The sequence below is a fragment of the Rhipicephalus microplus genome, chromosome 1, assembly GCF_043290135.1.
Source record: "Rhipicephalus microplus isolate Deutch F79 chromosome 1, USDA_Rmic, whole genome shotgun sequence".
Lineage (NCBI taxonomy): Eukaryota > Metazoa > Arthropoda > Arachnida > Ixodida > Ixodidae > Rhipicephalus > Rhipicephalus microplus.
This window is the reverse complement of record NC_134700.1, coordinates 172,893,389-173,015,284: the sequence shown is the minus strand read 5'-3', so window position 1 is coordinate 173,015,284 and position 121,896 is coordinate 172,893,389. Positions and strand designations below refer to the sequence as shown.

The 121,896-nt window shown below is 44.9% G+C and overlaps 2 protein-coding genes across 3 annotated transcripts; one reads left to right on the top strand and one right to left on the bottom strand.

The window, feature by feature from the left end:
• Positions 1 to 214: 214 nt before the first annotated feature.
• Cog3 (conserved oligomeric Golgi complex subunit 3) lies at positions 215 to 58,432 on the top strand. 2 transcript variants are annotated; one of them, XM_037428971.2, is made up of 20 exons: positions 215 to 397; positions 964 to 1,095; positions 1,177 to 1,238; positions 1,867 to 2,032; positions 2,120 to 2,194; positions 2,279 to 2,371; positions 3,897 to 4,144; positions 10,815 to 11,033; positions 15,672 to 15,777; positions 15,904 to 15,937; positions 16,416 to 16,576; positions 22,060 to 22,321; positions 33,207 to 33,292; positions 37,177 to 37,266; positions 38,038 to 38,158; positions 41,227 to 41,309; positions 41,795 to 41,929; positions 42,476 to 42,682; positions 50,339 to 50,437; positions 58,080 to 58,432. In XM_037428971.2, exons 1-20 carry the CDS (start codon positions 224 to 226, stop codon positions 58,113 to 58,115), a joined length of 2,589 nt encoding a protein of 862 aa, XP_037284868.2. In that variant the 5' UTR covers positions 215 to 223; the 3' UTR covers positions 58,116 to 58,432. The 2 variants fall into 2 exon arrangements, with proteins under 2 accessions (XP_037284868.2, XP_075744361.1); XM_075888246.1 differs by having other exon boundaries at positions 1,867 to 2,194.
• A 3,430-nt stretch (positions 58,433 to 61,862) lies between these two features.
• mRpS26 (mitochondrial ribosomal protein S26) lies at positions 61,863 to 65,505 on the bottom strand. The gene is made up of 4 exons (XM_037429484.2): positions 65,161 to 65,505; positions 64,414 to 64,551; positions 62,941 to 63,064; positions 61,863 to 62,140 (listed from the first exon to the last, which is right to left on the bottom strand). Exons 1-4 carry the CDS (start codon positions 65,424 to 65,426, stop codon positions 61,949 to 61,951), a joined length of 720 nt encoding a protein of 239 aa, XP_037285381.2. The 5' UTR covers positions 65,427 to 65,505; the 3' UTR covers positions 61,863 to 61,948.
• Between the last annotated feature and the right edge of the window lie 56,391 nt (positions 65,506 to 121,896).

Here is a 121,896-nt window from a genome sequence, read left to right as displayed (position 1 = left end):
TAAATATGGCGCTTCCTAATGCAGTCGAGGCAGTGCTGCCATCTCACGACGTTTGTAGAATACAATGACTGTTTTGTTTTAAGTAAACTGCAAAAAACATGCTAAAATGCAAATCTACAAGCTTTATTTTTAAGATGTGTTATTTTTTCAGTGAACAAAATTTTATTCTACGTTTAAAACGCATCGCCACGCCCCCTTGCTTACCGGAACCATGGTTGCTTTGATGCATACATGTGGCAACATGGCAGCCGCGTCGCATGTAAACATGAAGGAAATCAAGGATAACTTAGAAAATTGGGAACACCCGTCGGAACCTCTGGCACCAATCACTGAGAAACAAGCTGAAGGTATATCTCAGCTCATGGCCCATGTTGCAGAGCGCCCTATGCCCGATGGAGTAAGTACCTTTTTTTTCGTGTCTAATTAAGTGACCTGGCGGTGATGTGAGATGGTTTCAGACTCTGCTGGCCCGGACCGTTCATGCATTTATTTGTGCCTACTGGATACCCCAAAAATTGCGAAAAATAAAGACGGAATGTGTAGCTAATAAATCGGTGATTTAAATTAAATGTTTGTCAGTGTATGACGCTGGCTGTTAGAAAAGTTCCCTGCTAAACTTAAGTGTTCCTTGAAGTTCGATCAAATGTTTCTTTTTTTATTCAGATCCTGCTTTCGCCGCTGTGATTTATCCCTTTTGTGAAGTCATTTGACAAATATTCAACTGGAATGGTTTGTCTGTCGCAAGAATGAATAATTTGGCCATTCTAGGAAAACCTTTTTTAAGTTTACTGTACCAGGTCGACTCGTACTACTCGCGCAGGTGACGCTACGTCACCGTTGCTCACCGATCGGTGGCTAATGCATGGACGTACCTTTTAGCAACTTTATTGGCTCGCTGTTCGTGCTTCAGTGTTTTTGTTTTTTTTTTGTGCGCAATCGACGGGGTAACAAAACTAATTACAGATGCCTCCGAGTTTGTCGACGACGCCAGACCTCAAACGCAAAGCGATGCCACTGGTTCCCGAACTGTCTGAGTTACCAGAATGCTTGCAAAAAGTTTGGAAAGGAGACGTGGCGATCACGAATGCACAACAGGTACGCTGACAACAGCTTCAACACTTGTCACGTCTTGCAGTTGCTTGCGAGCAGTACGCCTTATTCGACGTTCTCTTGTAGTTCCTGACGTGGTTCTCCGAGGTGGAAGAGAGGATGATGGAGGAAAGTGACTGGGAATATACGTATGAAGCCGTTTGTTTATGCATATTTGTTGTTGTTGTTGTACAACGTATTTTACTGGTCAATTTAATACTGCCCTCGGCCAGTCCTCAGACGAGATGCATGGTGTTGTCATTCAGGCTTCCCATGTTTCGTCATTCTTAATGTCGCGCCCAGAAGGAAAGAACTGTGCCGAAGGAGTTTTCAGAGATTGATAAAAAAAACTGTGACGACAAGATAGTTTCTTGGCTAGTAAAATCTTCATGCTTCTTGATTCGAGTACTCTTGTTACAATATTTACTTCGTTTGACATTTCTACATTTCAAGTGCCCACAATTTTGTGCAACCATATAGGTTATTATTTTTTGCACACATGCACAATCAGTGCAAAGTATTGCATTTGTGTAGCAATATGACAGTCACAAATTTGTTAGAAACCAGAAGAACACATTCTGAGAAAACTCTCATACTGTAAATCATTTCGTGCTGGCTGTATTGCCATAATTGCGACTCCTTTAGACACTAACGCTACAGTTACCCCTGATAGTCTTTGTGGCATGCCTGAAGAAAATGGCAACACAAATTTACAATTTATTGATAGTGTTTACTGCGTCCTAGTATCTAATTGCATTGCTTTGTCATTCTTAACAGCAACTACGTTGATGTGGTGTCATCATACCGGGAAAAGTGCTGCGGACTGCTTAGTGAAATCGATGCGTCGATGGCACAATTGAGGTTGCTCCAAGAGGAATACGAGCTTGTGTCGAACAAAACAAATGCACTTCACGAAGCCTGCGAGCACCTGCTGGATGAACAGGTACCTTCGTGGATTTGTGTTTTCTTCTTGTTTTTTTTATGCACCATCCCAATCATTATTAGTGACACCTTGTCTATTACTTTGCAGTCAAAACTGATGAACGCCGTTGAAACCATTGCTGAAAAACTGCGATACTTCACAGAGTTGGACACCTTATCCCAAGTAAGACTTGCAGGTTACTTTTGAGAATGAATGATCGTTATGTTCGTGTGACTGCACTCACCTTTTCTTTTCTTCTCGATTCAGAAAATGGCTTCCCCCGACATTTCTGTTCTGAGTGAAACTTTCATACCCATGTTGACAAGACTGGACGAGTGCATCAGCTATCTAGAATCAAACGTGAGTGTGTAAGGTCATCTTTGTCACTTAGTTTGGTCAGCACATATGCAGCCATGTTGCTTGGATACAGATATACTTTTGTCATGCAACTCATCATCGTGGTGGCTCTGTTGCCAGCTAAGATGTAGTACTGCTCATTTCAAGAGTGCGGGTATGATTCCTGGTTACGGTGGTCGCCGTGAATGCAAATTGTAACCGCACAATTCATTGGGGGCATAATGCAGAAACACCCATATACTTTGATATATGTGCACTCTATGAAGAAAGCCCAAGTGAAAAAAAAAAATAAGTTTAGAGTTTCGAGCTGCGGCGTCCCTCATAAGACTTTCTTAGTTTTGTTATACAAGACCCCAATATTTTCTTTATTTTGTTTGAGAAAAAAACAATTTCTTGCCTTTGAGAGAAAAAGTTAAAGGGACCGACAACCGGCCGGAACGTGGGATTAGATTTTGGTGGAAATGAAAAGAGCGTGAGTTATAGTGACAGATTCAAGCATTCCTTTCCCGGGCTGAGCTGCATAGTGTTTCCTAAAATTAACTAGAGGGGACTCTGGCGTTGGGATTAATCACCAACCCTGGGAATAATGGCTAGTACATGGATATGCCTGTTCATGCTTGCGGGCTTAGAACGCACTTGTGGCTTTGCTAATTAAAGTGTTTTCGTTTTGCTACGAATAAAAGAACTGTTCATTTTGAACTTTGTTAACAGATTTTAATTAGTGAGCCTAAAATGTTAAGGTATTGAAGTGCAACTGCTGAACATTTGCTTATTATCATTTCATGACAAAACAGCTCTAAGCCACGTAAAACCAAGTAGAGCAGAAACTACGACGAATAGACAAATCCACGTACTACCCATCGTTCCCATGCTAGATGAAAAGTCATGTGTTGTAGCTCTCATGGACACTAACACAAGAGTTCCCTCTAACGTATTTATTTGAAACTCTAGGATTTACATTTTTAAAACGTGTTTAAAAGCAACTAAACCAGTATGTTAAAAAGCCCATTTTATCGCATTTCCTGATCGAATTTAGAAATAGTAGTTCGAGAGTGGGTGCTCAGAAGTACAAACGCCCCAAAAATAAGTTTTGCAAGCAATCAATTTTTTGGCCATTTTTTGGTAGTTCTAGAACCCGCACCCCCCTTAATGCACATATACACTCCACAAAGCGGACAAGGCATAGCCGCCGTAGTAGCTCAGTTGGTAGAGCATCGGACGGGTTATTCGAAGGTCGCAGGTTCGGTTCCTGCCCACAGGAACTTATTTTTTCGTCCACTTTCCTTTCTTCACATTTACTTTATAATTACTTCTACTAATATATCATATACCTCCCTTGGCATGATTGTCTGTTATATCTGATTAATATTGTGTCTAACAAAGAAGACAACCCCTAAATGTGCAGTTTCTTGGTTTATCCATAGAATATAGTGATTTCAGAAAAACGTAACATCTCTACGCCCATGTAGTATTTACACACCTCGAGCCACAGACTCCACCTAACTGACGTTGGTTTCTGCTATTTCAGCCTCAATACAAAGAAGCTGGTGCCTACCTGGTCAAGTTCAAACACATGCAGTGGCAGGCGCTGGAGATGATTCGGTCGTACGTGACGAGTACCCTGGAGCACACGACACACCAAGTGTTGTCCCGCAAGGACCCCCTGTGCTCCACCGACAATTCTTTCGCACTGCTGTACGGCAAGTTTAGGACTCATGCACCAAGGATTCACTCTCTGGTGGGCCAGATTGAAGAACGGGTGGAACGAAATGCTGAGTATGTACTAAACTTACTCTTTTTTTATTTGTTCTCTCCTTTTTAAATGTGAAGCACTCCTGCGGCATCTTGCTCCATGCTTTCTTTCCAAGGTCACCTTGTAATTTTCAGGCTTTCCTCAGAGCATCATGCTGTGAATTAGCATGAATAAGATTACTTCTAGAATTATAGAAGTGGTATATAAAACTGCTTATGAAATAATAATTAATCCAATATTTTTTTATATGGATAATTAATTAGTTTTTTCATGTGTATCAGCAAAGCACTTGGCTTCAACAAAGTTTGCATGCAGATGTACGCTTTTCTATGATGTGTAATATTCTTTAAAGTCTTCTTTGCCTGTACAGTTGCTGAATTGCTTGGTCTTACCACGGCCGCTGGATAAAAAACAATGTACAGTAGGTCGGGCCTAGTTCACCTCGCGCCCGCTCGGGCGCCACCCCTTCTCCCAGGAGAAGCGCTTTCACACACATTTCTACACGGCACAGTAAGCCATAAACAACACTTTCCGTAGCTGCACATCACAGGTTCGAATGTTATTCGTTATTAGGAGTACCTTTTACACCACATATGTGAAAAGTATGCCACAGGAGGGCCAATCATTCGTGGAGTATAGGTCACAGTCCATGAATGCTGCCCATTTGACTCACCTTAAATGAAAAAGGTCACTGATTCCGTTAAGAGGGAAGTAATTTCCGGGCAGATTTTAAGGGCTGATGTATCAGCCCACCGAAAAGCACTGCGAAAACACGCACAATTTAAACGTTGCTTCTTTTAATGCATGAACTATGCCAGTTGCGGTCCAAAGCCCAAGTTAAAAAGCAAGAGCTATCAACACAAATTATGTATTCTCAGCGAAGGCATCACACAAACTTGCACACTCTGCAGCTACCAAGTACAACTCACAAAATCACTTAGAAGGTATTTAAGACAGTGGGAACAAACCGCTCTACAAATGCAATCTCAAACACCATAAACTGCGCAAGAACACTTAGCAGCCCCAAATATTCGACACACGCTTTTACTTCACAATTTTTGGAACGTGTTTCGAAAATTTCTTTTCATGGAAACACTGAAACGAACTCCAGCGCTGGTCGCCATCCTGGCCACACTGTTCAACAACGTTCTCCAGTGGTGTCATAACTCCATTCTTTTTACATCTGCTCACCGCGCTACACGAATCACTCACACCGCTCAAACATCACAACTTCTTGGCCGATGTTCACGAACAGTCCCACCCTCCAACACATCTACTTATGATCCTTCACGGTTTCGCGAACATTCTAAGCAATTGTATTGTGCGTAGCACATACCAGGGCGGCAGCCAGGAGAAAAAGTTTCGTTTCGCCGGTTCATTTGCGAAAACGGTCGCCCCCAAAAAAGACCCCGTTTCAATGTCTTGATTTCTACTAATCTGTGCTGGTTAGCTGTCACATGTGTAGAGGGTAAGAGCACGCCCTGGGCGCCTTTTGATGCTTGTTTTCTTGTTTCACTGCGCGCGTTCGTGAAGGAAACGTTTGGCATGGTGATTTGATGCTGTCGTCTGGAAGCGGTGACGTGCGTCTGCTTCAGTCCTCGTTTGTGACAAAAATAAGTGCTCTGTTTCGAATAATACGCATCTCGATATGCTTCTTGGTGCTGTAGATTGCAGGGGAATACGTTGTGCTTCAATCTAGCTTATTTTTTCGCGTTTGAGCTGCTCATCAGCACCCACACACGCGTGCACCAAAGAGCCGTACTTGATCACAGGAAACTTAAAGCAAAATGCCCCCACACATGCTAGCACACAAAATAAGCACAAGAAAGCACACAGATATGCACAAATCCTAACGCAACCACATTGCAACACGAAGTGCCATCCGCTTCGACGGGTGGAGCGTCAGCGCCCTCCCCAAATGCAGCTAAAACTGTCAACTCTGCCCAGACGCGCTCGCCCATTGACAGCGACGCGACGCAACAGGCCGCACCTTGTTTTTTATCCAGTGGCCGTGGTCTCACATAGTCGAAATTGTTTGGTAAGTTCAGTGGTGGGAAACCTGTGCCAATTGTGCCAACCTGTGACAACTGGAAATTTGGGCATCATTGCTGCTTCAAAAGGGTCTTTTTTGTCTAATTTGCACCATTGCTGCACCACAAGGTGATTGTGCAACCGAAAGTAATCGTCACCAAAATTACCAGATGGTTATTATCAAAACTTCCCTAGAGTTGGGCTGCTGCAGCAGTACGGAATCGATTGATCAATTATTCTGACTTCCACGCGATTGTGGCGGTGCCTTTTCTCATAACAATTGGCAAAGACCGAAGGCAATGTGGCGTCCACTGAAAAATGTGTCAGTATGACATCGCCAACAAAAAACCTGCATGTGCAACTTGCCGTCGCTTTTAGCCTACTGCACGCTTTTAATAACTGCCGACTGCGTTGGCACGTGGGGGTGCCAATTGCTGCCGCCTCGGTCGCTGTACGGGACCGCATTCAGCATGCACTGCTTTGCAGAAACAGAAGCAGCTCTCTTTCGCTAACTTGATCCTTGCGGATCGTAGGCACCGAGGCAGCAAGCATACTACACGCTTTCATGAAGCACAACCCTAACACACCTTCGTCCGCTGACAAGACCGCTAGAGCATCGCTTGCAGGAGGCTCGCATCATTGCATTAACGCAGTAGCCTTCTTGCCACATCTGTGCGTGGTTTGAAGTTGGGTGGGCGCAAGTGGACGGCACGGTGTGTATGCCAAGTAGGCAAAGTGCTGCACGCAACTAGCGAGTAGACAATCGGCTTCCCTGCGACCGTACCCGGTCTCAAAAAGCTGTCTGTTTTCGCCAAGTAGCAGATTACACTACACATTTATCGCGGACAGCTGCATATGTCCATTTTGTCGCTATGCCATTGTTGCCTCAGCTGCGTATCCCGGACTCCTTGGTACTTTCGAAATGCTCCTTGATGTCGGCACGCCCCGCCGCGGTGGTCTAGTGGCTAAGGTACTCGGCTGCTGACCCGCAGGGCGCGGGTTCGAATCCCGGCTGCGGCGGCTGCATTTCCGATGGAGGCGGAAATGTTGTAGGCCCGTGTGCTCAGATTTGGGTGCACGTTAAAGAACCCCAGGTGGTCTAAATTTCCGGAGCCCTCCACTACGGCGTCTCTCATAATCATATAGTGGTTTTGGGACGTTAAACCCCACATATCAATCAATCAATCATTGATGTCGGCACCGCGTGCCGTCCGATGTCCATGTGAGATAGTGCGAGAGTGCCAATCATTTCTGAATATTGGCAAAGAGAACGCAATGGCTTTGTGGTAGGAACTTTAGGCAATATTTGCAGTGGCACTGTATTTATTTCTTCTTCAGCGGCCATGGTGCGCGTTAAGAATTGGTACTTGGTGATTAATGCATTCTACATTTTATACGCGGCTTGCTGCTTTTTTCGCTCGTATGTACGTATTGACAAGGTTTTATTGTAACAAGCTTTCAACGTGTGTGTGTGAGGGGAGGGGGCATAGGCATGCACAAGGTTCTCCTTCAGGGGGGTAGGGCAACGGTTTGTCGCAGCGTTTCCCTCCCTATCATGTCAATGTGTGGGGCTGGTTTTGCGCCCCCCTCTCTTACCCCCTCCCCCGTGCCTTCCGTGGGCACGTCTACGTGAGTGAGCATGCGCACGCGCTGCTAGAACTTCATGCTGCAGCCAGCGAGTCGTTGCTATATCCTTCACTCTTTTTTCTCCACTTCTGTATAAGATTCTGCTTTTGTTTATTTTTTGGTGCTTGTTTTGTAGGCTTGCTGCTTCTGTATAAACTATTATGTAAATTGAGAGGACAATAAACTAAAAAAGCTAAGTTTTCTTCCTCTGTGTGTACTATGAAAAAGACCGCGTGTGCTCCAAACACAGAGGTAGCTGCTTAAAAGCAGATTTGCCTGCTCCAAAATGCTGGACGGTGTTCCCACCACTGTTAGTCTCACAGAGAAGTAGAATAACTTGGCTCAACACTACTTCAAGAAGCACTGACGCCAAGTTTCAAAATCGAGATGTGTCCTTCATTCGATTTCTCGGTGTGAATGGGTCCTCTTGGCCAAATTTGAATCGCGACCATCGCGGGGAAGTTATTTCATTTCGACAGCAAACAGCGTTCGAGAGCTTGATGGAAAATGCAGTGCCCCTGTCACATCGACACTAGTGCTACATGTTCGGTGTGATACATCCCAGACATACCATCTCTAGTGACGATGCGCTAGTAGCGACGATGTCTTAGATCTGAGTGTTCTTATCGTGGCGCAGACTGGCGTCGAAGCCTGGAAACGTAATCACTCGTCAGTCATTAGGTTTCCCGGACTGCCGCCACGACGACCGTTTCGAGGAGACTGTCGTGGCGGCAGTCCGGGATTAGGTTGTAATGTGCCAAAAAGTGTGATCCGATGATTGGTTCAGTGAAGTCAGTGATGAGAACATTCAAATGAAGGTGGCGGCCTAGGTTCCTGAGCTGGATGTGCTGGCGCAGCGAGCTGTACATCTTGATTGTGGACCGGTTCGCCGCACTGTGCCCGAAAGATGTCGGCGGGCAAGGACTTTGAAGATGGCCTCGCGGGTAGCAGCAAATGTCAGAACCGCTATCGACAAGGAATTGCTGCTTTGTGATTTGGTATGTGACGAAGATGCGACCGCCTCCAGGTTGACAGCATGCAGCTGTGCCGAAGAGCTGCCGTTTGCGCTTCCCTTGGGGTCGAGGGAAGCAGGGTGGTCAACATTGTTGGGCTCTGTTCCCAAAGCATCGGTGGTAGTAACACTGGCCGTGCTCACCAGGCTGCTGTGACAAGGCGGTGTTGTGGTCTCGGCTTGGAGAGTGAAAACGTGGGCGTCTGCGTTGATACAGGTGTGGTTCGATAAAGCTGAGCTGTCTTTTGATGTTGTCGATGTGGCGCGCAAGCTTGCGGAGAGTGGCAAGTTCTTCTGGGTCGGCCACGGTGGTGCGGTTTGCTTGTTTTCAGGGTCTCCAGATGTGGGATGTGCTGAGATGGTTGGCAGGGAGTAACTTCCACATGCAGTGGAATAGGATTGTTCAGGGATTTATTGGCCGGCCTAATTTTTAGGAGTCTTCTTCAAAGCCTGCTTGAGTACACGGTTTCTTTGCGCGTCTGCGATGTAATCAGGCTCGCGTATCGGAAGGCCACGGCTCCTTCGTGGATCTACAAGCTCTGGTAACATGCAGTGCACGTAAAATCTTTTGAGCCGGGGCAATATCTCTTTTTTCCAAAAGGCTTCATTCCTAGAAATTTTCTCAATGCTGATGCCTTTTTTTGTCTACACCACGAACATGCCAATGGAGCCAATGGACATTATTCCATACACTGAAGCTGTACTGAAGCTTGAACACTGAAGAGTGAAATTTCAGTGTCCTGGTGAGATTTAGACGCCTAGAGCATGCTCGAACTTCCCGCCTTTTTATGGTGTGTTAGTGCTGCCATCTATGAACACAAAAAGTTCAAATCTGAGTTGCTTTGGAGCTGGTGAGCCCTCATAACAGTAAAAAGTCCGGGAAATTGGATGCCGAAGGCTATAAGCGTCTGGAATTTCGGACTTTTTAATACATTGACTTTATGGGGAACTTTGCGGTGCCACAGATGAGTCCGGGAAATCGGGCATGTCCGGAATTTCGGGAGTCCAGGAAATCGAATGTCGACTGTAAACAGGTATCATCGCTAACAAATGACTTGCAGGTATCGTTGATAGTGAACTTTAGTTTGTCCATAGACTTCCTTGCATCCGGGTAATACCTGGTAGGTCACTGCCGCCACCATCGTCAGAGGCCGGATAGGTGGGGCGATTTGAAGGCGCAAAAAAGAACCTGGCAAGCAGGGAACATACTCTGTTTCTCTGCTGGTGCGCATTTCCTATACCGATATTCCATTGATTCCTTTGCGTATACCTGAATGCTGCACCAGCCAAAACACACCAATATAGGTAATTCACACGCATGAGCCAGCATGGCCGAAGCATGCATCCTTGGGTCTGAAGGAGCACGCCTTTCTAAGCATTGCTGCTTGGAACGGCGTCTCTTTTGAAAACGCTGTTCTGCAAAGGGTCGATAGTAGCAAAACTGATCTGTGGCATCAAAATCGCAAAGATTCCAAGCTCCAGGCTTTCCTATTCAACCTTAGTCGACATTTTGTACAGCGACGATGGCAATGCAGGGGACAAGACATGACTGAATGTGTGCATCTAGCAGACAAAATGCTTGCGGTGCTGCTCAGCTTGACGTCAGTCTTTTCTGTGGAGAAGTGGTCAGCTGTGGCATGATCTGGAGGTGACCGCGAGGTAGTGCTACTGGTAGCACTTTCAGTTTTAAAAATGGTTGGATTGCTGGCCGTTTTGAATTGTGCTAGACACCAGTCATATAAATCAATAAACTTGATAGGTATTTGTCCCTCAGTTGCCTTATAGGTCACGAATCTGTACTAGGGTATCAATAGCTACTCCTTGATGCAAAAATCTTCACAGGAGTAAATTTTATGTCAGTGCCCCTTTCAGAAAACTTCGAAAACTCCGCATTCAAGTCGAAAACTTCTATCTCCTTTTAAAGGGGCCCATGCACAATTGTTGCGGTGTCAGAACTTTTGTGTATTGACGCTCTCAGACTTTTAATGAGTGCTGCATACAGTTTATCTTTTGTGTACATCCAGGTATCGAGAGCTGATGGATGCTTGCCATACCTGCTATTTTGGGCAACGAGAGACTCTGCTCGGGCCTAGCGTGTCGACAGCCATGAAAGAACTCGCAGCCACTCACCAGCGCGATCATTGTGCTCTGGTCAGAAGCGGGTGTGCCTTCCTGGTGCACCTCTGTGAAGATGAGCACCAGTTGTACATGCAGTTCTTCTCCAAGGCCACTTCATTGTTGGAGTAAGTTTACTCGTGCAGTTGCCCTTCTATGGTAGTTTATCATGTGGGCATGGCTAGGGCATGTAGCGTGTAGGCAAGATACCTAACCACTGGTTCATTAACGGTAACGGACTGGATTACATGAGAAGGCAAGCACGCGAAGGGAAAACAGAAAGTTAGGCGGGCTAATGAGATAAAGAAGTCCGCGAGTATAACGTGGCTGCAGCAAACATGGGGTAGACTTTTGCTCTGCAGTGGGCGTAGCCAGGTTTATGATGATGATGGTAGCTTAGCAGTTATGGTGTTGCACCGTTAAGCCTGAAGGCATGGGTGCAATGCCCAACCTCGTCTGTCGCATTTCTATTGGTAAATTGCAAAAGCACTTTAGTACTTAGATTTACACTCATGCGACACAATCTCAGGTGGCAACAATTAATTTGTGATTTCTATACCACAGGGTGTGTCTTTATTGTATCATGGTTTTGGCCTAAACAATTTCAGAATACAGCTTTTTTGTATGTATATATACTATACGGAATGAGAATGTACAGCTTCTCACCTTCCAAACGTTCACTTGGCTTCTCATACTTCATTAAGCACCACATTTCATAGCACAACAAGGCGCTGGGCGTCGCTTATTGAATCACTAGATGCAAGCAAACGTTTGGCAAATGACGTTTTCACATGATCTCACTCAAGGACATGCTACAGTTAAATCTCTCTGATACGATCACTGCTCGTACAAATTTCGGGGTGAAGCGTACTTTTCTATGGTCCCGGCCAAGGCCCATCGACCTGCACTGTAATAGAGCGCAGTTGTTGCGAACCAATTTTCACATTGTGACGTTTGATGCTGTTATGGAGATATCAGCAGGTGCTGCCCACGCAGTCACAGAAAACATGACAAGCACTCTCGGGCAAAACCTAAGCGAGGGCATGCGCGCCACCATTTCATCAGAATCCGGCTGTAGCAAAATACTTTTCTTGCGCCATGGCCAGAATAAATCTTCAGGGACGTGTTGTAGCCCCTGATATTGTGTGTGAAAATCTTAGAGGCCCTAATGCACCTTTGTATGTCTTCACGGTTAGATTGCAGGTTGAAGTGTCATTGCTCTTTTTTTTTTTACACGTCGACATGTGCTGCGGTCGTACTGTGTTTACACATGCCTACCACGTCAGTTCATACCATGTCCTCGTGCATTAGACATTCTATAAAGGTGGACGAGGACCAAAAGAAGAAGTGGATAGTCTAAATTGGCAAGGAAGCTAGGTCTTGCAACATCATGCATGACTGTTTGGGACGAACACGCCTGACATCTTTTCGATCGCATGGGCACCACCATAAATTTCCTGGAAAACCTCTCCAACAAAACTACAATGAGAAAGCAACAAAGCACAGAGGTTCTGAAATTTTCTAGTCTTATCTATTGCAACAAAAGGCTCCTTAAAAGCCAACTCCTGCGATTTTTTTATCATGTTAAATAATCGTGCTTTTATGTTCTTGAGACTCTTGTCAAGCGCCCGATAACTGAAATGCTCGGCCACTTTGGAATTAATTTTTAATAAGCAAAAAGGCATAATACCGAAACAGAAACCCAACCGAGTGTACTGTCTATGTATGACATACTGCTTGGTAAGAACCGGAAACCCAGCAAGGCGTGTCGGTCGCACCAGCGCCGAGTACGAAAAGAGTGAAAGCCAGGAAGAGGAGATGCTCCGCGGAATCCACAGAAAGTAGAACGCGCCGCACCATGCCTGTGACTGATCGTTTAATGTGCACAAGCTCTTTGGAGATGTCAATGAAAGCTACAATTCGGATACAATTGGAGGTCAACCGGCATCGCTGTTCCTCTTCAATGAAGCAGAACAGATTTTTGCATCTGCTTGCCAGATTGCGCATAATGCCGATAAATGGCACCACTTGTCAAGGTCATCCGAGTCTGTGGCTGTGGCAATAGGCTAAATTGCTCATGCCAAGAAGTTCCTTGTCAGACTCTTTAATGTTGTCACGGAAAAAGGGCAGAAGTTAGTGGAGCGCAGTATGATATTGAAAATTTTAATTATTAATGTCGGCCGAGTAAGTACCTTTCTCACTATGTGCACCTTATAAATACACTGATATATGCGCTCTCGGTGAATCCGGCATTCGTCCCTGAAAGTGTTTCATTTTGTTGAAGTTCGTGCATGTGTGCATTTTAACAAGCACGATATTAACCAAACTTTCCGTGTGGTAAGCCGCCAGTGCTAGCTAAAAACACCTTACAATCGAGACAAAGTGTAGTCCTCGGCTGTGTTTAATGGCTTTTATCATATTGGGCCCACGGTGAAATACCGTATTTACTCGCTTAATCCTCGCACTCGCATAATTCTTGCACCCCCTACATCGCCCAACAAAAATACGGGTTCTTTTTTTCCTCGAGTAATTATCGCACCCCCAAAAACTGCCGCAAGAATGTCGTCTGCTCGTTCCAGCCACTGATGATAATAGTGCGTGTCATCTGGCGCCATCTCTTAAGCATCAACCGAACTATTACTGTATGGAGATTCAATCCAACCCGAGCCAAGCCAAAGTGGCAAGTGTGCGTTGGGGCGTGTTTTGTATGTTGTGTTGGGAATCTTGTCACGTTATGAGGCGATACTAAAGCTACACGGCTGCTTTCAAGTTGAAAGTGATAGATCATGCACTAAACAATGACAACAGGGCCGCCGGTAGGCCCTTCGGAGTCTACGAGGTATGTGTTCGCTACTGGTGATGGCAGCTGAAAGCCACCAAGATGCGTTGGGCCTGCCGTGTGCCTAAAAGGAGGATTGATCGTAAACTTTCTTTCTTCAGAAGGAAATTGCCGACGATTCTGTTAAACAGCCATCAGCCCAATACTGACGTCCTACGCTAACCTTTAAAGGCTCCTGTTGCGTGACGAATGCTACCACTACGGCCGCAACACCGACAGGCTTTGCGTATGGTATTCTATTTCTCGACTATTGGCTTGCACTTTTAGTGTCTCAAATAAATCTTGCGTTGTGTTGAACCAGTGCTTTTAATGTTGAGGTAAGTTTTAATTAGTACTTCTCAAAGCTTGCTGTTAGTTGCTGGTGTGAGAGTCCCGATTTGCAGCCACTTTGTTTTCTTTTTTGCACTGTCCGTTTTCGTGGAACGTTTTCCCCGTGTAATTCTCGCACCCCCCAACTTTGCATCGGTTTTCCGCCAAAAAAAAGTACGAAGATTATGCGAGTAAACACGGTACCACTTGCCACCCATCGCACACTCACCTGCATGGAAAAGGAAATCATAGGCTCAAACAAGGATGCGCCGGCCAAACACACACAATCCACAGCAGACAATCAGACACTGCAGTGGCACCTGAGTTCCGTCACTTTCGTAGCCTTGCCGAGCTTGACGTTACACGCACAATGTTGCCAATAGTTCTGGCAAGCCAGGTGAGCGTTTCGAGGCAATCTATGAAACTTATATTTAAAAACAATATGCGAAAATTTCAAGCCTGTAATTTGTCACAAATGGGGAAGTGTGCAAATCAATGCACCCACTGCATTTCCCTGATATCCATTGACCTCAGAAAATTGCTGGAGTTGGCCTTTAAGTCACTTTCGCTGCAGTACTCGCGCCGTGCAGGAAAGCGTGCAAACATTACAAAGGTATTACTAGTTGCAGGTGACAGCACACCTGGTTTATTTATTACGCGCACGGGCCTTATATTTATGACTGCCTCTATGATTGTTAATGTCGAAAATTTCACCAGCTTTCCATAGTTTCCATAGTTTTTGGTGATACGAATTTCGAATGACGCGAATATCTTTGGTTACCCTGCGAGTTTCATAACACTAAAGTTTTACTGTACTTACAGAGCAGCAAAGTAGTAGAAAGTACTTTAACACACGTCAAGCTGCTACACTGTCTTGGCTGAGTTTCAAGGTGACTTGCCCCCGTATTCATAAACAATTTTTGACTTGAACTTGATTTGCCAGCGGCTTCTGTGCAACGTGTTTGAAACGCATTTGTGTGCCTGTGCTGCCTTTGTACCGCCTAAGTAAGCACGTTCAAAACATGTTTGGGCTGCATTGAAAGTTGTGGCAAGTGAAGTTCAGGTCAAGGAGTGTTTCTGAATACAGAGGTTACTTATCCTGCATTCCATAACCAGGTACTATACCTTGATAGTATGTTCTTTAAAAGGGTTAAGCACATGTGGTACTTACATTTTTGTGTCAAGCAAACCACTGATGCCACAGTTTATTGAAACTCTGAAACTCTGTAACTACTTTTAAAGTCAAGTTGTAACAGGCTTATTCTGTAGTGATTCTTTAATGATTAGGAGCAGCGTCATGTAGACCATTTGTAGCAGGCTTGGCTATAACATGGAAGTTAGTATTGCTGTGTGCACGGTATTGAAATATCGCTTATTTTCTAACTGCAAAAGCATTACTACACTCAAACCTCATTATAACAAAGTTGCATCACACACGAAATTAAGTTCATTATATCCAGAAATTCGTTATATAGGTTTATTCCTAACACTACACCTATTGCAAGACGATTTTTCATTTATTTTGTTATAACTGCTAATCGTTATATTGAGGTTCATTATATCCAGGTTCCAGTGTATAACATAAATGTATGTCCTTCATTTTTCTTCTTTTCTTTAGTGACTTCCTGGGTCACCTTTGTGGCAGACTGTATGATGTTTTTCGTCCCATTATAATTCACATCAATCACCTGGAAACATTGGCAGAACTCTGCAGTATATTGAAGGTACATTGCCTCTTTTTTTCTCTTTTTATGTATTCCATGCATTGTTCTGTATGAACAATAACCATTTGTTTTATTCATTACCTTTGCTTTAGGCAGAAATCTTATTGCCGAAATTTTTGTTTTTAGGTAGAAATGATGGAGCAACACGTTGCTGCGAATCGTAAGTATACTCAAAGTGTTATACAACGGGCCTTTTACCAAGTTCACAAATTACTGTTTATTATTGAATTGGAAATGAAGTGCTAGAGGCACATTAGGAGTCCTGTCTGTTGCACATTGCTTTGTTGCAAAAGCAGGAGCCAGGTTTACACGTCCTGCGACAGCATACAGGCATGCTGTTTTCATACTAATCATGTGCAAAAGTAACAGGTTACCTTTAATTCAACAAGCTTCCTCACAAGAACCCTAGTATGGTCATTAGGAAACAGGCTTATTGGTGTTTGTGGACGTTGAATAATCTACTGTCTACAGTGCTCAGTAGTTCGAACAAAGTACTGAAATTTCCTGCGGAAAATTTTTGCTGAATGTGTACATTCACGTCCAGAGATCAAACTTATCCCATAAGTGCACCATTTCTTCATGTTTTGTGCTCGCTTGTCATTTCTTAACCCTCCCTGTTATTCCTCTGACAATCGCAGCAAATGAGCTGCGAGCGTTTTGCAAGATCGCTCAGCAAATGCTCGAAGACGTGCAGGAGCGGTTGGTCTACCGTACCTTGGTCTACATTCGCACGGATATCCTGGGCTACAATCCTGCACCCGGTGATTTGGCATATCCGGAAAAGCTCGAAATGATGGAGGCATGTAAAAGTTAATGTTGCATCTCTTAAAGTTGTAAATATTCATTCACCTTTTAACAGCATTGCCCCTTCAGACTCTCGGCAACCTCTTTAGTGAAATTTTGCTGGCTAGCTGGTGTTTGCATAGCACTGCTAAAATGGATATTTTTCAGTTATTAAAAGACATCAACTGTGTATACATTTAAGTCACAATATCCTTGATAAGCACATACAGTCGCCGACCGATTTTTCGGACCTGGCGGGGACCGAAAAAAAGTACGAAAAATCGAACAGTCCGAAAAATTCGTTATCGCCAAAAATCTGAAGTTTATTGCATCAGGCAGGTTTAAAAAAGTCCTTGATGCTGCCTTGCCTCAAACTACGCTTGGAGGCAATTTGGTTTGCCCGTATTTGCGCCAAGGTGACATCGTCGCCGTAAACGCTCGACAAAATTGTCACCGCGTTGGCGATCTCCGACGGCTGCGGGCGGTCGTCGTTGTCATCCGACGACGACGACGACGACCGCCATCCGGCGTCGACCGTCATCCAGCGATATCTAGCTGCGAACGTCCACTCTCTATTAGCTTGATTATGGCAGCTTTCTTCTCCATCGTCAGGGTCGTATACTTCCCACGCTTCTTCACACCACCTGGCTCCCGCGATGGCACAGATAGCGGAGCCATGGCACCGAGAACACAAAATTCGATGCCGCAGGTAGCCGCTGCGAAGCACACAACGTCTCGACACTACCCGACACAACACGTGCAGAATGGCGACTGAAAAAAGCTGCAACGACAATAAAAGAATCCTTCTTTCGCCTCCTCCCCGTGCGATGTGATGACGATAGTGCTGACCGAAGACGAAAAAACGGCGTCCATTACCACGTCTTTTAAAAAGCAAACACGGCCTTTGAAACTTAAAACATGGCGTGCGCATTCCAATCTCGGAGGCAGGAAAGGCATTTGAAGACCAAGCTTAGCCAAGCCGACAGAAAATCCAACATGGCGGCGTTCACAATGGCTTGGAGCGTGGATCAAAACGAGCGATTTAGTTCAAAAAATCGAACTTTCAGGGGCAAATTCGCCCGAAAAATCGGTCAAAACAATGCATTAGCTCTATGGAATCCCTGACGGTGCATTTATGAAGTCCGGAATATCCAACAAGTCCGAATTTTTGGAGTCCGGAAAATCGGTCGGCGACTGTAGTGGACTGGTGGATACAGTCACAGGCTTGCTGCAGCAGGAGACAATCTAAAGCTACAAACTTTAATGCAGATTAAGCAATACATCCCTAAAATAAAAAAATCGTTAAGAGGATTGGGGATGAGGGGAGTGAAACATAGTCACTGACCAAGTCTGATGATGATCTGACGTTTCGTAACTGCGTGCGAGTTCCTTGTTCATTGAGCTGGACCACAAGTCATCGTCAATTATGAACCCAATAGGTTACGCAATGAGTGTGCGTCAATAGCAGGCCTAGTCCCTGTTGTCCTATTCATTGTAGTTGACTGGATGATTAGGGATTCTTGGAGCCGGCATGATGACAAGTTCTTTTTTTTGGTAATGACAGCGGCATTGTCCCAGTCGATGGCAGGATCATGTTCATGCACGGGCTCAGCAATGGTATTTGTGGTGTAACTGTTATTGGTGATGCCACGTTTGTGCTCCTTGAGGCGTTAAGAGTAAGTTTGCGTTGGCAGCCTATCTTTCACATTAACAAGCTAGTTTCAGAACTTGTTGGTAGGGACGTGCGCAATGCGCAAATCATATTTTGACAATACGCGGGAAAGAGCCTTGCTAATTCCTTCGACGTAAAGGATGGCCACACATGCACAGGTTGTCGTATTGCTCTATGAGCTTGGCTCAATGTTCGATTTGTGGCTCAATTTGTGGTTCAATGTTCAGAATGACAACTTCTATGTAAATGTGTTGACAACTGGAAATCGCAGCTAGTATCAGCCACTGAACCTGTTTTCAGTAATATCGCATCAGCTAATGCTGGATGAATGAATGAGATAATGAGGTGTCCGTGAGTGTGCCATGCAAGGTGTCGCAGTTGTCTTCCTAACGTAAGTCGGTAGATTAGCTCACCGCTGTACTCCTTGTTTATCTTGGTTAAGTTCTACGTATTGCCTGATGGGTGGAGGAATGCACCCAAGAGCAGAAGCCACGAAAATCGAATAAGAAGAAAGAAAAAGGGTAAAACTATACAAATTAACCCCCATATTTTCTGCTGTGGCTCGCTACACACTTATGTTACGTACAGTCACAATGTAAGATTTGCATAAGTGACTGGCGGCCAGAGTGGCAAAGTCTCAAGATGTAAATTTCAGCACTGCTGTTTTCGAGTGGCCAGATAGCGAGAATGTCATGCACATTCTATTGTCTAAAGCAGGGATCGCTGGTAGAAAGCGGTACCACTACTTGCAATCCCTGCTAATGAACAACAACACCGCAGCTGTGGCCTCGTGGTAGAGTGTCCGCCTCAGCTGCGGGAGGTCGTGGGTTCGAATCCACGTACCGCCGGATACCCACCGGTTTTACAAAATGGGCACAGGCATACCCTGCCCCAACACTCGGCTACTTTCAGGGGTGAAACGTCTGGGAAGGGCAGCCTGCGCCATTCAAATCCCGTTGAAACATGGGAGCACGATGGGTTGAGAAAAAAACCCATGCCCAGTGGAAACACCTGTCCAGGCCATCGTGTCTATCTTGTCTATTTGTGGTCGTTCTGTTCTCGCGCTATAACTACAACTAAAAAAAACCCAGTGAACTCGCGTCTGCAGCAACATTGGCACAGGATTTCATTCATAAGCTTTGAGCAAGCTATCGTTTCGTATGCAGGCTGTTTGCTAGAGTGCTTTCCGCCAGCCAACCCTTTTTTTGATAAATGAAAGACGCTTAACTCTCGCTCTCAGCATGCTCGGGAACAACAGCACCGGGCGTAGAAATTATGCCGCCGCTTCAGCCATGAGTCACTTGTGTTGGTATTTTTCTGTCGCAACATTACTCGTGTGTTCATTGATGGCTGCAATTACGTCACCAGTCATCATCCTTCGCAACGAAGTTGTCATCATTGACCAGTTGCTCTATGCAGCCAAATATGTGAAATATATTTTGTAGGCTTGTGTGAATATTCAAATAATACGAATACTGAAATGGATATTATTCAACTGTACTTGAATTTGCTTCGATTCTAATTTTGAAAGGCAAAATTTTTTGAAGTATTCGAAATGAACGCATAGGTGTAATTGTATGTAATCCCTCTAAAAATGGTTGCGCTGCAGTATAGGTGTGCTAAGCCATGAAAACGCCTATCCAGGGGAAACCCACACTGCTACGAAGTCCCACTTTAAGGTTATATATTGCCCTCATAACGATTCATAATTTTTTAAATTTAAAAGCTTGATTTTCCATCTTGTATGCTATAGGTATTGTAAATTTCAAAGCATACCAAATTTTACAGGTTATCACTTGCATTCTACTGAAAGTCGTATCCTGCTACTATTCAAAGTTGTTTCCTCTTCCTTTGAACCAAAAATCGCATTTGCACAGGCCTTGTTTCAGCTTTTAAAACAATATCGTGTAGGTTAGGTAAATCGTAAAAAATATGCCCATCTTCTTTTTATTATATGTGATACCTATATACACTATTTAAAATTATTCTACCAAAGTCACTATTCACTTCGAATTCACTTCGAATCTGATATTCACTATTTGCCCAAGCCTAATATTTTGCTGTGCAGCAATAACGTCGGCCGCACTGTGACTTGTGGGTGTGTTTAGAGCTGGTTGGCATTTTACTAGCCCTGACAGTGCGAGCGCTCAGTGAATTGTCTAGGATGGCATGGCAGGTAGCATCGCTTGCATTTCCCTTTCCTTATGTATTTTATCTGGCTAGTGGCGCGACTACCACGGGCTAGCAGCATCTATGATATTGCCCTGTTTAGATCAGGCTAGCTGTACACCATTTTTCTCCGTTCAGATTTGAAACTTGGGCGTTCTATAAATCTTTTACTGTAAGATGACCCTGGAGATTCTTGTATCATTATTTGAAAATAATAAAAGTATGTTACACGCAGACTGATTTTCTTTCTTTAGAAAATAAAATTATGATGCTTTTAACTGTTCACTTAGCAGATTTTTATGTTAAAAGAGAGTAATACCAGTTCTTCCCACAGAAAAAGGTCATTGCATTATTTTGTTTTTCCTGTTTGTGTAATATTGTGGGCATTATTACACAAACAGGAGGCCAGTTCCATTTTGCTTGAAAGCAGAGTTGGCGTCTTGCAAGCAATATCAATTGGCGAAAATAAAAAAGACATTGCCACTAGTTCGCGGCATACCTAAAAGCTTGCTCACAGCAATGTTGAAGTTGGAAAGGCTATCTCGACTCTTGAAGAAACAAACACATTTCAGGTTAAGCCGATTTAGTACATTGATTGCATATATTTACAGTAAATTAAACTGTTTTTCTGAGTCTAGTGTACTGCATTTGAAACAAGCTTTCTTTATTAATAGTCAAGCTGCCTGATTATTTTTCTGCAGCTTTGGTACTTACTTCATCAAATCAACGTGTGGGTGTTTTGTGGAACCCAAAACACCAACAAAAATTTTATGTGCGAAGTCTTGTTCGGGCTTATTCAATGACGCTGCCATCTACCAGTTCATCAAAAAAAATTCATAGGATTACTGGAATTTCATTTTGTGCTACTGAATTGTCGCTAAATTTCTTAGCTAAACTTCAACATTTCATGTGTGCCTGTGATGTCGCAAAACAGCTAACATGGTTGCTGTGAACAAAGTTGCCATCGCTGAGGTTGCTTCTCTGCCTCTCGATTCAAAGGAGTCTCGAACCATTTCCTCAAGTAATCGTCGAATGACCTTACTATCGGTGTTTCCTCACGAATCAGTTGGTGCAAAAATTTGTCAAATCCATCAAAAATAACCGGAGTTACTGGGATCCATCGCTGATTTCACTATAAATAATAAATAATTTAAGCACTTTCTCTCTTCTATCATCCTACGAGCATGCTTGAATATACACAAGGAAAGATGGCACAAAAAAAGAAGCTGCATCAGCCCTCATCATGATCATAAGCATGCCACGTGGCAAGAAGCACATCTGATTCAATTGCCACTCTCAATTGATGTCGGCTGTTGGCCAATAAGCATGCCATCTGTTTTGTGATGCAAAACAGCAGATACTGACAGCTCTGAAGAAACTTAGCGCAGACTCTCTTTGAAAAGAAGTTGCTAGGAAAAATGGCAGCTCTGCACTGTACCTGTGAACTCTCCTTGTCGCGCACAACTTCAAGGTTTGGCTGTGCTGTTCATAGCAGTGTCTTTTCCACGGGGTGCAGTCTTGCACCAGGCGCAAGGGGTGGTTCGCACACTTTTTAAAGCAAAGCTTTCTCAGTGATTTGCAAGTTGTTTAAGTGCCACATTGGCAGGACTGCGTGTACATATTATTATAACGTTTTTTTTTTGTCTTTTACGACACAGAGCATTGCCGAGAGCCTTGCACAGAACTCTCTAAGCCGGTCAAGCTCGCGAGGCTCCCTGGTGTCCATTGGTTCTTCAGCCTCCGGAAGCCTGCCCCATCCTCAAGGCAGTGCTCACTCTACTGAAAAGCCCAACGAGGTGGCAGTGCTCCAGGTCTCGTCCTCTCAGCATGTCACCGAAACTAGCAGTGGTGGCACCACTATGCACACGACCGTTTCCACACAGAACTCTGATGCTGTGCCATCTACGAGGCACAAAGGCTGTGAGTAACGTCCATTGATGTAGCGTGTACAAGGGGATCACATCCGATTCATAAATTTACTGTATATTGTCCCCAAACTTCCAACCCCTTCTAGTTGACTGCAAACACTGCCTCATGCTGTAGCTGTGGCACGCCAGTAAGTCTTTCAGAAGAGGGAGTGATGCAAAAAAAAATGCCCTTACCTCCCCAAATGGAATCGTGAGGAAATGCAAATGTATTTACTGCGTCAATAGAGGGTACCGTTGCCGTCAGACATTCGCCTTCATCGACTGCCATCTCCCATAGAGGCGATCAGCCAGCGAAAGGCCGAGAGTGAGGAGCGAGCAGACGGGAGAGTGGGGTGTCAGCGTTCTCGAGTCGGTGTTGGTGTTTCACAGCGGCGTCTCGGGCACACATTTTCAGGTGTTCTTGAGAGGCACCCAGCCAGCAAATGGTCGAGAGTGAGGTGCGAGCGAACGGGAGAGCGGGGCAAAGGGAGGAGAGAGAGCGAACGGCAAGAGAAGGAGCGGCGAAGAACTTCACCTACCTTTTACACTCTCTTGCAGCCTCCGGTTGCTAGGGGCGAGAATAAGCGCGCGCACTCACAGCCGTTGCTATGAGAAAGGGAGTGATAGCGAAGAGATAAGACCGGCCGGGGTGCGGACAACGCCGAATGCCTGACATAGCCTGACTAAGAAATGCATTCTCATTTAAAGAAACATTTGTTTGACCATGAAACATCACTTACGACTCATTGTCGCTTGAGAGAAGGATGCAGCATTCACGATCATTGACATCGTGTGAACCACTGCTGCTGCTCGCCATCGGGGAAGGGGTGCCAGTGGTACTGAAATGCCGCATGTAGAAAACGCTGCACGGACCATGTTGGTTCGTGACCCATTTCTTTGATACTTGTACTCGCTTAGTGGGATGCACATGTCCTTCACGGCAGTATGTGCTTTTGCTTCTCAGGTCGTGAACCCAATCTCGAACTGCCTTTTCAATGGCAGGGTACCGTCCAGACTTCAGTCTGGAAAAGGAACGCTCTGTCGCAGCTCATGCAAAGATCTTGGACCTTTGTTTTCTCTATTCCTTCATGCGCTTTTCCGACACATCGAACTTCCGCCCTGCTTCAACGTTGCTTTGTGACTCTGCGTAAAGGATCGCTTGCCACAGGAAAGCAGTGCTGTATTGTTGCTAGTGTAGGAGGGGCATCTAGACGTCCGTTGAGCAGCTTCACAAATTGCACACACCATTGTTCGCAAGGGACGCGAAATGGGAAAATGGCGAACAGGCATAAGCGCAAAAAGACGTGAAGACGCTTGTGGGCACGTATGTGGGGCGCATGTGGCTGGTCATGGGGTTTAGTTCCTGGCAAAGTGTTGCCAGCTCACACGTACGACCTCCTCTATGAACTCATGACGCTGCCAGCATTTTCATGGAACGCCTATGGTGCTTTGTAGGAAATCTGAATGTTTGAATTGCTTAGTCAGCAAGCAGTGTTAGAGCACGCCGTCCACTAAAGTGAGGAACGCATGTCACGTCTTTCACCAACAATAAATGTCACCTTTTTTTTACGTGCGAGGGATGCATGTAGAGCTTTTTGCCACAGATAAACGTATGTTCCATTGTTAATGAGCGCTAAACGCATGTCGCGTCTCTTTGTGAGCCAAATGCTCTGTCATACCCATATGTGGCGAGTACAGGTGTTGTTGCCGATCTCGCCCGAGAGATACGCCGGTGTGGTGGCGCTACCATTGAAACCATGATACCGTTGATGATGCATCCTGAAGAAATGCTGTATCTTTGACGCGCCGTTGCTGACGCCTCCTTCTCTAGCCACCATAGCTACTGTAACCGGAATATAGGTCGGACCAGAATATAGGTCGGCCCTCCCAACTTTGAATCTCTGAAAAATAAATTTTTAAAAATCACACGGTATTGCGGTGCACCCTTACTTTGGCAAATACGTGACACAAAGAGCTGCACTGTGGTAACACTCTTTTTTATTTTGACACTAATCTTATGTATTGATAGGTCAGAAGGCCACAAAGTGCTGTCATTCAGACTCATGCGAACTTGAGTCTGACGACATCTGTTTCTCACTAGTTACGTCCCAGAGTGCACCGTCCTTCGTCCCATCTAATGCATTGCTGATGCAGCATTTGCAGAAATACTTGCACACCATCTTTTCCGGGAGACATTTCTATGCTGACCACACCAACCATAAACGGTCGCGAGCGGTGGACATCGTAGACATCCAGAGGGCGTTTTGGGAATGTCACCCAGCATCCATTGATTGTAGAGCTCACGCACCTGACCTTTGAAAGGTTTATTGATTACTGCATCTAGTGGCTGAAGGATTGATGTTAGTCCCCCAGGGATCACGACAAGATCCGTCTTGCCATCAGGCAGAGCTCCCATTACATGGGCCGTGAGGTGGCCTCGAAATGAGTCGAGCACTAACATGCTCTGTCGCTGAAATGCGCCCCAAGTCGCCGATTCTACACGAGCCAGAGCCACTCAAGCACGAGGAACTTATTCATGAACCCTTTTTTTCGTTCGCTCTCACGATAACACTCCCGGGAAAGTCTTCTTTTGGTAGCCCTTTTCTCTTGAAAATAATATAATGGGGTAGCTTCTTTCCATCGGCTGTGTACGCGAGCATCACTGTAAATCGTGAATGCTTGTTGTCCATTGTCAAGAGCTTCAGTTGCTTGTATTCTTTAGCTGTCACAGTCCGGTTCGAGAGAATATCAAACCAGATCGGAGTTTTGTCAGCGTTGCCCATGTATGCTATCATGTAGCAATGCTGTCGACGTCCTATCATGAAGCGCTGATACTTAAATAGTAGCTTCCTAAAGCAGAAATGCAGAAGAAAGAAGTTGGAGAGAATCTCTAAGCATATTCTTATTATACAGCAACATGAAAGTGTATTTTTTGGCTAGGTTGATGGCGTGCTGGCGGCATGGTGTTTTGTAGTTGTGTTATTAAGAATGAGGCGATGCAGAGGCCGAATTATATTTATGTGCATGATTCGGTGCAACTAAAGTGTTGCCAACAGCACTTTACAGGTGACAGGCAAAGATACTATTTCCTCAGCCTCTCCTCCTCTTTCAACTTCTGTGGAAGCCCAACTGATGTGGCTAACAAGCGTGTGCTTCATTAAAATCCGGAGTTCCGAATCTACTTTGTAGACGTTATTTATTTATTTCTACATACTGCCGATCTCATAGGGGATTTTCGTAGGAAGGGCATATACAGAATACAGTCGAACTCCACTACAACGAACACCGCTTCAACGAAATTTCCGCTACAACGAAAAATTCACGATTCCCCATCAGCAGTCCATAAGAGATAATGCATAAATATTGTCGCCACAATGAACACTTCTTCATCAATCGTCCCGCTTCAACGAAATTTTACGATGCAATTCCAGGCTCAGATACTTATTGCTATGCAGTAAACCCAATTTTTAACATTTCGATGCATTTTCAGAGCCTGAAAATGTGTCAACGAAGTCTAAAACACGCGTTGGCACAATCGGAAACTGCCGTTATACCGCCGCTGTTCAGCCAGCATGGGCGCCGCCCTTGCTCGATAGCGATGGCAATGAGACTGCTCTGCTTTCGTTTTGCCAATGGCTTTCTTTTGAGCCCAGACGATCTGAAGCTGAAGCTCAGTCGCTCAGTTCATGGTTTCCTTCTCGCAGCTGCTGGGTGCAACCCCGACACGATGCCTAGTCCGATTCTGATGCTTATTATGTTCGCGCTTGGACAGTGTGGTAACTAATCAGAGCTGCTGTTCATCCACATTATCAATGAAATCAGCTAGCCACGAGTGATGGATGATAAGAATGGCATAGAATAATGCAAAAGTCGCCGCTTCACGATGCTCTGCCTCCATCTAGGCGTTGTCAGATACTTTTGACGGCGGACAGCTGCTGGTGTTAACGTGTTAATGTAACTGTTTGGTTTGTTCATGAAAGCGGTTTTAGGCGTTGTTTCAGCGTGCTTTTCACCATGGCCTCGCTATACATGGGTGAGAATCATGTCGTGACGCTGCTGGAAAAGTATAGGAAGTAGCAGATATTTTTTTAATTTTGCGAATAAACGTTCCTTTGTTTTGCTAGCTCAGATCCGCGATATTTTTTTCGATTTCACTACAACGATATTCTCACTTCAATGAATTTTTTTTCGCCACCCGTCAGTTTCGTTGTAGCGGGGTTCTACTGTAAAAATATACAAAAGTGTTCAGTTTGCAGCTAACAATTTGGTAAATTAACAAGAAAGCTTTACGTAAAATTTAACAAACACATCTGGAAAGTTTAAAAAAAGTATCCAAAGAAAGGTTACTAAGCACACGGCATGAAAAAGAAGTCATAATGATAAAGAATGGGTATACATAAGTGATGTGTGAATTGCTCATTACAGGATGAAAATGAATCATTACATAAAGCAAAAAATGGTAGTTAGTACTATACAAAGAGTTTGAGAAACACATAGATGGTTTTCAAGAAGTGACAAGAAGTTATCTTCGTTATTACCGGTAGTTATATACGTAGGTAGACTGTGCCATAACCTGATGGCTTGTGGGAAAAACAAGAATTTAAAACAATCAGTTTTGAACCTCTATTCTTCATTAAATTTGGGGGGCCTATGACGAGAGGGCCTAGTTTCAGGATGTGATAGGTATTTGTTCCTATCAATACGAAGCTTATTGTGAAAAATCTGAGACAGCATTTTCTGGCGGGCAATTTTGGTACGGTAACTGAGCGTCAGTATTCCTGATTCTTGCAATAATGAGGATAGGGAGTCAGATGTACGGTATTTATTAAAAATAAACCTGACTGCATTCCTTTGTACGTTTTCTAGTTTATTTATTAAGTTTTTTGCAGATGGGAACCAAACGACGTTAGAGTACTCAAGCACTGGTCTGACAAATGTGTTATAGACAAGTAGCTTCGTAGCGTGTGGTCCTGAATGGAGGCACCTTTTCAGGAAAAAAATCTTTTTATTGCAGATGATGTGGCCTGGTTTACATGTGCTTCCCATTTCGGATCATTAGATATGGTTAATCCAAGATACCTGTGTTCCTTAGCAGGAGTTCATATTTTCGAACATATTTTATTTTTATTTACAAATACCTCACAGGCTTCAACTAGGAGCATTATGTGTGGCCCCGATAATATAGGAGAATTCGGATGTAATGTTTTTCCTGGTTATTCTGAGCAAAGCTGATTTATCTAAGTTTAATGTCCTCTGCCATTTCACACAAGAGCGGGATACTGATTTTAGATCATTTTCAAGGGTCACGTGGTCGCTAGGGCAGGTAATTTCTTTATATATTATACAATCATCGACAAAAAGTCGTATGTTCATATTGATAGATGCAGGTAGATCATTTACAAAAATCAGAAATAAATGGGGGCCAAGACACTGCCCTAAGGTATGCCGGACATAACTTGAGTTATTTCAGATTTTTGGTGATTAATTTTAACAAATTGTGTTCAATTTGATAGGTAAGCGCTGATCCAGTCACTAATTGACCCTTTACCTAATATTGCTTCGACTTTTATGGTTATTTTTTTATGTGACACCCGATCAAATGCCTTTGAGAAGTAGCGGAGTTCGCGATCTGTCTGTTTTTGATTGTCAATGGCTTGTGCTATTTCGTGTACTACTAATTTGGTTAAATGAGTTACTATAGAAAAACCTTTGCAAAAACAATGTTGGAATGGTGATAGAATATGTTTTTTTTTTTTCGACATACGTAGTAATGTGTTTTTAGCTACTTGCACGTTGTGCTGGTCAGTCAAATAGGACGTAAATTGGAAGCATCAATTTTGTTACCTCCTTTGTGAAGTGGTATTACTTCAGCGGTTTTCCGTATACTTTGGAGAACACAAGTTGTTAATTATTTTCAAAATATTAGAAACAATTATTTTGCCATTCGTTCAGCATACCGCCTTAAAATTTCATTAGGTATGTCATCATGTCCGGCTTTCTTTTTGCAGTAGAATTTTAACGATAAATCAAGGATTCCTGTTTCGCTTAAGGAGATGTGATCTATCCAAATTGTGGGAGTGAATATCGTGTGGGATCCCATTGTCATCAGTGAAAATTGACTTGAAGTGGTTGTTCATTAGGTTGGCCCTTTCTTTACTTTTTTTCTTGAGACATAGGATCCTCTTTTTGGCCTTTAGGGCTAAGATAATTTCAAAAATTTTGTAGTGAATTTTTTAGAAAGTTTATAAGGGTACTAGAGAGATAAAATGATTTTGTTGCATTTATCTTTGATTTCATAAAAGTGATAACTGAAGTGAGCAATAAGCGAGTTTTGTGATTTGGTCTCTTTTCTAACATTTTTCTAAGTCGTTTTACTTTGCATTCGGTGTGTATAATCACGGTTTATCCAAGGGCTGTGCCTTTTTGTTTGTTTTATTTTACTAGTTATGAAATCATTTATACAAAAGAATATAATGGTTTTGAATCTCTGGCATAGTAATTCAATGTCTAATGCAGGATTATCAGCTAGCTCTTCAAAAGAATAATATTCGCAGGAAAGATGAGTGACTACACTAGAATCATCGGTATTTTTTAAATCAAGATACGCGACAAGCGACTTGAAAGGTGATACAGGGCCATGAACAGGGATCGAACAAGCCACTACGGGGTGTTAATGACATCCCTGTGCAAATTAAACTCTATGCGGATGACTGCGTAATGTATTCAGAAATTGATACTATCAGTGACCAAATACGACTAAATGAAGCCTTTAATAGAATAATGAAATGGTGTAATGATTGGCAGATGGCCATCAACTTTGACAAAACAGCTTTTATAAAAATTTCGCACAAGCGTAGCAATCTGCATTTTCAGTATTCGGCACACAATGTCTTGCTCTCGGAAGTTGACCACGTAAAATATCTTGGTATTTGGATTTGTAATGATCTCAGATGGAACAAACACATCAATACTATGTATAATTCTGCCAATCGAAAGCTTTTCTTCTTTAAACGGGCTTTGAGATTCGCAACTCCCGATGTTTGTCTTCTTGCATCTAACGCAATTCTGCAGCCTGTATTACATTACACATCCATAATCTGGTATCTTTTTACCAAAAAAGACATTGATGAAGTACAAGGCATTCAAAAGCGGGCGGTTTGATATATACAGTCGAAACCCGCAATAACGAAATCGCTGGGGAAACCGAAAAATTTCGTTGCCGCGAGTATGAGACATAAAAACAGTAATATGGCCAGCAGAACGAAAATTTATTGCCAGAAGTCGGTCAACTTTGCAGACGCTTGCCATGCAACAACTTCAAAGCTCCTCCTTCGCACTGGAAAAAGTGGTCCATTGCTATGTCGTCGTCATGTGCGCCAAAGAAGGAGCGAAGGGTGTCCAGCGCATCCAAAACAACCCGCGAATTGGGTTTCTCCGCACGCATCTCTTCTTGGTCCTCGGTGTCGTCAGCTTCACGCACGCTTTCGATAATGGCCTCGTCGGTCACCTCCTCATACACGACTACGTCGTCATCGGTGCGAACGAACGCATCAACGGTGAGTTCATCTGGGATGTCGATATCGATGGCTCGAAGTTCCCCCCAGGCGTTGGTCAGGGATAGAGGCACTGCACTGCCACCACTCTCGCCATCAAGTGCGCCTTCGTCCAAATCTTTGTCTGGTGAGGCCGAAGTGCAATCCGTGCGTGATGCTTGCACGGTGGTGGTGAAGCCTGCGTGCTTTAAGCAGTTCTCAATCAGCGATGGGGATGTTGCAACCCATGCGGCGGCCAGCATCTCGAGATCCGTGCACAAGTTGCCGTCGGTGGGACGCTTGTGGCGAAGGTTGAGTAGCAGACGCTGGATCAACCACTCCCTGTAGACGCACTTGACGCTCCGAATTACGCTTTGGTTGAGCGGCTGCAGAAGGGAAGTACAGTTCGGTGGGAAAAAAACTAAGTGCATGTTCGTGAGCTGGGTCTCGCCGATGTGGCGGGCGCTACAGTTGTCTAAAAAAAGGGCTACCGACCTGCCTGCCTTGTGCATGTCGGCATCGAACGCCTTGACCCAGCTGGAAAAAAAGAGCCCGAGACATCCACGCCTTCTTGTTTGCAGTGTACTAAACGGGCAGCGAGTGGCGGTTTCCTTTAAAGCAGCGGGGCTTCTCGCTCCGGCCGATGACTAGGAGTGGCCGCTTGTCTGTGCGGTCCATATTGCAGCACAAGAAAATGGTAACGCGTTGCTTGCTGTGCTTGCCCCCGTGGCACTTCTGGCCGTTCAAGTCCAGGGTCTTCGACGGGAGCATCTGAAAGAACAGCCCCGTCTCGTCTGCGTAGTATACGTCGCAGGGCTTGTACTGGTCCAGTACTTCTTTGTTGGTCAGGAGCCACGACGAAGTTGTTACCGGGTCAACGCTTGCGGCTTCTCCGGAAATCGCCTTGGCCACGATGTCATGCCGGACTTTAAAGCGGCCCAACCAGCCAACGCTTGCTCGGAACTGGTCATGCCCGAGGATGCTGGCAAAGTCCAGTGCCTTCTGCTGTAGAATTTTTCCCCACAGTGGCACTCTGTTCACCAAACCATGCAAAAACTGCTTTATCAACTTCCGGAAAGGTTGCCGTGGCCACCGTCTTGTTCTGTACACGTGCGCCATTATCAAGCGCAGCAAGAATGGCATCTTTGCCCTTTAGTATGGTCGAAAGCGAGCTGCACGCAACTCCATACTCTTTGGCAATATCCTTCTTCTTCCTGCCCTTCTCAACTTCGGCAATGATGGCAGCCTTATCGTGAAGCGACAGAAACTTCCGCTTTTTGGCTGGCGGGGGCATCTTAGCAAGAGCCGATGTGCCGGTAGCCATCCACAGCACTTTCACGCAAACAGCCACACACAACACAACCCACGGCGTTCACGCGTGTAAGGCTTCGGAAGTGACGAAATGATGGAAGCAATGCAGGATGGGATTGTGTTGCCCCCAAATGGTGTCGCTGCAAGGCTGCTTAACATGATGATGATATTGTTGCCATTATTTTTTTTTTCCGTGATCAAGGAGAATCTGCTTCCCGCGTCAAGCTTTTCTCAGACGTCATTGTAACTTCATCTCGATTTCGCCACGAGTTCGTCTTCTCTTCGTCGTTTTGATTGATTCCAACTGTTGGTGTTGCTTCGGCCTGTTGAGCTTGTCTGACGGAGCCATCTGCACTCCAGCATGATCATTTGCCATCGCCTGCTGCAGTGTGGCCAGGCATGTTGCCAGACACAGACCCCATCGCCAATTTAGGTTAACAAAAATGGCAGTACCCACGCTAACGCGGCAAAAGCAGAGGTTTACAAATTTTGAGTGCGCATAACACGCATACGAGCATATTTTCGACAGTTAACCATTCGCGGGATGGTAAAATAAGGCTTGCACCATAGTAGAAAATTCGTTAATGCGGGATCGCTGTCCAAAAACATTTCCTTGCCACGAGACACGTAATACATGGGCTTCTATAAACATTCGCCGGAGATACAAAAATATTTCTTTGCCGTGGGAATTTCGTACTCGCGGGGTTTCATTATTGCGAGTTTCGACTGTATACAGTAGCTTTGGATGCACTTCAATTACAGCCTTGCTAAAAAGAGCTAATCTACCAACTTTGACACAAAGAAATCGTGTTCTGAGATTAAAATTTCTCTATCAACTTATTAAGGGACACTACAGCGTTGATATTGCTGATGTCATCTCCTTTTTTATAGGTTATGCTACAAGACAGTGACGTGCACTAATAACCATCCCCTTCACTACTCGCAACTACTGCTTTAGGTTCTCATTTTTTCCTAGGGTCATAAATGAATGGAATCAACTGTCCAACGATGTGGTGTAGCAGCCATCCCTGAATTTGTTCATGTCCCACATTGTGTAACTAGCTTATTTGCCTTTTTGTTGTGTTAATAGCTGTATTTTACGTGTTTCAGTTATACTTGAAGCGTATATTTGCTTAGACTTTGTACCACATGTAGTTTGTTTGTCATTGTTTTTGTTTCCCTACTAGTTGTATCAAGTACTTGTATCGTATCCTGCGAAAAATTCTTTAACGGGGTTGCAGTATTTGTAAATGAATAAATAAATAATCTCCATGTTAAAATCAGAGTTTTTTTAAGTCAATAACTTTGGGACCACAGCAGATTTTGAGGGGCAGCTTTGCTGCAGTATGAGAGTCTGATGAGGTAAAGCATATTAAAAAAATCTGAAGGGCCCATTTTCTGTCAGACATATTTGTATTTGTCCATATTCTCTGTATTTGTCCTCAGGAAGTTCAAATAATTAGAATAGTAAAATTTCAGTGCAAATCAAGTCAAATAGTAGCCAAGACTATTCACCATATATGTGAAATTTAGAAAATTTGCTCCCTCCTATTTTATTTTAGCTTTACCACTCAACCACTTGCAAAGTAAGTGTTGCTGAAAACGTTCTGAAATAATTCTTCCTTTTTTATTATGTTATTGCGAGATACTTTCTGGACAAATTTCATTCATTTTAAGTGGATTAGTATCACACGTACAATGCTTTTTGGCAGCTCCTTTACTGCCATGGAGCCTAACTCATTCCCAACACCATTGCATATAGCCATCATGGAGAGAGTTAGCACACAGAGTACTGCACGTCTTTTTAGTATACTGATGATGAACACTATTTTACTTGAGCTGATAATTTCACCTCTCATGCATTCAAGTTTCCAAGATTCTCCCCTATAGTTTGACTCGCTGCACAGCATTTGCACATTTTGTTGAATGTCTTCAGAGAAACGAAAGGTAACCTCATTTAATTAGGATGGCTTGAGCATGTGAGCTCGAAAACTAGTTCTTAGGTCAATGAAGTGTGCAGGCTGTACTAATATGAGAACACATCCATCTTCTTAGATTCTCCTGCAGACTTGCACGGAATGTGGTACCCCACTGTTCGACGGACGCTGGTGTGCCTCTCGAAACTCTACCGCTGTGTCGATGTGAGTGCTTTGTGTCCCTTTGCAAGCTCAGCTCAGCCTCTTATTTCAGACGCTCTATATTGTCTGTGGGGGAACTTGGAATCGATACGCGATCAACATTGATTAAAACAATGCAGTGTAGTCAAGGTTCTGTGTCTTAATAGCCATGATCTCACTGAAACAGGTAATAAAAAAACTTTTTCAGGAAGAATGCACATACATTTTGAAGTCTAAAGTCTGGCTTTTCTTCGCACACGGGTTTTATGCAGGCAGCAACTGATTTTTCAACGATTAATGAACAAGCTCTCTACATCATGCACTTCTGGTTAAAGCCTGTAGAATGTCTTATTAACTGGTACTCTCAGGTGTGGTGACCATTTATTGCCCTTTAGTGGCAACATTGCAAGTTGCCCGTCTTTTGAAGCATGCTAGAGATTAACTCTTTTAGTGCGGCATCATAGGCCATCGGCAACGATGTCCAATTACTTTGAATCTCCTGTAAAAAGTAAAACCAGCACCTCACTACAACAAACGCCATGTGGCACGCTTTGTGGTGACTGATGTCTTGGTTTCAGTGCCGTTTGTTTATATTGTTACGAGACACGTAGCAATATTTTGCGTCCTCAGACCCTGCCACAAGCTTAGCGTGAACCAAAGGTGGTTTAAAGTAGCACGAGAGACCATCGTCGCGGGCGTCGCACCCGTAAAAAATTGACTGCTGTTGCGAGCATTTCGGCCGCTTCTGCTGCTGATTTTTTTTTTAGCCCCAGCAATGGTGATGACGTGAGAAACGATGTGGGATCATCTTACTAAAGTTTTGAGCAGGATGCATCAACTCAGATGCCTTAAACTTCAATAAGCCCTCACTTGTCAGTTCTGTTTTAAACTTCGCGCTGTGTATAAAATACAGTCGAATTTTGATAATTCGAACTCGAAAGGGTCTGAAAATTTGTTCGAATTAAAAGAAGTTTGAATTAATAAAAGCTAAATAAACGGAGGGCTCTCCATGCAGTGGCGCATGTGCATTGAGCTAACACATGAGGGGGAAGTTTCAGAAGACTTACATTTATTCACAAATCACAGTACATTCGTTATTAATTGAAGTAATCAGTGATGCATGTTTGCACACGCTTGCCTTGCAGCGAGTCAATTTCGCACGCAGCTTGCAAGGCATTTCTACTTCGGCTTCCTGGCAAGAGAAGTTGTGCGCGGAATTGTCCAGCGCCGACACTTTCTAAAGACAATGACAACAAAGACTGCGTAGCAGAGCCTCCCGCTCTTCGTTACGCAGCCGCAGCATGGCCAGCACGTGACGAGAAAGGAAGAGCGTCTCCACGGGGAGAGAAGCAGATCGGCATTTGAGATAAAACCAACACTCCATGGCAGCTTTTTTTTTTTTGGTCTTCGATCTTGATGAAAAAGGGAAGTGTGGCACTGGCACGTGAGAGACCCCCCCCCCCCCTCAAGGCACAGAGCTGTGCTCCCGCAAGGGGCAAGGGCTGTAGAAGATAGTGCCTTTTCCCTTTCCTTCAACCACACATTCATTCAACCCAGCGACAGCTTTTTTTTTCCCTCTCTCTCTCTCTCTTCGCGCACGGCATTGGAAGGAGAAGGGTCTTTACGTGGCAGGGTTGGAAAAGGGAGAAGCGTGACACGGGTGCGTCGTAGATCGGCATTTGAGAGAGGGCAAACATTCCATAGGCACTGCGCCAGGCTCCCGACCGGGCTGCAGAAAATAGGTGCCTTTCTCCTCTTCTAACCACCACCACCACCAAACATTCCACCGCAGTCTTTTCTTTCCTTTTCATTTCCTTCGCGGGCAGCATTGAGGTGTCGCAGGTGCCGCCGCGAAATTGGGCGGTGTGCTGAGAGCATTTTCGGAGCGGGCTATGTTCGAATTAACCGTCGGAAGGGCTTGGGCGTTTGAATTACCGGGCGTTTTCGCCCATTGGAATACACATAGCTTTGACGGGACCTCATCGTGAGTTCGAATTAATCGGAAGTTCGAATAAATGAGATTCGACTGTAAAAACATGCTCCATACTAGGCAACTGTGGTTTCATTTTTCGGTTTAAGGCCGTCACAACATATGGTCAATACATTTCGCCAAATGCACCACATCGTGGGATATTTTTTTCTTTCCGAGAGAGACTGGTGCCCGTGTTGGAGCAGTGCGGCAGATCAAAATGCGTTGGTTTTTATGAATGCTGAAATTTTCATTTTTCACAACTGAGGTTACAAACACCTTATGTGACAGCAATAGAAAATGCTTTTGGATGAGTATTCTGGCTTGAGAGACCTACTTTCAGCTGACAGCCTGCGAGGAAGTTACTTCCACCAGAGATGCTGAAACTTATTGGGATGATCATCTGCATAAGTTTTATTGCTGTGTTATGACTCCACCTGTACTTGCAGACAACTGGAATATCACCAACAAAATCATTAACACGATCCACTCTGTCAGGAAGTACATATGTTGCTGGAGAACTGTTCCTTTTTTTTTCCTCTGTAGATACCGCCTGCATAAACAGCTTCATTCGCTTCCCTGCGAATCGATCAGACAACCCAGCAGTTCCAGCTCTACCTTCTCCAGTTATTGTTTATAGAAGAAGTAATGCAACACATGTTTTAATATGATATTGCACGAGGACACGCCCCCTTCTCACCCCCTTTATAACTCCTCGACCCGACTCGACACCAAGCAAAAGATTGTGAACGAGTTGCAAGATTTTTTGCAAGAAAACAGCGCAGAAGGAACATCTACCCTTCCATCTAGAAGTTTTATCTTAGTTTTATGTCTTCAAGTGGCACTATACCGTCGCAAAGGCTTGCCAATGTTCGGGTTTCATTTGATGCTGATAGTACATTATGCACTAAATATAATGACTGAAACGATAAATGAAGTGTCCAGGAACAGTTTCTATGTTTCAGAATTTGGAAAATAATTTTATGGCTAAGCACACTTACTCACTTTTGTAGCGTTAACACTTTTTTCTACGTATTTTTGTTCTATTGCATAATAAAGTTCGGATAATTGTAATCGTTGTGGCACTTCTATATGCCCATGAAAAGCCAAACTAATGAGTTACGATTTCATGCATAGCCATGTTAAATGTGCCTAGTTGTTTTTTAGAGAAAATATATTTTCGTGGAAGCACTGAAAATTGGCCAGTCTGCTCTAGTAACGAAAGAGTTCAGCATTTCTTAGAAATTACCTCTCTGCAACATCTGAACAGCTGCTAATACTGCCACAGCAAATGATGAGTCAGGTGAGGTGCACTAACAAAAGATAGGTAATGATACCACCAGGAAGTTTTTGCACCAGTTCATCATGACATTGTAACTTTTTACAGTGACTGTAGTCACCAAATGATAGTTCAAACTTCAAGGCAACTGCCAAAAAGTCCTCACAATCAGTAGTCTTAAATACCAGAAGCTCCAAAGCATGTACGTATCTGACAATGTTCTACAGATTCTCCCCCCCCCCCCCTAAAAAAACAGAAAATATGGACTTTATTCTGCAGTCATCACTTTTGTGGAGTATTATGTGTTGGCCTGGTAAGAGTAATGTGACCCTTGGCACAGTGCTAAGCATCGTGTCTGATCTTATTTCACTGCCGGGAATGCTGTCGTGCTAGTAACGGGAAGTGCCATTGCAAAATTAAAAACTGTCTTTGAAAATCATTTCCTACCAGGGTCTTCAATATATCAAAAAAAAAAAAGTCAACAAGGATTTCACTAGCTGAAGGGGTATGAGTGTTGTTCAGTAGTGTATGGAGATGGTGGCTGTAGTTTTTACCCCATTTTCAATATGTAAACACTCCCTTGTTATATTGCTTTGCTCTCATTGATCCATTTCAGTATACCGTTTCATGTCATTTTTCTTTTAATTTTCCATTTTCCAGAAAACCATCTTCCAAGGACTCAGCCAGGAAGTGCTTGCAGCATGTATTGAATCCCTATCCGCAGCGGGGAAAGAAATCTCAAAGAACAAGGTCTGTTACGTTACTTAGTGCACATTCTTATTTACCGTGCTTGCTTCTTTCCGTGTCTGTGTTTTTTTGTTGTTTTTTTTGGGCCCCGCCGCGGTGGTCTAGTGGCTAAAGTACTTGGCTGCTGACCCGCAGGTCGCGGGTTCAAATCCCGGCTGCGGCGGCTGCATTTCCGATGGAGGCGGAAATGTTGTAGGCCCGTGTGCTCAGATTTGGGTGCACGTTAAAGAACCCCAGGAGGTCGAAATTTCCGGAGCCCTCCACTACGGCGTCTCTCATAATCGTATAGTGGTTTTGGGACGTTAAACCCCACATATCAATCAATCAATCAATTTTTTTGGCTTAATGTAGTAAATAACAATGACACTAAACCAAGTGGCTTAACAGACTGTTCTTTTTGATGCGAAAGTACAGCATTTCAGCACTGTGAAGTTTTTGCAAGAAGTTCTGCTGTGGCATGAAGTGAATGTTAGTGCACAATAGCATGCTTAGTATCAGACAGCGAGCAACATAACCTGGGTCAAGTTCCCAAACTACCACTTCGAAACATAACTATCACTGATTACGTAAAATAAATGTCTCCTTGGGTATAACCTTGCTAAAACAGACAGCTAAAATTAACTTTTTAATGACACCATTTTGTGGTCATTGATATTGGGAATGTCACTTTATTCACTGATTTGTGAGATGCAAAAAGCAGTGTGTGTTGGAAACGCTGCGAAATATTTTCAGGTTGCGATCGAAACTCTTCATCGTGTTGTTTTAATCTTGCAGGCCAACATAGATGGAGAGCTGTTCCAAATTAAGCACTTGCTCATCCTTCGAGAACAAATTGCACCTTTCCAAATAGACTTTGCCATCAAGGAAACGTCCCTGGACTTTACTAGGATTAAAGGTACGCCTTGTTGGTGTTTGGTTTACAGCATTATATTTGAGCCTGCTTTGCTGGATAGTATTTGTTAGCTTTTTTTTTATTAGTGTTATTCGTTAGATTTTTTTTGTCATGTGAGCTCAAGGTGTTTTTGTTTTACAAAGTAATTCTCATTAGGATAGGCCTGTTGCACTCTTTGTCCTTTCCTAGAATAGCAAAACCTCCTGTTTCTAGCCTATTTTCTAGTACTAGTACTAAGACTTTTTATAATAACTGAAGCCTCAAAATAATGAGCCTGGATACAACGAAATATTGGTTATAACTTATAATGAAGTAAACAAAGAATAGTCTTGCAATTGCTATAGTGTTAGGAATAAGCCTTTATAAGAAATTTTCAGATATAACAAACTCATTTTCGTGTAAGATGCAACTCCATTGTAATAAATGAGCTTACCTCATTAAGATTTTCAACAGTTTAGTGGTGAAACTTGCAGCTACCTTTCTGTGTCTGCTGCCCCACAGGATCTTTCAGCATTCTTTCATGTTAGTCTCAGATTGGTAACTGTGACCATTCTTTCCTTCTCTCCTCACTATTTTGTACCCCCTACATTTCCTACCTCTTTTTGTTTCTGAACAGTAGGCAGGCGTTGTGTTGCTGCTAGTGGCAGCAGCCAGCTGGCTCTTTGCGTTTTTTTTTTTTCTTTCAGATGTATATTTGTTCTCAAAGCAAACAATAGTAATAAAATAATAACAGTAAAATGTAATTAACATATGCAGTCAAACCCACATATGTCAATCTCACAAAAAGTCAGGATTAGTTTGATATAATTAGTAACTTTATATACATTTAATTAAATTATTACATTTTTTGAGTAAATTTCAGCACACAACTTGGATTCACAGCACTCTTTTATAATGATGTAAGATTTGCCTTCACATCTTTTTTTGTATGCTGTGTTTTTCTTCAGTTTGTAGTTGGCGACGTGAAGTAATATGCAGGGGGTGGGTTGTACTCTGGAAAATATAGTGTAGATGTAAGTAGCTCCTCAGAATCTTTTTGTGTAGCCCTGTGTAGTCGTTGGGCACTGGAAGAATGTGTGCTGCCATGACCCTAATGTCGGCATCATTTTTCTATATCGACTCAGTTTGCTTCTCGGTATGTCGTACACTGCAACAGCATCAAACTCCTCTAATTTTGACTGTACTGAAGGTAGCCAGCTTTGCGCAGAACAGCAGGTTCTTTAGTTTTGCAGCATTTGCCGTGCTAAAAAAACAAGCAGAGAATCGTATGGCAACCTCGTACCTAAGAGGAAAAAATATGATGGCAAGCAGTAATTTCTACTCGCTCCACCACTTGACCACTTCCTAATGCCAACACTCGCTCTCCGAAATCCATGTGGAAAAGTCTCCTTCCACGAGGAAAAGCCAAGCATTTTGTGTGGGAAAGCCACCTTCTTGGGGTATTTCGCATTGCCCGGTGTTGCATGTATCGAATGTTTCGACTGTTTTAATTGCTGAACACTTCAGCGGCCCCGCATGTTGTCCATTCATAAATCTCATGTGGTGTCATCACGCTCACTGTAAAGTGCTCTATATAGGCCATAACATGGCAAGCAATGCTCAAGACAGGATTGAAATGAACGAACAAAATCTAAACTAATCTAGTATAAATAATCAAAAAGTAAATGTAATAATTAACATAAGATTACTAAACTGTTTCAGAAACATACAGCTGACTCCAGCGTATTACAAGAGAGGGTGCCATCACCTCGCAGAGTGCACATTTTCTTCTTTGGCTGGCCTACTATAGTTATATCTGAAGGGGGAAACAACCTGAAGGAACTCGCTGCAGGGGACACATATCTCAACTGCCGTAACAAGCAGGAAGTCGACGAAGTGCTACGAAAAGTAACCCACATGTAGCACTGCGAGTTTGCGAACCTCCCTAACAAGATTCTGCTTGTGCTGTATAAACCCTACGTGCTTGCCTCACACATTGGCGTCATTGACGATTTGGTAAACTGGGCAGTGGGAACTCTACGATCAGGAATCACTGGGTGCCCATGCTACACACTTCCTCAGGTGTCACAGCATTGGAGCTGCCATACTTTTTTTGTTCACTGCAGCCATATGCATTGACGGTAAAGCATTGCTCTGTTAAAGGACAATTCGATATGAAGGATAATTAGATATACCTGAGTTCGATAAATTTAGGGATCACTGTTGTACCTGTTACTGTTTTTTTTAATGGTCAATGCTTTGTCAAGCAGTGATGGTGCAGCTTCTCTACCATCTCCTCTCCTATACCACCTTGTGCAGTTGTGTGAAATAAGGTTAATGAAAATTTCATTGGATTTTTATATGCCTATTTAGCACTCATGCTTTATAAGATATTGTAACACGTTGCAAGATATGAAAAGAACGACTTAGATATGTGGGGTGTAATGTCCCAAGACCACCATATGATTATGGGAGATGCCGTAGAGGAGGGCTCCGGAAATTTCAACCACCTGGGATTATTTAATGTGCACCCAAATCTGAGCATACGGGCCTACAGCATTTTCACCTCCATTGAAAATACATCCGCCGCAGTCCGGATTCAATCACACGAGCTGGGGGTCAGCAGCCGAGTACCTTGGCCACTAGACCACCACGGCGAGGTGGGGCAAAAAGAACGAACCGCAAACCACAATGTGTCTTGCTTTCTCTGTGTTTTGCATCATTTCGGTTTCGTTTTCTGGTGTGAGCTGTGGAACTATAGCTGGAAAACCTGGTGTATTTGAAACATGGAAAAAGTACAGTAGGTGTACAGAGCTTAAAAGGTGTGGTGTTTATAAAAAAAAATATTAAACCCCTAAACATTTTGTGCTTGCAGTCAGTAAAACTGTATGAAATTATGTCATTTTTTCATATTATGACATTTTGGAAATCAAAATGTTTTAAGTTGCATGTCCAGGCTGGGACAGTGTCTAGCTCTTTTTTTGATTGCATGCTTCATAAAAGTTTGAAGCTGTCAGTAAACGTCTTCTTTTATGTTACAATTCTTTGACCTTTTGACAGCGCCCACTCTTGTCTATGCTGCTTTGTTGCAGATGCAGCACTTAGCTTGTACAACAAAAAGTCTAGGCTCTTTTCATTGGGAACAAACAATGCCTTGTTGGAGTTTGTACTTGAGGTGAGCACGTTTTATAAGACCGCTTGAGTGTTTGTGTGTGTGTGCATGCACAAGCAGCAGAGCTTATATTAACTAAACAAAGCTTGTTTACAGTCTGCCTAACACTTTGCATCAACTATAATTACGTTGCTGCATTCAGTTGCCTTTGTCGACAATTTTGACTGCTTAAATGTCACTGTAACTACACCTTAACCACGCTTGTGTCGTTAACTGCATTGCATCATTGTTATGATGCTGTCAGGAATTGAAAGTTGTTAAAAAATGTGGATGGCTCTTTCTGAAGTAATAACGTCCTCATAAACATAGCAAAGACTTTAGCTTTATAAAGTAATTAACAGCTACTTTTTGCTGCATTGCTTTTTTTACTGAAAGAAAAAAAGTTCCCATAAAGCTGTGTGTTCTAAAATCCCTTTTTCTGTACAATATGGTTTGAATGTATGATGTTCATTTACCTGAAACAGAATAATTGCCTATATTCTTTCTAGGGGACGCTGTCTATAAAGGAGAACCTGATAGATTCGAAGAAAGCGGTTGACAACCAGTTGAAAGCTTTGTGTGAGGATTTTATTGCAAACTCAGCTCGAACGCTCATTGGACCACTTCAGGATTTCCTGGACAAGGTACGGAAGTGTCAAAATGCACCGCTGCTTTTAATAATTCAAAAAAGTTCTTAAGCTGGTGTTTCACGTGTGAATCCTTGGAGGTAAGGCTGGCTGTGAGTACAGTTTAGACATCAATTCATATCCAACAAAAGTTTCATTGCATTTTCTTTATATTCTTTGTTGTTTCATAATTAAACAGCAGAACTGACGGAGTCTTTTATGGTAGATTTGGTTTCGTACCGATTGTGAATTTCACATCTGAGCTCTAAAATTTAACAGTGGGCTGCGAAAATCCTGTTGACTATATTTCGTGTGAGCCGTGTCTAGAAAATCATCCCACATGGAGGCAAACCAGCGTTAGAAGATGACACTTTATCTTTTATCTTGTCACAAGGTGCACTGATAAACCTTCGAGCTCGATTAAATTCAGAAATTTTTCACGATGCGTTATCCATGTTAATGCCATTATTTTCTCAGTTCATAAAAGAACAATGTAAAAGGAGGACAATTTTTTCAAGTATTTATTTCAGAATATGGTTCAGAATACCCCTTCTTGCCTTGCAGGCAAACTTGATTTTACAGGTGAAACAGCAGGAGCCAACGCGAACAGTGTCTCTGCGAAACCAACCGTTTGCTGCTCCTGACTCGGTGTCCACAGTGGTGAGCAGTGCCTACCGTCACCTCAAGAGCAGCCTGAATGCGCTTGCCCGAAGCATGTCTCTGTACCTTGCCAACAAGGACACCGAGCAGATCCTCTTCAAGCCCATCAAAGTGAGAACCGCTCCTTTATTTGGTACATGTGTAAGGGATGACTCAGTAGCTCATAAAAAGTTGTTAGTTCCAGCAGATACCGTATTCACTCGCGTAATGAACCCATCTTTTCCTTTGACGCTAATTTGGGGGAAGGGTTATAACGGGTGTTATAGCAGCGAAAATTTTGCGTAACAGCTTTGCTTATTTTGGCCCAAGAAATGTGTGACAAATCTTTTTTGTAGCCAGAAGCTCTTTTTGTTTCCTCTCGTTACGAAAGCGCACGTACCGATGCCGAAGTGTTGTTCAGCCGCTTGGTTCTCATGCTACAGCGCATGCTGTTCGTAACCTGCCGTGTAGCTACCGTACCGGCCGAACGCGCCCTGCGCAGCAAGTGTCCCAAAAAAAGGTTCACAATAACAAACCCAAAAACAAAAATGCAGCGTTGCATGGCGGCACACAAAAGTTGCGGTAGACGTTGTGGGTGCACGACACGCCGTCATAGCAATTGCACTTTGCATGGCCTCCGAGACGGGCGGGCACGCGTGTGTTTTTATGCCGCGCACCAATCATTTCAGAGGCCACATGCTTTGTTTTTGTGCTTTCGTGGCTCTATCAGAAAAGAGGTTTCTCCGGCATTCGACAGATGGCGCTTTGCTGCAAAAGGAGCAACTTTCAAATTCTGATTAACGTAGTCTGCGCTCGCACTGCTCGCAACTGTTTAGCATGGTTGCTAAAATATGTTTTCACTTTTTTTGTGTTGTTATTTTGTGATATAATGGCTTGATTAAATGTTGTTTCAATGGTCAATGGCACTGGCCTTTATACCGAAATAAAATGAACAGATACATTAAAAAAGTTTTTTTTTCTTTTTTTTCCAAGGACCAAGGTTGGGGATGGGTTCATTATGCGAGTGGGTTCAATACGCGAGTGAATACAGTAATTTAGGTTTTATTTTTTGGTCCTAGCAAATGTGTTTTTTGCCTGTTAAGCTCCCAGTAATTCAGATATACAGTAGGCTATCATCAAATTCAGCCTGAAGGCACTAGGAAAATGTGTTCTGTTCGACACGAGTTCTCTTCACTGGAAGGTAAACAATACTGCAGAATTAGTACAAAACAAATTGTATTAGAGACAGTTTTAAACAACAGGCCCGTTCAAGAGATTTCCTTTGATAAGAGTAGTGTATATGTCTCTTTTGCTTCTATATATTTCTGTCCCATCGTTTTCAGACATGAGACCTGTGCTCATCCAATATTGGAAAAGGCAGCGTGATCTAGGTTTGACAATTAGAAGTACACTTTATTATCAGCACACGTCGAAAAAAACTCATAACAAAACATATGTTCATTGTTGCCAGCAAGCCTGGCAACATGAGCGCCAGCATGCTTGCAGGTATACACATTTCGAGGATAAAAGCCAAAACATTTTATTTGTTTCGATGAGATTGAATAAGCTTTTATGAGCACACGTACGATTGATAATGTTTTCAGCATGATTAGTCGCGAAATCTCACGTACAGGTAGTGTTTACTATAACTTTTAAGTGGCACGAATAGCTGCCTGGGTGCGAGCTTTTCAGCGTGGAAAGGTGCGACGACGCTGGCATCGACCATTTTTTTCAAGTGGATGGCTGGCAGGCGCTCCACGTACGTGTTGGTACCTCCCTGTAGCGCCGATAGTGTGTTATACTTCCTCCAATACGAGCTCTCTGTTATACCTCCTGCTTTTTCATGAGCATGTCTGAGCAAAGACTTTTTGGTGATATTATTAATATTGAAGTTGGTGCCAAGGGCACTCCAGCTTGAAGCGGTGCAGCTCATTTCACAATGTGGCGAGCGCTTCTTCTTACATGTGAAGCAATTCTTTGCGACCATCGGTGACATTGAGTCTGTCTGTCTGTCTGTCTGTGTATCTATCTATCTATCTATCTATCTATCTATCTATCTATCTATCTGTCTATCTATCTATGTATCTATCTATCTATCTATCTAGCTGTTTATGACATTTAGCTCTCCTGGCCATCTCCATAATGGTATCGATGCCAAACTTGGTATGGCATAACATGACTGTATGAAGAACATATTTGACTAATCATAACATGAAAATCATCACATGTGTGTCATCAATGTCATGGTTTACATTTCATGGTCCTGCAGTTCTTGCGGTGGTTTTGTTCACATAACATGTTGCAAAACTGGTATTCTATGGCATGATTGCATGGCGAACAAGTGACAGACCCTAGCATGAAAATCATGACATGCGTGTCATTTAACATGACTACATGCCACGCTCATGATGCGCTCACAGCTGGTTTGCTAGCGTCACATATACCAAATTTGGTATTACAGTATTTGAATGGATGACGAAGGTGTATGATCGGTGCAAACATGCTGATCATGAGATGCGTATGCTACGCTCATGATGCGCTTGCGGTCGTTTCACTAGCTTCACATGTACCAAACTCGGTACAGTATTACGCGACGAGCCTGGACGACATAGGTAAATGGCACATCTAAACATGATAATCAGGACATGCGTGTCATGTAACAACATGACTACATGCCACACTGATGATGCGCTCGCAGCCGTTTACCTAGTTTCACATCTGCCAAATTCGGTATTACGTAACGCCAATGCATGACGAAGGTATGTGACTGGTGCAAACATGATAATCATGAGATGTGTGTCATATGAGAACATGACTGCATGCCACAGTCAAGGCGCCAATACATTTCGACGTGACGCGGTGCGCGTGCTCGCCGGCATTAATTTCGTTGCGTCACGCCGCACTGCGTTGCTCGCAAGTGCACGCCGCGCTGTGTTGCTTGGACGCATGCACGTTTCAGCTCGTCATGCCTCCCTCCGTCATGAAATAAGAGAGACGCAGTGTTTTCTGGGTAACGCATGTTGCATTTCGCGCCAGTTGCCGTCAAGCTGCGCCGACAGACGCTGGCCGCGCCTGGCGTCAGACTATAGAGTGCTTGCGTTTTGTTAACTTAGCGTCGCTGTGCCCAGCGTGCGCGGGCATCAATGCTACATATGAGTAAATTCGGCCCTTCATGATGCGCGCACGGTCGTTTTGCTAACTCCACGTACACCAAATTTGGTGTTACTTGACCTCAATGGATGACGAAATATATGACTGGTGCAAACAGGATAATCCTCACATGCGTTTCATGTAAGAACATGACAATATACCAAGCTCATAGCGTGCTCGTGGCCATTTCGCTAGCTTCGCATATACTAAATTTGGTATCATGTGACGTGAATAGTTGACGAAGGTAAACGACACATCTAAACATGATATTCATGGCACGGAAGTCATGTACGGCATCATTTACATCCACCTCATAACGTTGTACTGATATTAAAGTGGCATATCAACATTTCTCATTCATGCTTCGCATATCATCGATTCGTACTGTACGTGAGATCTGCCAATTTTTTTTTATACTGGTTACACTGTCTAGCGAAACGAGCTAGCTGGTACACATCGGAAGGCAAAAAAAAAAAGAGAGAGAGAGATATTATGATGTTGACACGGAAGGATGATCTGTTGGCCTATTCTATGTAGAACACCACAACTGGAATCCAATACGGGGCGCGTTGCTTCATGTTTCTTTCACACATGACAGCAAAAAAAATCCTAGTCGAACCCCGCTTCAATGAAACTGGCGGGTTGCGGAAAAAATTTCGTTGACGCGAAAGTTTCGTTGTAGTGAAATAAAAAAAATATAGCTGATCTAAGCTAGCAAGACAAAAGAACATCTATTCTCAAAATTCAAAAAATGTCCACTACTTATTCTTTCCCAGTTGCGTCACGACGTCCCTCTCACCCATGCATGGCGAGGCCATGGTGAAAAGCACGCTAAAACAACGCCTAAAACCGCCTTCGTGAACAAATGAAACAGTTGCAATAACACGTTAACACGAGCAGCTGTCCTCCGTCAAAAATATTTGACAACGCCGAGATGGAGGCAGGCTATCATGGAGTGGCAACTTTTCATTATTCTATGCCATTCTTATCATCCATCACTCGCAGCTAGCTGATTTTGTTGATAATGCGGACGAACAGCTGCTCTGATTAGTTACCACACTGGCCAAGTGCGAACATGATGATAAGCATCAGAATCGGAAAAGGCATCGTTCCGCGGTTTCACCCAGGAGCTGGTGAAGGGAACCATTAACTGAGCAACTGAGCTTCAGCTTTGGATCGTCTGCCAGTGCAGTCTCATTGCCATCGCTATCGAGCAATGGCAGCGCCCATGTTTGCTGAACAGCGGCGATTTCTGGTGGTGCCAACGCTTGTTTTAGATATGGTTTGGCATTTTCAGGCTCTGAAAATGCATTGAAATGTTAAAGATTGGGTTTACTGCATAGCAATAAGTATCTGAGCCTAGAATTGCGCCGTAAGATTTCTCTGAAGAGGGACGATCGAAGAAAAAGTGTTGGTTGTGGCGACAATAGTTTTGCATTGACTCCTATGAACTGCTGATGGGGAATGGTGAATTTTTCGTTGTAGCGGAAATTGCGTTGATGCGGCACTCTTTATAGGTAGGGGAGTTTGACTGTACGCTTTATTGATGTGGTCTGAATAGCAGCAGTCTTTTTTTCGAAGATCTTTTTTATTTTTATTTTTTTATATTTAGATGCATTCATTGTTGTAGCACCCTACAAAAATGCAAAGTAGTTCCTACTGTAGAAAAAGGCCTTTAGCAACACTCTAAGGTGATTTTGCCTGTTTAAAAAATGCCACACCACTGCACAGCAAAGCAAACTAGTAGCTTTATACTGCTACTAATAATAATAATTGAGACCATAAATACAGTCGCCGACCGATTTTCCGGACTCCAAAAATTCGGACTTGTTGGATATTCCGGACTTCATAAATGCACCGTCAGGGATTCCATAGAGCTAATGCATTGTTTCGGCCGATTTTTCGGGCGAATTTGCCCCTGAAAGTTCGATTTTTCGGACTAAATCGCTCGTTTTGTGCCACGCTCCAAGCCATTGTGAACGCCGCCATGTTGGATTTTCTGTCGGCTTGGCTAAGCTTGGTCTTCAGATGCCTTTCCTGCCTCCGAGATTGAAATGCGCACGCCATGTTTTAAGTTTCGGAGGCCGTGTTTGCTTTTTAAAAGACGCGGTGATGGATGCCGTTTTTTCGTCTTCGGTCAGCACTATCGTCATCACATCGCACGGGGAGGAGGCGAAAGAAGGATTCTTTTATTGTCGTTGCAGCTTTTTTCAGTCCCCATTCTGCACGTGTTGTGTCGCGTAGCGTCGAGACGTTGTGTGCTTCGCAGCGGCTATCTGCGGCATCAAATTTTGTGTTCTCGGTGCCATGGCTCCGCTATCTGTGCCATCGCGGGAGCCAGGTGGTGTGAAGAAGCGTGGGAAGTATACGACCCTGACGATGGAGAAGAAAGCTGCCATAATCAAGCTAATAGAGAGTGGACGTTCGCAGCTAGATGTCGCCGGATGACGGTCGACGCCGGATGGCGGTCGTCGTTATCGTCGGATGACAACGACGACCGCCCGCAGCCGTCGGAGATCGCCAACGCGGTGACAATTTTGTCGAGCGTTTACGGTCGACGCCGGATGGCGGTCGTCGTTATCGTCGGATGACAACGACGACCGCCCGCAGCCGTCGGAGATCGCCAACGCGGTGACAATTTTGTCGAGCGTTTACGGCGACGATGTCACCTTGGCGCAAATACGGGCAAACCAAATTGCCTCCAAGCGTAGTTTGAAGCAAGGCAGCATCAAGGACTTTTTTAAACCTACCTGATGCAATAAACTTCAGATTTTTGGCGAAAACGAATTTTTCGGACTGTTCGATTTTTCGTACTTTTTTCGGTTCCCGCCAGGTCCGAAAAATCGGTCGGCGACTGTATACGAAGTTTGCGTATTTATACAATACAATGATAACAAGAAATCAAGTACATAAAACATTAGGGCCAGCACACAAAATGTAACATAGAAGCAGACTGAACGACAAAGCTGAAGTCATCTTTTAGTAACGTATTTAAATAACTTTGTGTTATAGTTGTAAAATCACTTCAAGCAACACTAAAGTGGAACAGTAAATCGATTTAGATCGATTAACTTTTCTAATAAAACTTTAGTAATGTTTTTAATTTGAGAGTCATAATTGTATTTATAAAGAAAGAAATCAAGGTCAAAGTGTTATTTTTAAATTTTTTGCCATAATCTCTACATGTGGCGTCACAGATTTTGAAGTATTTCTTCTACTCTTGTGACATTGCTTACTCAACGAAATTTAAGCTTGGTGTATTGTCTATGGCACCCTTGAAGGTCAGTGTACTTGATGTTTTTTGTTGTCGTCCTCAGCTGGCACACTCTGATGCCGCCGCTTTGTTGGAGTCAGTGGAGCCAAAATTTTCAGCATCAAATATGCAGGCAGGGTGAGCAAGATCGTCGGGAATGCATCAGGAGCAAGCGTCAGCACTTCCCTGGGAATTCGGACCTCAACATTGTTGATAATATGGACGTAGTCCCTCGCAATAAAATGGAGTTCTGAATATAACTCACACACAGCACAATCAGCGTCACGTGGCCAGTCAAGTTGATGGAGGTTTCGCTCCCAAAGAAGTCGTCTATTTTCGTCTTTTGGGGCCTTGAAAAGGGATAACTTGCGACATTGTCGCATACGCGGATATCCCGTTGTGCAACCTGGCGCGTAACAATGGTTTAAACGCTGTGTTTTTGTCATTTTTCGAGCAAAAGCGAGATGCCGGCCATGCCAGGCAGCCATGCAGAGCAAGCTAAACAACTAAACTGAAAGATTGGTCGATGCCCACGCCGTCGCTACTTTCCCTGCATGCGTGGACAGCTGCAAGCAAAGGTAGAGTGTGCCGGTCGTGCCACTCAGAAGTTCTAGTACACTCTAGTACAGGTCTCATTGCAGCAGCTGGTGGACTCCTCCCAGCTTCTGCCTAAAGCTCGTAAAACTGCTGTGTCGCATGGGCACAACTCCATTTTAGTTGAACTTCCTGCTCAGGTTCTACATTGATGGAGTTCAGAGGAGTTTGTTGGTGGCCGTGTGACAGGGGTACAAGTTCGCAGCTCAAAAGAGCAGCACTTCTTTGCAGATTGCAAGGTTCCCAAGTCCACAACTTCAACAAAAATTTTGATGTTGGCCTTGTGTAATTTCTTTTGTTTTTCTTGGCCGTATGGCTAAGTGAATTTGTGTCAAAGACTGCTGTTTAAAACAAGGGGGATTTTTTTCAGGAATATTACTGGGGGAAAAGGGAAACCCTCCCTGTACTGTATTTTGCTTTTTTTTTACGGAATGTATAGCAAGTTAGTTGCTTGGCTGGGTTTACTGAGATTGCCAATAAAAAGTTCACCCATAAAAGGACTGCTTACCAACTAATTTAACTGTCTGTTGTTCTGAAATAGTTGACAATTATAAAATGATTGGGCAGTATAGTGTTGCAAGAGCGAACGAACACCTTAGTTCTGCTGAAATACGTGGCGCAAGGTTGACAAAGAGAAAAAAAAAAGACGAGACAGAAAGAGCGAAATGGCGCTCTTTCTGTCTCGTCTTTTTTTCTCTTTGTCAACGTTGCGCCACGTATTTCAGCCTAATATCTACCAACTAGCCCAACATAACGTACTGTTAAACTTTAGCTCTGCTCTTCCTTTTCAGACGAAAGTTCTGGCATCGTATGAGAACTTGAACCAGATCGTGAGAACAACTTACTCTGCAGAGGACCAACAAATCATCGCCTGTCCATCTGTTGAACAAGTCAGTTGCTGCCTTCCTTGTTGATTAACTGTGATTTATTATTACTTTATTATTATTATTTACAGTACCTTACAGAGCCCTCGAGGGGCATTGTGTAAGGGGGGCGGTACAGATAATATGTTAGAAAAATATATGTACATATATATCTACACATACATAGGCAAATATTGAATATAATAGAAAATGCAGTTCAACTTATGAACACGTAAGCAAAATACATACTAGAAAAGTGAGTTACAGTATGTGAAGGTGAAATACAAAAAAATATTATGACAGTAACTACAACCTAGCAATAGTGCAAAAACATCAGCAACAGTCCTATAAACACTGATGATTATGAAGATGCGATAGAGCAGTTTTTGGTGCATAAGTATTTTTTAATAGTATGATAGAACATTGTGTGGTCTTGTTCTGACGCAAGATCATCTGGTAAATCATTCCACAAACGAATAGCTCGTGGAAGAGCCGACTGGTTGAAAGCGTTAGTATTGCCGTACATACGTGATAACCTAAAGGTGTTATGTAGTCTGCTCGAAATTCGATGTGCTAGGTTAAGGTGAACAGATGGCATCATGCTGGTGTAGATGAGTTTGTGAAATAGTGATAAAAGTGAGATGCCGCGGCGAATTTTCAGTGGCTCGAGCGCAAGGCTATGTTTAATCTGTGTTACGCTGGACGGGTAGCTGTGATTCTGCGCTATGAATCGACTAGCTCTGTTCTGTATAGATTCGAACTTATCTATGAGGTATTGTTGATATGGTGACCAAATGAAGGATGCGAATTCCAGTTGAGGACGGATTAGAGCAAGATAAGCCAGTTTGCGCACATCGGAGGGAGCACTGTATACATTTCGGTGCTGAAAACCTAATGATCTTGATGTGTTGGCACAGATAGAAGTGATATGTGTGGACTACGAAAGTGTAGACGTTAAGTTTATGCCTAGGTATTTGTAATGATCAGTGCGTTCTATAATGCTATTATCAATTATGTATTGGCTAATAAAGTTATCACGTTTGCGAATAAAGGTGATTAGTTTACATTTGGAAACATTAAGTGTCATCTGCCATGTTTTGCACCACTCAATGATATGCTCAAGGTCTTTTTGAAGAGTTAGATGATCGCCATTGTTGCGGATGGGACGATAAATAATGCTGTCATCGGCAAATATACGCGTACATGAGGATAAGTTGTCAGGCAGGAAAAGTAAGGGACCAAGAACACTGCCCCTTGGTACACCAGAGGAAACGTAACAAAGTGATGAAGAGTGATTTTTGGCGATAGTGAATTGTTGGCGGTTAGTTACGAAGTTTCTGAGCCATGTTAGCGTGAGTGAATCAAGTTTTAGTGATGAAAGTTTTAATATGAAGCGACAATGAGCAACACGATGGAATGCCTTTGCATAATCAAGAAATAAACAATCTGTCTGTAGATTACTGTTCATGTTAAAATGTAGGTCAGTGGTGAACTCAAAGAATTGAGTCTCCCAAGAACAACCCTTTCGGAACCGGTGCTGGTTAGAGAAAAAGAAATTGTTAGATTCTAGATGCGCATAAATGTTAGAAGCTATGATATGCTCAAGGATCTCGCAACATATGCACGTCAAGGAAATGGGCCGATGATTTCCAGGTGAACCCTTTGACACCATTTTCTTAACACCCTATCGGAAAAATGAAACTTAAATGGAACATGTATTTTATTAGTGTTCAGGACATATCAGTGTGCCTAATTAATACAATTATTTTGGGTATCACCTTAAAGTGTTGCATCTTCGGTGGGAAAATTAAATGTTTATTTGTGAAAGAATACACTGTTACTTTAGTGCAATGTGTTCTGGGGCATTAAATGTTCAGTTCGCTATACAGTTAGCACTAGCATTAGATTATTGTTAAGCATGTTGTCAGATGCTGGTAATTGGTAGTACATATATGTATGTGATATTTTAAACGTGCGAAGTACTAGTTTATAGTACTATGCACATTTAATTCTAGTATATATAGAATTCTAAATTCTGGTTATATAAAGTTTTTTTTTTTTGCAAAAAAAATTGAGAGATGAATAAGTCGGTGCATTTTGTTTTAATACAAAGACAGAAAAGAGAAACCATAATTGGCATGCTCCATTTTTAATGCAATTTTGTGATGTCTGCAGTCAAGCAGCCCAAAGATATCAGTTGATAAGTACTTCTTGGCTCACCAGAGATAAAAAACCTATGAAAATATAGGCGTTCACCCTTCATTAGGAAATAGAATATGATCAACCCATTTCTACATTGTGCGAGATATCTATAATATTTTCTTTTTTGAGAGACTTGTGTGAATTATGAATTTTAGGGTCGAAGCGAATAGTGATTTTGGTCGAATAATTTTGAATCGAATTTAAATGGTGTATATTGCATATTATCAAGGAAAATAAATATAACAGTAAGTTTCTCGCATATAACCCGCATCCCTAACTTAGAGCTCCCCGAAAAAAAGACAAAAAAAATTCTCGCGTATAGCCCACTTGCTTAGCTTTAAAAAAAGCTGTTTTGGGCAGTAACAACTGGACAGTCACAATCTCGTTTACAAAAGAACTTTATTTCAAAGCAATCGCCACCACGTTGACTTGACTGCCGATTCCCATTTCTTCAACCATCGCCCGACTCGCCGCTGTCGCCACTGCCATCTGTGGCTTCATTGCCGCTTTTGAAGACGCGATCGTCTTCAGTACAATCCAAGCAATTGCTGATGGCACACTTTTTGAAGCTCTTGCGCACCACGTCAGCTGGAATCGCCCCCACCCTGGCCATGATTCGCTGGAGCCATCCACAGCTTGCTCAAAACTCGCGTGAGATCTTCATCTCGCGGGCTAACCTCAGCACTTCTATTTGCGCTATCTCCGTTGAAACAGCGTGGCCGCGACTCTTCTACTTCTCAATAAATTTGAGAAGCTGCGTCTCGAAAAGGGGTAAGCACCAGTTTTTGGGCCGCAGAATGCTCGCCTCTCCTTGTATGCACTTTCAAGAGAGGCAGGGGAACAAAAAAAAGGCACTCCCGGTAAAACACTGTCATGTCGCTTTTAGCTAAAGTAACGACATCAATCACAGCCTGAATTGCTTCCGTTTTCAGAAGTGCACCTCATTCATTAGTCTACATACCACACATTGCAAATCCGTTCGTTCATGCATGCTGTCTCCACTTTCCCGAAAGCGCCAACAAAGCAGCTCCGACATAGTGTGGTGACGTTTGAAGAAGGCGATGTGAGGATGCCTCAGCTGATTTGTTAACTCAACATGAGGCCAAAGGAAGTCCACAAACACAGGGCTATTCAGATAATGCATAGATTTAGTGCCGAGAACTGCAAGCAGCTTAGGTACTCACGCTCTTACATTCCTTTGCACCTCCAGATGCACCCATAAAGAATACAAAAACCGTAAGCAACTTTCCGGCCCTGGCACTAAAACCCTATACATATGCAAAAGCATCGATGTATTCAGCCACGACAATGTGGCCGGCAATCTCATCGTTATGACGACCGAACATATGATCATACTGGGAAAGAGTTTGACAACCACACGATTAAGTGGTTTATCATCCCAAAACCATGACGTCATCATGTAGAACGCCATATTGGAAGGCTGCGAGAATTTCAGTCATCTGGGGTTATTTAACGTTGTGGGGGTCTCGGCGAGGTGAACGAGCGCCTCGCCACGCCACACTCTTGGAGTGAACGGACACAGTCGACGCGGTCGGTACAAAGTACACAACATACATACATTTATTAACTAATTTAGACGACGATATCGTCCGCCGAATGATACACCAATTTCAATTAACACGCTACCATACAAACAACATAACGCAGTGACACACTAAACACACAATAGCATGATAAACACACACTAACACACCCAACACACTAACACATACCCAAGGCGGCGGCGCCAACGCCTGACTTTCCACGTGGGACCCCGGCGCGAAGCCCGCGGTGCCGAGCACCGGGGGACCCACGCTACAGACAACGCCACGCGCAGAAGAGAGTCGCTCAACTCTCGCCCACCACCAAGGCCTGCCTTCCGCCAGGGGCCACCACCGGCGCTACCACTCTACCAACAATGGTACTCAAAGCGAACACAACGCCATCTATTGCCCGGCGGTGTTCACCTCCGAAATAAAGCCTTGGGGCGAGACACGTGCACCACGCGGGGCAGACAACTTTACAGGGGGGGGTGTCGGCAACCCCACATTCCCCCAACCTTAAATCAAACCATATCCCGAAATCAAAAATTAGCTACACAAGCTTTAACAAAAAAAAAATGATATCGCACGACCATAATGTCTTTGCACCACGACACCGCTGCTGGTCGACACTGCTGCACTGTCCGGCTAGGCTTCACCTCAGTATCGGCCCCGCAACAGCAACGTTGCCGTCGGCGCGACGCTCCGTCGTTAGCGCCGACACGTCTTCCAGTTGCGACCGGCACTCGCGAGGGCGCCGGACTGCAGGCAGTTGCGCAGGTCCCAGGCATCTCCATCGCCCGACCTCATTCCTGGCCAGCGACGCTGTCGATGTGCAGGACAGCCGGCCGTGGATGACATCCCTCCCGCTGAATACATCAATAACAACAAAAAAATTGAAAGAAAACAATCGAGCAGGTCCTCGGGAAGGGAGCTTCGAGCTTTTCGTCCACGTGGTACCTTGGTCAGTACTGCTAGCTAATACATCGGTGGCGGCCGAGACGCCCATCAAAATAAAACAAAAATCACTTTTCCTAACCCTTGCATCGCAAGATAAAAAAAAGTGAGGGAAGCAGAGCGCAACACCACAACGCCACGATCGACCTAGTTGTGCCACGTGCGACAGGCGGCTGCGCAGAGCCTTAGGCCTAATGAGTCACTCGGCAACAACCGGCATCCACCCAGCCTAGGCGCAGAAGAGGCAGCCGCGAGGAGACGTCCACTCTTGAGGTGGCCCTATCGCTCGCCGCACACAGCAGCTTACCGAGCGATCGGCGTCCACCGCCCCGGGCGGTGTCACGACGCCTCGGCCTCGAGCCGCAATACCAGACAGCAACGACGCCCGGCTCCCTGAGCCCAAAGATACAGAAGAAGGTATTTACAGAAAAACGGACCACCCACGAGGCTTCCGTACTCACACGCTTCGGGCCTGGCTTACAAACCACGTGCTCTAGGCCTTGCTCACCCCAGGATGCAGACCGTATGGCTCTCGTCCTAATTCAACAACGTTTTGAAAACAACAAACAAAAAATAACAACACTTGCGAGATAAAAAAAATAAAGTCAACCTGCCGACGAATTCAAACACGTTACAAAACCAATCTCCTCGCTTCTCAGCAAAGCCCACCACCGACGCTAGCAAAGGACTCCCCCTAGGCCTACTCTACTCCGGCTCTAACAAAATCCCTGTGTTGAACCGCAAAAACTGTCGTCCGATACTCCAACAGCTCCACGTTGGGCAGTCAGTGTGGGGTCTCGGCGGACGAACGAGCGCCAGTGTGGGGTCTCGGCGAGGCGAACGCGCTCATCGCCTTCTGCCAGGGGCCACCACCAGCGCTACCACTCTACCAACAATGGTACTCAAAGCGAACACAACGCCATCTATCGCCCGGCGGTGTTCACCACCGAAATAAAGCCTTGGGGCGAGACACGTGCACCACACGGGGCAGACAACTTTACAGGGGGGGGTGTCGGCACACCCACAACGTGCACCTAAATGATAAGCTAAGCACACAAGCCTTAAGCATTTTCGAATTCAGCATAAAGAAGGTGTCCGAGCCTTAAAAATTTAAATTTTTGTAGCGTTGCGTGTGCGTATTCACTGCCAAATTTATGATGCCAAGAAAGCCAGACTGTCCCGTGTGCACCTATACTACACCCGCTGCTTCCTATAAATGGAAGAAGTAGTTAGCACAAAAAAGTGGTTGGGGAGAGCTGATTTACAATGCAATGAGTATGCGCCAAAACGCACTTTAAATAGTTGGCTCACCACGCCCTTACATGGAGCGAACCCTCATCACTGTATAAAAACAGCCTCATTGTACTCACTACAGCTGCTTAGGCCGTAAAAGGAGGGAGCGAGCGCACGTCTCTAGTCCGGTCATGATCAAAGAAAGCACGCAAAAAGGGAATGAACACCCTATAGGGGGATCTGTCTATGGCCTGTATTGGCTTTCATTGGCTTTGCACCAGATGGTGCTGGTCGGCATGCGAACTGCACAGCAAAGCACGCATTGCCGTGAAGCCAACCTTTGTTTCCGGATTATTCGCAGATAATACACACCCCCGCTTTTCAGGCAATTTTTCACAATTCTTGGAGTGTGTTATATGCGAGAAAGTACGGTATTTGTCATAACCAAAATAACCTGCACAATATACATATTTTTTTTTAATTGATGAAAGGTCTGTGCTTATGCCTATTTTCTTGGTTCAAAGGAAATTGAAACAACTTTGAATAGTAGCAGGATCTGACTTTCGGCTTAATGCAGGTGATAACCTCAATGTACGTAGAGCATAGGAGCCAGTATAATAAGCTTTTAAACTTGAAAAAACTAGGAGTAAATGTGAGCGTAATATGTTCACTTATGTATTGAAGTGGAGTTTCGCAGCAATGCGGATTTTTTCTAGTTTTCACGGCTTAGCAGCCCTTTACTGCAGTGAAAAAGGTCATTACAGGAGGTTACTTACGAACTAATTTAGCATGTCTTATTAAACAGCTGAAGCGCAAAAAGATAAGTGACGAAGGGAACGAGGACAAGCACTTGTTCCCATAGTCCGTTGTTACCTTTTTTTGCACTTCAGCTGTTCAAGACATGGAATACCAACTGGCTCACTCCCACACCTTGCTAATCTAGCAACTCATCACTGCAGCAAAGTTACCTTTACAGGTGGTTACATTACAGCCACTCATTCATTTCCAATACAGTTGAGATGTCTGTTATAAGTAGGGCATCCCATATGCATTCTCTTATCCACCCGTATTTTTCTGTAAGCACACTGATGTCTCTTATATCCATTTGTCTCTTATACCAGGGTCTGTTATAAAGGGGTTTGACTGTACTTCGAAATTTTTAACAACTTATATTCGAATAGAAACGAATTTGAATACAGCAATATTCGTTCGAGTATTCAAATATTCACCTAGGTTGTGAACACAAGCCTAGTTTTCAAGCACCAAAATCTTTTTACACTAAGGACTTAAAGTATGCAATCAGTTATAAAGAATGGCGTGTTGCTGGGGGCCAGTGTATTTGTTGGTACTAATACATACAACCTTCTATTCATGCATTTATTTCTGTATGAGTGGGTGCATAATGCACATATTCTTGTCACAGTATCATAAATCTGTTGAATTCATATGAGTATCAAACTTCCTCAGGTAACTCAAACAAAAACATGATCTCTAGAAGGTTGAATTGAAATATGATGACCAAGTACTGATCAAAAGAACCGTGCATGCCTTTTCAGACATAGTTTCCTTATAATCGCGTGTTTTCTGCACATAGATGTGTGAAATTTTCACCGCCTGATGTTCACAGCTGCACTAAGTAGCTCCAGTGCCATGCAGTCCGTTGTGTTACTTTTTGTTATCGAACATTTCAAGTATAAAGCTTGGTCACTGATGATAATTTTGTGCCTTTATTTCAGATTAATGTCGTGTTAACAGGATTCCAGACAAAATGAGAAGCTACTCTGTAGCTCCAGAAACACTCTGTGACAATGAAAGATGCAAGTGAACGGCACACTCGAAGTGGCCAGCGGATGCCGGCAAAGCGATGCCCTCCGTGAACGCTTGCATGCGCCTTCTCTTGCAGCAGTCGTGCATTGTGTACACGTCGGGTGTGGTGCGAATGCTTCCAAATGTGTACATATGTGTAAAAATGTTAAGTTATTCGGAGAAGCAGTGGTATGAAAGGAATGTTTGCTGTTTTTTTACGTTTTATAGTGAGAGAGGGTTGTTATTAGAGGAAAGTATTAAAGGTTTGTAAAGAATCTTGTTACGACTGTGGTCCTGTATCATTTTGCAGTGGAGCTTCGCTTAACCTCAACCTACGAGTTCTCTGGTGCCACCAAAAACACCTGGATTAATGAATTCACAGTGTTGCAGCGTGGCCAGCAGCACAAAGCAGGCAGGGTTTCGACACGCATGTGTCCAGTTCATCGAATGTACATTTCAACACTCAAAGAGACTAGCGCACATGTACAAGACAACCTGCTTAATTCACTCAACTTATAAATACCGCTATTTAAATACAGTTAAACCCTTTTATGTGAGATGTCTCTTATAAGCAGGGTACCGTATTTTCTTATCCACCCGTATTTTACTGTAAGCACACTGGTGTCTCTAACACCCATTTTTCTCATATCAGTGTGGTTTAGACTGAATACTAATGCATGGTATGCCTAAGGGTCAGTTCTACCTTTTACTTTTTTTTAAATTTCTGTTAGATGAAATAACACTGGAAATCTGTATTACCGAAGCCACCAATAGGCACCTTTCACCAATGAAATTCACAGCGATTTCAAAATACCATGTACTGTACATAAAGTACTTTTTTTTTATTCTCCTCTTTAGTACTAGCTTGTTTATTTCTTCGAATAACCAACCACCTGCTACTGCACCACATAGATCGAATTTGATGGCAGAAGATTTCAAATATTTTTCAAAGATGCTGTACAGACAGTATTGTTAGTATGTGTTTCTGTGCAAAGATCATTTATAGAAATTTCTTGGATGTCTAAATGAATTGTCCAGTTGTTCAGAAAGGATTATGAGATTTGAAATTGCTCTTGGACTTTGCTAGATTATGCGCTATATACTGGTTCTTGTCCGATGGGCAATGCCTTAGGTGGGATATCCGCACAATGGCAGTTTCAACAGCTGTCAACTTCTTGTGCCCTGAAATTCATCTGGACTGTACTCGGGACACCCAAAGGCCGGCCTAAATGTCTCTACACAACCCCGTTTCAAGATGTAATCCACCCCCCCACAAGGAGCTTAGTACCAGATTTAGGGACATCTAAACCCATTATAAAAACTGTTTAGGTTTATCAGTGTGGTGGTGCAAACTTGGTACATTCCATGTCCACGCAAAATGCCCTACCACATAGTAATTATGTCAGTAATCGTTTGAAAAAGTTTCAACACACAAATTTTCAGTCCATTTTTTGCATCAAATAGAAAGCCAAGCAATCATAGTTAAGACAATGTATCAGCAAACGTGTGTGTGCCCTAAAAAATTAATTACATGTTTTTAAAAGTTAGTTTGGGTTCTTACTGCACCCTGACATCACAACCCTGTATTGGTTTCTAGTCATGTGTTTGCGCAAGGTACCACGACGCTTCTACCGCCCCCCCCCCCCCCAATGCTCTGTTGGCAATGTGCAAGTAGTAATTGTTCTTTTTTAAATGCGAAGCATTTCTTAGTGAACTTCGGTGACATTGAGCGTGTCCATCTATCTAGCTGTCTACGACTTTTAACTCTCCTGGCCGTCTCGATAATGGTATCCATACCAAACTTGGTATGACATAAGATGACTGTATGAAGAACATATTTGACTAGTCATAACATGAAAATCATGACATTCATGCCATGATTTACATTCCATTGTACTGAAGCTCTTGTGGGAGTTTCGTTCACGTGGCATTGTCAAAACTGGTATGGTATGACATGATTGCATGGCAAAAACAAGCGACAAACACTAACATGAAAATCATGACATGCATGTCATGTAACAACATGATTACATGCCATGCTCATGATGCGCTGGCAGTCACTTCGCTAGCTTCCCATATGCCAAATTTGGTATTACCTGACGTCAATGGATGACGAAGGTACGTGACTTGTGCAAACATGATAATCATGAGATGCGTGTCATGTGAGAACATGACTACATGCCACAGTCAAGGCGCCAACACATTTCGACTTGACGTGGTGCGCGTGCTCGCCGGTGTTCACTTCGTAGCGTCACACTGGCGTTGCCACGCCAGGCACCGGTCCTGCCATATACTCGCAGGCGCGCACCGCGCTGTGTTGCTTTGCTTTGACGCATGCGCGTTTCAGCGCGTCCGGCGTCCCTCCCTCACAAAAAGAGGGAGACTCAGTGTTGTCTGGGTAATGCATCGGTGCGAAATGCAGGATGTCGCATTTTGCGCCGCCTACCACCATCGGACTGTGCCGACGAACGCTGGTCGCACCGGTCGCGCCTGGCGTCGGACTATAGTGCTCGTGTTTTGCTAACGTAGCGTCGCTGTGCCCAGCATGCGTGCGCGTCAACGCTACAATGGAGTATATTAGGTCCTTCATGATGTGCTGGTGATCGTTTTGCTAGCTCCACATATACCAAATTTGCTGTTGCGTGATGTCAACAGATGACGAAATATATGACTGGTACAAACACGATAATCCTGACATGCGTGTCATGTAAGAACATGACAACATACCACACTCAAAGCATGCTCGCGGGCGTTTCGCTGGTTCCAAATATACTAAATTTGGTATCACGTGACGTGAATGGGTGAAGAAGGTAAACGACACATACAAACAAGATAATCATGACACGAAAGTCATGTACGGCACCAATTACCTCCACCTCATTACGTTGTGCTGATTTTAAACTGACATATCAACCTGTCTCATTCGTGCTTCGCATATCATAGATTCCCACTGAGCATGGTATGTGCCAATTTTTTTACATTCAAATACCTGACAAAGTTGCCAGTTCCGCTTATAATAAGCAGAGTTGGGCTACCTCATTCACCAAGTCGCTTGCAGAGTATTCCTGTTGCTTGTCACTTTTTGGGGCTTATTTGCACTTATCCTGCAAGTATAGTTACTTTTGTTGTTTTGATCAGGTTCACGAATAGCACGTTTTTTGTGCAGTGATAACGCATTTGTCGAGCTTGCAGTCAACCAAATAGAGTACCATCCTGGAGACAATATTAAAAAGTAAGTGTAATTTTTTTCATTATTGCAGATATTTTCGGTGTAAAGGTTAGTGATTTTTCTAACTCCCCTTTGCATTTGAGTGACATTTTTATTATATAAATTAAAAACTTTTGAAACAATGGAAAAGTTGATCGAATTCCTGCTTGCTTTTACGTTTCTTGGTAAAGGTAGAGTAGCTCGCCTAGGCTTTTTTTTTGTGATGATTTTTCGCTTGTTAGCTCAGTAGCATCTGTCAACACTGGTACCAGACTTCATTATGACAAGCCATGCTGGTGTGTGAAGTCACCAGAATTGATACTGTAGCATGGCGCTGCACAAGTGTAGATGGAAATAATGTCAAAATAAACCAAGTAAACACATTTCCTGAGCTTGGCACTTCACTGCAGGAAGTCATTGTGAACAGGAAATTTGAAGCCGGGTTTACAATGCTTCGCAAAGTTTGGAGCCAGTAACCTCTCAAGTTCAAAGGACATCAGCAAAATTAAACAGTACAAAAATTACTGCACAGTTTAATACTATACATTTCAACAGTACTAGGTTCTCATTGATTATATTCTTGCATCGAAATTAAAATCGTTTCCTTCTGGGTATTGCGTAGGCATGTGCAGGCCCTTCTTTGTACAGCTCATAGTGAGGCGTTCCCTCCCAAATTTCCTTTCCTTGTTGATCGATGGCATAGCTGTAGCTGACTGGGTTTTCAATGGCAAATTCTATGGCTTGGTCCAAATTCTCGAGGGTGACATACGTGGAACTTCTCTTCTGCAAAAAAACAAGTGGACAGTGATTAGTGTACTTGGAGTCACAAAATCTCATCCCCAAAAGAAGTCTCTTAAGAAAACATTTTCGAGCTGTCTTAATCAGTCCCACACATTGGCTTTTCAATCTTATTTCATTATTTTATGTTTGGTACAAAGATGTGACCTTGTCAATGAGCCCACAGACAACACATTTGATCAAAGTAGTTTCAATTTTGAGAATGTTGCAGAAAAGGATGCCTTCACATTAGAGACTTTCAGATCTTGCATACAGGACGTGATTCTGGCGCATTAGAAACGTCACATCCTGCTCTGCAGTCCTTCATTTAGCAGTTTTGGTTCTATTGTAGATCTGGTCGTTTGCGCCCATAAACTCTAAATATACAAAATCTAACACTCGCTTTAACATCAGTCAGCTTGCGTCTTAAGCTGCCCCTTGCACCTACAGCACACAGTTCTGCAATCTTCGGCGGACTTATTCTAGAAGTAAGCTCTACCCACTTTTCACAGTATCGAATCACGGCTGTGGCGGCTGAATTTTCTATAGAGGCGAAAATGCTGTAGGCCCGTGTGCTCAGATTTGGGTGCACATTAAAGAACCCCAGGTGGTCGAAATTTCCGGAGCCTTCCACTATGGCGGCTCCCATAATCATGAGGTGGTTTTGGGACGTTCAACCCCACATATCAATCAATGTACTTTTGAGAATGAGCTTGAGAAAGAGATGGAAGAACGAGCAATTTTCAATGCATGAGCTGCAAAATGCATTGGCAACTCGATGCACCAACATTCTACAACATGCGCACCTTTTCAAGCCTCACAATCTCCTCAATTCGCTCTTTGAACTGCAAAAGCTTGGCTTTTGCCTCAGCTTCCCTCTGCAAGAGCTCCTCCACTCTCTTCGCTCCTTCCTGCTTGTTTCTTTCCATCCTAGAAGTATTAATTAGACAGCACAGTTACAAGGCCAGCAACTGTATCGCAATACCATTTTTAAAAAGCAAAAGTCACAACACCACCACGTAATCTCGAAAATATGCTAATGTAAACTGCATGCCATGAAAAGAAATGATGACCGTTCATGCAAACAAAGAAGGCAAGCCTAATTTAATGCTAATATTAGCTACCTTTATATATGGTAGTGGTCAACTAGGCCGCCATGAAGCCATCGTAGAACTCCAAGGTAGAAAAGTATAAAGGGGTAAAACGTGTACTATCTGTACTGCAACAGCATAGGTTAGTTACGATTTAAATGAACGAACTACACTAGTCCCCAAAGGAGAAGCTTACTGTGTGACTTTCAACCTGTTATCTATGACACTGGACTGAAGGCTACTTCAATGAAAATCCAAAGCAGCATGTCATCACCAAGACAGCAGGAAACAAAACGGTGAGTGGTACTTCACACACGACGTAGCAATAGATATTGCAATCACAAACAAAGCGGAGCTCTTTATAACTCTAAACATTACAACAGTGTCTTCCTCAAGCATCATGGGAAACAAGTTAAGCAGCATTTGTCTTCAAAAGAGGCTCACTCAATCGAAGTCTGCAAAGCATGTGAACATCCACAGCACAATCCTAATCGCACAAAGCAACTTCAGTCGCAAGACTTTCTGCTATTCACCGATTTCTAGATTTTAAAAAAGAGAACAGGAAGTACAGAAACTAATGAAGGAACAGGAAAAGTTGAGCAGCTAGAAAAAAAGTGGCAGCCAAATTACTCGGAGCATTCAACGAATTATTGTAATCATGCTACTTGGGACCACTCTTTCTACACCTTCACTCTTAGTGAAGGAGGACACTAGACACTGCTTTCTGAATAATCTGGTGCAAAGGCAAAGTCTATAGATGATACACAAGTATTTACTGTATGGGAAGGGGAAAAGAGCAACATAAACTGAGGAAAGTACACTAGTAAAAGCATTCCTTGCAGTAAATGACACCTGAGCATGTGCTTGTGATATGACCATTCTCTCGAAAAGCTAGGTCATTTTTTAATACTTTCATTAAGCATGCGGCAATTTAAAAGCATGTATTATGAGCTCAGACGTGGATTCATAAGAGTGGTGCATTGCTAGAAAAAGGCTGAACGTTGGTAATTCTCTAGCACCAGGCACAAGGGAGACTGTGATGTCACTAAGCACGACAATAGCAAACGAAATTGAAATTAATTTTACGAGGTGGACAGATCATTGCTCTTTTACTGCAATCATCGTGTCACGAGGTGAATAGATAATGAGGAAAATATTAAACAAGGAATGCACCCTATAGGGCAATACCTTAGTACAGCAACCCTCTGGTTTTCCTTTTCATTTTCTTCAAGAAGGCGCTCGTGCTCTCGCTCTTCCTCTTGAGACAGGGCTGAGTGCTTGTCAGCCAATTCGAGGTCTTTCAGGTGTTCATCCCTCCAAAAGTTTCTGCAAGAGGAACAGCAAAGAAGTAATAATTGATGAATGAAACTGACACTGCAGTTTTAGATGGAGGAAGTGTGGAAACTACGTGCGCTTAAGAAAAGACAGAAATGTCACGAAGTGCTGCTTAGTTATTGTGGAACCGGTCAAACCTTATGGTATTTCATCAAATGTAAACGACGGTCAAACCTTATGGTATTTCATCAAATGTAAACGACCAAGGGCGAACTACGATTGAATTCAATAACGGCTCGGTAAGTAGCTAGCGACACCTATCAATTTATGGCACCGGCGGGGGGGGGGGGGGTGTAGCAGGGCCCCTTTTTCTATCAAGTCAAATTATAAGGCAGACATTGAACCCCCCCCCCCCTCCTCTCGTGTGACTAGAGGGGGGCTGCACTCTGCACCCCCGTCACCCCTGTGCGCACGCCGTAGATCTAAGCACCGTATCTACATGTTTCATGCGTTTCATTGGCATACACGAGCAGTCTTTCAATCAAACTGTACAACGACAATGCGACGCCGCGGCAACACACTTTCACATAGCAGACCGACGCGCACATACCACGCCAGAAACTCGATGGTATGCTTCATGCAGGGCATTAGGACACGCACCTGATTGCTTTCATTTCGGTTTTATAGGCAGCGGTCAAGCGGCTGAGCACTGCGATTTCTTCTGGATCTTTCGGTGGTCCCAAATTAATTTTGAAAAGCTTGCTGGGGGCAATCGGCATCCACCGAGGTTTCGTGCCCTTGGGCTTCTTCCATCTCACTTGCTGCACACCCAGCAACAGAGACATTTCGGAACGATGAAGAGTAGCATCGTAAGCAGCACTTCGTAAAGGCGACAAAACTGCTTTTGGAAGCATCGAGGCCAACATATCGAGCCACTTCTCCCGCGGGCCGCAGCTCACAGCTACAGGCGTGCGCCGAGGCGGCTTCGACCGGCGGCGGCGCGAGAGTCGTCCGGAGTTGTCGGCGGTGGCGGCGTCAGCGCAAGCCGGTCTGCGCCGAAAACTCGGCGCGCCGCCACCACCGACGTCAATTGATCAGCGCGCCGCCGCAATGAATGTACTTTTTTTTTTGCGTGATTAGCACGCTTGTTTTTTACGTACGCTTAAATTTCTTTAGGAAACCTGCCTCTCTATTATACTTTATTTTCACCGGTAAATAGTCAGTTCTTTTTCAGTTCTGCCCGCTTGGCAAACGCATCGTAATTGATTCGCCTGCCGGTTCAACGATAGTTATAGAGCGAGAACAAAACGATGACACAGAGACAAGAAGGACACGAAAGACACGAGCGCTGTCTCTGTGTCGTCGTTTTGTTCTCGCGCTATGACTATCGTCATGCCATACCAACTGGCCCAAGCTGCCACACTTCTATGCCGGATCAAGTTAAATAACTGGACCAGAAAAACTTGCTCAGTGCTCCTAATAACGTAGAGAGGTAGTGTTGGACTAAAAAATAAGTGTTAATTTTAATCTCCTTTCAGGGTCACTTTAGTTTGGCAAATCCAGGTCGGTGATAGCGTCAACGCCGATGTTTGGTGAGGCTGACGGTGGAGACTATATATACAGTTTCCTGTTATACAATATTGATTGTTATTGCACTACCGACATCTTAATTATACTCACCTTTATATATATATATATATATATATATATATATATATATATATATATATATATATATATATATATATATATATATATATATATATATATATATATATATATATATATATATATATATATATATATATATATATATATATATATATATATATATATATATATGAATAAAAGGTGAGATTAAGATGTCGGTATTGGAATAACAATCAATATGACTGTGAAAGCGAGTCAAGGAACAGCGGCAGTTCAAAGGGGAAGAGCGGTGCAAGTAATGTAAAGCGCTTTTATGCGCATGAAAGCAATTGCTTATTTTGCTCAACAGTCTGAACGAGTGAGCTAGAGCTAGCTGTTTGATGCATATGTATTTATAAAAGCCACTTAAGTAACACAGCCTTTAATTCATAAAAGAAAAACACCACAAATTAAATATGATTCATCAAACAAACGACCTAACCAGTATAGAATGACGGGTTCATGAAGGTCGACAATTGGACGAAATGGGGGTCACCATAAACTTCGTGTGAAGTTCTGCGCGGAACATGAATTTATGAGGACAACACACCTAGGTGCGGGTGTACAATGTCTTGTGTTTTCTCCCCTTTATCATGTGCTCGAGAGAAAATCAAGCCGAGTAATGCGCGCCTTTATTTCGCCCGTTTTCTGTCTCGAACTAAATTTTACTAACTAGATCGGATTTGTCACAATCGCGTTTGAAACAGCACATCACTAACGTAGCTTGCTGTGCGAGTTGCTTCAGAATATTCGGAACTGGAAACCAGTGAAACACAGGAAGACAGCAAAGGTAAACAACTAGACAGGACAAGAGTTGGACTTCAAACACACTTTTATTGCAGGAAGCCCACCCACCCACAAACCAGGAACGCATGCGTAAATGGGCTATCTGAATCATTTCACAGTTGCACACCTAACAGTGCACAAGTGTTAAGGTGCTAGAAAAACGCCACATTTTCATGAAACACCAAATATGAAAGCCACGTGCACCCAGTGCCACCCACTATTCTTTATGTGCAAGGGAAACTGAGGAATGATTTGCACGTGACACTTTGCCCATGTTTTGTTTCATTTTGAATGTTTTAAAGATTTAACGTTCAACCTTATTTATTAATTGATATCAGGGGCACAGAGGTGAGTTTCCACCAGTATACATGTACGAACTATAATGCTGTGATCACACAGCCTGCCACCAGAGCGTCTGATCGCTTTAGACATGGCCGCATTCGACAAGGGAATGTGTAAACTTACGTACGTCTGTGCTGCAAAGGCTGTAGCAGCGCCCCTGATTTAAAATCATTGTTTCATAACAAATTAATTAAGAAATAAGGTTGAACATGAAAGTTGCGAAGCCTTTTGAAGTAATTAACAAATGGCCAGAGTGTCATGTGCGATGTGATCTCAGCTCAATTTGCTCGGCTAAAGAATTTGGGTGTAGTCAGATGGTGCACTTGGCGTTTATATTTTGGCGTTTTGTGGAAATGAGCTGTTTACAACACTTTGTGACTGTTGATTTTGCAACGTTATACTTGGCTCAGATAGCCTATTTAGACATGCGCTGATTGTTCATGCGTGTGGCTTTTTTTTTAATAAGCACTTAGTTATTAGTCCAGCACTTGTCCTGTCTCGATACTTCGCTGTTTTCGTGTTTTCATTGCTTTGTTCTCAAGTATAGTCGCTAATTGTCATCACGTCGTGCGAGCGCAACAACCAAACTCTCAACCCTTCCTCTTATCGCGATGATTTGCCATCACGCGCACGCGCGAAATTTTTCCATCAACGGGTGACGCCATCTATATTTTGTTGCACCAAGATCTATTGCACCGTTCACCCACGAATTACACAGACAGATCCACCTTCTTTCAGCATGTTGTACGGTGAAGATAATCTGAATTGTACCTAGGATAGTGTTTTACCATATATCATCATCATACGAGCAATCGTGTAGTTCATAGACTGCCGAATAAAAAAGAACCCTCTGTATGACATAGATTCCGAAATGACATTCGGCTTTGTAGAAATACATCAGAGGTTCTAGAGGTTCTTGAAGTGTTGGGTCCGGCTGTTCTGGCACCGGAGACTCGGAAAGACGGTGTCGAGGTAGCTAGACTAGAGGAAACTTGAGGACAAACATTTCGCTATAAGACGAACACTTCGTGAAACTGGACGAAGGTTTCGTGCCCACATAGCTCACGCCCGCCCAGGTCGATGTCTTTCACTAGGGCATGGTTGCCACACTTCTATAGTCCCTACACGTACACTTCACCTGTGGCACCAAGGTGTCGCTTGATGTGAGAAGTTCAGTGGGTGATGGGTTCCACGCTCGTAGTACCGGGAGCATGTCAGGACCACGTCAGAAGAGAGACCACCTCCTTTTGTCCCGACCGCGGGCAATGCATTTGTATTGACCAAAAGATTAAAAAAATAAATAAAAAGGAGCACCGTTTGCCACGCTCAATTAGCTGTGCTGGTTGTCATCCGCAGTGGCGCCGCTCTCGTCGAGGAGGGCGTCGTGGCCGGGAACCTTGTGCAGCAGTAGTTTTCGTCGAACACCTTACCGTGTAGGGCTGCATTACGCCTCCTTTCCCGTGTCGGGAGAGCAATGTACATATTTGGACTGCACATCAGCAGGCCCGCAGTCCTCCGGCGAACTGTTCACAAAACAAGCGACACTACTTTCATCTTGACTCGGGCACCTATCCCTACAAGCTGTTCCGTCAACAAGTATATGTGTGGGATTTTTATGTTTGACAGACATCTGGTGTATCTGGAGTTTGTATTTTTGACAGACACGTCCATAGTACGTATTTAGGGTCTCAGAAGACCACAAAAAAAAAAATCTTTCAGTAGTGTAAGTATTCATGGATTTGCAGCCATGACATCAAATTAGATCATCTTGACCCTATAGTCATCAAATGACAAAAATGACAAATTTATTGCTGCTATGCACCAGGGTGCACAAAGTCTGAACAAACGTAGTATTTGGAAGTGTTGGAGCTCTTGAAACAACTTCAGGACTTCAACCCGAAAGCGGCGCCTTCCCGCTTCTGCTTGCCGGCATCATCGTCACCAACGACATCGGTCCAGATTCTTCTTCTTTACGGCTCCATGCTACACAAAAATGAAACAACGAAGGTGTTGATCGCAGTGGGGATAGTTGAAGAAACGCTTCTCCAAGAATGAACGGGTTCGATTAGGTTTTCAAAGTTCTAGGAGAACTCTAGCTAAGTAAAGTATTCTAATAATCTTCTGCAAACCCTGCTCCCCCCCCCCTTTTTTTTTCCTGCTCTGACGAACTTTTAGAGGAAAGAAGGTGAATATTCGGGAGGTCACGCATATCTATACAACATCACGGATGGGTTCAGGCAACACTTGAGGAGCCTTCCTTGAAAGGCATGCGGTGTTAAGTCGAAAAGAAATTGGAGAAGTTAAAAAAAAAAGAAAAGAAAGAGATGACACTTCAGATACCCGTGAAATTGGGTACAGTAGGCTAGTGGAAGTACATGATTTCTCATAGTGTGAAAAAACGTTGCCAAATTCTCCGCGTCATGCAATGCTTAGGCGATTTTGTGAGATAATAAAAAAACCGGAAATAAAGGGGCAGTTGCACTACGGGCCATGCAATAGATTATTCGAATTACTCGCAAATATTAGCAAAAAGGTGTAAATTTAGGGGAACATTATTTTGTTGGATGTCGTATGTATCGCATATCGTTTCCTTGTGGTAGAAGCACGAGGAAAGGAAGGACAGGGACGTTAAAATGATTCCTTGTTTTGTGGTAGTGGGCATATATGACAGGCGGGACGCTAAAATAACGTAAAATGTCCGTCACATCAGTGGGAGGAGACTTGCTTGCTCGACTGCAAAGTGTGCGGTTGCTCGCCCGTTTTTAATTAAGCTCAGCAACGAAATAAATGCGAGAAGGTATACTGATAAAAGCATATCAAATGTCACAAAATGCGTGGCGGTGGCACCGGCGGCGTGGAAACCCTAATGATAAATTTAAAGAGCTCCTTACTGCGTCTTCTTTGCTTAATTAGCTGAAAAGTCGAGATTTTAACACTAACGGCAGGACATACGAGATTACTAGAAGAGAATGAGCAAGCATTTCGTAGTTGCTTTGTTTTTAAGCATGCATATTGAAAATTTGTAAAAAAAAAATGAGGCGAGGGGGGTGGTTACCTACCTCAAGTCGTGCACACTGTTACTCTTTTCCGGGAAGTTCTGACCATCCGTTCAGCGTTCGTCAAATTGCGATTACCGCGGCTGAGATCAAACACGCATCAAAGCACCGTACCACCGCGGTACGTTTGTTTAATGTATGTTTATTGCTTCCACATATGTGCAACATTCTTTCTTTTTTTGGTACCGTGTTTGCATATGTTTCACAAGGCTCATAGTGGTAAGCTGCTGGCATATCATGAAAGGACTACGAACCTAGCCGTGAAGGAAGCACGCACACAGCAGGATTCAACCCGCAAGCTTAGACTAGCAACTCTTCAATGAATTAAGTATGCTACGCGGTAGAAAACACGGACGGGAAAAAGACACGCACAGTCCTTGTCTTTTTCCTGTCCATGTTTTTTGTCGCGTAGCCAACGTTTTTAGTTACTGTAGTTGGAGAAGCCCGCTCCGGAGGCGGCACCAACTCGTATCTCACTCAGCGGCGGCGCTGCTGTCGCTTTGGGATTGGCGAAGGAGCGTCGTCTCCTACATTTGCATGCGAAACAGTGGGAAATTCGTTTCCAAATACGTGTATTTTAGCTTAAGCAGCTAGAAGAGGGCCGTATGAATACTACTGAGTAATAAATAAGCGCCTTGTCTGTACTCAAGAAATGTATGATTATTTATTAGCCTGCAATGACTGAGTGGCATGGCCAGCGGGTGGCCCACCTGGCATGTGCTGTTCTTTCCCGCCACCCGCCAAATATTTCCGCTATTGTTTACAAAGCGAAAAGTGACACTCGACCACACTTTTCTGCCCAGCACCCTCTTCCGATCAAAGTAATGCCCCTACCTTTCGAAAAAAAAAAAAATCAGCCTGTGCCTCTACAATAAATAGGGGTAATCTGCGCCTTCAGGTTATGGACGATTGAAAGCGAACAAGGCTGTTGTAGTTACACATCGTATAAATTGCATGTAAGCATATATTTAGAAACAGTTGTGCTTCTTTTTGAACCGCTAAGGAAAAATATACAGGCCACACGGGCAGTGTGGCGCGAATTAGCGCCACAATCCTGCTGTGCTTTATATCGGTGAGCTCGCAAGCCTCACACCTGGCGCAGCTGACATAAATGGTATAATTTCTAAGTAAAGATTCATTTCATGCACAAATTCCTTGGATCGTAGCTGAAATTATCCGAGGAGTCAGGAAAAGGGCTTTCTAAGTGATGGAAGAGTAATTAAAAAAAATAGAACGCATGCAATAGAGGACATGCAGCCAGTATTAAAATAACTTTTTTTTAAAAGCTCTCTCGCAATTCGTATTTCGCACGTGACACGATGATTAAGCGTGCTCGAGTGAATTAGTAGTTTAGGATAGTAAACAGGCCAACCTGTAGCGCACTGGGCGGTCGGAATGGCTATGCCTCTGAGGAAAACACTTGCGATCAACGGCGCTTCTTTCAACTGCAAGTAATCTTGCAGTTCTCAAGGCCTGAACAGCTGCTATTTAACGAGAAGCCTTCCTGGTGATAGTCAAGACCTGCATTCCTAATCCTTTGCGGCGAGCACAAAGTGGGCGGAAACGTTGTCAAAATTCTACCTGGTAGGTTGACACTTAAGCCCGGTGCTGTCCCTCGAATTTTCCCAAAATTTTCCGCACACTTGTCTAAATCAGTGGCATTAAAGCGCAAAAGGAAACCTCCTAAACTAGAAGAAACCGCGAATTTCCAAGGTCGTGTCTGACGTTAACATGGAGTACAGTGATGCTGACGAAGCTACTGGCGTCCCCTCAGATCCAGTTATGTAAAGAGGTATAGCAACATGCTTGCCTGTAGTACAAGACCGAAGAAAGTTCCAATCCAGGAATGTCGAGCTTATCCAGGAAGACGTTCTTTTTTACTTGTTTTCAAAGTTGTTCAAAACAAAGGTATCGTCGAAATTGATAATGCCGTGGTGGTAACCAAAGATTTCACCTTTGTCTTCAGTTGTAGGGGGAAGCTTGTTTCCCCGTGCGCATACAGCGAACATGGTGTGGGCAGCCAGCTCAAACTCACGAGCTTGCAGATGGTATCAACTTTTCTCAGTTATGTTGATCACTTGAAGATAGGCAAGGGCTGTCTTATTCTCTTAGATTTCAACCGCAACATCAGCCCTGAAAATCTGGGACGTGTGGAGAAGCACTTTCAGGCTGTCCCGGAAACAGTTGTGCCCCCCATGCAAGAACACAAGAACGACTTGGCGAGCTTGGTGGAAAAAAAAAAAGAGAAATCTACAGAACCAACGAAACTTCCACAAAAATTACGCTCGGCTACTAAAAAATCTAATAAAGACGGTTATTAGGGCCACAGTTTTTCGATAAAAAGTGGAGAACGACATTCGGTAAATGAAAACACAGCTTTCAAAAGTTTCTACTAGTCGAGTGGACAAACTGATGACCGGCCTTCCTCCAGCACAACAACCGATGATGTTGAGGACCTTTTTCAACCCAAATTCGCAAGGCATCTCCTTGATTATTTATTTGTTGAAGGCGTGATGTTGTTGGCAGAGGCAGTGTGTTTACTTTTGGCATCAACCTATAGGCAGCAGTATGGCTCGATATTTTAAGGAGCAGACAAGTAATCAGGCACTTGGTTTCGTAACGGTATACCCTCTGGCTGACTTCGCCTTTGAAGCTTTCAGCGCAGCACGAAGAGCGAACTTGGAAAAAGAAATTCTTCCTGAATAAGATCGTCATTCCAGGATTAGAACATTGTTCAGTCTTGTAATGCATGGAACTAAGTTGCTACCTCTTGACACAACTCAGGATCGGAGGGGACACCAGCAGCTTCGTCAAAATTGCTGTTCTTCATGTTAACGTCCGACACATCACCACCACTTGCCGACAAACGGCCCTCGAAATTCGAGGTTCATCTAGGTTTCGGTGGTTTCCTTTTGCCCTTTAATGCTGCTGGTTCAGACAAGTGTGCAAGAATATTCGGGAAAATTCGAGGAACAGCACCGGGCTTAGGTGTCCACCTACCACATGGAATTTTCACGTTTCTCCTTACGATGTACTCGTAGCAAGTGATTAGGTTTCGAATTGTAAGTCGGAAATGCATGTCTTGACTGTCACCTGGAAGACTTTTTGTGGAATAGCAGCTGATCAGGCCTTGAGAACTGCATGGCAGTTTGGGGGTTTGAAGAAGGGCCGCCGATCGCAAGTGTTTTCCTCAGCGGCATAGCCACTTCAATCACCCGGCGGCCCGCAGGTCAGCTTGTTTACTATGTTAAACTACCAATTCACTTAAGCATGCATGCTTGATTGTCGTGTAACATGTTAAATACTATTTGCGATGACAGAAATCTAACCTTCAAGCTTCCGCCGCTGAGGTATGAGCAAGCGAACTCAAAAAAAAAATGGCCCCGTATCTGCATGTTTCACTGCAAATGTCGTCGAAAGACGATAGTGTTGCGTTCGGATAGAGTAAACAAAACGTTTATTTGATGTTCTGCGTGAGAAAATCGGTGAATTGTATTCTGGAAGCACTGCGTTAGAGAGTCTAGATCCGTGCAGCGAAGGCGAACGAGCGCATTGAGGCATGCGTTAGACACGAGCGCCATCTGACAGTTATCTTCAAAAACAAGAAAGGCGTGTGGGCCCGCGGAGAAAGATGCACGCTTGTCTCAAAGGTAGCAAGGTGTAGAACGCAAAGCGACGGGCAGGTAGGTGCCACCACCGTGTCGTCTTAGCAAAGCGTTGGAAACACTTGCCTTTTTGAGCATCGCGTTGCACTGTGAGTGCAGCATAATAAACGCTATGGTCCTTAGAATTACATGTGTGTACATTCTCTAGTAGAAAGGCACACATAGAAAACATCGATGTGTTGGCCCTTTGAGGTATCATTTGGTTTCGTTAGGAGGATCGTTACCGGGGACACAGACAAATGTACAGACAGACAGACAAAAATTTTGTTGTCGAAGGTCCCCAATAAATATTATCTTCTTTAAAAAAACTGGTAATTCCAAGACCACTTCCACATGCAACTCCTTGAAGACAAGCAAGGTTGCAAGAAACTTGCTCCCGGCTTCGGTGTGCATCTGCAGATCCAGTGCACCGATAGGAAATACGCCCTCGTCGAGACCACACACGGGTGCATCGGACCAAGACTGGAGGGTGATCGGGGCATGACGCCGATGTAGCGTATTACGTGGAGGTCCTGTTTGTAATACTACTGTGAGCTCTCCGATTTCGTCGAACGGACTTTTACCGTAGAAAGAGGCCGCGTTGGGTATTGGGCGGCTCGATGTCATGCATGTGCTGGTGCCACGTTATCGGCCCAGTTACCGAAACTCGGCGGGAGGTCGTTTGTCTGGACTGGATGAGAGAACCAGCCGAGTCGGGTATTGTGTCGAGGAATGAAGTCAAAACTACTTGTAGATGAGCCGCAGTGTTTAAGTGCAGCCTCGAGGTCGTGCTTCTCTTTAGCTCCATCGTCGGTATCTGTCTGGTTTAGCGTGAATGTTTCATGGTTGGTCCAGTCGAAAACAGTGATGAGCCTGGCCCTCCATTCCATCCAGGTCAATAGCTTGATGCCCTCGTTTTTGTGCCACACCTTGGCACCACAGCAAAGGTGGGCGATGGCCACCTGCCATTTATAATTTTCGGGCCAGGCATGCCGAGAGCCGATGGTGTTGATAGTCTGCACCCATTTATCAGCGTCATCCTGGAAGTCCCAGAACCTCTGGAGATAGCCCTATATGGTGACGCGGCCTGACAGACTCAGGAGCACAACGACGCCAAGAGGACGAGCTGGAGGGACAACTGTGTGAGGACACGCCAGAATTCAGCGCTGCAGTTGGTTGAGGTCCCGATGCACCATGGGTGGGGATCACACAGTACGTGGCGGTCCCGGTATTTTCAACAGGATTCATGGCTAAGGAAGCGTAGACGTCCCTTGTCAGTTGTTTATTGGAGCCGCCGAGGAGGCCTTGACGCCGTCCGCTAACGGGGGTGGCAGTGGCGGCAGGTGAACAGCTGCCGAGGACGCCTGGACGCCGTTCTCAAGGTTCACTTACCGTGGCTCCACGTTGGCGCGTGTCCTGGACGACGAAGTCGGAACGCAAGACTTCTTTCGTCGACATCGCCAGTGTAATGAGAGAGACTCATAAACAATGCTTTTGCTGCAGGCCGGCTGCTGCTGCTGCTGCTGATGATGATGATTCCACAGCCATGGCTCGTACCCACTTAGGGGGATCGGCCGGCTGCTTTGTTTCTTTGTTTACCTGGACTGATGGCTCACAGCCACTCAGGAGGATTGGCCAAGAAGGCGTAGTGTAGTTTTTCTGTGAGCATTTTAACTATGTGTAATGAATTCGTATTATAATATGTCTAATATAAGGAAAATCACATAAAAAGAGAGCAAACGAAAAAAAAAAACTTGGAAAAGTCAAGTTGAGAAATTTTGATATTTCAGGTGTTGTGATTACCACTCAGCTGCGTTTACTTCACCTCGCCGTTTAGAATTTTTGGTGGTAATAAATAATGATTTGATTGAAGATCACAAAGGTATACGTTTGGATGCCTCAATATAATCGCAAACGGCATTGAAAGAATCCCCGTGTCAATGTCCCAAAACTGAGGCACCAAAGCTTGCTTGTTCCTTTCTTTTGTGGCTCTCACCCACTAAGGGGGATTGGCCAAGAAGCCGGTGGTTAATGCAAGTCAATACCTATAGATTTTCTAGATTGGGGGAATATGATTACTGTGTTTTGACGGTGAAATTAATTTGGCGCAATGTCAAAAAAAAGAAAAAGGGGGGGGAGAAATAATAGAATTTGTTGAAAATCTGAGGTGGAAGCGTTATATGAAATTCTCCTGAAAGTTGAATCATTGCAGTGTATCAGCTAAATAATAAGTGGTAGTGTGGCTAGTAAAATTCGAGAGCTGATCGCTGACTCAGCAAGGTAATCTTCTTGTGTTATATATGAATTCGCACAAAGCCCCGCAGATGTTCCTGTCACTGTGTCCCAATGAAGTGGCCCCAAAAGACAAAGTATTAGGAATATCATCAAAGCTCTTTATCTCTCTTCGTTGTTCTCTTCCTTCTACTAAGCCGCACGCGCACCCATGCCCGAGCTCCACTACATTTACCTTACAATATTGTCACGGGGTCGTGACGTGGCCGAAGACAGGAGACTTCTTGTTGGAATTTAACTGTTTATTTGGGCGAACCTGTGCCCGGTAAACAGAAAGTCCAATTACAGCAGCAGTCTCGCACAGATAGCAGTCTCAGACTGATAGCGGCGAACGGAGCGTCGGCCTTCGATCAACAACTGACAAGCGGCGAAGCGCGTCGGCATTTATACTCCCGCCGTCGAATGTTCTAGCGCTATCGCTGGCGGCGGCGTGCGTTCCAGAACAATCTGTACCAGTCGCACAGTGGGCGTGATCTCATCGAAATGATCTACTACAGTCCGGAACCCTCTAGAAAACTGCAGGCGCGGTTTGCGCTGAGAATCGTGTGGTGTTTTGGGACGATAAAAAAAACTTGGGAAATGGAACGTGGCATTGCCCCCCTCTGAAAAAGGCATCGTCTCGATGCTTTAACTAAAGAGGAAGGTACAATAATAATGCAAGAAAGTACAATGAATAAATTACGATACAACAATAATACAAAAAACACTGGTTCAGTTTGTTAACGCGCATGAAACGGCTTGAGGCGCGCGACATGGACGACTTCAGGTCGCGATCGGCGTCGTTGAGAGTTCGTAATGCCGTCGGGGACAACCTCGTAATCAAGTGGGCCGAGACGTCGAACCACCCTGTACGGTCCGAAGTACCGTCGCAGAAGCTTTTCACTTAGTCCACGTCGGCGTATCGGCGTCCACACCCAAACACGTTCACCGGGCTGGTATTCCACGAAGCGTCGTCGAAGGTTGTAACGGTGGCTGTCAGTCGTCTGTTGATTCTTGATACGGAGACGCGCAAGTTGTCGGGCTTCTTCGGCGCGATGAAGGTACTCGGTCACATCGAGGTTTTCTTCGTCGGTGACGTTGGGTAACATGGCATCGAGCGTCGTTGCCGGGCTCCTTCCGTAGACCAATTTGTATGGAGATATCTGCGTCGTCTCCTGCACCGCCGTGTTGTATGCGAAGGTCACATACGGAAGAATGGCATCCCACGTCTTGTGTTCGACATCGACGTACATTGACAGCATGTCGGCGATCGTCTTGTTAAGCCGCTCGGTGAGGCCGTTGGTCTGTGGGTGGTACGCTGTCGTCCGGCGGTGGTTTGTTTGGCTGTATGCCAAGATCGCTTGAGTTAAGTCGGCAGTGAATGCCGTTCCTCTGTCGGTGATAAGGACCTCCGGGGCGCCGTGACGTAGGACGATATTTTCGACGAAGAACTTAGCTACCTCGGATGCACTGCCTTTTGGCAGGGCTTTTGTCTCGGCGTAGCGGGTGAGGTAGTCGGTGGCTACCACGATCCACTTGTTTCCGAAAGCCGACGTCGGGAACGGCCCCAATAGGTCCATACCAATCTGCTGAAAAGGTCGGCAAGGTGGATCAATTGGCTGCAGAAGTCCCGCTGGCCTTGTCGGCGGTGTCTTGCGTCGCTGACAGTCCCGGCATGTCCTCACATAACGAGTGACGTCGGTGGTAAGACGCGGCCAATAGTACCTTTCTTGTATCCTCGCGAGCGTGCGATAAACACCGAGGTGCCCTGCCGTCGGATCGTCGTGCAGGGCCTGCAGGAGTTCTGGTCGCAGAGCTGAAGGCACCACAAGGAGATACTTAGCCCGAAGCGGTGAAAAGTTTTTCTTTTGTAGAAGACCATTTCGTAGAAAAAACGACGCAAGTGCGCGCTTGAATACCTTCGGGACTTCGGCGGTCCTGCCTTCGAGGTATTCTATTAGGGCCTTAAGTTCCGGGTCAGCCCGCTGTCGTTCAGCGAAGTCGTCGGTAGTTATCGTTCCCAAGAAGTAGTCGTCATCCGGGTCGTCGGGTAGCGGTTGGTCGACAGGCGCACGAGAGAGACAGTCGGCGTCGGAGTGTTTTTTGCCGGACTTGTAAATGGCAGTAATGTCATATTCTTGAAGTCTCAGGCTCCATCGTGCGAGGCGACCTGAAGGGTCCTTCAAAGTGGCTAGCCAACACAAGGCGTGGTGGTCGCTCACAACTTTGAAGGGCCTGCCGTAGAGGTATGGGCGAAATTTCGACGTAGCCCAGATGATGGCGAGGCACTCCTTTTCTGTTGTGGAATAATTTGCTTCTGCTTTGGATAGCGATCGGCTGGCGTAACTAATAACCCTTTCAAGTCCGTCAGCCCTCTGCACAAGAACGGCGCCAAGACCTACGCTGCTTGCGTCAGTATGTATTTCTGTCTCGGCGAATTCGTCGAAATGGGCAAGTAACGGAGGCGTCTGGAGGCGATGTTTAAGCTCCTGGAAAGCGTGTTCCTGTGGCGTTTCCCACTTGAACTCCACGTCGGCCTTAGTAAGGTTAGTGAGAGGATCAGCGATGCGGGCGAAGTTTTTCACGAACCGCCTATAATAGGCGCACAGGCCCAGAAATCGGCGCACGGCTTTCTTGTCAGTGGGCGGCGGGAATTCGGCTATGGCGGCTGTTTTCCGTGGATCAGGACGAACTCCAGACTTGCTGATAACGTGCCCTAGAAACAAGAGCTCTTCATACGCAAATCTGCACTTTTCTGGCTTCAGTGTGAGTCCGGAAGTCTTGATGGCTTGAAGTACAGCTTCAAGGCGCCGAAGATGCTCGTCGAAACTCGAAGAAAACACGACGACGTCGTCCAAGTACACAAGGCAAGTCTGCCACTTCAATCCTGCCAGTACTGTATCCATGACGCGTTGAAAAGTTGCAGGCGCTGAGCAAAGGCCGAAGGGCATCACCTTAAACTCGAAGAGGCCGTCCGGTGTTATAAACGCCGTCTTCTCTCGGTCTCTTTCGTCGACTTCGATTTGCCAATAGCCAGTCTTGAGGTCCATTGACGAAAAGTACTTGGCGTTATGGAGCCGATCAAGTGCGTCGTCTATTCGTGGGAGAGGATACACGTCCTTTCTTGTGATTTTGTTCAGGCGGCGATAATCGACGCAAAAACGTAGGGTCCCATCCTTTTTCTTCACTAACACCACGGGGGATGCCCATGGGCTGTTGGATGGCTGGATAATATCATCCCGCAGCATTTCATCAACTTGTCTCTTGATGGCCTCACGTTCTCGCGTCGAAACCCTGTACGGACTCTGACGGAGTGGTCTGGCATTTTCTTCGGTTATGATGCGATGTTTCGTGATTGGGGTCTGCCGAATTTTCGATGACGACGAAAAGCAATCTTCGTATTGCAGGAGCAGGGCCTTGAGCTGTTCTTGCTTATCGTTCGGAAGTCTGCGATTGACGTCGAAAGCTATTGGAGGGGCTTGGTTCCTCTGAGCAGGTTCCGCAGAATCGGCGAGGGCGAAAGCACTGGTGGCTTCGACAATTTCTTCGATGTATGCGACCGTTGTTCCTTTGTTAACATGTTTGTACTCATTGCTGAAATTTGTGAGCATAACCGTTGCTTTGCCTCCCCGCAACTCTGCAATTCCTCTTGCGAAGCAAATATTTCGGGTGACCAACAGATGCTGACTGCCTTCAACGACGCCTTCGAAGTCAGGTGATTCAGGAGCGCCGACTGAAATAATGACGCTTGAGCGAGGCGGAATGGTGACTTGTTCTTCCAGCACATTCAAGGCATGGTGTCTAGACGGCGTGCGCGGCGGTAGTGCTTCTTCTGTGGATAACGTTATCGACTTTGTTTTTAGGTTGATGACAGCACCATGGAGACATAAGAAGTCCATGCCAAGGATGACATCTCTCGAGCAACGCTGTAGGACTACGAAGTCTGTAGGATAAATACGGCCGTTAATGGTGACTCTCGCTGTGCAGATTCCTGCAGGCGTTACGAGATGACCTCCAGCTGTGCGGATTTCAGGGCCTTTCCAAGCTGTCCTAACTTTCTTTAACTTCGCGGCGAACGACCCACTGATGACAGAATAGTCGGCTCCAGTATCGATGAGAGCGGTCACACTGTGGCCGTCGATAAGAACGTCGAGGTCGCTAATTCGCCGTCTCGCATTACAGTTAGGGCGTGGCGTCGGGTCACGGCTGCGTCGACTTGTTCCGCTGCTTCCATGTTGCGTCGTCAGGCCACCTTCGGTAAGTGAGCTTTCGTCGTCAGGGCTTTGCCTGGTTGGCGTTGTGTTCGAAAAGCTCCGTCGCGGCGTCGTCGTCGTCGGAGGATCTTTGGTAGTTCGTCGCACAGCAACCGCACCTCCACCGGTTGCTGCCCTTAGTTTCCCGGATACGGGCTAGGAGACCGGCCCCGCGTTGGGCCAGAGTACTGTCGGTGGTGCGGTGACGTGCGGCGGCCGGGCGACGGCGAACGCGAAGGGCTTCGTGGTGTCCACCGAGCTCCTGTCAGGTAGTCGGCGATGTCACGTGGTCGTTCTCCTGGCTGTGGGCGCGGTGCATTGACGGCGAGGCCACGCAATCCCATCTGTCGGTACTGGCAACGGCGGTATGTGTGTCCGGCCTCGCCGCAGTGGTAGCAGAGCGGGCGATGGTCAGGGGTGCGCCAGACGTCAGTCTTCCTCGGTGCACTGCGCTGGGCCGCTGGCGAACGGTATGACGTCGGTGGGGGTGGTGGCGGCGGTGGCGTCTGTCGACGGAAGTGCGATGGGGCGGCGTTTTGGCGTGGACGGGGAGTAGCGTTGTGGCGCAGTGCAGCGGCGTAGCTCATAGCTTCCGGCTCGGGCAGCGGTGCGTGGGGAATTTGAAGCGATTGCCGAACTTCTTCTCGCACAATATCGGCGATCGAATCCACTTGAGGCTGCGCCGAAGGCAACAGCTTGCGCAGCTCTTCCCGCACGATCGCTCGGATCGTTTCACGCAGGTCTCCGGAGTTACTGGCTTGAGCAGCAGCGCAGTCTGCAGTCAGGCGACGATTCTACTGTCTGGTGCGCATGTCCAGGGTCTTTTCAATAGTGGTCGCTTCGGCTACAAATTCTTGGACGGTTTTCGGTGGGTTTCTCATCAGCCCCGCGAAGAGCTCCTGTTTGACCCCTCGCATGAGGAAACGAACTTTTTTCTCCTCAGGCATGTCTGGGTCAGCGTGACGGAATAGTCGGGTCATTTCTTCTGTGAAAATGGCGACATTTTCATTTGGTAGCTGAACCCGGGTCTCTAATAAAGCAGCGGCCCTCTGTTTTCGAGCGACGCTCGCGAACGTTTGCAGGAATGCGCCGCAGAAAACATTCCACGTTCGGAGCGTGGACTCCCGATTTTCGAGCCAGGTCCTTGCGGTGTCTTCTAAATAGAAGAACACACGACGCAGCTTTTCGTTATGGTCCCAGTGGTTGAGGGCGGCCACACGGTCGTATGTCTCTAGCCAGGACTCCGGGTCTTCGAACGATGACCCATGGAAAATTGGTGGTTCCCTGGGTTGATGCATGACCATCGTGGGCTGGGACGCTGCGGTTGTCATTGTCGCTGCAGTCGCGGTCATGGCCTTGGTCTTCCGCGGCTTGTCGTGTAGAAGCCCGTACTCCGGTGGTAGCCCTTGCTGTCGGCGGCTTGTTCGCTGCTCCTGGTTGGCGTCGGTGTCTTCTCCGCGACGTGGGCTGGGTTCACGGCTTGACGGGGGCGTGCGGTACATGAACGAAGCAGCACCTCCACCAGATGTCACGGGGTCGTGACGTGGCCGAAGACAGGAGACTTCTTGTTGGAATTTAACTGTTTATTTGGGCGAACCTGTGCCCGGTAAACAGAAAGTCCAATTACAGCAGCAGTCTCGCACAGATAGCAGTCTCAGAGTGATAGCGGCGAACGGAGCGTCGGCCTTCGATCAACAACTGACAAGCGGCGAAGCGCGTCGGCATTTATACTCCCGCCGTCGAATGTTCTAGCGCTATCGCTGGCGGCGGCGTGCGTTCCAGAACAATCTGTACCAGTCGCACAGTGGGCGTGATCTTATCGAAATGATCTCCTACAGTCCGGAACCCTCTAGAAAACTGCAGGCGCGGTTTGCGCTGAGAATCGTGTGGTGTTTTGGGACGATAACAAAAACTTGGGAAATGGAACGTGGCAATATCTATATATTTCATTTCACGAGCCGAAACCCCGATATGATTGTGAGGCACGCCGTACTTACTGCTCCGCCAATTTAGTGCTTAGCGTGCTCAGGCATCTAAATGCAACCGTCATGACCGGCTTTGAACCCACGTCCTCTGGAACATCAGCAGAACGCAGTAGCCATGTACCAAAACGACGGACTTGAGGTATGAATGAAAGAAACTGAACGTATACCTGGTTTTCTGTTGCAACAGATAAAAAAAAAAAGATCAAACGGTGGCACGACAAAAGTTAAAGCAATGACTCCAAATATAACTAGCTTAGTAAGGGGTAATTCTAGACGCGTAAAGCCCCACAGGAAGAAATAATCACAGAGACAGAGCGTCAACTCGCAACTGATTTATTTGCAGGAGAAACGCAGGAAATATATAGCCGCACACGTATGTGCACAGCACACTACTTCGCCTAGTCACATGACCACAGACATAAACTGAGGACGTTCAACCGGCATATCTAATCAAGCAACGAAGCGCAAAAATCAAACTCGGACTAGAGCAAGACAACTGACGTGTCACTTATACACAAATCACCTTTTTTCTTTATCCAGAACGCTTCGATTATTTCACGGGCCAGATGCTCTGGCCCGTGAAATAATGGAAGCGTTCTGGATAAAGAAAAAAAAATTGGCAGCATATCCACGGAGTGAATGATGGAGAGTGGGGCGAAGCATTCGTTCGTCCTTTCGTTCTTGCTTCCGTCCGTCCATGCGTCTGTCTGTGTGACCGTCCATGCGTCCATCCGCCCGTCCGTGCGTGCTTCTGTTCGTGCGTCCGTCCCTGCCTTCGTCCATGCATCCGCCCCTGCGTCCGTTCATGCGTCCATCCATGCATCTGTCTGTTTGTCCGTTCGTCCATCTATTGAACGCTCCAAGTACCACCATCTCAGATCTTTTCATCATATATTCCCCATATAGAAGCACCGCCATCCAGCGGAGATTTTAAGGACTAAACGAGAGGTGGCACACGCACACTTTCTTACGGCTTGCGCTTCGGGTCTATTTCCCACCTTTAACCACCTCGAGTTCATGGTATATGTGTTTAGAAAAAGTTTATTCTACTTTCGGCATCCTTATCCATACGAGCACAATCCGAAGGCCACGAGCATCGTCAACTGCAAACCTGTATCGCGATATGGTTTTGTTTATAAAACCATTGCTTTAGAAAACACCTGGCGTCTTTCGTTAAGCAGCTGGCGTCTTTTCGTTTTGCTTTCGAAACATCTGGTGTCTTTTCATTTTGCTTTTAGAAAACATCTGGCGTCTTTCGTTGGTTTTTTTCATCAATCAACGGCGTTTTGAACATTAATCACGGAGGTAAACAATGGCTGCTACTGGGAATGGGAGGCAGCAGAAGTCGGCTTTTAGCTAACACTTACACTGCTACATCTACTAACGTTTCCTACTGGAACATACCAGTGGCTGCTAATGGGGAATGAGAGACAGAAGAATTTGGCTTTTAGTTAACGCAAACGCTGCGATTTTTTCATTGTTCAACAACGCACAGGAGAAATCTCCCACCGGCACCCTCTTGGAGGTCAAAGCGTAAGACATGTTACGTACTGCGAGGGACGAACGGGTGCCGCTTTAAGGAGCTTCGCCCCTAAAAAGGTTATTTGTGTATAAGTGACACGTCAGTCGTCTTGAACAAGTCTGAGTTTGTGATTTTTGCGCTTTGTTGCTTGATTAGATATGCCGGTTGAACGTCCTCAGTTTATGTCTTTGGTCATGTGACTAGGTGAAGTAGTGTGCTCTGCACATGCGTGTGCGGCTATATATTTCCTGCGTTTCTCCTGCAAATAAATCAGTTGCGAGTTGACGCTCTTTCTCTGTGATTATTTCTTCCTGTGGTGCTTTAGGCGTCTAAAATTACCCCTCAGTATGACGAACCAACTAGCCCAACAACAAGTACTTCTAAATATAACTAGCTTCATTATTTGCTCACGTTCTTTGCATATGTGCAAGTCATGCCAGTTATCGGGTTGAATTTCAAGAGTGCAATGTGTACGCAATAAGGCGACTGCGATAAGGCGACTGCATAGAAGTGATCCAACTGCTTCAGCTCTGCTGTTTAGGCGCTTCCGTCCCTTCTATTTTTTTTCCCTCCGCAGTACACCACGCACAGATATCACCGATAAGATGGCAAAGAACGATCCTTTGACGCAATGGTGCCACAAGATGTGGCTGCAATAGCACATGCGCGAATATGAGAGAATTGCCATTAAGAAATGTTAAACGTGGGCTGCCCACCTTCATTTTTCATTTGCTGCCGGTCGCGCTGCGTATTCTGTAGACGGCAGTTCACTGGCGCCATGTGGAATGGCTTGCTTCAGGCACGGTGCGTGCGATAGCCGTAATACGTACAAATCGCGTTTCAACCCCCCCCCCCCCCCTTTTTTTTGCGTGTGTGTGCCAGTATTGTTGCTGGGGCGTAATGCGGTTTTCGCGGGTCCCAACGCGGTGTCCCGGTGCTTAAAGTTCACTCGCGTTCGTCAACTCGCCCATTCTAGCTGGGATTTTCCCCGTGGTTTGCGTGATTCATTTGCAGATGCTGACCACTTGCCCTCCCTATTTTGCAGCTGAAACTTGGTTGCTAAGTGAATGCACATGAACCAGCCGTGGCTTCGCGCTGAAACATTATCAATGGGACATCATTTATTTTTTATGCGTACTTTTTGTCTCTCAACAAGTTTTGCTTTTGCTCCAGGAGTGCTGACGTATAGTACGTACTGACACGCCCCGTGCCACTGCTGCGTATATTCCGCATTATCACCGACGGAGTCTTCAAGGTGGACGTGCTACCGGCATTGCATCGAGTAAGCATTACTCTTCTATTTCCGTGATTAGAAAAGTGTGGCGAAGGTCCGCCTTGCTTCAAGCTTTGTTAAATGCCGCCGTCGTTTTCTGAAATGTTATCTCGTCCGAAGGTTCCGAGACGCTGACCATGCACCGTATAATGACTTGACGTTTTACTTGCTGCTTTGATAAGCTCTTAGGCGGAAACTTCGGCTTTTCGGTGGCCGCGGCCATGTTGGGCGCGTGAATCTCGTTGATAGCATTTGGTTTATTGGTACCGCTCGTTGCCTTGCCTCCGCGTGCGCCACGTGGTAACTAGTTTATCACCAAGGCGCGCGTGGTACATAAAAAAAAACAATAATTTCGAGGGAGGGGGTGTGTGTTGGGCTGTTTTCTTCGTGCTGGTCTCTTACCGTACTTCGAAAGTATCAGTTCGTAACTTTAAGTCAGTTTATTTACGCAGGTGCACAGCCGAGGTAACATACTTGGTGCCGTAGTAGATTATGATGTAAACGGTACATTCTTGTGCAATGTCTACATTCAACGGGTTTTTCTTATTTTGGAATGTGATTTTGTACAGCGTTGTGCACATACGCTAATAACAATGTCAGAACCTAAGTCTGAAATGCCTCTTCCTTTAAATTCACGGCTGTTACGTGGCACTGTTAGTGCGAGTCTAAATAATTTGCTCTAGTTCATTATTGCACTTACCACAGAAAAAACGAATCCATAAATAACTACTTTCGTTCGTAGCAACAGTCTCGTTTTGGTAGACTGGATGTCTTATGCTCGTATACGAGGCATTGTTGGTCAGCTTCTAGTTCGTAAACATATCGCCTGCTTCGTGGTGCCAGCAGGCAACAAGTTGTCCACAGCTGCATGCGTCGTGGCTATCAGCGGCGCTGGCTAACGCTCCCAGATTTGAACGCATATATATAATCCAAAAAGTGCACGATAGGATGCTTTCCGCTTTATTTCGTTTGGTAGAACATCGGACACATTTGAAGACCGCGGGTTTCATCCCTACCAGCTTCAAGTACCTTTGGTCCACTTTTTTCACATTTACATCACAGTTAATATAAATACCATCCCATATGCTTTCCATATCATTTGTGAGTTAGTTCTAATGTTGTGATAAACGAAAAGGAAGCTTTAAAGTTCCTCTTTCTTTTTTTATTTCTGACGAGTTTTTATTCAATACTATCCCCGCGGCGCAAATTGTGACCAACTGCCTGGTAATGGCAAAATTGTCCAACAATTTTGGAGTTGTTTGATATTTACGCAAGGTAGGCTGGCAACTATAGTAGCCAGCATCTGAAGAGGACAACGAAGTAGATCTGTGTGCGCGTGCTCTGGTGTTCGCTTTTCTGGCCCTTGGGTTGCGAAAGTAAACGCCCTATTTTGTACCTGCGTGCCTGTGTCTTTGTGACATTTTCTGGTGGAAGTGCTGGGTACGGTAGATGATACGGTCCCCTGAGAGCACCCCTGACGCAAGTCAATCGAGTAGCTCAGCCGAGCTTACCCCTGTGCACGTATGTTCCAGCCGTCGTCTCCAGGGACTCGAGCCACAGCACGGTTTGCTGCCTGAACGTCAGAGGACTATGAATCAAACACCGCCTAACGTCACCGCGCCAGCACCAGCGCACCTGGCTATCAACCAGCCCAAGACGCCGAAGACATTTCACAGAGCTGCTTTCGAAGATGCCGACGACTGGCTCGAGCATTTCAACCGGGTCGCCGTCATCAACGATTGGACCCCAGAGCGTAAGCTACGCTATGTGTACTGCTTCCTGGAGGACTCCGCGAAAACGTGGTTTGAGAACCACGAAGCAGCGCTTACGTCATGGGATGAGTTTCAACGGCAGTTCCTCAAGGCATTTGCCCGAGAGGAAAGAGACAGCGGAGCGTGCTATAGAGGCAAGGGTTCAAGGCCCTAACGAAAGGGTGACGACCTACGTAGAGGACATGGATCGGCTTTTCAAGCGTGCGGAGCCCTCTATGTCCGAATCCAAGAAAGTTCGCCAACTAATGCGTGGTGTTAAAGAAGAGATTTTTGCCGGCCTGATTCGAAACCCGCCTGCGACACTTGCGGAGTTCCATGAGGAAGCCACTGCCATGTAGAGGGCCCTTCAACAGCGTGCCAGACAGTATAACCGTGGCGTAAACCCAAGTGAGGTCACTTCTGTCACTCTTGGCAATGACATCAGCGCGTTGCGAGAGCTTATCAGAGCTCTCATTAAGGAAGAGCTACAAAAGATGCAGGTGACTGCTTCTCCTGCAGAGCAGCTCTCCATTGCGGAGATGGTACGCACCGAGCTACGGCAAGCCGTTCACGCTCCCCAACCATCCGAGGCGCCACAACAGAGGCACTGCGTCGAGATGAGCTACGCGGAAGCAGTGCGACGTCCTCCATCGTGCAGTTCAACCAGCGTATTTTACCCCAATGAGTGACACGCTCAGCAAATGGAGGTAGGCTTCCGCCCTCGCAGCTCACCGTTGATCGCCGAAGCAAGACCGAGAAAGAGTGACATCTGGCGTACACCCGACCACAGGCCCCTTTGCTTCCACTGCGGGGAAGCCGGACACGTCTACCGAACATGTCCATACCGTCGTGTGGGTCTCCGTGGATTTTCGCCTAATGCCCCTCGTCCACGACCTGGCGAGCGACCACAGGAAAATATAGAGTTTCATCTCGAATCGTCGCAGTATCGAACATCGGTCACAATAGCCTCGCTCGTCGTCGCTTGCTCGCTACAGGTCACCGAGCCCAGCTTATTCACGCGGCGCTCCAAGACGCCGTTCACCCAGTCCTGCAAGTCGGGAAAACTGAGTTCAGCGACCTCCGGAGGTGAGGCCGCTGACGCTGACTCTACGGAAGATCCTCCACTACGACGACAGCAACAGCAGCAAAAAGATGTACAGACGCAGTCAAACGTGATGCGAAGAGTGGTGACATCAAACATTGCGGTAACTGTGGACGACGAAGAAGTAATGGCGCTAATTGACACGTGAGCAGACACTTCTGTTATGAGCATGGGTCTTGCCTGCAGGCAGAAGAAGGTTTCTACCCAGTGGGTTGGGTCGCAGATACGTACGGCAGGAGGCCATCTTCTTACTCCGGTGGGGCGGTGCACAGCGCGAGTCAGTATTCACGGATTTACGTATCTCGGAGATTTTGTAATACTGCCGAGTTGCTCGAGGGACCTAATTCTCGGACTGGACTTTCTGCGCGATAATGGAGCCGTGATTGATTTACAACAGTCGCAAGTGACGTTTTCTACGGCACACGCTTTAGCGCGCAACCCTCACGGCAGTTACGTCAATGCTTTGAGAATTGTTGACGATGACGTCACGTTACCGCCGAAGAGTAGCGTGTTCACCTTGGTAGCCTGCGACGTTTTTGACGAATTCAACGACTATGAAGGTATTGCTGAGGCAAATATTCCGCTGCTGCTCAAACGAAACATATGCATAGCCCGATGCCTTCTTCGGTTAGAGAATAAACGCTCTCGAGTTCTGCTGACCAACTTCAGCAGTGAGTTTCAGCACGTTCCTAGAGGGACTACTGTCGCTTTCCTCAGTGAAATTGCCGACTTTTTCGATATCGGCACATTGGATACGACTTCACCACATGCAAAAGCTTGTGCTGACCTGGGAAGCCGCATTCACGTTAATCCAGACTTGCCAGATTCACGAAAAGAGCGCTTGCTAAACCTTGTAATGGAATTCTCGGACTGCTTCTCCACAGCATCGAAAGTTCAGCGTACCACCGTTACAAAGCACCGCATTGTTACCGAGGAGTCCGCGCGGCCTCTTCGCGAACATCCATACCGTGTGTCCCCGAAGGAAAGGGTGGTGATTAAGCGTCAAGTTCAAGAAATGCTGAGTGATGACGTCATCCAACCCTCGACAAGTCCGTGGGCGTCACCTGTTGTCTTAGTAAAGAAAAAAGACAACACACTACGCTTCTGCGTCGACTATCGACGGCTTAACAAAGTCACGAAACGCGACGTTTACCCCCTGCCATGGATTGATGACCCCTTAGACCGTCTACGCCACGCCCAGTTCTTCACATCACTAGATCTCAAATCAGGGTACTGGCAAATTGAAGTTGGCGAGGGCGACCGTGAGAAAACCGCGTTCGTGACGCCTGACGGGCTGTATGAATTTAAAGTGCTGCCTTTCGGTCTCTGTTCCGCTCCCGCCACGTTTCAACGCATGATGGATACTGTACTAGCTGGACTAAAGTGGCAGACGTGTCTTGTATACTTGGATGATGTCGTTGTGTTTTCAACCACATTTGACGAGCATATTTCAAGGCTAAAAAGTGTCCTCACTGCAATAAGAAGAGCGAACCTTACCATCAAGCCCGAAAAGTGCTACTTCAGCTATCAAGAACTCAAGTTTGTCGGCCACGTGGTTAGCCCGGGGGGTGTTCGACCAGATCCGGAGAAGTTGGCTGCCGTTGCCAATTTCCCTCGTCCTGGAGACAAAAAGGCTGTTCAGCGATTCCTCGGACTCTGTGCGTACTACCGCCGTTTTGTCGAAGGATTTTCGAAAATTGCGGAACCTCTTACAAGACTGACACGGCCAGATGTACCTTTCGTATGGACGGAAGAACAACAACAAGCCTTCGTAGAGCTGTGCAATCGACTGCAGACAGCTCCAGTGCTGGCACATTTCGACGACACTGCTGACACCGAGATCCACACAGACGCCAGCAACGTAGGAATCGGAGCCATTCTAGTTCAATGGCAGAACGGCGCAGAGCGTGTGATCGCTTACGCGATCCGCTGTCTCACAAAAGCAGAGGCCAATTACTCTACCACCGAAAAAGAGTGCCTAGCAGTCGTTTGGGCCATTAGCAAGTTTCGACCCTGCCTATACGGCCGGCCATTTCGAGCGGTCAGTGACCACCATTCGCTCTGTTGGCTCGCCAATCTACGGGATCCATCAGGCCGCCTTGCCCGCTGGAGCCTCCGCCTTCAAGAGTACGACATAACGGTGGTCTACTGATCAGGACATAAGCATACAGATGCTGACTGCCTGTCTCGTGCTCCTATTTCCCCGACGTCATCTGACACTGAACAAGATTTACCGTTTCTTGGCATCGTCGATGTGGTGCGGATGGCTGAGCTTCAACGTGAGGACACTGAGCTACTTCCTGTCATCCAGCATCTTCAAGGAGAAGACGTTATCGTCCCACGCCGACTCTCGCGTGGTTTGACTACGTATTGCCTGCGGAACAATGTTCTCTAGAAGAGAAATCTTGAGAGCAGCCAGGAAACTTTCCTCCTCGCCGTTCCAATGGCACTGCGTGAGGAAGTTTTGCAGGCGTGCCACGACGATCCTTCGGCCGGTCACTTAGGCTTTGCTAGGACATTAGCGCGCATCCGACAGAAGTACTACTGGCCACAGCTGTATTCGTCCGTTCAGCGCTATGTCCGCACCTGTCGTGACTGTCAGAGGCGTAAAGTTCCACCCGCAAAGCCCGCCGGTTTCCTCCAACCTTTAGATCCACCTCGAGCACCATTTCAGCAAGTAGGAATGGATCTTCTTGGTCCCTTCCCTACGTCATCCTCAGAAAATAAGTGGATAATTGTCGCGACCGACTATCTGACTCGCTATGCGGAAACCAAAGCTGTGCCCAAGGGAACTGCAGTTGAAGTCGCCAGATTCTTTGTCCACGACATTGTTTTGCGCCATGGTGCACCTGCTGTTCTCATAACCGATCGCGGAGCAGCATTTACGGCAGAGTTATTGGAACAAGTCACCAAGCTGACGCACACGAGCCACCGGATAACAACAGCTTATCATCCCCAAACAAACGGCTTGACGGAGAGGTTAAACAAAACATTGGCCGACATGCTATGTATGTATGTTGATGTAGAGTACAAAACGTGGGATGAAATTTTGCCGTACGTCACGTTTGCCTATAACACCGCTGTGCAAGAGACCACAGACCTAACACTATTCGAGCTTGTTTATGGCCGTCGCGTCACAACACCGTTAGACGCTATGCTCCCCGTAGACCAGGACAACAGCGGAAATGACAGCGTTGACGACTTCGTTGAGAAAGCCGAGGGAGCCCGCCAGCTTGCACGGAACCGCATTCGCGCGCAGCAAGATATCGACGCTCGCCGTTACAACCAAGGCCGAAGGAGCGTCCACTATCAACCAGGTGACTATGTATGGGTGTGGACACCAGTGCGACATCGTGGGCTTTCGGAGAAGCTATTGCGGTGCTACTTTGGCCCTTACGAAGTTGTGCGCTGCCTCAGTGACGTGAATTACGAGGTAGTTCCCCAAAGCTCCGACACCAGTTTAAACCGAAGACGTCCACGTCCAGAAGTAGTCCATGTAGTACGGATGAAACCGTACCACGCCCGCGACTTATGAACACTTCGAACTTTTCCCTTATTATCCACAACAGCGTGGGCTTTTTTTTTTCATTGACGTGATCATTTTTTTTTCTTTCATGGCCACCTCTAGCATCTCAGTCAATCGACCGGGACGGTCTCTATTGAAAGGGGGGAATTGACGCAAGGTAGGCTGGCAACTTTAGTAGCCAGCATCTGAAGAGGACATCGAAGTAGATCTGTGTGCGCGTGCTCTGCTGTTCGCTTTTCTGGCCCTTGGGTTGCGAAAGTAAACGCCCTATTTTGTACCTGCGTGCCTGTGTCTTTGTGACAATATTACATTTCAGGAAACACATTGTCTTTGTTTATCGAGGTATAATGATTAACCATAATGAGTGACTATTGAATTATTGGGCAGTACGTCATCATTTTTTAAATAAGTGATATATTCAAGATTCGTGCGCGATTTGTTTTCGGCTGTATGCATTTAAAGCAAGCAAGCCATACCTTTGCCATTGTAGTTAGAATGTGGCTCGCTTGTAGAGTCATTGAATAAAGCCTTCACTGGCGTGTTTGGCTGCAGTCTTATGCAGCAAATAAGGAATGAGTAAAGACGGGGATGTAGAAAAGTTTCTTGTTGGGCAGTATTGCAATCGGCATCGGTGTTTTGACTTCTCTTGGGTCAGCGTATGTGTGCGTAGACATTTAACATTAATACATACCAGCAAGAGCTCCGCTGAATGTTCCTTTATCATGCTTTTTTTTGGCCACTAGACCCATGAACCGGCAAAACACCCCTTGCGTCCGAGCGTGTACGTTCAGACTCGAGGGATTAATAAGTTAATTAACTTCTCCCCAGGAGCTCTGTCTTCACAACACACCATGTGCCTCTTGGGCATAAGATCGCCTGGTGGTCATCCTCATGGGAATCCCTCGAGTAAGCGCTTTCTCATATCTCCACGAGTACTTTCGAGCGCACACACGCAAAAACATTGCTTCTAGCTAATTTATTCTCTGCCATGGCTCACTGAAAAGGTTACCATAGGCATGTCGTAGTATGACCGTATAGCCAACACTCGTTATATAGCTCTGCAAGAACGAGAACCCTGCTATGAATAAATGAAAGAAGGGTAACTTTAAGGGCGCGTTTTCTTCGTTACGCAAAACTGAGAATTGACATTTATACGAAGAAAAGTATAGGGGATATTATTAGGTTGCTTATTAAACATCTTCAGGGACACAGGTACAATGTACGTAAGGTTATCGGTAGGTATCAAGGCACTGTCAGGGTTGTGGGTGCCGGCATTTTTTCAATCCCACATGTGTGCTCGTAAGAAACAAAAATAGGACAGTGCATGAAATTATAGCTCAAGAAATCTTGAAGCGTTATAAAAAGTACATTATTGTAGCTTCGCTTGCTCTTTCTAGCCAAGAAAGCAAAATTTTATCGCAAAACACGCGATATCAATGATTGGTTGCTGTTTTTCTTGTGCGAAAAGTTGTCGTGTTGATTGCACCGTGGCACCCGGAGTCAGCCTGTTAACATTTCGAGTTTGCATCGACTTCAACAGGCAGATCATGGCGTGCCTTGATCAACGATTTAGTTATGGTTTCTATTTTTATTTCACTCTTATTTCCTTGTGTGCTCATCTGTAATGTATGTTTTTGTTTGCGTCAATTTATTAATGCTTAATCTTATTACAAGATCTAGAGGTCATATTGAATCTTTTAGAGCATGTTAAAGGTTGGAGTTTTCCGAGACCTTCACTAAGGCGTGTATCATGTTCGCTACGTTTGTTCTTGTGATGTAAATCCATAAACAATTATCTAATTAAACCTAGTTGTATTTCCCTCTTTTTTCTTACTATTACGATTGGAAACGTAGCATTCTCTGCTGCTACCAACGTGTAAAAGGCACAAGACCTTCGTCGAGCATTCCTCGATTTTAGTTTCGTGCCTTCGATTGACCCTTCTAATGATGGGAAATAACAATGATCGATGTTGCAGTTGCTTACGGGAGGTTTTATTACAGTCCGCGTCTTTTCAGCTTGCGTGCCAACGCAGTTTCAACTCTTACTTGCTTTTCTCACGTAGGCGCACGTCGTATCTACCTTGGTTAAATTCTCTCACTTTATCCAGATGTCTGTAGCACTGTTTAAAGTAAGTACATATTAGACTTTGACATTTTTGGGCTGCTTGGTTCTTTGCTCTAAATGACGCAGTAAGAGTGGAAAGACGGCACACACGCGTCCTATCCTCTTTAACGTTTCCTTTCCAGCGCTAAGGCGTCATTCATATTGTGCTTTCAGTGTGCGCATCGGTCTTTTAATGAGCACTCCATTTCTTTCAGCTCGCATGATCCGGTGTTCTTCTTTTCATTCCACTGAGTGAATGGGGCGTATGAAGAACACCGCGTGTTGCACAACGGTCATGCACACTGTCGTCTATTATGAAAGGGAACACGCGAACGCGTGGCCTGCGCGCGCTCTGCGGCGGCTGCCTACAGCACCATCAACCGACAAGAAGAGAAAGCACGTTCGCTTTTCGCGTCATCTATGGCCAAGCAATATAACGAGTCCTGGTCGGTAGACAAGCGCCGCTAGATTACGTTCCCTTTCCGCTCGTGCGGCGAGCGATATCGGGCGATTTACGTACTGCAGCCTGCGCCGTGGTCGCACACTACGTTTGATGTGTTGGCAGTGGACTACGCACTGCAGGCCTGAGCAGAGAGGGAATGCAATTCAGCAGTGCTTGTCTGCCGGCACATCTCGTTTTTTTTTTTTTGGCGACAGATGACGCTGAAAGCGAACGTGTTTTCTTTTGCAGTCGGTTTAAGGTGCTGTAGGCAGCCACCGCAAAGCTTAGGCCACGCGTTCGCGTGTTCCCTTTCATAAAGGACGACAGTTTACAAAGGTATACACCTGGACCATTCTACACGACTCCTCACCCGATGCCGCCTCACGTAAGTTGCAAAGCAATCCTTTTGTCACTCGAACTGTCGGAAGTAACGAGCTATTCCTGTGTCGTTTCACCTTGTCAATTTTTACTCCTGGCGAAACTTGGTTCGGCATCCTTCCGGGTTTGAGTGTGTTACTTCCCGTATGCTACCTCTCGTAAGTACAAGACATACACTTGGTGCAATGCATGTAGAGACCCGGTCACTGTTAAAACACACTCGAATGATCGCCTTTATTATTGCTGGCCCCCTAACTGCAAGTAGATGGGGTAACATTGAGCGTGTGCTTTACTAGTTTATCGGAAAGAGTCTGTGCTGTCAATCCCTAGTAGCCTTATGCAAATATAAACCCCCGTTTTTATGCAAGAAAATGAAATCTTGAAATTCTATGCGTGCAGGCGTCCCTTGTAACAGTGGCCGCGTCTGTACAATACTCACGGATTCAAATGAGAACAGTTTTCAGTACTACTGGTGTGTACAATCGCTTGAAATACCGACGTCAGGCAGTGACGAATCTGTTCTTTCAACATTGTGTTGGCTCTGACGTACGCATTAGTCAAAATTTTGTTGTTACCCGCAATGACGACTGCGAAACAGGAACACTAAGTGCTAAATAAAACACACACTTTTGTTGCCAACCTGTGCGTAATGTATTTTTTAGGCTGGTACCAGTCACAGTAGCTGAAAGACTTAGGTATTGCATTGCGCTAATAAGTTTTATGACATGGTTATGACTCCTGGGCAAGGGGGCCATATTGTCATGCAGGTAAACAGCAGTGACACCAGTATGCAGATCTCTCAAGTGTTAACGGGGCATACCTTTCGTATAATACCTTCTATGAATAATGTGCTCACTAAATATAAGCAAATATAGCTATATATAAATATATGCAGTGTTGTTTGTGTGAAACTTATTCACAATTCTGTAACCTTTTAAACGAAAGTGGCCTTAACAATTTTTATCCAACTCTTAAACACTAAACTTAGATTTCGGAGCGAATTAATGGGGCTCCAGACAGTCGAAAGTATCTCATCCGCAGTTCTCTGCCCCATACAGAGTGCTTTGTAATTATATTGCTAGTATTTTATGGGAGACCCCTGACTTTGATGGAAGTAAGCAATGATGCGTGTGTCATTGCAGCTCTACAAACTATGCAGTGCCTGGGCCCAGGAACGTTAAGCGGGGACCATGTACAAGGATTGATCTGCTTTCCTGGCAGTTCTAAAAATAATTGCCTTGATGTTTTGGCAAGAAGTTGCGTTAAATTGGTGAGAGAAATGGGGGTTTTGCGAGGGAGGGGGTGCGTTTTACTATTACCACACACCAGTTTTCTCACACCGTATGATTTTAAGCTCAATTTTGCCGGGAACAGGTAGACAAACTTTGGCACAATTGCCAATGAGCGTGTTCTTTGTGACGAAAGCGAAAAGGAACTGGCTGGGGAGATGGAGCTTATAGCTTTGAACCTCAGCAACGTGAAGTTATACGCGTGTTTAGTGACAGATCATGACCGCGGAAAAAGAAAGAGCAGCACGACACGCACAAACACTAGTTTTACCCTAGGAGTCACGAATGGGACGGTTCGGGGAGGCACATGCCTGACTTTAAAAGGTCAACGTAGGTCGATATTACTTTGCCGCTGCGTGTTGTTTGGTGGGTAGTATTTCTTCATTGCCTTTCTTCCCAAAGGTCCACCTATATCAAGTCCTACTGTGTCCACCGTCACCACACGAGTCGTGTGGCGAAGGGGAATTTTAGCAGACACTATAGGCAGTCTTTCGCTGTTGAGTCTTTTTGCGTTTTCGTAGGGAGGATGTCCCACTTCATATGCTGTTGTGCTTCCACCCACTGTTTCGGGCTGGTTACTTCTGCTGTGGAACGTGGTTTTTGTGGATGCAAGCGGAGTTATCTTAAGTGGCTACTTCTATAGAGTTATACAGCAGCGCCAGTGAGCAGTGTCCGTGACACGATGGATGTACAGGCGAGGTTTTGATATTCTTTAATGCTGGGGTATACCCTTAACACTCCCAGTTACTTGATAAGACAGATACCTCGGCTAGCTTGCGATTGGGAATCAACATATTTGCACAGGGCAAGACTACGAATAGTTACGGCGTAACTACAGAAGAAGAGACAAGGACAGAAAAAAGCGCTGACTTCAACTGAAATTTTATTACCGCAAACGCTAGAAATACTCACTCGTGACAGAAGCCAGCACATCACAGCACAATCGCGCAACCTATTGCGTCGCAGCCAGACAATCAGTATCTAATTATGTGGGTACAACATCACACCACAGCGCAACCTCACAATCTACTGCGTCAAAGCCAGATACTCTATTTCTTTCTTAGTGAGTGCAATCGAAGGCATACTGATACATAGTTCACCCAGCATTTGCATTTGGTTTGTCTCAATAATCTCTTGTGTTGATTGATTTGTGGGGTTTAACGTCCCAAAACCACTATATCATTATGAGAGACGCCGTAGTGGAGGGCTCCGGAAATTTCGACCACCTGTGGTTCTTTAACGTGCACCGAAATATGAGCACACGAGCCTACAACATTTCCACCTCCACCTGAAATGCAGCCGCCGCAGCCGGGATTTGATCCCACGACCTGCGGGTCAGCAGCCGAGTACCTTAGCCACTAGACCACCGCGGCGGGGCAATCTCTCGTATTATCTGCTGATAATGTTTTGCGACAACGGTGCACTCTTCAAATTCCGGTCTGCAACCACAATCTCTGCAATGAATGCCCAGATGGCCTTGAGCATCTGAGTATACATGGTAATGATGCTCCTTCAAGCGCTCATTCAGGTAACTGCCCGTTTGTCTGGCATACATCTTGCCACATGACAACGCGATCAAGTAAACGACAGCTATTGCGCATGCTAGGAATAGCCTCTTATGTTTGATTGCACAGCAGCTCCTTCGTTCGGACGGCGCATTCACACGCTTTTGGAGTACTGAAAGGGTTTTTTTTTGGGGGGGGGGGGGGGCAGAGAAAAAAATATTCACATCATGCCTATCACCCATCTTTTTCAAATTGTGAGAAATCTTACGTAGATAGGGAATCATAGCCACGCGCTTTGAGCTACTAGCCACGCAGTTCACTGGTGCTTCACGCCGATGTTTAGTGGCCCTAAGCAACTTTTCTGCCACAGAAGCCAGCACATGATCAGGGAAACCAGCACTTATCAGTCGGGAAGCCTGCTCAACGAAGCTGCTGATTAACTAGTGGCCGCAAGGCTTGCGGTGAGTGTTTCTGAAACAAATATTAGCAATTCCTCTCTTTACGAGCTTCCATTGAGCCGAGATGTACGGTAGAAGTGGTTTGCTTCCTTTAGGCCCGTATTTCCAGCAAAGGTGTTCACATGAAATGCTTAATATCAAATCTAAAAACCTTGACGAAGCATCCTGCGGCAGCTCATGCGTCAGTACAAGATGCGCCATACGCTTATCAAAAAGACCTGATGTGTTTGAAACGGCAGCTTCAAAGCCCCTATCATCGCAATCAAAAAGCAGAAGAAAATCGTCAAAACAAAAACCTTTACAACAGCTGTTTTGTCGAAGTGCCTAGCCAAGAGTCGGTAATGGTAATCCAGAAAAATGTCACTTAAAACAGGTGCTGTGCATGAACCAATGCACATTCCCTCTTTTTAATAATATCGCCTTCATTCTATGTTACAAAAGTTGTCTTTGGGTAAACATAAAGAAGTTCAAGAAAGCCGCTGACTATTAAGACCACCACATTCTGGAACGAAAAATGAGCCAAAGTTGTCAACGCAGTACTCAACGCACCGTAGCAACGTGTCATGTGGTAAAGAGTAGTAAAGATAGCTGATGTTAATGGAGCAGGCACGTAGGCCGTTGTTGTTACGGGAAAGATAATGATCTTTCACCAGAAAAGGGTCGTCGATAGCCAGCAAGTTTAGCTTACCTTGTAAAAACTAGGCCACTTTCTTATGCCACGTCCCATTTTCCGAAACAATGACATGAAGCGGCCAGTCCGCTTTGCGAGTCTTGACAGTGAAGAATAAATACCAGCTAAGCTTCTTGCTTTTCTCAATAAATCTTGCTAGCCTACTTAATTCCAGTGCGTTGCACAACTTTTTGGCTTCAGTATTTACTTTTGTCAGTGTTACGCCGCATTGGCGCTCGAACACGGAACTTATAGCATTGCTGGCTTTTGAGCCAAGCACTTTATCCGGCAATGCAGCAAAGCCCCTATCCTTATCCGTAGTCGACAAGGCTAGTGAATGCTCTTTGAAGAACGTGACAACACGGTGAAAAGACAGGTAATGGCGGTCTGGTATAGACTGCGACAGAACCTGAATGCATTCAGCTACACACTTATCAGTTACGGTCTCGGGAGCCCATTTGGCTACTTGTCTTACAAGGGTCAGCCTTTCCGAAGGTGCCAGCTGAGGTTGTGTGGCGATCTTGGAACCCAATCTTGACCAAAGAAAAGTAATATTAAAATTGATGATTTACACAAGCAGGAAGCAAAAGAGAAAACAAAAGAACAAGATCTATGATAAAAGCTAATATCTCAGGCCTGAATACAGTCAGACACGAATCTGTAGCAGCAGTTGTAAACGCACTTACAGGATGAAGTGCACTCGGTGACGCCGCGTCAGTGTGGCTTGCCGTTATCTATGACCCTATTTTATATATGCGCCGAAATTCAGGCATAACTGGGGTGTTTCTTATTTACATCCAGCAAAGAGACCAAAAGAAGCTAGTGCGGTTGATGTATATGAGGACCTCAGGACAGAGCCGCTGGGATGAACAGGTAGAGGTGCAGATTGTGTGCCACATCTGGAAATAAGGTAACCCACAAATTTTTGCACAGTATTTAAAGTGCCCCTCTGTACCACTTGCATTGTGTCTTTTGGTGCTACAAATTTGGCAAAAGAATCGCAGCTTGGTGCCCTCGTGAGACAATGGGACAGGTGCTGTCCCACTTTTTCAATGACACTTTATGGGTCAATGGGACATATACGTCCCACTTTTTTCTCGTAAAATAATGGCCATATTTTCGTGAAACTTGCTTCATACTATTTCTAAGCACACTATTTAGGTATTCTACATGTATGGCTTCTGTTATCATGCGAGGAATATTGGTGAACCCACAATGTTCTGTATCATGTAAAGAAAGCACATTTATTCAAAAAAGGAGTGTGCATTGATTCATGCATCGCGCTTGTTATAAGTGACATTTTTCAGGCTAACCATGACTGGCTCTTGGCTAGCCGCCTCGACAAAACGGCTGTTGTAAAGGTTTTTTTGTTTTGTTGACGATTTTCTTGTGCTTTTTCACTGCGATGATAGGGACTTCAAAGCGGCCGTTTCAAACACATTGCCTTTTTGGTGAGAGTATGGCACCTCTTGCACTGACGCATGAGCTGCCGCAGGATGATTCGTTAAGGTTTTAGGTTTGATATTAAACAATTTATGTAAACACCTTTGCTGAAAATCCGAGCCTAGAGGAAGCAAACCACATCTACCGTACTTTATGGCTTCATTCTAAGCTCGTAAAACGAAGTGCTAAACAATGTTTCAGAAACACTCCCCGCAAGCCTTGCGGCCACTATAGTTAATCAGCAGCTTCGTCGAGGAGGCTTCCCGTCTGATAAGTGCTGGTTTCGGTGGTGGAAAAGCTGCTAAGGGCCATTAAACAGGAGCGTGAAGCACCAGTGAACTGCGTGGCTATTAGCTCAAAGCACGTGGCTGTGATTTCCTATCTATGCAAGATTTCTCACAATTTGAGAAGATAGGTGATGAGGTTCATGTGAAGGTTGTTTTCTCTAACCCAGAAAAGAACTCTAGAAGCGTGTGAATGCGCAGTCCGCATGAATGACCTGCTTCACAATCAAACGTAAGAGGCCATTCATAGCATGCGCGATTGCTGTCGTTTACTTGATCCCGTTGTCATGCCGCAAGATGTATATCGGGCAAACGGACAGGTGCCTGAATGAGCGTTTAAAGGAGCATCATTACCATGTATACTCACCTGCTCAAGGCAATCCGGGTATTCATTGTAGAGATTGTGGTTGCACACCGGAGTCGGTAAAATGCACCGTTGTCGAAGGACACCGTTAGCAGCTAACACGAGAGATTATTGAGGGAAACCTAATGCAAAGGCTGGGTGATCTATGTATTAGTATGCCCTAGGTTTCACTCACTAAGAATAGAATTGAGTGTCTGGCTTTGGCGCTATGGATTCTGAGGTTGCGCTGTGGTGTTGTACCAACATAATGAGATAATGATTGTCTGGCTGTGACGCAATAGGTTTCGTGATAGTGCTGTGATGTGCTGGTTTCTGTCGCAAGTGCATATTTCCAGCGTTTGCGCTAATAAAACTTCAGTCGAAGTCAGCGCTCTTTTCTGTCCTTGTCTCTTCTTCCGTAGCTACGCCGTACTTTCTCGTAGTCTTGCGCTGTGCAAATATGTTGATCCCCGTTACTATGTCGCAGTTCCTGTCCCTCGACTGTTTGCGTTCCATTCTTACGGTCACGCTTGGCCTCAGGTGCCGGTCTTCAAGCCTGGGCTTCAATTAGGCTGACATTGAAGAATATTGTGCATAGATTACCCATGGAACTTGCGGTTAGGATTGGTACGTGTTTTGCAAAGACCGTTTTCCGCTTTCCTTTCACGAGTCCTTCTCATCTGCCTCTCAGTTGCTGGTGGCCGCACTCGTATGCCAAACTCGAGGTTACTGCTATGCGTTGAGTCCATACAAGTCATGAAGCTGGTGTTAAAGTGCTGTAGATAATATTCGTGTGCCATCATGAGATACGTGTTCAATTTCATTGGCTGCTTAGAAAACTCGTGTGAGTTTGTCCTACATGCCTGTTCTAGCATGCGTGTTATCGTGAGCAGCACCAGTGGGAACACACGGGCGTGTGTTCAAACCTGATGCATAGAGATTCGGAGCAGCTGCTGTCGAAAACTCACTGAAGGTGCTGCGATTTATTGCTGCGGTTTTATATTAGTTTGTTTATTGGTGAAAATTACACGCGCAGGTTAACCGAGCATGCATGCAAGGTGTTGCTAAATAAAACTCGCAAACAGTGACTAAAAAGAGGAAAACAAAACAATACCTAGTTTATATTGCAGAAAGTGCAAAACCATGAACTAGCACCCGAAATTGAGTTATTTATTCCTTTCAATGGCTCACTTAGTTATTTGCACAACTCTTCATGTAATAAGCTTAGGTTATTTAAAAAGTTTGTTTCTGTGACGAACAATATATGTGTTTGTGAGACCACACACCAATAAACAGTTCAGTCACTCGTCTCACGCTGTTAGACCCCGTTCAACAAAAGGGTTGTTCGCGATGGTTCCGTTGAGTTCCTCGTAATGTGACCACAACGAACTGCCTGGAAAACCTACAGGACAGCGTCGTGCGTGGTGATTCTAACCGGGCGCCGGTGGGGTTTAATGCATTCTAGCAGACCAGCTTACGCACAATGGCATCTGCAGAGACGAACTACCGGGCCAAATGTAACAAGGTATAGAAACACGTGAAAATCTTTCTCCCTTCGCGCGCACATGCTTTCGAAATTTATTACCAGTGTGAGGGTGAACAACTGGGCACCACCACACTTTGCCCCCTTAAGGGGAGCCCTACGCACGCCAATGGGTAGGTTGTTCAAACTTCACAATGTGAAAGCGGCACAGAGAATGGTCTGAAAAAGTAGACGCAAAGACGACGGACAAAAAGGCACACGCAGGGCGCCTCCCTATTTGTGTGTACATTTTAGTAAGTGGTATTCTTTGTGCCTGCCATTTCGAACCATTCTCGGTGCCGCTTCCACACCGTGGAGTTTGAACAACCTACTGATGGGCCTGCGAAGGGCTCCCCTTCGGGAGACGCAGGGTAGAGGTGCCCAGTTGTTCACTCTCACACTGGCAATACATTTTGAAAGCATGTGCATGTGTCACGAGAAATATGTCCATGTGCTTGCATGTCTGTGCCTGCTGTCCCGTGTATATCTACCCGGTATGCCTCTGAGATGATGCGAGTCAATCTGGTGAAATATTTCTCGGTCAGGTCGGTTCGTATCAATATAAATTCCTAAATGGTTTCGTTAGGCAAGGGCACCCTGTTGCCAATGCGATTCTTGAGCAAAAAAAAGGCTCCTTGAGTCGGCTGTTGTAACTGATCGCTGAGTGACAGCCCACAGAACAGTGGGAAAACATTGAAACTAACCTTTCAGAGTTGAACATCAGGAAGAAGCCAGTCGTGATCGCATAATAGCTGATGAATTACCGAAGCATAGGCCAGATTCAACGACGCTCCCGCCATTTAACGTGTCGGTGTGTGACACCTCATGGCAATCACGGCCCCTCACTTTCAGGGAGCCCATGCAACGTGGTAATTGCGTTTACAGTGGCTAATCTATGTCCAAGAGACTAATTTGAACGATTTTGATACGTCCTTATTAGATCGAATGAATTCATTAACAGTACTAGTCCCCCCATTTTACTGACCGGTTTTCTACATCTGCACTAACTAGTTTAGTCGTTAGCGCTGCTCCAGCAATTATACTGCTGAGCGCATGTGATCAAGTCACGTGCTAATGGGTGTTTTTTTCCTTTTGATTAGATTCCAAAGTCGGCATGTGCTCACAAATGGCATTGTACTTAGTGTTTCATAGGTGCAACTTCTCATGCGAAATACATTTATTTTTTAGCAATTTAACCACAGAACTATGTCGTCCAAGGTGAGCACACTGGGGCACCTGAAGACATGCTTATAGGACATGGGCTCGGAACTGAATTTAAATAGCTAAATTGTGCAAGTTGAGAGCTTCCAAAAGCTGAAAATTGTCACTGTTGCTAAAGACATTTCGCTTTCAGTAGTGTCCGCTGTGAACTTGTTTTATGTGTACCTTACCATATGAACGAACACACAATTGAGTAAAGGGAAGCACGGTGGAAGTTATTTGCTCTACCACAGAGGAATACTCTAAATAAAAGAAATTAAAGTGAACGACAAAGCACCCATTCTATTTAGAATCCGAACCCAGAACCTTCAAAGTACGCGGTACCAATCGAACTTGGATGGGTCTCCCCGTCGACTTGGTTGCCTGTGCATGTAATCCCTTGAAGTGTTAGCCAGTGGTACTGGGCAAGGTGACATGTGCGGAATATCTTCACCTGAAAATGACATGCAACTTTCACTCGAGACGGCTGATTACTAACAAAACCTTGTGTACTAATCTAGGCTGACAACTCTACCATATGATGACCTTCTCGCTTCGAATGAACAAAAGTGGAATTGTTTTCAAAAGCTCATTTTTTGGTTAGAGGTAACCAAATAAGTTGTACAAGCAGCCCGAGGAAAGCGTAGACATTGCAGTCTTTATCTTTATTTGTAACAATCAAATGGAAAAGGGTAGCCGTCAACAAGTAACAATGACAACTCCTTCGTTTTTCTATTTCATAAAAAAAGCTGCGAATCACAGTACGCGAATCGACCCTTTCTGTCCGTGGTAGTCGAACCCCAACATTCCGCACATCACGTCCGATGCTCAACCACTTTACAGAAAAAAGGCCATTTTTTCATCCATTTCTGGGCAGCTGGTATTGTGTTCCCCGTAATCTTGCGTAAATATTGTGTTCCCCGTGATCTTGCGTTACCATGCGCACATTGTGTAAGTGCACAATACATAAACGAGACTTCTTGGCGTCGTTACAGCTTCTTGACCTTCACTATCATCAGGTGAATCATCTCTGAAAACTTGTGGCCCTTAGTCCACAACGAGATCGTCTTCGGGTTCCTGCCTCTTGCTTGCCTTCTGGGGAATGCGTCATGCAGCACAGCCCATCGATGTGGCCTGCCCATCTGCCATCAGTTCGTTAGGGGACTCCCTTCTGTGTTGCTGCTCAACACTGTGCTGTCACCTATGGCGGATGCAGAGTAGTCGACGGACTGTATCTCACCTCGCCCCTGCAGAACATGCCAGAAATCTCTGGATCCACCCCCGGGTGCGTGAAATGCGGTGAAACGACCTCACGTCGGTGTACGTCAGTGTTATCGTGTGGTTACAAGGATAATCTGAAGGTTTGCAGATCATGTCGCACCTCTAAATGGTACGCTGTTCGCCCGCCATACAGGGAATCTAGTGTTTTTAGCGACTGTCGTATTGCTCGACCCATATTGTTAAGTTGCACAACGGTAACGTTTGGTGCATCGTTTCGCCATGCTTGTAATTCACCACTATACACGACTGCAGTGAAATCGGTCAGCCTGTTTGCATGTTTTCCTTAGCAAGTATAGAGGCATCATTTCCATTGTACCATGCAGTGGCATATTTATGCTCTTTAGCTTTAAACGGCGTGGAAAGCTGGGCAACTTGGCTAAATACATGTAATCAATCTGTTACCGTGATGCTTTCTTCGTTCGTGCATGTGTTTGCACGTGTTCGTTGGGCCTCTTACACTCTTTAATATCTCTCATTCACTACTGAACTCGGTACTTCTTTGCTTTGGTCTTGAGGTTATTGTGCGGATGATCTCAGCAGGTTCTCGTTTGTCCAACGACGGTATTCAGCTTAAACATCGTCACGTGTGGGTAATAGACTACATCTCTTTGGAATCTGTTTTCTTCTGGTATCCTGGTTAGAGAGCGCCCGCAGCATTCGTATATGGTCCGTTGCTAACACTTTGTCAACTGGTTATGGTCCACTAGCTTCACCCAACTACCCGTTACATCCTTCAATCTGTTTCTAGTGGTATTGCCTTTCCAACTCATAAATGAGCTTTGCATGCTTTGGTATTGCTTCGCCGTGCCGGTAAAAATGTAAGAGCATCAATGTGCCAAAAAGAGCCCAGTGCGACTGGAGGGTATGTGTAGCCAGGCCATAATCATGACAAAAAATCTTTCACTATGATGGGAGTCAGTTTCGACATCTATGGCATGTAAGGTACCCTTTTATATTTAGTCTAATACTGTGTTCCTCTATATGCTTTTGTAGAAAATAAATACATGGGCCCGAGAAATATAAGCACCATGGAATGGTTGTGTACATTTAGGGGGTCGTGGGTATTAGGGTGTGGGTCGCGTCCCTCGCAGTGGTACGTTGCAGTAGTAGCCACTTCTAGTTTTAAGAGTTGCTCACTAGATGACGTTTTCTGCATGTCCTTGTAAATAACACCACTAGATGACGTTAGTGATTTTTGTATAGTTGAATATTTTTGTATAATGTTGATGATTTTCGTATAACGGATGCTTCGCCCCACTCATCATTCATGCACTCCGTGGATATGCTCTGAATTCTTTTTTTTTTTTTGCGGGAGGGGGAGAGTTCTTCCCGGGGAAGTTCTAGAATGTTGCTCGTCAATCAGGGGATCATAAGTACGTGTCGCTTAGTGAATTTTGGTAGTGTTGAAAGGCGCATGTTTCTTCCAGCTAACATTTAAGATGTTTTAGGTTACCGGTTAAACTAACATTGCGAAATTTGCAGGCAGTGGTCACAACCGGTTGCTTACAATATATATATATATATATATATATATATATTTATATATATAATATGCCCGTCTAACTATTTTACGTGCCCACCTTTTGTTTTGGTCACCTGTGGTTAAATAAATAGTCCTGTTCATGCACTCTGCGACGTTCTCTACAAAATAGTGACCAGTTGTTGAGTTGTTGACAGCCGGAGTATATGAACAGTGGTGCTGACTTGAGTGTCATCGCCTTTGAAGAAGAAATGCCGTTGACTTGCATCACTCAGTCTAGTAGAGGGCGAAGATGTATTTAATGCTCTTATAGTGAAACATACCGATATTCAGAAGTATTGAGGATTGTACTTTATACCTTATTATATGCTGCTCTGCACATTTGCAGTTTATAAATGCGGGGCAATAGAAGAAAGACATTGTACAGGTACTTTTAGGCATCTACCATTTCAAAATTTTTTCCTTGGTTGAAGCAGTGGTTTGTTCAATTAAGAGCATATACCAGTATGCAATATGTTCATTCTATTTCATAGCCCCATCGCAAGCCGTCTTTGGCCAGTAAAGTGAGAGTTATCATCTAGCTTGCACATCAGACCTGACTACACGTGCAGGTTTCTGAGCAGATTCTTGGTCCAGAACTTGAGCAGTTGTGTCCCTTTACATTCTTAGTTCTACATTTTGCAGTTATTGCAATACATAAACAAATAAAATATAGATTGTGTGTTACCTTTTTTTACTTAGCGTTCGCTGGCGCTTGGCCAGTCAAATGCTTCTCTGCTGCCTTGTCTGGGGCTGGTACGTCAAGCCTGTCTGCAACTCTATAATAAAATAGTTTGATAGACATTACAACGACATATGAAACATGCTCACAAGATTGAAATCCAAACAAAGTACAGGATAAAGGCTTCAAGCGATGAATATTCTAGATTGTATCCCTGTAGAGTTGTTTTGACAAATGGTCTTAGCTTCATGCATGAAGAAGGAGCGTGGAGACTTGGACAAGACTGCTTGCCAAAATGTTGGTTTAAGCCCAATATTTTTTGTCCTATGTACCCTCTTGTGTGGAAATGTCTGTTTCTCCACTTTTGTTCAAAGTACCAATTGTACACACTTGGTGGGCGAGCTTACAACCTAACACGCGGATGTGATCTCGCCATATAAGACATCTTTGCCGTGATGAGGTCTGGTGTCCAACAAAGCTTGCTTGAAAGCAGTAAAAGAAACATCTGTTTTTGTACTGGGCGAACCTGAACACTCAAAATTTGCGGGCCATCTTTGATGTCACGCAGCTTTTTTTATACCTGCTGAAATTGTCGAACTGATCACCTTGGGTTTGAGAGCAAAGTTGATGTTGGTTCAGATATTCGTAAGGATCTGAAGTTTGTAAGGATACTACATTCGTGGTGTTTACAATAGTTGAGAACCAGTTAAGGTGTTAAAAGTAATATTTGGTGGGCTGAAATGTCCCAGAATCTTTCGAAGCCCCGGGAAATGCCCCGGGAAAGCCCTTGCAAATGTAAGCTTCTCCTCTCATACTTCCTGGATGTTGCTAATAAGGGGCACCGCCATCGAGGGGGGGGGGGGGGGGTAGCTGACCCCCATAATATGAATTACCTGTCTGCATTACCCCCCCTCCCTTTAGAACGAACTTGCTTCGCCTAACATAACATGACAAGGATTTTAGTGTAGTCCTGAGCAAATTATATCTAGTAGAGCCGAAGCCCCTCCCGCCCTCTTCCTGATCAACTCGGTAAAGCGGCTCTCGATAAAACCAAAACAGGAAAACGAAGTTCCGTCTAGATAGACTTAAACTTAAAGAAAAAAAAATAAAGTAGTGGTTTCTGGCACCCCACTAACTTGGGAAGTGTAAGTATTTGCACTGAAATTAATTTATGCTACCTTCAAGTATCGCTGTTAGCAAGGTGAAGTCTAGCAGATTTGTAGTTGATCACTTCCGTTGCCCGGGAAGCACAAGCGAACTTTTTTTATAGTCTAGCGGTTTTAAGCCCCAACACAACGTACGCGTTACAACGCGTCAGCTTGTGTGGCCTGTAGATTTGGTGTCGCGACGCGTTTATATGTGAAGGGACAGGGCACACATAGGAAGTGTGCACGCCGCACCTGCACTTAGGCGTGAGCAATAGCGACAGCAATATAAAGATGGGAACACGGGAGCAATATCGAGATACAAACTGAGACATCCTGCACTCCCGAATACTTTGAAGCATGCAGACAAGCCAGAACAGCCAGGAATGGCCCGTGTGCCAAGAACGAGGAGAACTAGAACACATGATAGGACTATGTAACTTCAACCAATATCACCTGCCACTGCTCCTCTCTCACCCCACCCCTAATGTGCTCCCCAACCCTGTCCCGCCCCTTAGAGAGCAGTGGAAAATTTTGCTTAGCAGCTCGGCCCTAAAATACCAGCTGCTGCTCGTTACAAGGGGCCAGGCCGCGAGAAACGCATTTGGAGTCCCGTGAAGGGGAGACCACTTCCTTCCGGCGCATTCCCCAGAGAGATTATTAATAAAGTTTTTCATTCAAACATATAGTGGCCCATTCAGGACATCACACGACCTCACTTGACACAGTATAGACGTCACCATGTCAAAGACGAAGTGTTGCGTGAAACGGAGGCCAAGTGCCAGCGGAGGCTCCAAAATGCAACTTCACGAAGCCGAGGCAACACGGTAAGATAGGGTCCATGGTACTACTGATGGACGCAAGGGTCGCTGCAAGGAATTCCGCAAGGGGAGCATCACGCATGGACACCTTCGGTGTGTGGCCATTTCGACGCTGTGAATGAGCCATAGGCTTTCTCCCTGTGCATCTCACTCTTCTCTCTTTCGACTTATGAGTAAAGGTGCAGCACGGTTAAGCTATAGCGCATCTACTAGCATTAAAAACATTTGCAGAAACTACGGTGCATTCCTGCTGGCCCACTCACGTCACCTGTACAGTAGCACAAAACGCCACTTTATTATTATTGTTACTACTACTACTACTACTACTACTACTACTACTACTACTACTACTAATACTACTACTACTGCTACTACTACTACTACTACTACTACTACTACTACTACTACTACCACCGCCGGCACGGTGCAGTTACCTGGCTTACTGCCGTTCGCACTCTGAAGATGCCGGCCCATAGCTCAGCGCTTAAGACGCTTGACTTTTGAGCGGAGGAGCTAGGTTCGACTCTCAACACTGTATGAGAGTTTATTTCTTTATAAAACATTAAACAGTAAGTTTCATAGTTTTTTATTGTTTATATTTGTATTAGGTGACATAAACACAGACAGACGCGCAATTTCTGTCGTTAATTGGGTTGAGTGCGGACGCTCTACACACCATCGCTGCAAAACGAAAGATGATTTTATAAGGTTTTCAGCGTAGCGAAAGGATGCGACAATGCACCCAGTTCGTTTGATCAAGCAAACGTCCGACCATATGACATTGCTTAGGGTCATCAGGTCAATGGTCTTTACAATGGGAGAAACATGAGGCAAGGGTTTTCCTGATGGGCTGGCTTCCCTACAGTGAATGAACAAAACTAGTCAAAAAAGTGAAGCCCTTGTCACGCCTAGGCATGTGGGCGTACTGTACATTTGTTTCAAGCTAATGGTTCTCTTGAGAAGCTGGCTTTTCTGCAATGCATCGTCAAAACTAATGAAAAAAGTTGAGCCCTGATAAGGCTCTTTTTTTTCTGACGTCACAACTAGTCACGGGGGTATACTGTACGTTTTTCTCAAGCTAAAGATTCTCCTGAAAAGTCGGCTTCCCTGCAATACGTGGCTTAAAACAGCAAAAAAAATTTGAGGTTTATACCACCCTTGATAAAGCTCAGTTTTGTCTGACGTCACGCCTTGTCACGTGGGCATACTGTACGTTTGTTCCGAGCTAAAGTTTCCCTTGCGAAGTAGACCTCCCCGCATCGCGTGTTCAAAAGAAGTGAAAAAAGTTGAGGCGCTTATCACCCCTGATAAGGCTCAACTTTTGTCTGACGTCTGGTGACGGTATTCCCAGGTGACAAGACGTCTCACGTCTTGTCACCTGGGTATATCGTACGTTTCTACGGTTAAAGTGTCCCCTGAAAAGTTGGCTTTTCCGCAATGCTTGGTTGAAAGCAGCTAGAAGTGGGGAGGCCATTATCACCCTTGATAAAGCCGACGTCTCACCTTGCCCTGAAGGGAGCCCACGTGACAAGACATGACGTCAGACAAAAGTTTAGCCTTATCAGGGGTGATAAGGGCCTCAACCTTTTTCGCTGCTTTTGACCATGCATTGCAGAAAAGTTAACTTCTCAAGGGAGCTTTAGCTTGGAACAAGTGTACAGTATGCCCACGTGACAAGGCGTGACGTCAGACAAAACTTGAGCCTTATCAAGCGTGATAAGGACCTCAACCTTTTTCACTGGTTTTGACCATCCATTGTGGGGATGCCAACTTCTCAGGGGACCTTTAGCTTTGAACAAATGTACAGTACGCTTACGTGAGAAGTTGTGACGTCAGACAAAAGTTGAGCCTTATCAGGAGCGATAAGGGCCTCAACTTTTTTCGTTCGTTTGACCATGCATTGCGGAGAAGTTAACTTCTGAGGGGCACTTTAGCTGGGTGGAAATATACGGTACGCCTATTTGACAAGGCGTGATGTCAGACAAAACTTCAGTCTTATAAAGCGTGATAACGGCATCAACTTTTTTCGCTGGTTTTGAGCGTTCATCGCGGGGGAGCCTACTTCTAAGGGAATCTTTACTGTGAACAAATGTACAGTATGCACACGTGAAAAGGCGTGACGTCAGACAAAAGTTGAGCCTAATCAAGGGTGATAAGGGCCTCAAAATATTTCGCTGGTTTTGACCATGCATTGCGGGGAAGTCAACTTTTCAAGGGAACCTTTAGTTTGACACAAACGTACAGTACGCTTACGTGAGAAGTTGTGACGTCAGACAAAAGTTGAGCCTTATCAGGGGTGATAAGGGCCTCAACTTCTTTCACTGGTTTTGACGATGCATTGCGGGGAAGCCAAATACTAGGGGACGTTTTAGATTGGCACTAACGTACAGTACGCCCATGTGACATGGCGTGATGTCGGACAAAAGTTGAGGCTTATCAAGGGTGGGTGACAAGGACCTCAAAATGTTTCGCTGATTTCAACCACGCATTGTGGAGGTGCCAACTTCTCCGAAAACTATGAGCTCGTAATAAACGTATTGTACGTTCACGAGAGAAGTTCTGACGTCAGAAAAAACTTGAGCCTTATCAAGCGTGATAAGGACCTCAACTTTTTTCGCTGGTTTTGACGATCCAATGCGAGGATGCCAACTTCTCAGGGGACCTTTAGCTTGGAACAAACGTAGAGCATGCCCACATGACAAGCCGTGACGTCAGACAAAACTTGAGCCTTGTCAAGCGTGACAAGGGCCTCAACTTTTTTCGCTGCTTTTATCTATTCACTGCAGGGATGCCAACTTTACAGGGGACCTCTAGCTAGGATCAAACGTACAGTATGCCCAAGGGACAAGGCATGACGTCAGACAAAATTTGAGCATTATAAGGGGTGATAAGGGCCTCAAATTTTTTTCGCTGGTTTCAACTACGCATTTATGGATGAGCCAACCTCTCACGGGAACCTTTACCTGGCAACAAACGTACAGTACACCCACGTAAGAAGTGGTGACGTCAGAAAAAATTTGAGCCTTAGCAGGGGTGATGAAGGCCTCAACGTTTTTTTCACTGATTTTGACCATGAATTTTGGCGAACCCAACTTCTCAGGGGAACCTTTTGCTTGGAAAAAATGCACAGTACGCTCACGTGAGAAGTTGTGACGTCAGACAAAGGTTGAGCTTTATCAGGGGTGATAAGGGCCTCAACTCTTTTCGCTAGTTTTGATCATGCATTGCGAGAAGTCAACTTTTCAGGGGAACCTTTTGCTTGGAAAAAAACGTACAGTACGCTCACGTGAGAAGTTATGACGTCGGACAAAAGTTGGGCTTTATTAGAGAATATAAGGGCCTCAACGTTTTTCGCTCGTTTCGACCATGCATTGCAGAGAAGTCTACTACTCGGGGAACCCTTTGGCTTGGTACAAACGTACAGTAAGCCTACGTGACATGGCATGGCGTCGGCTTATCGAGGGTGACAAGGGCCTCAAAATTTTTCGCTGGTTTCAGTGACGCATTGCGAGGGAGCCAACTTCTCAGGGGAACCTTTAGCTCAAAACAAACGTACTGTACACCCACAAGAGAACTTGGGACGTCAGGCAAAAGTTGAGCCTTATCAAGGGTGATAAGGGCCTCAAATTTTTTTTGAGCATTTCGACCATGCATTGTGGCAAAGCCAACTTCCCAGGGGAGCCTTTAGCTCGAAACAAACGTACAGTACGCACACGTGACAAGGCGTGACATCTGAGAAAAGTTAAGCCTTATCAGGGGTGATAATGGGCTCAACTTTTTTTTACTAGTTTCGACCATACATTGCGGGGAAGCCTGAACACCAGGGAAACCCTTGCCTCATGTTTCTCCCATTGTGAAGACTATTGCCCTAATGACCCCAAGGAATGTTGTATGGTCAGATGTTTGCTTGATCAAACGAACTGGGTGCATGGTCGCATTCTTTCGCTCCGCTGAAAACCTTATAGAATGGTCTATTTTTTGCAGCGATGGTGTGTAGAGCGTAGCACGCAATGCAATTACCGCAAAAATTGCGTGTCTATCCGTGTTTATGTCGCATAGATTGGATCGATGTGAACAAAAAACTATGAAACTTACTTTTTAATGTTTAATAAAGCCATAAACACTCATACAGTGTTAGGAGTCAAACCTAGCCCCTCCACTCAAAAGGCAAGCGTCTCAAGCGTGAAGCAATGGGCCGGCAGTTTCATAGCTTGAACACTAGTTAGCCAGGTAACTGCATCGTGCCGGTGATAAAAATATAATAATAATAATAATAATAATAATAATAATAATAATAATAATAATAATAATAATAATAATAATAATAATAATAATAATAATACTTCCTGTGGCGTGTTTGTGCATCTTGTGTTACTGTACGGGTGACGCGAGTGGGCCAGCCGGAATGCAGAATGATTTCTGCCACTGTTTTTCATTGCAGTAGACGTGGTATAGCCTAGGCGTGCTGCACCTTTACTCATGACTCGAAAGAGAGATGCAGAGGAAGAAAGCGAATGGCCCATTCAAAGTGCGGAAACGGCCAAACACCAAAGTTGTCCATGCGTGATGGTCCCCCTACGGCATTCCTTGTAGCGACTCATGGTGCCCTCAGTGGTACCATGAACCCTATCTTACTGTGTTGCCTCGGCTTCCTGAAGTTGCATTTTGGAGCCTCCGCTGGCACTTGGCCTCCGCTTCACGCAACACATCGTCTTTGGCATGGTGACATCTATACAGTGTCTAGCGAGCTCATGTGATGTCCTAAATACACCGCAATATATTTGAATGAAAGAATGAAAAACTTTATTAATGAGCTCTCCGACAAATGCGTCGGAAGGAAGTAGTTTCCTCTTCACGGGAATCCAAATCTGCTTCTCGCCGCTTGGCCCCTCATAACGAGCAGAAGCTGGTCTTCTTGGGTGGAGCTGCAAAGCAAGATTTTGCACTGTTCTCTAAGGGGCGGGACAGGGTTGGGGAGCATGTTAGGGGTAAGGTGAGAGAGGAGCAGTGGCAGGTGATATTGGTTGAAGTGGTAAACACCATAAACGTTGTATCCTTCCAAACTTCAGACACAAATCTCTTCGAAAATGTCAGCAGGTGTAAAAAGCTGCGCGACATGGAGCATGACCCGCAAAATCAAAGTATTCAGGTACGTGCTGTCCGAAAACAGATTTTTTTACTGCTTTACAAGCAACCATTGTTTCACCCCAGATCTAATCACGGCAGAGATGTCGCAAATGGTGAAATCGCATCTGCATGGTAAGTTGTAAGCTCGCCCACCAAACATGTGCAAGTAGTACTTTGGACAACAGGTGGAGAAACGGGCATTTCCACACAAGGGGGTACATAAGAAAAAATATTGTGCTTGAACCGACATTTTGGCAAGCAGTCTTGTCTAAGTCCCCCTCCCCCCCTTTCTCGATAAACAACTCCACTAAAATACAGTGTAGAATATATATCTATTGAAGACTTTATCTTCTGCTTTGTTTGGATTTCCATCGTGCGAGGATGTCGCATATGTCGTTCTGAGGTCCAGCAAACTACTTTATGAATGAGTTGCACAGCAACACTGTGTGTGCCATCAGGCTTAACGTAGTAGTCAAGGTGACAGAAGTACTTTACTGGCCGAGCACCAGCGAACGCCTAGTAAAAAAATGTAACACGAAATATACATTTAATTTTTTAGGGGCGAAGCTCCTTAGGGCGTGGGCTGGTCGTCCCCTGTAGCTTGTATGTAGCCACCTCTAGTTTAGTTCTTGCAGTGTTCACTAGATGGCGGTATCGTCCCCTGTATGTAGCCACCTCTAGTTTAGTTCTTGCAGTGTTCACTAGATGGCGGTACCGTCTCCTGTATGTAGCCACCTCTCGTTTAGTTCTTGTAGTGTTTACTAGATGGTGGTACTTGTAGCTGATGATGAAAAGATGCAAGATGTTATAAACTAGAAAGCGGTACTTGTAGTTGATGAAAGACGCGAGATATTATAAAATAGGAATGATGTCACATATGGCGCGTGTCATTGGTTGAAGGCAATCGTTCGATTTAGTGCGGTGACGTACGCTAGGGGGAGCGTTGTAATAAAATCCGTTCGCTGTTGGCGCGCGCTCGGAGTCACCGGATGGATAAGGCTGCACAGCGGAGAGAGTGCAAGGCGGCAGCAGCGCGCGCTCGCAGACAGAATCCCGATGTGCGAGCGCGCGAGGCAAGGGACATCGCAAGCCCCGCCGCGGTGGTCTAGTGGCTAAGGTACTCGGCTGCTGACCCGCAGGGCGCGGGTTCGAATCCCGGCTGCGGCGGCTGCATTTCCGATGGAGGCGGAAATGTTGTAGGCCCGTGTGCTCAGATTTGGGTGCACGTTAAAGAACCCCAGGTGGTCTAAATTTCCGGAGCCCTCCACTACGGCGTCTCTCATAATCATATGGTGGTTTTGGGACGTTAAACCCCACATATCAATCAAGGGACATCGCAAGCCATCCATCGTCTAAGAACAAATAAAAGTTGATTTGTGTATATACACACACAGCGTTTCTCACGTCTTTACATGATGATCGACTGGGCGAATTACACGGAAGATTCACAGTTTACCGATGAATCCCTCCGGAGCTTCGCCCATTCATGATCATTCACCCCGTGAATATGCCGTAATTTTTTTTATGTACTGCAGTAACTGCAAAATTTAGAACAAAGAATGTAAACGAATACGACAGCTCAGGTCCTTGAAAAAAGAACCTTCAGAAACCTGTACGTGTAGTCAGGTCTGATATGGAAGCGAGATGGGAACTCACTTTGCTGGGCAAATGTTGATTGATTGATTGATTTGTGTGGTTTAACGTCCCAAAACCACCATTTGATTATGAGAGACGCCGTAGTGGAGGGCTCCGGAAGTTTTGACCACCTGGGGTTCTTTAACGTGCACCCAAATCTGAGTACACGGGCCACAACATTTCCGCCTCCATCGTAAAAGCAGCCGCCGCAGCTGGGAATCGAACCCGCGACCTGCGGGTCAGCAGCCGAGTACCTTAGCCACTAGACCACCGCAGCGGGGCTTGCTGGGCAAATGTCGTTTGTGGTGGTACTATAAATTATAATGAACATAAATATAATAATACATGCTCTCAATTGAACAAGCCATATGTAAGCAACCGTATGCTTCAGCCAAAGGAAGGAAGTAGTACTGAGATAGTAGACACCCAAAAGTACTTGTACAATGTCTTTCATCTATTGCTCCACAATTATCAACTGGAAATGTGCAGAACAGCATATAATAAGAAATAAACACAATCCTCAATGCTTATGAAAATCAGTATGTTTCACTAATAAGGTGAATAAATATATCTTCGCCCTCTACTAGACTGACTGATTCAAGTTAACCGCATTTCATGGTAATAAGGGCTGCAGCGCGAGCACGAAGGTGCTAGAAGAAACAGACGAAAGCACCTTCTAGCACCTTCGTTCTCGTGCTGAAGCCCTTATTACCATGAATTCAAACCAACTAGCCCAAATAGCCATTCTTATTTAACCGCATTTCTTCTTTAAAGGGGATCGCACTCAAGTCAGCATCAATGTTCATGTACTCCGGCAGTGAACTCAACAACCGGTCACTTTTTTTTAGAAAACGTCGCAGAGTGCATGAGCAAGACTATTTGGTTCCCGGCTACCGGCAGCTGTACTTCACTTATCTGGGCGGGACTCATACGGTCCTTTCAAGTTGTATCCTACCACATATTGATGAACAGGCTTAAGAAAATGCGTTCACCACATTTATCTTTATTACACAAACAATGGTTGGCATGTATATATGTAGCTAAGAAGTAAACAACTGGGTGCGGCAATTGCCTGCCAATTTCGCAAGGTTAGATCCCCCGGCAACGTAAAACATCTTAAATCACACCTGGCAAGAACATGCCCCCTTCAAGACAACCAAAATTCATTAAGCGGCACGTACTTAGGATCCCCTAATTGAGAATCTACATTCTAGAACTTAAAAAAAAATCACAGCATATCCACGGAGTGCATGATGATGACTGGGGCGAAGCGTCCGTTCCTGGAATATACACGATCATCAACTATACAAAAAGCACGAATGCTATCTAGTGATGTTATTTACAAGAGCATACAGACAACGCCATCTAGGGAGCAATTATAAAAAAAAAACTAGAAGTGGCTACTACTGAAACGTACTACTGTAAGGAACACGACCCACACCCTAGAACCCGTGACCCCCTAGAAGTGCATAGGCACCCCATGTGCTTAACGTCCTAGGGGTTGTGTATTTGTTTTCCACAAAAGCATACAGAGAAACACAGTAACCGACTAAATGAGAAGGGTGAAGCCTTACGCGCCATACATGTCGAAACCGACTTCCATCATAGTGAAAGTTTTGTTTATCATGAATATGATTACGGCCCAGCCCCACATATGCGCTAGTCGCACTGTGCTCTTTTTGGCATATTGATGCTCTTACATCTTTACCGGCACGGCGAAGCAAGACCAAAGCATGCAAAGCGCACTGCGGAGTTGGAAAGCCAATACCAGCAGAAAAAGACTGAAGGTTGTAACATGTAGTTAGGTTAAGCTCGTGGACCATAACCAGGTGACCAAGTGTTAGCAACGAACCATATACGAATGTTGCGGACGCCTTCTAACAGGGATACCAAAAGAAAACATATTTCAAAGAAATGAAGTATATTACCCACACATGACGATGCTTTACTGAATTGCGTCATTGGACAAACGAGAACGCGCCGAGCGCGTCCACACAATAACCTCAAGTCCGAAGAAAAGGAGCTCCGAGTTTAGTAGTGAATGGGCGAAATGAAAGGGAGTGAGATGAGCAACGAACACGTGGAAACACATACACGCACGAAGGAAGCCTCACGGTAACACAGACTGATTTGATGGATTTAGCCAAGTTGCCCAGCTTTCCACGCAGTTTAAAGCTAAAGAGCATCGATATGCCACTAGAAGATACAATGTGAAATGATGCCTCTATCATTGCTAAGGAAAACATGCAAACAGGTTGGCCGATTTCACTGCTGTCGCATATAGTGGTGAAATACAAGCATGGCAAAACGATGCACCAAACGTTACGCTTGTGCAATTTGACAATATGGGTCGAACAACACGACAGTCACTAAAAACACTAGATTCCCTGTATGGCGTGCGAACAGCGTACCATTTAGAGGCGTGACATGATCTGCAAACCTTCAGATTATCCTTGTAACCACACGATAACCCTGATATACAATGACGTGAGGTTGTTTCAATGCATTTCACGGGCCCCGGTGTGGATCCAGAAATTGCTGGCATGTTCTGAGGGGGCGAGGTTAGATACAGTCCGTCGACTACTCTTCATCCACCATTGGTGACAGCGCAGTGAGGAGTAGCAACACAGAAGGGAGTCCCCTAACGAAGTGAAGGCAGATGGGCAGGCTACATCGATGGGCTGTGCTGCATGACGCATTCCCAAGAAGGCAAGCAAGAGGCAGGAACCCGAAGACGATCTCATTGTGAATTAAGGGATGGCATGGTCACAGGTTTCCACAGATGATTTACCTGATGATAGTGAAGGTCAAGAAGCTGTAACGACGCCAAGAAGTCTTGTTTATGTATTGTGCACATACAAAATGTGCGCATGGTAACGCAAGATCACAAGGAACACAATATTTGAGGCAATGTCGAGTTTCTGCTTGCCTATAGCTTACCAGCTGCCCAGAAATAGATGAAAAAATGTCCTTTTTTTCTGTAAGTGGTTGAGCATCGGACGTGATATGCGGAATGTTGGGGTTCGAATACCGCGGACAGAAAGGATAATTTGGCATACTCAGTTTTACAGATTTTTTTAATGAAATAGAAAAACGAAACAGTTGTCATTGTTGCTTAGTGACGGTTACCCATTTACACTTGATTGTTACAAATAAAGATAAAAACTGCACTGTCTACGCTTTCCTTGGGCTGCTTGTTCAACTTATTTGGTTGCTTCTAACAAAGAAGTGAGCATATGAAAACAATTGCCCTTTTGTTCTTTCGAAGCAAGAAACTCGCCGTATGACAGAGTTATCAGCCTAGAATAACACACGAGGTTTTATTAGTAATCAGACATCTCGAGCCATAGTCACGTGTCATGTTTAGGTGAAAATATTCCACACATCACCTTGCTCGCAAGTGGTGCTGGCTAACACTTCTCGAAGGGTTGTTGTGGTGCCCTGTTTACCCATTAGGTCAGTGCTTTGAGATAAATTGCGCCCCCCCCCCCCGCCTCCTAGGTGACCAGGGAGGCAACCAGCCGTTTGCCACTCACCCGTCAGTGTGCACGCCTAAGAACACACCCATACCACAATGCTGCGACTCTCTGACTTGCGCATGCTACAATATTCCCCTATACTCTCCTTTAGCGTGACCTGCTAAGGCAGCATTGCAAAAAGTGATCATCTGCCCAACTGCTGCAGAAATATTTATTACATGAAATATCACCAATGCTCGGCAATACGCAGACTCAGCTTACGAAAGCAGGCACCAGAAAAAGAAAAATCTACTTGCCCATATCACTATAGAGCGCCTAGCAGCGAGATTCAGTAATCGTGTGAAGAACGTTCAAAAAGGTTCGTGAAGCAAAGGCTGAGCGAAGTATGCAGAAGACCGACGAAGTGGCCCGTTGGATGCACCAGACGCACAGGTTGGTATGCTAGAAGGGAAAGAGTCATCCGTTAATTGGGAGGCACCTGTTTCACCAATGTACACAAGTTTTCCAATGGACACCAGTATCTAGTTTTGACACCAAATTTAATATACCACTACGTGACAATGAGATTAATAACAGACGCTGTTACACATTGAAAGGGAGGAAGTTTTCAGTTATATTGAGTATATAACGGACTGAATACGATTGAAACGCAGATGCAATTGAAACATCATTAATTGGTTTATAATCAAATTGTAAGCAATGTTGTGTTTGGCAGTGCAGTAGATTGCGAAAACTCAGCCAAGAGGATGAAGTAATCGCTTACTATAATGGAAGTGTTTAGTCAACTTAAATTTTTTTCGCTTTATGTAAAAGAACAGGATCTACAGTAATGTTTTCAGCGTTACAGGTAACAGACTCACAGAGACAAGCGTGCTGTATCGTAATCAACGGCTTTTCTAAGCTTTTCCTTCGTTTCAATGAAAACAAAACATACTATTGCGGTATTCACAATTGCTCGAGATAAGCTTGTTATATCGCTTCGAATACAGCTGCTCAAGGCAGTGGTGAGTAACGCAAGCCGTCACACCGAAATTACGCAAACATGACGCGAACTGACGACAGCGGAAACGCTATTGTCCGTAACCTAGCCCTGAATTTCAGCTGCGATTTCGTGAGAACTTGGCATGAAGCCACTTTAGCATAGCGACTGGAAAGTAGATTTTTCGAAATAACCACGCCATGTCGAGACGAATCTGATCTCGAAAGATAATCTTGACTCCGACCTATGTGTGAGAGTCGTAATGACGACACGACCCCAATTGACGTCTGGAAGCTAAAGTGTGCGACACTTAACCATAAAATGTCCTGTTTGAAACAACGAGTTGTCCAAATAGGCGTACGCAGTCATCTCGAATCTTCGAGCAAGTGTCCATGAGAACGCAGAGGGCCCTTGCAGGTAGATTAAACACTGCCTTATGGAGAAAGGCATCTTCAATGACAAAGAAGGGCTGGATGGCTTACAAGTTCCTTTGGGAGTGTTTCTGGCGTGTGCCAGGTGCGAAGATTGGCAAACTGGAAGGAAAGTTAGCCAACTTCACATTGCTTGATCGACGTACACTGAAGCCTCAATGCAACAAACTCTGATATAACAAAGTAAATGAATAGTTTAGCAATACTGTTATGATTGCACCTTTATAAGAACTTTTCGGGTATAAAAACTTACTTTGGTGCAAGATGCTACTTTGTTTAATGAGGTGTGCGTGTACGATGCTCCTGGGTATAACAGACACCGATATTTCTTGTTGCATAATGACTGCCATGTGCAACTGCCAGATAACAGCACGATTTCATTGAGAATTTCGACACCAAGAAATACGGAGTGATGCAAGTGCCCACATCAAAATGTCAACAATGTGGCACAAACTGTGCACTAAAACGAATGCGTGCATTGCTTAGCTCTACATTGTCGCATTTGAGTTCTTGGGCCCTACTCTTGTAATAGTATAAAAATAGTTTGTTAAGAATTATGGAAAGTCAGAACGCACTCAAAGGCTTAAGGGATGGAGACGAAGGCTGACTGAGTTGTTCATTGGTGTGTGGTCTTTGACAAACGCATATATTTTTTGTCACAAAAACACTCAAAATAACGGAAGCTTATCGCAAGAAGAGATGCGCAGTTAACTAAGTGAGCCACTCAAAGAAATAATCAAATAACTCATTTTTGTGTGCTAGTTGATGATCTTGTACTTTCTGCAACACAAAGTAGGTATCACTTTGGCCTCTTCTTTTCAGTCACTTTTTTCGAGCTTTAGCAAACATCTTGCTTGCACGCTCCGTTAATCGGTCTGTGCTTTTCACCAATAAACAAATTGGAGCCTCAGCTTGTTTGTCTTTCTTTGTATACATATTTACTCAATGTGGATTCACTTATGCAAGCCGCCGTAGAAAGAAAATGCAGTGGTGGACTGATGTTAACGCCCCGCCTGGCAGAAACACAGTCTCCCAAGGGATCGTCTACTGCAAACGTCTTCAGTGGAGAAATGGCTGGACGAAATACACGGAGCTTTGGGATCGTTCATTGCATGCACCAGATGACGAGCTGCAAGGAAAAGCTGGCGAGACTTCACGCACTTGTTTCACCGTTATTCACAGCGTACTCAAGGCGGTTATAGGCGTCCGATAACCTGTTTCGGGACAGAGCACTCATTTAGAGACTGTGCACGGTTCGCAGAGAAACAACTGAAAACTTTCATCTTACCGTGAAGTAAGTATTTCTGGCGCCTAAAGTTACTTTATAGCAGCTACGTTTAGGATAGTTTGCTGCATACACGAATGATTTAATCAAGGCCAAGATATTGTGAAACAAAACATTCGATAAGAGTGTTTCGGCAGGAATCATTTTTTTAAGTTTTTTTCGAAATGCTCATTG

What these genes read in the sequence shown, in the direction of transcription:
- Cog3 (XM_075888246.1), top strand. Translation starts at nt 224, where the DNA reads ATGCATACATGTGGCAACATGGCAGCCGCGTCGCATGTAAACATGAAG. An exon ending in AAGGCCACTTCATTGTTGGA is followed by an intron (nt 11,034 to 15,671) that starts GTAAGTTTACTC and finishes TCTTTTCTTTAG; the next exon opens with TGACTTCCTGGGTCACCTTT. An exon ending in AACTCTACCGCTGTGTCGAT is followed by an intron (nt 33,293 to 37,176) that starts GTGAGTGCTTTG and finishes TCCATTTTCCAG; the next exon opens with AAAACCATCTTCCAAGGACT.
- mRpS26 (XM_037429484.2), bottom strand. Translation starts at nt 65,426, where the DNA reads ATGTTGGCCTCGATGCTTCCAAAAGCAGTTTTGTCGCCTTTACGAAGT. An exon ending in ACCGAAATGAAAGCAATCAG is followed by an intron (nt 64,552 to 65,160) that starts GTGCGTGTCCTA and finishes TTCCTCTTGCAG; the next exon opens with AAACTTTTGGAGGGATGAAC. An exon ending in AGATTGTGAGGCTTGAAAAG is followed by an intron (nt 62,141 to 62,940) that starts GTGCGCATGTTG and finishes GTTTTTTTGCAG; the next exon opens with AAGAGAAGTTCCACGTATGT.